At 47.8% G+C, this 142,197-nt stretch overlaps 4 protein-coding genes across 5 annotated transcripts; all 4 read left to right on the top strand.

Annotated features, from left to right (window-relative positions):
• Nucleotides 1-19,449: 19,449 nt before the first annotated feature.
• Nucleotides 19,450-41,997, top strand: OAF (out at first homolog). Its single transcript, XM_030538605.1, has 4 exons — nt 19,450-19,689; nt 38,294-38,428; nt 39,068-39,248; nt 39,974-41,997. The coding sequence occupies exons 1-4, from the start codon at nt 19,450-19,452 to the stop codon at nt 40,246-40,248; spliced, it is 831 nt and encodes a 276-aa protein (XP_030394465.1). The 3' UTR covers nt 40,249-41,997.
• Nucleotides 41,998-48,464: 6,467 nt separating this feature from the next.
• POU2F3 (POU class 2 homeobox 3) lies at nt 48,465-107,051 on the top strand. Its single transcript, XM_030538262.1, has 14 exons — nt 48,465-48,538; nt 55,205-55,258; nt 56,035-56,103; nt 67,926-67,960; nt 88,308-88,412; nt 89,761-89,863; nt 93,557-93,639; nt 95,636-95,818; nt 96,303-96,444; nt 97,826-97,962; nt 100,163-100,324; nt 104,775-104,841; nt 105,862-105,994; nt 106,972-107,051. The coding sequence occupies exons 1-14, from the start codon at nt 48,511-48,513 to the stop codon at nt 107,009-107,011; spliced, it is 1,341 nt and encodes a 446-aa protein (XP_030394122.1). The 5' UTR covers nt 48,465-48,510; the 3' UTR covers nt 107,012-107,051.
• A 12,884-nt stretch (nt 107,052-119,935) lies between these two features.
• LOC115637323 (TLC domain-containing protein 5-like) lies at nt 119,936-122,952 on the top strand. The gene is made up of 2 exons (XM_030538497.1): nt 119,936-120,134; nt 122,414-122,952. Exons 1-2 carry the CDS (start codon nt 119,936-119,938, stop codon nt 122,950-122,952), a joined length of 738 nt encoding a protein of 245 aa, XP_030394357.1.
• Nucleotides 122,953-128,798: 5,846 nt separating this feature from the next.
• LOC115637334 (TLC domain-containing protein 5-like) lies at nt 128,799-141,176 on the top strand. 2 transcript variants are annotated; one of them, XM_030538515.1, is made up of 3 exons: nt 128,799-128,862; nt 133,667-133,866; nt 136,009-141,176. In XM_030538515.1, exons 2-3 carry the CDS (start codon nt 133,668-133,670, stop codon nt 136,545-136,547), a joined length of 738 nt encoding a protein of 245 aa, XP_030394375.1. In that variant the 5' UTR covers nt 128,799-128,862; nt 133,667; the 3' UTR covers nt 136,548-141,176. The 2 variants fall into 2 exon arrangements, with proteins under 2 accessions (XP_030394375.1, XP_030394376.1); XM_030538516.1 differs by lacking the exon at nt 128,799-128,862 and adding an exon at nt 131,014-131,034.
• Nucleotides 141,177-142,197: the final 1,021 nt, after the last annotated feature.

Below are 142,197 nucleotides of genomic sequence, written 5' to 3'. Positions count from 1 at the left end.
CCCTCAGGAGCGGCCTTCCCCTCCCATTCGTCCCTCATCAGGTCTAGGGGCCCCCTTACCCGCCTTCCATACAACAGTTCGAAAGGTGAAAACCCGGTAGATTCCTGGGGTACCTCCCTGTATGCGAACAGCAGGTGAGGTAAGTACTTGTCCCAGTCCTGCGGGTGCTGGTTCATAAATGTTTTTAGCATCATCTTCAGCGTCCCGTTGAACCTTTCTACCAGCCTGTTGGACTGGGGGTGATACGCTGAGGCCCAGTTGTGCTGGACCCCACATTTCTGCCATAAGGACCGGAGCAGGGCCGACATGAAGTTGGACCCCTGATCCGTTAAGACCTGCTTGGGGAACCCCACCCGGCTGAAAATTGTCAGCAGTGCATCTGCCACTGTCTGCTTCAATAGAGGACAAGGCCACCGCCTCGGGGTAGCGAGTGGCAAAATCCACCACCACCAGGATGTATTTCTTCCCTGACCGGGTCGTCTTGCTGAGGGGTCCCACTATGTCCATGGCCACCTTCTGGAAAGGTTCTTTTATGATGGGTAAAGGCCTCAAAGCCGCTTTCCCCTTGTCCCGGGCCTTCCCCACCCTCTGGCAGGGGTCACAGGATTGGCAGTACTGTTGGACATGGGTAAAGACCCCAGGCCAGTAAAAGTTCTGTAGCAGCCTCTGCCTGGTGTGTCGGATTCCCTGGTGCCCTGCAAGAGGGATGTCATGGGCCAGGTACAGCAGCTTGTGACGAAACTTCTGGGGAACCACCAGCTGCCTCCTGATCCCCCATGACTCTACTTCCCCTGGGGGAGCCCATTCTCAGTACAGGAACCCCTTCTCCCACAGGAACCTCTCCTTGCAACCTCTCCTCATGGTCTGTACCGCACTAAGGTCAGCCCGGTCCCTGTGCTTCCGCAAGGAGGGATCTTTCTGCAACTCGGCCTGGAACTCAGCAGCTGGGACAGGGATGGGGACCGGCTCTCTCTTGCTGGCTGGGTCTGAGGCCGCAGCCTCTCTGAACCGTGCCCCTGGGCGTTCCCCGCTCCCTGGGTTAGGGTCCTGCCCCTCGGGTCGAGTACCTTCCCCGTTGTCGGGGTGCAGTGCCCTTTGCCAACTCTGACTACGAGTCACGATCAGGGCACTCTGGGTGTTACTAGGCCAGTCCTCGAGGTCCCCTCCCATTAACACGTCAGTGGGCAAATATCGGTGTACCCCCACATCCTTGGGGCCCTCCTTGGCCCCCCATTTCAGGTGTACCCTTGCCACGGGCACCTTGAATGAGGTCCCGCCCACGCCCATCAGGGTCATGTAGGTGTCGGGCACCATCCAATCTGAGGCCACCACCTTGGGCCGGGCCAGCGTCACCTCTGCGCCCGTGTCCCAGTACCCAGTGACCTTCCTCCCATCTACCTCCAGGGAAACAATGCACTCCTTCTGGAGGGGCAGCCCCACGCCCACCCGGTAAACCAAAAACCCGGAGCCTGGAGCATCCACAGGTGGTATGTTGCCAGCCCCCCTTTCCTGGGAAGGTAGCCCCTCCTCCGATTGGGTTTTTACCCAGTCCACCCTCTGCGGGTTGGGTCTGCTTGGTCTGTCCCTGAGCTTGGGGCACTGGGCCCGTATGTGACCTCGTTGGCCACAGCGATAGCAGCCCATGTCTCGTGGGTCCCCTTGAGTGGGTCGGAGGGACCTGACGCTGGATGTTCCCCTTTTGGGGGGGTTCTCCATAGGACCCCGCTGGGAGGTCCCATGATGACTCTCTCTCTGCGTTGAGGCAGGATTGCTCCTTCGAGACTCCTCCCTGCCATCCCCTGCCCGACTGTCCACAAATTGGTCGGCCAGCTGGCCTGCGTGCTGTGGGTTCTCCGGCTTCTGGTCCATCAACCACAGCCTCAAGTCAGACGGGCACTGCTCGTACAGGTGCTCCAGTATGAATAGGTCAAGCAGGTCCTCTTTAGTTTGGGCCCCAGCTGTCCACTTGCGGGCATACCCCTGCGCCTGGTTGACCAGTTGTAGGTATGTGACCTCACGGGTTTTACGCTGGCTCCGGAACTTTTTCCGGTACATCTCAGGAGTCAGCCCAAACTCGCGGAGCAGGGCCTGTTTGAACAGTTCATAGTCCTCTGCCTCCGCCCCTTTCAGTCGGCTGTACACCTCCACGGCTGTGGAGTCCAGTAAGGGGGTGAGAACTGCGATCCTGTCTGCAGGGTCAACCCTGTGCAGCTCGCAGGCATTCTCAAAGGCCGTCAGGAAGGTATCTATGTCCTCCCCCTCCTTACGCCGGGGCAGCAAGTGCTTATCAAAGCTCTTTGTAGGCTTGGGTCCCCCCTCACTCACCGCAGCCGGGACCCCACTGCTCGCCAGCCGGGCCAGCTCCAGCTCATGTTTATGCTGGTTCTCCTCATGTTTACGCTGTTTCGCCTTCTCCTCCAGCTTTTGCCTCTTTAACTCGAGCTTCTCCCTTTCATATTCCAGCCACATCTGCTCCACGGATGCCGAGCGTTGCCGGGAGGATCCCCTGCTGGGGGGTGAGCTTCGCCGTGAGGCTCCCCTGCTGGCCGGGGGTGTCACGGTGCCCTCGGTATACACTGGGCTCCTCCTCGCCCTTCTCCTAGGCCTAGGAAGGGGGGGTCTCGGGAAGCCCTCGTCCGCCGGCTGACCACTCCCAGCGGGGACAGACACTGGTGCCCGCGCTGCATCTGCCCAGCTGCTTCCCTCAGAGACAGGGCTCCGTTCATTCATGCGGTCTCCCTGCTCCAGCTGGGCAATCAGCTGGTCCTTGCTGAGCCTCCCTGGGTGCAGCCCCCTCTGCTTGCACAGCTCCACCAGGTCACACTTGCGCCGCTTGGCATACATCTTCCTGCTGGGCACTCACAGGCTGGGGTGCTCACCGCTCCCCATGGTTTCCCGGGGGACCCCTAGTGCACCAGCCCTTCGTGAGGTCACCACCTCTCTACCAGGGTCGAGTTGCAGACTCCTCCGCCCCTGGGACCCCTCGCTGCAATCCCCCGGGGGACCCTGTTACTGCAAAGTCCTTCTCGCTGGGCACACACTCCCAGGGGTTAACCACCCCTTCGTTTTACTGCTCCCCAGTCACTTACTGCAGGAAGCGCCGTCCACGGGGTGCAGTATCTCCCGCCGCTGCCACCAGTTGTCACGGAGTGTGGGGGAGTCCAGCCCTGCACCCCTCTTCCTGGGACCCACAGTGACTCTCGGCCAGCCAGTAAAACAGAAGGTTTATTGGACAACAGGAACACAGGTTACAGCAGAGCTTGCAGGCACAGTCAGGACCCCTCCACCGAGTCCTTCTGGGCTTTCAGGGTGCTTGGATCCTAGCTAGGATACCCTGAATTCCGCCCATCCAGCCCCAAGCCCAAACTCAAACTGCTTCCCTCCTGCTACTCTCTTCCTTTGTCCCCTTCCCGGGCAAAGGTGTTGACCTTTCCCCTCCCTTACCTAGCTCAGGTTACGGGCCCTGGCATCGTCCATCCCCTAAAGTCCTCCCCTGCTCTCCCACTCCCTTGGTACTGTCATCTTCAGGCACACCTATCAAGTCCCTCCTTGGTCATTGTCCTCACTGGCAGTCACCATGCCAGGCTACAGATGTTTAATCATAGTTCATTAAATCTCTCTCCAGACCCTGGTCATTCTGTTTGGCCTGCAGGAGTACCAAGAAACCCCAATCCTGGCCCAAGACCCCACTATGCTATGTGCTGGACAAACACAGAACAGCAAGAACCTGCCCCAAAGACCTCATGTTTTTGTGCCAAGCCCATAGTGTCCTTGTACGAAGCACACAGCGGCTCCCACTCGCGGGACATCAGCCACATAAAGCTAAGGTGTAGCCAGCGTGCCCTTCTCCTTGGCGCTGTCCTCATTTCCCCAGTCTCCCTCCCTTCTGCTCCCCAACCAGAGTTTCCCAATATCTTCCACTCCCAGGACCACCTCCAAATGCTGGGATTCAAGATCTCAAGTCTGAGCCACACGCACTAATACTCCAGCACCACCATTCCCGCTCCCAGCCTCTAAGCACAATAGGATCAAGGCAGCATGAACTCTACGGCAGAGAGATGTCACTGGTACAATACCTGCTTATGTTTACTTGCAGCTGGCACTGCCAGGCTATTGCCACTTTGCAGGTAGCCAGGCCTCCCGGGATGAATTCTCGTTACCACCGGCTTGGAAACAATGACTCCGTGCCTGGACAAGGAGGCTGCCTCACGTCTGAATTGCCCGTGCCTTTGCAGAGGAGATGCATCTCCTGGGAGCTGACCCCAACTGGGAGAAGAGTGGGTAGACCTGGGTATTTTTTTTTCCCAGGGGTTTGCGGAGGAGCTATTCTCAGCAGTACCTAGATTATTTGGGAAAAGAGGCAGGCATATGCCACTCCCTGGGAGAGAAGATATGGTGGGCCATCCCCATTCTGGAAGCAGCAGTGCTTAACTTGAGGAGAGGGCCCTGGCATAGGGCCCGGGCCATTACCTGGGCTGTGGGCTGGGATTGACAAAGTGAATGGCAATACAAAAGCGAATGGCATGTTTTCATAATGGTGGCTGAGTGAATGGCTGCTATACAGAGGAGAAGGCTGTTGCATATTGTGTGTCTCGTCGGTGGGTACATCTCAGTGTGGCGTGAATAGCTCAGGGTGCAGCAGATGTGTCTTGGAGCATGTCTGTTTGTGTGTCTCCTTGTGCAGCATATGTATCTTGGTGCACTGCATGTGGGAGACTCAGTGAGTATCTGTGTACTTGCATGGGTGGGGGCCTGCGTCTTGCAGTGTGCATTCGTGTATGATTTTGTGTCTGTGTGTGAGAGAGACTCCAGATCCTCATCATCTCTGGCTCCTTGGTTTAGCTCTGCTCGGGTCCCAGGCTGGCAGATGTGCTATTTCTATTCCAGGGCCCTCAACAGACCTCCCAGAATTTTTCCAGAGGAAACTATTAGAAATATTTAAGTCACTGCATAGTTCAGGGGTTTATAACTAAACAGAGTGAGCTTTACTGCCCAGCACAGGTCTGGGACTGTCCGTGAGGAAGCAGACCTGGCTATGGCTTTGTAACTGCCAGTGAGTAGATTGCACAAGACTTTATAACTGAGTATGTGGAATAACAGAGCACAGTCCCTAGAGACCCCTAATCCTCAAGTAGTCTAGTGGAAACGTTTTAACAAAGGTATAACGTTGGGTGCTTCTGGGCTTTCATTTGCTGATTATATCCCGATGACTATCGGCACCTCTGCTTAATTCCGTATGCAATGCCCCCAGCGAATGCTGGATGAGAAACAACTTTGGCAGTCAATCTTTGCAAAAGAGAATGGGCCAAATTCAGCTCTCATTTGCACTGGTGTAAATCCATAGGGTGGATAGTGACAGTCTTGCTCACTGATATCATCCGAGACTAATTGTGGCGTGAGATACTATTCAGTAAAGATATCAGAATGTGGTCCATAGTGGTACCTCTGCTGACTTCCGTGATTAAGACCACTGCAACAGAGAGTGCAACTGAGCCTCTTGGCCATCTTTTCAGTGCTTGGGGTGGTTCATTACAGCTGCCAGCTAGGAAAGAAGGAAGCATTGTCTAGTGAACAGAATAGGGAGCTGGGAATCAGATCTCGTGGGGTGTGATCCTGGTTTTAACACTGATTTGCTGTGTGACTCTTTGGTCAAGTAACTAACAGCCACCTTTTCGCTTGAATCTTGGCTCCCTGACTTCATGACAACCTGTGCCTAACTTTCAGAGGTGCTGAATGCCCACAGGTCATCTTGATTTCAGTTGTAATTTGAAGTGCCCAGCACCTTTTGATAATTAGGCCTGAGATCTGTCAAAATTGAGGCTTAGTGTGAAGGCTTCTGAACATGTTCGCTTAATTAAACCTTGGTGCACCTCAGTTTCCCCATCTTTAACATGGAGCAATAGTTACAACTGTCACATGGTTTCTGGTGTAAAATTTAGTTAAGGAATAGTTATAAAGCACTTTAAAACCATGTAGAATACCGGCACACAAAATAAAATGTGTGAGTCTGAAGATAACATGAATAAGATTTCCTGCTTCCCTGTCTTCAAAAAGTATCTTTGAGGAGACATCAAATTTAACAGATTACCTCATTTTGCACTAGAGTTCCATGGAGGTGCTGCACACATTTGCACCACATTTTGCATGGAAAATTATTTCTTTCCAGGATCTTTGACAATCTAGATGTTTGGTGTTGTTTTTAAAAAGTTCCCACGAAATGGGCATTTTGGGAAAAATTAAATTAAAACTGTTGCAGGTTTTCCAATGAGCACTGATTTTTTTTTTTCAGGCACAAATAATGTTTGAAATAACACAAATATGTGGCACTTTTTTGCTTGACAGCAAGACAGTTTCTTGGAGTGAAAAGGTCAGATTTTCAAGTTAAACACGACCAAATGGGACCATTTTTGAGCATTCAAAATAAGATGTGAAAACCTCATTTTTCGGAGAGTTTAGAACAAAGCTGGTTGAAAAATTCTGAAATTCAATTTTCTGATGAAAATCAGCAAAGCTATTTGGTATTATTATTCATTATATTTGTATTGTGGTAGCACCAAAGAACCCATCATAGACCCCCATTGTGCTGAGAGTTGTACAAACAGCACAAAAAAGCAGCTCCTGCCTCAAAGAATGTAGTCTTAAATCTGGTCTTCACTGCAAACAACAAGAACAAAAGTGTTAGTAACTCAGATACAAATCCTAGTGAAGATTGATTGGGCTAGTCATCACTGCAGTGTTAACTCAAGCTAGAACTCAAGTTTTGCCCCTGACTTGGCATCCATCCACACACACAATCTCTGGCTTGAGTTAAGTGGTGCTGATGCTGGAACTAGTAATGCAGTGGGGATGCTGCAGCTCGAGTTACAGCTCCTCAGCGGCTTATGCAATCATTCTGCTAATCCAGCCACTCTGTTGCTCGTGGTGTTTCACAGTGCGGTCACTTTCCAGCCTGGGCTACATGTAAAACATAGGCTGACATAGTAATGACACTCAAAGCTGCAAAAATTCCACAGCCTCGAGTGTTGTCACCATCCTAAACCCCAGTATAGACGGAGCAAGGTCAATAGAAGCATTTTTCTGTTGACCTGGCTATCGGCACGCAGGGAGGTGGAGTCACTAGTGATGGAAGAACCCTTTCCGTCACTGTCATGACTCACCCATAATATCTACACTACACTGCCACTGTCACGTTCCCTGGTGTAGACAATCCCTGGCATTCCACGCTCAGTTGAGCTAGCGTGAGTTGAGTAACTTGAGTGTATGAACCCAAGCTAACTGTTGTAATGAAGGCTTTGTCCTTGCCGGGACAGCTAAACCAGCCCGGCCCCTCTTTGTGGGTGCAGTGTATGCTGACAGAGGATTTTCCAACAGCATAGTAACTGTACTTACAGAAGCACTCTTCTGTGGGTCTGGCTGTGCTTATGGGGGTGGTTTTATCATGCCCCTGACTGACAAAACTATGCTGAGAAAACTTTGTAGTGTGGGCCTGGCTGATGACAAGTAGTTTTCACATAGTTCAGTTCTCCCATAGTAAAATACCCTCTTCTTTCAGTTCAGACAAAGCCTTATAAAATCCCTGACACAAGAACTCACTATATTCTCCTCTCTGCACTTCAGAAACCATCCCAGCCAGGGCCTTTTGGCTAGAGTTAAATGCCTAGAAGTGCAGTTAATTGAGGGCAAAGTCTGGCTGGGCATTTATTTTTTTCCCGTGAAAAATGTTGACAAAAGTGAAAGATTTTTATCTGGATTTGTCAGGTTTCTATTAAAAAGGAGATGCCCAATTTTCTCTCTATCTATCGATCAATTGATTGACACTGAAAACCAGAAGGTTTTGTTTTTTTTAAACCAAAAGTGTTACTTACTGAAAACTGGAAAATGTTCAGAATTTTTTTTTGTTTTTTCAATGAAAACCTGATTTTTTTCCAACTAAAATGGACATTTTTTCATAAAAATTTTCTGTTAATTAAAAAGTAATTTTTTGCTAGAGTAAAAAACTTGATAAAAATATTTTGCCCAGCTGTGTTAAAGTCACAACAGACTGCAGAAGAGAACAATACAATCCTGGAGAACTATACCATGTGACCATAGATTCTGGGGAGATGGAAGGAGATAACCATGTGACCTTACAGAAGAGGGATGCGATGAGAAATAAAGGAAGACCCCAGGATGTCAGTCCAAATGCAGTACTGAATAACAGATGGATAGCCCATTCATGAGATTGCTATTGCAATATGGACACTTATACTGCCATTGTTTAGCAATGAAACATGGCAGGGGGGATCCTGTTGCCCTAGAATTATATGCCTTGGGTGCGTTATAGGGCAGGAGGCTGAAAGCTAAATGCCTTCAACAGCCCAAGCTGTGTGATTGCAGGATCTAAATACACACCCTGTAGGGGGTTATTGTGGTGATTCAGTGAAAGGGAGCTCTAAAAGAGAGATCACTTTGTATTGCTTTCCCTTAGGTTGCTTTTGTTAGGCTTGCAAATGCAAATGTGCAATGCTACCAACACAGGTGCAAAGATGTGGTCCATAAACCCCCATGACGTGTACAATGTTAACGCTTCCGTAACATTGTTGTCTTTTAAAAATTAAAGCTAATTTGGAGGGGTGTGAAAATATGCTAATAATCCTCTGAAGAGTCTAGGACTGAAAGCATTGGCTGGGAAGTCAGGGGATCTGGGATCTATTAGTGGCTCTGAGGTTGAGTTCCTATTAGGTTTCTGGGAACTGGGCAGGCGGAAGCCCTCCCAATGCTAAAGGATCCCCCTCCAGCCTAAGGGGAGGATCTACAGGACCTCAAAAACCCAACTGATTTCAGGGGACAACTAATAAAAGAACAGGGACAGGAATGCTGTCAAAGGGACATAAGAAGGGAGCCTGATGGGGACACCGAGCAGAGAACCCCAGACAGTGCCCACTGCTCCTCAAAGGCATCAAGGGAGCCAGTGGATGCCGCCCAGAGGAACCCTGACTGAATGCGTGAATGGACAGAGGATCGGAAACAAGCCCCACAGTCACAGGAGTCTCCATTGGCCAACCTCCTCTCCCTGGTTGCGTAGATGGCCATTTTAGCCAGGGCAAGGAGGAGGTTGACCAGGGGGTCCCGTGACTTTGTGGGGCCATTGATAGGGAGTGCATAGAGAAGGAGGTGAGGGGAAAAGTGCAGCCAGAAATATAACAGTATATTGGTGAGGAACTGGTATAGGGGCTGCAACCTGGCGCACTCCAAGTAAATGTGCGCCAGGGTCTCCCTCATGCCGCAGAAGGGGCAGGTGTCTGGGGTAGGGGTAAACCATGCCAAATACATGCCCGTGCTCACAGCCCCATGAAGGAGCCACCAACTGATATCCCCAGCGGGCCTCGGGACTAGGGTAGAGTATAGGCTGGCCCACCGGGTAAAGTTGAGTTCCTGGGCACATTTCTTAATCTCTCTGGGCCTGACTTTTCTCCCCATCATGGAGTCAATAACGTCATTAACACCTGTGCACAGTGGGTGTGAAATGCTACCATTCAGTGCTGGTATTTTTTGGTCTTATTTTGCAAAGGCATAAATAATGGCTTGGAATGTAGCTACCTGGATACCTTAGTGACAGGCGTAGTAAAAGAACAGAAAGATCCAGGGTATTGGTGAATCGGGCCCTTTTTTTTTGTTTCCATATCCATAAAACTAAGGTGAAAGTAGTGATCACCATGAGATATCAGCATCTGGTAATGGACAGCAGGAAGCTATCACAGGAGGAAACTGCAGGGTATCACATATCCCTCAATAAATAACTCTTCCATAGCACTTTTCTTCTGTAGATCTTAAAGTACTTTACTAATGAAAGTAAGTAACATTCTCCCTACTTTGCAGATGGAGAAACTGAGGCATAGAGAGAGGAACTGACTTGCCCACCGTCACGTAGCTGGACCATAGCAGAGTGAGAATAGAACCCAGGAGTCCTGACTCCCTGGCCACTAGACCACACTGCCTCCCCTGCAGGCTAACTGTTGGCAATGTTGATTTTCTGATGGCAGCCACCATACCTACTCTACAGAAATGTCTGTCTGTTATTTTGGATTTTGAGATATGTGCCTGTCCTTTCACTCTAGGTTCAAGTGAATTCAAATTACATGTGCAAACATTGCAAGAGTCAGCAGTAAACACACACTGAACCCTCCACTTTCAAGATGAATGTATTAGGATTAATAAAATCCACACATACACTTTGGGTTGGCTTCTTTCCCGTACACACCCATTTAATCAGGCATCTCCCGAAAGGCTAAATTTATTAGTGGCTGTGGAGATTTTTCAGATCTTCAGGGGACAAGCATTGAAGTAGTTTGTTGTTATCCCTTTCCATTATGCTCATCTCCTCTGCATCCCATTGTGCCACCCATCTTAGACAAAACAGAACAGAGCCTGAATTAGACACTGTTATACAGCGGGGTGTGACTCTTTCCTGCCCCCTACTGCAATTGGCTAATGCCCTGTAGTACGACAGATGATTAACCTTATTTTATCCTCCATAGCTGCAGATGTTTTTATTGCTAGTAAACCTATCCAGTGCCTTTCCAGCTATCCAAATCCTTTGCTGGCCATGATTTCTTTCAAAATGTCCATTTTATAAATCACTTTGATTAGGTTTATGTTGCTCTCTGTTATATTTATACCACTCAAGTTAGGTTTTAGATTACTTCCATTATACCTATATATTGCTTTCATTATATTTATGGTCCTTGAGTTGTATTTGCATTGCTTTCCTTAGATGGATATCATTTTGGCTAGATATACAGTATATTACTTTTTGTTAGATTTATACCTTGTAATTAGATTTATATCCCTTCTGACTCCACGTTGCTTCACTTCGATTTATAGTAGCCCTTCTACTGGCTTTTCTTGCTTGGAATAGATTTATGTCCATTTTTGTTAAACGTATATTGCTTAAGTTAAGTTGGTCATTTCCAATTAGAGACTTCTAGGCCCATTCCAGCAAATACCCAGGCCTGGTTTTCCATTGATCTCCAGAGAAGTTCCTCCAGCATAACTCTACTGATTTCAGCAGAGTCATTCCAGATTTACACCAGCATCAGTGAGAATAGGGCCAGATCTTCCAGGCACAAGGTCTCCCACTGGGTGCTCCGATATCATGGTGATGAGTGCAATATTATTAGACTTCCTGAGACTTTCCCATATTTTTATGTCCCCATTTTGTGTTGTGTCTAGATCTAAAGGTATATGCTGGGCAGTGCATAAAATGAACTTTATCTCAGGTGATGCTTCAGGCTGGAAGCTCAGCAGACGTAAATAGCAGACGTATAGCTTCATTGAAGTCACCAGAGCTACATCAGTTAACACCGGTTGAAGACCTGGCTTTACATATCCTGTCTCTCCACAGTTAAGTGAGACAAAGAAATAAAACAGAAGGGATACAAAATCCTCATGCTTCAGGGCATACGGGAACCTCTGACTGACAAAGGTCAGCAGGAAACTTCCTCTAAGAGCTGTTATTTCATACATTCACTACAGGATATCTTGTAACTTCTTCTGAAGCCTCTGGTGTCAGTCACTGTTGGAGACTCATTGGTCTGATCTGGAACAGCTGTTCCTAGACCTTTTCAGTGACATCCAGTTTTATTTCTAGCTCCTGTGAGATTTGCATCATATGGAGTTACATTTCCTCCAAGACTTTCTGTACACAGTGAATTTCAGCCATCAGCACCCAGCTGCTGGGTTAGATGCCCCTGTTCAGAACCCTGTTGTAGACATGCTAAAAGCCACAGTTCACACCAAGGCTTCTTGCCCCTGCTTGAAACCGGGATAAGCTGCACCACTACAATTTGTGGCATATCATGTTTACATTAGGGATTCGCACCCCTGCAGCTGCACCAAACCTGAAACTGAAGCAAACCTCCAGTGTCAACAAGACTTGCATTGCCTGTAAACTGCAAATACTGTTATGAGAATGCAGGATGTTTAAACAAATAATCTCACAGTCCCAACATCACAGGCAGCCCTAAGGTTTCTACTCTGCTTGGCACCAGCACCATTGCTGTAGACTCAGAGGACTGGTATATCTTTTAGGAAGACTGTCCTGTTTCTGAGGACATAAGCATGTGTGTTTTGAACGGGGCTGTTTTTTCCAAGGTAACTCAGTGTTCGTTTGGAGCGTGGGAGTATTTGCCATCAAACCAACAGACACCCACATTTGGGCTAAGGAGGGAGAGAGACAGATTTCACCTGCCTAGACTTCTGACCCTCTCCCCACACACTTTACCCTTCCCTCCCCTGCACACCCCCCACCAGGTCTTTGAAGCATGCAGCCATGGGGGAGGTGGGCGGGCGGCAGTTCCACTCTCACAGAAAGACCGTTGTTTGATAGTCAGATCCAGATGTGAAAGGAGGAGTGAGTTGCCTGAATGGAACAGAAACAGACTGGGGGAGGGGGACAGAGAGAGTCTGAATCTCCTGTTTAAACCAGTGCAGAACCACTGAAGCCAGTAGAATTGCCCAGGTGTAACTGATCTGAATTTGTCCCACTAAGGGGCAAGTTACGTTCAGTCCCCTCCCAAAAAATGGAAGTTACACCAGAAAAGTGTCTAGGGCTAAGTTCTCATCATGAGCAAAAGGAAAGGAACGTGCTCTTGTTTTCTGTTCTGTGCAGGAAAAGGAACGTATCCATTTCTCAGTGACACACCTGTGCAAGATCACTTGAAATTGATGAGTGTAGCTTGGCCTGAAGTGGTTGAAGACTTCCAAAGAGGAGGCAGGAGCTATGGCCAAGGTTGAAATGCTTATTCACTAGGCTTCCTTTCAAAAGCAGCCCTTACGCACACCAGGCGTCCTGACTCATGGGAATGGTCTCCATAGCCCTAGGGGAATTTTGAAAACATTTCCCACTGTTGCTAAGCCCAGTTCAGCTGCACTAGTGTTAGCAGCACTGGGAGCCCTAGTCTAGAGGGGCCCCTGGGGTTCTCAGCAATACACTGTGCAATCTTGTTCAGAGCATGCCTTTTCTGCTTGGTGCATCACACCCAGCAGCACAGCAAAAACAAGACTCCTAATTTTGATCACACTGGTGGGGATGAACCAGCTATTAGTAATTCTCACATCAGCAAGGGTTGCAGGGCTGGACCTTAAAAATGGCCAGAGCTTAAACAAGTGTCTAGGGTCTGCTTTTACTCCCACTGAAGTCAAACTCAGTAGCAGTTAAATTCCAGAGTGTGTTTCAGATCGTTAGCCAGTGTAAATCAGCAGGGCTTCATTGACCTGAATGGCACTACACCAACTTTCTCCAGCCGCAGATCTGACTGCAATGGGATCAGGATTATGCCCTGGAACAATTTTGTCCTGTCCAGCGTGTGAGACTGCAACTTCTGAAAACAAACAACTTTTGCACAAGCTTAGCTCAAAGTCTCAATTAACCTGTGTTTAGTCAGAACCTCAGAATCACTGTCAGAGACTCTGTATCTGAGACCTCTGACTACGGAAGCTTAAGCACCCACCTTGTCTTCTAACCCTGTTCCTAGAAAGCATTCGTTGAATTGCTTCTGCTCTATTATGCCTCTCAACTTTTTGATTCCCTGGTACACAGAGTAGGTTGGTAGAAAGGTCAGAGATGCAAAGAACTGGGCACTGCTTTGAGCCAGGAAAATGTTTTGAAAATACCATTCAGGGTACCTTGTAAGTGATGTTTAAGCAAATTTAGGGTGGGGAAAAAAGATTCTAAAGGAACAGTGAATTTATTTTTATTAATGAAAAGTAACTTGAACTCTGCTTCCTTCCATAACAGGATTTGAACTGACTGCCAGATCTGCACACTCTGCGTGGGATCTGCAAATCAAACTGTGTTTGTGTCACCTCTGCCACCATCACCAGTAATAACTAGGACTTCTCTTGAAGTGGCCCAAAGTCAGAGAGAAGCCAGCTAGCCCTCCCGTCGCTCTGTCGGCTCCGCAGTGCTGCTAATTGTAGCAAGAACCTGATAGATTTGTCTGCAGATGTGACTCAGACATATGGAAGGGATCGGATTCTGTTCTCAGTCACACATTTGTGTAAGTTTGGATTCACACCAGTGTATGAGGTCAGAACCTGGCCCTGAGTGCGCTAGTGGAATAAGACGGTTAACTTTTGGTTTTTTACATAGACCATACAGGTAGCTTTGTAAAGTGGATGCTACAGGATAAGCAGTGCTTCATTTATGCCAGGGTTTGCCAGGGATGAGCTCTGGCACCTCTAGGCTTGGCAGTTCACACCCCCAGCCCCTCTGGGCTTGCCATGTCAGTTAGGAAAGTAAAAAAAATTACTTGAGCCCCAGCACCTCTTTCATTACAAATTAAGCACTGGGGATGATGGAGTAGATGCTTCAGGGCAATATTACTAAAATAGAGAATTCTTCACCTTCCAGTCTCTGGTTCAACTCCAGTCCAGGTCATTAGTGTTTGGTGACCAATATGAACTGAATTTGGTGGCCTTCTGCTCCCAGGCATAAGTCCATGAGAATGGGCCCTTGACTTGGGTTCTATAGAGAGTTCGCTCCTCACCCCTTCATTTTGTTGATGTACCAAGGCCTTTGAGCCTCCAGGGCTGCCTAGCCAGCAGCTTTCAGCAACCCAAAGCACATGCTCAGTGAAGGAACCGGGCACGGCAGTTCTCCAGCAGGGTAGAATCCTGGGTTCCCTTCCCCTCATCTGTGTCCTCCTGCCCTAAATCTACTGCAGCTCGCTGCAGCTATTTAGGGAAAGTTCCAGAGGAAAAAGTGATCCCAAAGTCCAGGTGTCCTTGTGTGGCCACTCGCTGAACTCTCCTCAAATGGTGCAGGAGAAATAAACCCGATGAGCCCAGAGCAGAAGAGGAAAGTGCTTAGTCAACTAAGGGCAAGGTGCCCAGTGAAGGAGGAGGAAGTGGGTGGTTAGAAATATCAGCTAAATGGATGAGCAATCAGGGCAGGACACAAGGACTGCATGATAGGATGTCTCCCCTGTGTCTGACAAGCTCTTGTACCTCAGAGATTAAATGGCTTTTAGATGCTGCCTCCATTGGATGAGGGGGGCATAGGAGCAAGGGGTGCACAGCAGAGGCTGCTCCCAAGCTATTAGACCTGAAGCAGACACAATCCCCACAAGGACCCTGAGGAAGTCCATGCCTGAGCAGCCCCCACGGTGCCCTCTCCAGGGGCACATGATGCAGTCACACCCCTCAAGGGTGGCCCAGCTCAGCTAGCCAGCATGAAGGCGAGTGGGATCATGACCCTGCTCTTTTCCCACTCCTCTCCTTAGGAGGAGTCTAGCACCACTGTCCGCAGTCCACTCCTCCACTCTTCACGTCTTCCTGTTCATTTATAGACCACCTCAGCCTAAGCCTCGTACACTGTGTCACTAGCTGATAGGTGCTAGGAAACAGCCATATGCAGCTGCTTATGCTTCTTTTCTCCCTCGGAGCAAAGGCTAGGTTACTGGTGTGTATTTGAGCATGTGAAGACCAGTAAATCAAATCTAAAGAATAAAGCAAAGCTGGTGGTATTTGTGCCTTGTGTCTCCTAGGAGAGCAGCTCTCATCAGTGCCCTCGTTATAACCTCCTTGCCTTTAAATGTGCTGTTTCCCTGCTCTCCAGAACAATGGTTGGAAGGGAAGACGCCCCCGTTGTTGTCTAGTGACATGGAACTGGGCTCTTTTCATTGCTCTTTAACTTCAGTTCGGGGTAGTGATGAACCTGCTAACCTGGGTACAACCGAAAGCCTGGCTTCAAATGGAGCCTCCCTGGAGATCCAGGCCAAGATTCACAGGTCAGTGATTCCCCAGCACTCAGTGTGATTGCATGGGTGTGACCAGGACTGAGAGCAGAAGTAAAGAAGTGCAGTGGCATTGGCAGATGGCTCTGTTCACACCCAATTCCAAAGGTCAGCCACTATTTCAGATTATGTTTGGAAGTTGGAGAACGTGTAGAGCCAGGGACAGGTGTGATCTATGCCAGTTAGTCCCTCCTTAGTAAGGGAAGGAAATCACCCTTCTGCAGAGGGCCAGCATGAGAAGTGTGCACACTCAAGCTCTGTTTTGAATGAGACTTCATTGTTGCATAGACCTGAGGCTGGTTCTCTGCTCGGGAGCGACTTTTATCTAGACGCTCTAGGCTTCCTAGCTGCTGTATTGCTGCTGCATGCAATTCCCAATCCACATGACTCGTGCTACTGGACTAGTGGGTAGCACTCTGGATTGGGACTCAGAAGACCTGGATTCTTTTCTTAGCTTTGCCACAGACCTCCTGGGTAACCTTGGGCACGTCACTTATGCTCTCTGTGCCTCAGCTTCCCCATCATCAAATGGGGATGATGATTCTGACCGCCTTTGTAAAGTGCTTTGAAATCTCTGAAGAGCTCTATAGAAGAGCTAGGTGTCGTTATTTCTTGTTGCTTGTTTATTTAACTCATGGGGAAGGGGGCAGAATATACATAGAGCTATGCAGCCACTAAAAGAAAGAAGTGATTCAGAGATGGATATTTAACTGTCTGCTAAGGCCCAAAATGGGGACCAGACCCCTCAATGAAGGACATAATAGACTTAAAATGCTGGGAGATCATTTCTTGGACCTAAGTAGCATTTTCTCATAACCTTGAGTGGCGTGATTGAGCATTTCGGAGGCAAATAAGCTGATAGCTGTAAAGGCAAGGGATGGCAGGTGCATGAAAGATGACAGCCTGGCCATGAAAGAGAGGCGTGGAGCAAACCCCCTGCAGCACTAGAACCCGTTCACACAGGACCAGCTCATTTTCTAGTTGCCTATCTGCAGCCGAGTTGCTGCAGTGAACCACTCCTTGCAGTTACGATAATGAGAGATACGGACTGTTACGCAAATGAGAGTGGCTGGCTAGGACTGTTAAAGGGCTTGTCTACCTTGCCTTAGGAAAGTTAAGATCAATCAATTTAAGGTGTGAAATTAATGTCTATAAATTCAAGTGCATAAAATCCCCACCTGGACACGCTCGCTCAGGAGCTAAGTGGGCTTTAGTTTGTGACTTCTGAAGTAGGCAGCAGAAAACTTTTCTGCACTATCCAGCTCTTTGATAGCCTTGTGATTGTCTCCACAGAGCAGGAATCTTCACAGGAATCTTTTCTTAGAATAAGCAACTCAGTCACCACAAAGAGCCTCACTCTGACGGTTGCCTAGTTTGTGGTTACTTCTGTCTTTGAAAAGACTTTGGTTTTATGATCACTGTGGGAAACCATCGTGTCTTACTGTGCGTGAAAAGGAAGTGATGGCTAACCCTTCTATCGATGGATGGGATAAACGTCAAACTCCAGTGGTTTCTGGAATACTGATTGATCGCTTACTTCAAGATGAGATTAAAAGAGAGCGAAAAGGCCTGATTCTGATCTCTCTGTAAATCAGAGAAACTCCTGTTTTCCTGTGGGGGAAAGGGCACCATTTGGAGCATGGATTGGGTAAAAGATTGGCTGTGGCAGCTTGAGAATGGGAGAGGAACCGTAGCTTACAAGCTCTGCGCTGCTCAATTGCTTATTTCTTGGGCCTCTGTTTGTGTTTGTCTCGTCTATTGAAGCTCTTCAAGGTAGGGCCACAATTTTTTTGTGTTTGTACAGCAGCCAGGACAATGGGGCCATGATCCCTCATTGGGTTCCTACATGCTACTGGAATGCAGTTTAAGACCTATATATTTTTACAAATCTAATGTTAGGAAATTAAGGTTGGGAAGTCAAGTGTTCAAAAGTCAGGAAATGCCAGAATTGCCTGTGCCCCCTTAATGCAGATCCCTTGTGTATGTACATCATAATGCACCCTTACATTACATGATCATGTGCTATCTTTTCAGAAATTCTATCATTACTGACCCCCACTTTTAGTTGTCAGCAAGGTTTGGGCCATTAGATCCATGTTGAAGACATCTACCACTTGAACTAACAGAGTAAATGTTAGCAGTAGTAGGCTGTCATCCTCTGAGGGCAATCTTTCTCTCATTGACTGCAAGGAGGCTACAGTAAGGCAAAACAGGATCTTTACTCTGGAGTTTTGTTCTGGTTTGACATTTAAACCTCCCATTTCTAGCTGTAGCTCCCTGCCTTCTGTTTGGAATGTTGTTCATCTGAGTTTAGGCCCTGATCCTGCAGTCAGATCCTCCTGAAAATCAATGGGGCTCTGCCTGGGCTCAAAAGTCTGCCCATCTGGAATCGATTGAAAAACTGAGTGTAACCAAGTGCCAGATTGGAGACTTACACTGTAACCAATTCAGGGCATGAATCCATGGGAGATTCAAAAGCAATGTGCAGGCTTGTGGGTTACACATTCTGGTAAGTGGGAGTGAATGTAAGAAAGGGACTCTAGAGAAACTCTATATTGGTATAAGATGCACACTGCAGGGGCCAGAATATATGAAATTTGTATCAGCACAGACCTCTGAATTTGGCACCTTGTCTACAGTAAGGGTTAGTGTGTTCAGTACATCATAGTAATTTTGTCAATTTACAACTGCACATTTAGAAATAACTTTTTTTTTCTCGGTTTCTCTGCTGGATTTGTTTTTAACTGCAGCTTCTCAATAGCATTCATTTCAGAATTAAAGGGGGAACCAATTTCTGGCTGCAGGAAAGAAAAGAAACTTGCAGGATGGACCCTGATTTGAGAACAAGGGGTAATTTTCCCAGTCGGTGTAAATCATCATGACACCAGCATGAAACCAGATGACAGGGTGAGTGGGGGTGTTTGGAGGAGATAGTAATTAGGAAAGAACTGTTCCACAAAGCTGTTTTATTCTCTTTCCCTTCCAACCTCCCCCCCTGCCCCACTTTGGCTGCATGAGCAGCTTGGGATCCCAGCTGGGGAGCAGCTGTGGGCTTGCACTGGCCCTTTAAAGGCGGAGGTGCACTGTCTCTTTAAGCCAGGTCTCTTGTGGGTTGTGTTCAGTGAAGGAAGTGACGGGGGGAGATTGAATGAAAAGAGAAAAACAGAATCAAAGAGTCCCAAGTAAGGGACAGAGGGAGCTGAGGCAGGGCTGCTGGGGGAGAGGAAAGAGACAGGCTGGACATGGTGGGGTAGCGGGGAACGAGGAGGAGAGGTGGTTGCCAAGGCTCTGGGCACCAGCCAGCCACTCCACCGGTGCACTGGGAGGTGTAAAGGGCAAGCAGCAGCCCATGTGCTGTCCAGAGTCCAGGGAGAGAGGCGGAGAGGGCTCCAGGGAGTGGAGGAGGCAGAGGGTGACACGCGGGGAGCTCCCAGACTCGGGGGCTGTCTTAGCTCCGCCAAACTTTCAGGCAAAGTTTGGAAACTTCTTGGGGAGTGTTATCTCTGGAGCCGCTTGCGGGGGGCGGGGGTGAGCTCGAGGTGAGGGGGTGCCTGGCTGGAGGAGGTCAGGCGGATTGTGTGGGGGGGGTCGGTGGGGGAAGTCTAGGGGACGAAGCGGGGGGCTGGGGCAGGGGGTGCTCAGCCATCGCCCTCTCTGGCTCCTGTGGCCGGGGATGCGCTCTCAGGGCTGCGGGCTGTCTGCGCTGTTGCTGCTGCTGCTGCGGCTGCTCCCGGGGCCGCTGCCCGGCCGGGCTGGCCCCGGGGCGTTGTCCGAGCTGCGGGTCCGGGTGCGGCTGCCCGATGGGCAGGTGACGGAGGAGAGTCTGCAGGCGGACAGCGGCGCCGACTGCATCAGCCTGGAGCTGCGCAAAGGGGACGGGACCCTCATCACCCTCACCGCTGACTTCCGACAGGTGCGGGGGGCTCGGACCCCACAGAGGGGGGCAGGACCCGGCACGGGGGGCGGGGGGCTCGGACCCCACAGAGGGGGGCAGGACCCGGCATGTGTGGGGCCGGGGGCTCGGACCCCACAGAGGGGGGCAGGACCCGGCACGGGGGGCGGGGGGCTCGGACCCCACAGAGGGGGGCAGGACCCGGCATGGGGGGCGGGGGGCTCGGACCCCACAGAGGGGGGCAGGACCCGGCATGGGGGGCGGGGGGCTCGGACCCCACAGAGGGGGGCAGGACCCGGCACGGGGGGCGGGGGGCTCGGACCCCACAGAGGGGGGCTCGGACCCCACAGAGGGGGGCAGGACCCCACAGAGGGGGCCAGGACCCCACAGAGGGGGCCAGGACCCGGCATGTGTGGGGCGGGGGGCTCGGACCCCACAGAGGGGGACAGGACCCGGCATGGGGGGCGGGGGACTCGGACCCCACAGAGGGGGACAGGACCCGGCATGTGTGGGGAGGGGGGCTCGGACCCCACAGAGGGGGGCAGGACCCGGCATGGGTGGGGCGGGGGGCTCGGACCTCCACAGAGGGGGGCAGGACCCGGCACGGGGGGCGGGGGGCTCGGACCCCACAGGGTGGCAGGACCCCAGAATTTGGGGGGTTGGACCATACAGTGGGGGACAGGACCCGGGATGGGGGGGTTCAGCCTCTCCCTGCTCCCGGAAAATGATGGATCAGGAAGCTGGAGTGGGTCTTAAACTCCCCAGGGCGTGTCCCAATGGAAAGGGATTTGGTGACCTCTGAGCTTTCTCCCACCCCCCAGCGGGAATTCTCCTTGGCTGGGGAATCTGAGCTGAGCCCCACATGGGGCTGGGCTGCCTTTGGAGCCCTCAGCAGTTGTAGTAGAGGGATGGGAGTTTGGCGCGGGGGGGGGGGGGGGGGGCATGGACCTTTTTTCCTCTGTGGGGCTGAGGAGCTGGTCCTGTCCCCGTTACCAAACCGGGGATAGAGGTGCAGAGTTTTGTTCCCTTCCAGGGGCTTGGGGAGAAAGCCCCCTGCAGAGGCTGCATCCCTTCCTTTCCACTAGCCCAGTAGGGAATTGGGCTGGGTAAGGATCTCACCGCTGACAAACTGTCCTCTTCCCTTCTGGTACCACCAGATCTGCATTACCTCTTGGGCAGGGGTTCTCAAACTGGGGGTCGGGACCCCTCAGCGAGTCGCAAGGTTATTACATGAGGGGTCACGAGCTGTCACCCTCCACCCCAAACCGGCCCCGCTCCAGCTTTTATAATGGTGTTAAATATGTTAAAATGTTTTTCATTTATAAGGGCGGGGGTCACACTCAGAGGCTTGATATGTGAAAGGGGTCACCAGTATGAAAGATGGAGATCCTAAGCTCTTGAGGATCTGACCCATGGACTTGACCCTTCCTCCTTCCCTAGCACCGTGGAGGAAGGGATGGAGGCCAAATCTCCTGCAGGGGACACTGCCCCCATCCCATCAGCCTGGGAGAACATGCTGCTAATGGTCCTCCCCCTTTCCCTCTTCCCCCATCCCTGTGGAGAGGAGTTATGGGATAATCCAGAGTATATTTTGTTTATCTGGCCTCCCCGCTGGGGTGGAGCAGATCAAAGGGCTACAGCCTGGGAACGCTGGACACGACTTCTCATGGGAGACCAGTGGAGTGGGCTGAGCAGTTCTGTGTTTAGAGAGACTCTCAGGAAGTCAGGAGTCTGCTTTAGCGGGGGGAGGTGGAGTGGGGTAGTGTTTGTGTGGAAAGGCCTGGCTGCTCTGTAACAAGTTCTGTGCCAGGGTAGGTCCCAGTGTGGTTCTCATTTATAAACTGCAATGCTCTTTTTAAAGGTAGATGAATGTCATTCCCTCACTTTATAGGTGGGGGAAACTGAGGCACAGAGCAGGGAAGGAACTTGACAATGAGGCAGGACAGCAGCAGGGCCAGGGATGGAACCTAGGTCAATGCCCTATCTTTCCCTGAATCTGCCCTGTTGATAGCTCAGCTGGCAGGTGTGTTTATCTGTGATTAGGAGTGATGGAATCTCCCCTGCGTTAAGGAGCTGGGGGTATTTCAGTCCGTGAGATGGGATCCCTTCTATCTTTTGGAGGGTGGTGGTGGTTCTATCTCAGTAGGATACACCCTTCCTTATATTGTGTCTGGTAGCCTTTATAGGTAGGGACGTCTCTGGGTAGAACAGCACTTTGGGGTGTTTCCATCCTTCTGTGGAATTGGATGAGCAATTTCTGTCTCTGCGTGGGGTGGATCATTGGGGTGTGTTGGAGGACTGGCCAGTGAGCTGGGGGCAGAGGAGTGCTCACCAGGATTGCAGCGGCGGTGAGGGTGAGGGGACATACTCTGACGTTGGTTGAAGGAAAGGGTGACTTTCCCCTGCCCCCCTACCCCCCTCCATCTTGGTATGAGAGGGAGTCTATGCAGAGGAGCTGCCATTCTCTCTGAGATGATGAGTGAGAGCCCATAGCTCATTGCAGCAAAAGGGAGTGTCTGTGCTAGATGGACTTCTCTGGAGTCTGTGTCAAGCATGAGCAGATGTTACGGATTTTCCGTTCCACTAACTGGTGCACCGGAAACGGCATTCTCTTGACTGCTTTGTGTAGTGATCACTTGGGGTGGTTAGTGTTTTGTTTTTCCCAGCCCTTATTTCAGGACTTTCCTCTGGTTTCAAGTGAAAGGAAACAAAAATCTAAACTGTAATGGGTATCATGCCCAGATCTGCTGAGAGCCTTGAAGCCTTGACTGCCCATATAGATAGCTGCATGACCCCCAAACCTCGATGCTCAGCGATGTATATGATTTTCTCACACACACACCCATCCCCAATACGACATTTGGTCACAAGTCCCTTCTTAGCCTCTTTCCCAGACTATCAAATGTTCCCAGCTCGAGAGTTGGAGGGTCTCAGCCCAGTTCCTTGGAGCACATGTCTGTATCTCAACCCACCTCCTTCCTCAGTTGTTACAAGTTAAACCTTCTTCTCTGCAAGGACTAAATGGACGGGGGAATCTGAAATCATATCCTATTCTAACAATGGTCTCTCCATAGCAGGGATAAGTCAAATGGGTAGGGGATGGTGGTAGGAGGGAAGTTTGCTGTTCATGCTATGGGGAAAGATCTTCACTCAGCCATGCTGCCAAGCCAGCACCTTTCTTCAGCACTAATAAATTTCACTTATTTAAGTATTAGTGGTATCCTGGGTGCTGTACAACACACAGAAGTAAACAGCCCCTGCCCGAGGAACTTATACTGTAAAAGAGATGTAGAAGATGGGATGCCCTGGGAAGCTCAGAGACTGAAATTAAAATCCATAATCAGTCCAAATTGTGTGTCATGCACTTTCCAGATCCTCTAGACAGACTACGGGGGCTGTGGATACCCCCATGGGAGCTTTGGATGCCACATGGTGAAGTGCTGACGCTGCTGTTCATTCCGGCATCCCTCTCCACCCCTTTGTCTTTCCTGAAGATTTGCACATGAGACTTGTCTGCAAATCTGAAACCTGCAAGAAAACCTCTCCCCATACTCAAAGCACTCACGGGACAGTTCTTAATCTGACATCAGCTCAGAGCTGGAATGTATTTTTTTTTCCAATGGCTTCGCTAGAACATGGTTAAAGGAGGGGCAAGGAACAGCCAGATGTAACGACCTGAGAAATAGAATTTACAATACCGTGAGTAACCACGAGAGCTGCCTGCCTGCTGGGGATCCCATCCAGACCTGTTCTCCTGGTCTCTCACAGCCATTACCACATTTAACTCTGTTCTGCTCTGGTCCTGCTCCATGGTGTTTCACAACTTCCCTTTGCCAGTGAGAAGCCCTTGCGTTGTTCTCCTCTGGAAATGCAGATAGGGTGTTGATCTCGGTTTCTCAGTCTAGTTTTATGGTTACAATGCAGCCAAAATGCTGACTTTTCACACAAATGATTTTTCCAATTCCCTGTCTTGTGCGGAGGAAGAATCCTGCTTCCCTTCTCTCCACCCATCTATTGATGGAAAATGGTAGATTGTGAAATCAAGAGAAAGGATGGCCACTGGTTAGGGTGCCAACCTGGGATTTGGGGGACCTGGTTCTGCCACTGACTCTGTGTGTCCCAGTTCCTCATCTGTAAAATGGAGATACTTCCTGATAAAGATTGCAAGACACACGGATACCGTGCTAATGAGAAGCCATATAAGTCCTTAAGCACCATATCTAGAATAATCTCCTTAGGGATACAGTGTGAGCGTGATCCCTTGGGACTTTCAAAACTAGACTGCACCTGTGCATTGTATTAGCGGGAACAAGCCTGTGCTGTCCCCGGGGAAGTTATTGCACAATCTAATCTGTTGGTATCTGCTGTGATATGACTATCAACATGAAAACAATTTGTTCAGCCATCTCTTTCCCTGTGTTAATTGTGTGATTTTCACCCTGATGCAGAGATGTTCAAGGCTTATGCAGTACTTAACTGCATTTATGCCCTGTCCTGAGGCCGGACATGGACCTTCAGCGGTGCTTGCCCACAGCCTCTGCATGCGGGGAATTTTTCTCCCATACAGGATTGAAACTGAAAGTATTTTATAAATCCAATTGACTTTTTGCAACTTCAGTTTACTTCTTGCACTTCATTTATCCTGCCAAATGAAACCCATGATCCGATTCCCACCCACTGCAACTCTTTGCCACAGTAGCACCCAGTGCTACCTTGCTGCCCACCCCCACTGAGAGGCATATCAGGGATTGGAAGGATAGTAGCTGCAACGCTCTGGGCTCAAGCAATTCTGTCCTGTGGAGCAGTCTTTAGGCAGCAGTGAGTTAGAGAAGCCCTGGGGCTGCTCAGGAATTTACTGGCCATTAGAGCAGCACGGAATCTGGGAGATAAATACACGGCATTAAAGCAGACTTTCTGAGTGTGATTAATTTCATGTTCTGGTTCTCCAAGGAGGTGGGCTCTGGTTGATAAGGCATTAGACTGCAACTCTGGACACATGGATTCTGATCCCGGCTCTGCCACTGAGCTGCTGGGTGACCTTGAGCAAGTCACTTCTCCTCTCTGTTTCCCTTTCTGTAAAATGAGGACAATAATGTGTTACCCACCTTTATCAACTGCTTTGAGAGCGATGGGTGAAAAGTGCTGTAAATCCTAAGTGTGTATTGGTATTTATTACCAGGCACCAGTGCCTGAGATGACTGGGTTTTTAGCACTGCAGGGGAATTGCTGAAGTAACAATAAACACCTCATTTCATTGCATTTTTGAAGGAATGAAGCATTTCTGTTTCTATTTTATGGCTAGTGGTTGTTTAAAAAAACCAGCAACCTGGCAGCATCTCTGCAAAAGTGTTTGGGTTTTCACACTGCAGCCTGGGAATGGGGTGGGTGGCTTACAGTGGAGTCAGCACAAGGATGCAGGTAATTCTTTCTCCTTATAATGACTCATAAATTAGTGCATGGAGCTGCATGTGGAGAGGGCAGGCGATTTTAACCCTTGCGATTCCAGGAACTTCAGGTTGCCAACAGGCTGCTGCTGTTGTATTCAAAACGAGTAATAATCTGGTAAAAATAAGAAGATTAACACAAGAACCAAGACAAAAATTATGCAGTGTCAGAATGGTACCTATATTTATATGCTTCTGACACGTGGCAAATGCTAGGCGTCTACAGCAGGAAATTTAACGCATTCCATCAGTGATGCTTGCAGAGAACACTTGGTGTTGTCTAATGGGATAAAGTAATTAATGCTGCTGTATTACAGAGGAGTGGCCAACAAACAGTAGAGGCAATGGTTTGAGAAAGGAGGCTGAAGTGGTGTGGGCATGGTGTACAGATGTCAGGAAAAAAACATATTCCTAGACAAGCCCTTGCCTTGATACCAGGTGGTGGAAGACGGAAAAGAGAAGGACAACAGATGACCTAAGGAAAAATCCCCTTGAGAAAGATCCTGCTGTCATGGAAGCAGACAACACCGGAACAAGAAATGTGGCATTAGACAGACAGTGGAAATGCTGAATTACCTCTTGTTACATGAGACGAGAAGATTGACTCTACTGTTGTTGTCTGTGCTTAAGGCTGCTTCCACATCCGGGCTCCATTGCACCAGGTTCAGTACAAACATGGAGTAGACAACAGCCTCTGCCCCAAAACGTTTATGCATTCAGTTTGGGAAACTCGGTCTTCCCGAATTTCCTCCCCCCCTAGATATCAAGAATATCCTAATTAATACTGATAAAATCGTGGAAGGGATATTAAACCTCTTGCTTCAGGGCTTAAGCTGGCCTCTGACTTTAGAGATGAGGATAAGACCTTATGTGGAGGGGTGTGGGGGGCAGTTCATCCTACATCTGCTACTGCAGGGTTGTTGCACCTGCCTCTGAAGCGGCTGGCGCTGCCCACTGACAGAAGACTGGCCTTGCATGGTCCTTGGGTCTGATCCAGCCTGGTGATTCCTGTATTCCCCTAGGAAATTTGTCACCTGTAGTCAGGTGTTGAATTTGAGGGATATAAGGTGTTCAAACAGCTAAGGATTGGGGCAGGAGGCTGTTGGTTACTTTGGGGTGTGCTCACTTCCTTGCTTGTGTGTGTACACTGTGACCAGCAGGCATAGGCGGGGTGCTGGAACGATTTTTATAGTAAGGCTGCTGAAAGCCATTGAACAAAACCATAGACCCTGCATATGATGGAAGCCATGCGTTTGGTTTTCTATTATTACTTCAAGCCAAGAGGCACCGCCTTACCCTGAGCCTCCCTAATTCCATTTGGAGAGGGAGAAACCATGGCAGTGTTATAAATCCTGCTCTTGGGTTGCTAGAATCTCTGCAGTCGGAACCTTCAGAGGCAAGATTTTCATCAGCAGAACCCAAGATGCAGAACAGTGCTGTTCCGGGGTGCACTTTTCAAAGGCTTCCTAATGGTGCCCTGGGACTCCATCAAAGAACAGATGAGACCAATTCCCTGCAAGCTACTGTGAGATAATAGGATGCTTTTTAACTCTCTCCATAGGAGGGATGGAGCAATTTAGGAGTTGTAATCAGGCAGGCTAGAAACAACGATTCAAGCTCTCCACAGGTCTCCCTCTGTGACGTTAAACATTAAAGAGTTTAATGTTGCATTATTAAAATATGGATTTTCTAGGGATTTGGTATTGGAGGGGGGGCAGTTCACTCAGATTCTGAGTTGGTGGTTATCCTGGGGGGTAGTGCTGCAGTGTGAAAACACTGTATTATAATCAAGCCGATCGTTTGAACAGCAAGAATCTTTCTCTTTTATCTGATACTGTATATTGGTCTGATAAGCTGAGCAGCGGACTGGAAGGCCACAACTCCTGAGTTCTAGTTCCACTTTTACCAATGATTGACTGCCCGGCCATGGGCCCCTGATTTGTGAATTTCTCATTTTTTAGGTGTCTAGTATGAGCTGTTTAGAGCTTGGTTTTTTTGAGAGAGAGAGAGGTGCTGAGCCTCCACAGCTCCCATTGACTTCACTTGGAGTTCCAACTGCTCACTACTTACCAGATCAGACCCATTATTGGGTACCAGAAATGGAGGTATCTGAAATTACCACACTTGCAAAGGTGGCCTTAACCTCTCAACCACAAAGTCTCTATTTGTAAAGCATTGTTCTTATCTAGAGTACCTCACATGGATTAATGCTTGTGAAGTGTTTTGGAAACCTAAAGCACTGTGCACGTGCTGAGCGTTATTTATTTCAGTTTTGCAGTAACTGATCCAACTTTCCATTACAAACAAGGGACTCTGGTTGCTTTGAGTTTTACCCACACAACCCAGTTAGACTGTTTTTATTTGGAGAATGTGATAGAAGAGTAACACCCACTATCACTACACCAGCCAAATTCTGCTTTTGCATCTGTCTGTCCTAGGTCCTTACCTGGAACCTGTTACCTTGGTATCTCAGCATCTCACAACCCTTGGTATATTTATCCTCATAACTCTGCTGTGAGGCAGAGCAGTGCTGTTATCTCCATGTTGCAGATGGGCAACTGAGACACAGAGAGGCTAGGTCCCTTGCCCATGGTCAAACAAGTTAGAGCAGGGATTGAACTCAGGTGTCCCAAGTCCCTGCATAGCACCCTAATCACCCTCCTTCCTCCGTATGGATGTACACAGTCCCCCTTTGTGCTCAGTAGGAGCCAAGCATGTGAATCACTGTCCTAAAAGCTTTTGTTTCTTGAGCACTGGTTTGCTCCACTCAACATGGAACTGAGATAGGGTGACCAGATATCCCCATTTTATAGGGACAGTCCCGATTTTGGGGGCTTTTTCTTATATAGGCACCTATTACCACCACCCCTCCACACACACACACACACCCCTGTCCTGATTTTTCACACTTGCTGTCTGGTCACCCTAAACTCAGCTCAGATCTAGCCATGCTTGGCCCTTAGTCCCTGTAGGGAAAGGCCTAAAAGCAGCCTGAATTGCCTTCTCATCCCAGAAGATGGGTCCTTGTAGGAGAGGAATGAGGCCAGGCTTGAGGAGCAAGGAGATGCAATGAGGAAAGAATAAATGGAAGACAAGTGGGCTTCTCAAAACTGGAAGTCCTCTAGTGGAGTGTAACAGGGTTCGGTCACTGCAGGAGCACCTCCTTGTGGCCAGGTGTGGCAGCTCTCTTTCCCTCTGGTGCCCCATGCTGTCCATCACTGGGGTGGTCTCTTCTGTAACTTGGCTCTCTGGCTTTGTCACCATATTAACGTCCACCCATTTTGGGGTAACAAAGCTCAACAAACACAAGTCCTCCAAAAGATTCCTAAACCTTATATCAGGTCTGCAGCCCCTGACTCTGGGCCCAGTGATCACCGCATCCCTCCAGGCTCTGAATTATCCATATTTCCTTATGTCAGGGGGCTTTATACCATCTTCCCAGGGGCTGGTAGAGGAACCCAGGCCCTCCCTCTGCTCTTGGTTCCAGCCCAGTAATCCTGTAACCAACAGCCAAAGTCTGCACATTTCCCCCCTTCCTGCAGTTTCCCTGGGCTTCTTTCTACCCAGCCTTCTCAGGCTTTCTTCCCTGCAACTTCTGTGCAATTTTCTTCAGGGCTAGGATCCCTGAGCTTATTCTCCCCCTGGGTTTCCTCCTCCCAACGTCTCTGCTCCCAGAGAGTGACTGCAGACTCCCTCCCTGGAGCCCGCTTCTGAGACAAACTTCCTTCTTTATCAGAACCAGCCTGCCCTTGCCCAGCTGGATTTCATGGTCAACTGAGCATGGCTGTCCCGCCAGGTGGCATAACTGGCCTCACAGGCCCACATTAACCCATTCTTGGCCTGGTGGTCTACATGCCCCACCAAGCTGGGCCTGGGGGACCTGCTATACCTTTCTCATTGGGTAAAAGGGCTTCCCCCCAGGGCAAGGATGTGGCTGAGGTATAGCAGTTAGGAGGAGCTCTTGGGCTGCCTGTTCTTTAGCTCCACCAAGCAGTGTGATGCCAGAATCTAAACAATGGTAGTAACTGTACTAACCACACCTAGGTTCAGACACACGGGTCAGGAGTTGCCAGCGCCTCCTGAAAGGGTTAACGTGAAGAGTCCTTCAGGGAACGTATCTGGGGAGGTTCAGGTGTCCTGTTGGAACTTGTTCCCATGCTGGGAAGTTTTACAGAAATCCCCGGCTGGTAACCGTACTGTGCCCTCCGTTGACTTGGCCAGGAACTCATTCAGCACTGAGTCACCTCACTCTTCTGGCAGGACAGGCAGTGAGGGGGCTGGGGTTGCAGTCAGAAGGAGGAGCAATTACCATCACCACTCTCTGCACTTCTGTAATACTACAGTAATGTTTCCCAGTAACCCTTACTGGGGTATATTTGCACCCAGGGCTCTGCCGCCTTTTATCAATTGGGTCTCATTGCGGTGATTGGCATCCCTTGAGGAAGAGTGATGAGATTCTGGCAACCACTGTTTTTAGAGGACCACCCAGCATGTGACCCATCCCTGCTCAGCAAATCATGAAGCCCAGAATCCATATGAGGCCATATGAGCTGTTTCACCATGGCTGCCGTGGGCAAGAAGCCGGCGTAGTCGCCATCGATGTGACCCCACAGGTCAGCTGTGGTTTCTCTGCTAGGCTGAACACATGGTCTGTGGCGTTGCTCTGAGAAGGGAGGTCCGAGGCAGTGACCCTGGCTGCGCTTAGGACCTAGAATCTGCTCTCATGGGGTCTGCCTACACTGCAGCTGGGGTCAAGCCTCCCAACCCACGTAGACGGACAGGCATGAGGAGGGCTCTAGCTAGTGCACGAAGACTGGCAGTGCAAACATTGCAACTTGGGCCCACCCAACCCCCTCGGTCTGAGCTCGGGTGGCTAGCCTGAGTGTCCACTAGAGCCACGACATCCACGCTGCTATTTTTCATGCTCAAGATTGAGTCCAGCTAGCGTGAGTCTGTCTACACAGGCTGAGAGGCTTGCCTCCAGCTGCAGCGTAGACAGACCCTCGGAGCATTAATCCTCTAACCACCTGTCTGCCCTGGATTCTGCGTGGCTCTCCCTGCTGGCTCACTGTGAAGACTTGGCAACTATAGCCGAGAGGCCTGAGCCCAGTGGGAGGCAGCCACAGCTCTGAGAAAATTGGTCACCAGTGCAGCGCAAGGATCCTCGTTCTAGACCCCGAGACTTCCGGGATGGGAGTTGGATGGTGGCAGGCGAGGGCATGCAGGGCCGACATCCTGTTGTCTCTGACACAGTGAAGCCGGGGGCGGTGGGTGGGATGTGGTTTATTTAGATCCATCTCAGGCGGCCAGGCTAACGCCTTTCTGATTCCACTGATGGAGTATTGGGAAAGGGAAGGGCTGGCAGAGGAGCACAGGGCTCTCGCCGAGCCTGGCATGTAGGGCTTGTCTACATCACAAAGTTGCAGCGCTGGTGAGGGGGTTACAGCGCTGCAACTTAGGAGGTGTACACATCTGCAGGGCATCACCAGCGCTGCAACTCCCTGTTTGCAGCGCTGGCCATACTCCCGTTTTGTCTCGGGTGTAGAGGATCCAGCGCTGGTGATCCAGCGCTGTAATCAAGTGTAGACACTTACCAGCGCTTTTCTTGACCTCCGTGGAATAAGCAGGTATCCCAGCATACCTGAGGAAGCCTCTCTGGTAATCAAGCAGGTCTCCTTCCCCGGTTTGCTCTCGCGTTCCCCGAACCCCCGTGCAAGCAGGTCTCCTTCCCTGCGGTTTGCAGGGGGGGTTGGGGAACGCGAGAGCAAACCGCGGGGAAGCTGGTCTCCTTCCCCGGTTTGCTCTCGCGTTCCCCGAACCCCAGTGCAAGCAGGTCTCCTTCCCTGCGGTTTGCAGGGGGTTCGGGGAACGCGAGAGCAAACCACGGGGAAGCTGGTCTCCTTCCCCGGTTTGCTCTCGCGTTCCCCGAACCCCAGTGCAAGCAGGTCTCCTTCCCTGCGGTTTGCTCTCGCGTTCCCCGAACCCCAGAGCAAGCAGGTCTCCTTCCCTGCGGTTTGCAGGGGGGTTCGGGGAACGCGAGAGCAAACCGCGGGGAAGCTGGTCTCCTTCCCCGGTTTGCCCTCGCGTTCCCCGAACCCCAGTGCAAGCAGGTCTCCTTCCCTGCGGTTTGCAGGGGGGGTTCGGGGAACGCAAGAGCAAACCGCGGGGAAGCTGGTCTCCTTCCCCGGTTTGCCCTCGCGTTCCCCGAACCCCCCTTGAAGCCGCCCAACAGCGCTGCAGTGTGGCCACATCTAACACCACTTGCAGCGCTGGTTGCTGTAAGTGTGGCCACTCTGCAGCGCTGGCCCTATACAGCTGTACTAAAACAGCTGTAACAACCAGCGCTGCAAAATTGTAGATGTAGACATACCCGTAGACTTGACAGGGAGAACTCTGGAAGGGAAATAATCCTGGTCGGGGGAGCGGGGAGCAGTGCTGTTTTCTCATGGACGGTACAATGGAAGGGGCAGTTAATCTGTGAAGACCCGTTCTGATATCCTGCCTGCATCTGCTTCCCCTCTTGTGTGATCTCCTTTCCCACTGCTTTCCCCTCCCAATCCCTCTCTGCCCCATTTCCCTGCCCTGTTACTCCCTACTGCTCTATCCCTTTTCTTCCTCCTTTTTCTGCGGCAGGATCTCCCTGGCCTTCCTGTATTTTCTTTCTCTCTGCCCCCACTTTTCTATTTCTCTGCTTTGTCTCTAGCCTTTTGTCCCACTATGAGCCCCTTTAACGAAGATGCTTGCAGCAATCCAGACAAGAGGCCCTCCAGTTCCCTTGTCTCTGGCCACACGGAGACCACGGTCTATAAATCACTGAGCACACACAGCCGAGTAGATAAATATTTAGGTTGGCTCCAGCGGCGGGGCTGGGTCACAGGCTCTCTGGTGTGATGAGAACAAGCTCGCAGGGGAAGGAGGAGGGGAAATAGATTGAAGATGCACACAAAAAGGCCAAATAGCAATGGGAGAGGACCCGGGAGTGTGTGTCTGAGGATGATGCTGGCAAGGCACGATGAGACAGGGTCTGAGAGAGACAGGCGCTTTGTTTATTTGTGGCCCCCACTCTCCTGCAACTGTACCTGGCATTCCAGCTGCACTGATTTACCCCCCATGCAATCCCGTTAAAACTCCTGGCATCACAGGCGGGTAGATTTATTCAGAATCCAGTCCTACATATTAAAGCATAATCTCACATTTCCCTTCTTGGGCATCAGAGCTAAATTTGTCTGAGATGTAAGCAGGCTCATGCTACTGACCTTAACCCTATGCCACTGGGTCGGGAGACGTTGTGCCTGCTTCTGCCAGCTCCATCTCACTCAGGTGCACAGATTGCCAGGTGCATTTGTGTAACTTCTCCTGCTTTGGTTTAATGGCAGGGTTTGAACCTGTGACCATCGGTGTTAAAATCATGAGCTTCATCCACTTCTGCTAATGGCTTACAGCTGTTCGAAGCAGCAGTAGACTCATGGACCAGCCATTAGAGAGACAAAGACCCAGTTATTGAGGCACACGCACCTTTGGGTAGGTAGATCAAAAAGAATTCTGCAGTTCTGCGAGATCTCCATTTCAGTCTGCAAAGCTCACCTTCAACCTGGAGATATAATTTTTTTCTAATCCCTTGCCCATGGGCAGCTAAATTTTCAGATTTCATTGTCTGGCCAAAAAAAAATGTGGATGGCTTGCTGTCAGCCTTGGGTCTCATTTTTCTCAAGTAAATTAAAATGAAATATCATTCTATTTGGGACTGTTGGGTTTTTCATTTTTATTTGCTGGAGCCTCGCTCAGCCTTGCATGTTGTGGGAGATCAAAGAGGAAGAGCTCAAATCAAAACCACTTGGCCTAAATTTAAAAGACTCTGCAGTGAATCTGGGCTGCACCACTGGGGCCAGGTTTAGACAAGACCCTTCCCATTAGAGTAATTGAAAAATGGGATGAATTTTTTCCCCCCACAAACATTTTTGTGCAAATTTCATCCTTTTTTTTTTTCTGGGTTAAAATTGGAAATGTTGGCAGTTTCCCTCTCCCCTTTTTTCCCTCCCCACTCTCTGCGCCGCTTTTGTGCTGCTTCATCCATCGCCTTAGGCTTGTAATTCCAGATCTCAGGAAAGATCATCGCACTCTGACTTTTATTTTGGAAAAGATACTTTAAAATCTTGCTCTTGAAGACCCAAAAGACCACAGCAGCCTCTAGCTCTGAGTGATGCCTTTAAAGCTACCGTGAGTCATTTCAGGGGTATTCCCTGTGCGTGGCGGGTTGCCAGTCAAGCCCGAGGACTGGAGGCAGTGATTAAAAAAAGATCAAGTTTGTGGACTAATTGGATTTTTTTTTCTTTTAAATTCTTTCTATTTCCTGCTTCTCTTGTTCAGTTTCCATTTAATAAATACACCAAGCAAAAATCCCTGTTCTGGCCATTGGAAGGGAGCCACATCTCAATCTGCAGCTGGTCTTTCAGCTGTCCAGATGTGCCCGGAATTCCACATCCTTTTGTTTTCTGTACATGGGAGAGGAGACAGTGAGTAAGTTGAGGAATGTATGAACTAGCCCAGATGGTAGCCCCAGACAGGACATTGCTCAGAGCTTTGATTCCTGCTCTGGATAAAAGGAGGTCTCCTCTCAAACCTTGTGAGCCAGGTAACAGGAACACCCCAGAGCTCCTAAGGGGGAAAGGTCTTCTCAGCACTTGGCGTCCCTCTTCCTGGTTACTGTGGCTTCTTCCCACACTCCCATGGAGGTTGATCTTAACCACCGTGTTCTTCGGTGGATTCCAAAGGAAATGAACAGTGTTCTGCTCCTCTGCTAGGGAAATGCTGCCACTGTGACATAATTCATTTTGTAAGTGAATTTAGCTCTGGAGAATGGTGCCAGATTAACAGCCAGGACACACAGAATCTCTGTCCATAGAACAGATAGAGCAAAGAAAACAAGCTTTCCACCTCAGCCCACCCACACACTGGCCTGTTAATGTACCTCCTTCTTGACCTGGGAAAGCCTCCTCTATGGATGAGAATTCAGTATCCATGATCCATTCAGTCCTTGGCCTCACTGCTGAAGTGCCCAGCATGGGTGTTAATTTAGTTTCCAGTGTGACAGGGTTTTTTATGATACAGACATCCGTCCCTTAGGGACTGGACTGCGATCATTTCACACAGGCCACCAAACAATTGTCAGGTGGTCTCTATCAGCCTGAGCTGGATTTATGCGGCTGCTCCCGCAGTGAAATGCTCCTGCTTCTCCCATTACCAATCTCCCTGTGATGCCAAAACATGAAAAAGAGCCTTTGTCATGGAGAGTATCCTGCCTCTTTCCTCCTGCTTCTCAGGAGCTGGTGTTTTTCTGTCTCCATCCAGTACTTTCTTACCAGTGATGTTCCAAAGGAATGAGTTGCCTTTACCTTTCCCTCCTGCCAAGGACTTGAATGCCCTCAAAGCAAAGAGCCAGCTCCTCCTATGGCATAAATTGGCATAGCTTCATAAAGTCAATGGAGCCTGTTCTGACTTACACCAGATGTGGCTCTGGCCTGGAGAGCTTTTTCTTATAGAACAAAACTTTTGTGAGTCCTCGGTGAAGTAGCTAAGTGCCGGTGTCCTGAGCTGAACTTTGACACACAGATGACTTCTTAACCAGATGCAGGCCCTAGCTGCAGGAATCACAGGCTGGAATTCTCTGGCCTGGACTATGAGGGAGGTCAGATGAGATTTGTCATAATGGGTCCCTTCTAGCCTTAAAATCTATGAATTTTGTCTCTGCTCTGCCATTCGTTGGGTCCAGAGATGAGCCTCCTGTTAGCTGGCCCATATAGGGTGACCAGACAGCAAGTGTGAAAAATCAGGACAGGGGTAGGGGGTAATAGGAGCCTATATAAGAAAAAGACCCAAAAATCAGGACTATCCCTATAAAATCTGGATCTGGTCACCCTAGGTCTATAGCCCCACAAGCCCTGATGCTGATAGCGAAGGAGTGGGTGGGGAGGAGCCTGAGTAGCACCCAGATAGTTGAATCCATGGTAGATAGAGTGTGGCTCTGTCATGCTGGGAAGAGTGTGTCAAAAGTTTTTCTTGTGCACCGAGAGCCGAGGGGGAGGAGGATTTACCTTGTTTAACAGCTTGCTGATGAGGTGAGGACTTATGCTGCAAAGAGGGCCCATGATATTTTTAGTTGTTGATGGCTGGGAGCTGTGACCAGCTGCCCCCACAGGGCTGCTATTACAATTCAAAGATAGCAACTTGGAGGAAAAATGTACCTCTCAGTTTGTACATAGTGTGAAGAAGCGGGATGTGGTGTCAGGTGTTTTGTCCCTTCTGCAAGAAATGGCTGCTCTTTTAAACCAATGGACGGCAGGGGGAGCAGGGGGGAAGGAATCTTTCAATTGATTTTCCTGACCTTTGGATCAGGCCTTTACTGCAGGGATCACATATTCCAGTCCTAATTCAATGTGCCATCCAGCTCAGAGGTGTGAAGATTCTGGATGCTCAAAACTCACTGGGAGACTAAGTGGCAAACTCCCCACATCTCTAGTGTTCCTCAGTAGCACAACTCTGCTTGAGCTACACTGCCATCAGTCTTCCCCTGGCTGCAGCTGCCCCCAGGGAAAGCCCCAAGGATTCATAAAGGTCCAGAAGATGGACCATGTGCCCAAAAAGTCCTTCCCCAGCCCACCTGCTCTCTGCCCCTTCCACAGATCTGGGAAAAGATCTCTTCAGGTTTGGGGGGTGGAGGGGCTGTGGACAAAGCTTCAAAGCAATCTGAGCCCTCATTGCAAAACAGTGAGGTGGTGACTCCAGAGATCAGTTGGCGGCTCCATGAATGTGTGAGCATTGCTCCTAGTCGGCCAGAGTAGCAAACTTGTGGAGCTATCTTTGATTTGCCCTGCCAACTAATGAAGATTTTCCTTCAGCTTGTGTTCTATGCCTGAGAGCCTGGGGCAGATACCCCAGTTTCTATCCCTATGACCACTCCTGAATGGTTTAGCTGACGAGGATGATTTGTGACCCACAGGCTTGATACCATCTAGCAAAACCTGTTTAATTTGCATACTATAATCCTATTGGATGAGTGTTGTAAATTCTTTGAGTTTTGTAGTATGTTAAAGTGATGACATTGGAAACATCTCTCAGCCTGGACATTGGCGTTGGGTTGGCTGGCTTCTTTATTTTTGTTTTTGTAACACTTTAAGAATCCCGTTCCCCTGGCTGGGACACGATTTGCATCACGAGAGTGAAATATGACTTTTTAGTTTGGTCCTTCCTAGCAAGGAGATTTTTCCCACATGCACCTTGTGCCTTTGCTCCATCCATCGAACAAATAATCTTTGATGCCCAGCAGAGGTTCGTGTCTATTGCTGTAACTAATGGATGCTGCTGGAATAGCAGATTTGGAAGGTCATGGAATCTGTATAAATGTTTCCCCTTCGCTGATGCTGCTGAGACGTGACCAGGTGACTCATCCCTCTCATGGTTCTCTGGTGATGTCCCAAGGGACACTGAGCCGGATGCTTTCCTGTGAGCCGTTTCTACCCTAGCAACATCAATTCCACTGGACGTGCATCCAGCAGTTCTGCTTTCCAGTTTCCTCTGGATAACTCAGGACCCACCTCCCTCCACACCCACTTGCTCGCTGCTCTCCAGAGGGAACCTGTGTCGCCCCCTGCTGCTATCCATAGGTTTTCCCACAGCCCACTCTCCTTGCTTTCTTCTGCGATGGGATGCAGGTGGAGGATCTACTTATCTGGACAGTAGGAAGTGAGGGCATCCTTTCCTAGTAGATATGGGTGGGGAATTTGGGGGTGCAGGAGTGGGATATAATCTATGGGATATTGAGGTGCAACATGAGCAGTGATGGGTGGGAAATAGGGTGTCCTCCCACATGGTGCAGGTCTGGGGTGTACCAGTGAGGTGTCTGTTTCTGGAAGAGATGGGGAGGAATGAGGCATCCCCATAGGTGCAGGTGTGGGGTGCCCTCTATACAACAGTGGGGTATATATAATCCCCATTGTCTCTCTTCCTTTCACTCCTTGTCTTTTCTCTCTCACACTCCCCCTTCATTTCGCTGTATTGTCTTACTCACTTCCTTCTGGTCACACTTCACTGGCTGCTGCCAGGACCGGCTGCGTGTCCCTAACAGGAAGAAGTATGAAACCTGCTGTTAAGGCCATCAATAACTCTGTCTCAATGGAGAAGGGAAGGGTGGGAGGGGAGAAGGGAATCTGTAATCTCTTGCCACCTCACTGACATTTTCTTTACAGGCAGTGGAAGGAGAAGCAGCTTCTGGCATTTACCCCCTCTGGGGAGCCGTGTCTTGTCTTTAACCCTCTCCTTCCCTTCCAGACCACTGCTGCTTCTCCGAGTCAAAGCCGTGCTGCTGCACGCAGCACTAGGGTTGGGTACTCTTCAGGATAGCATCCCCTCCTGGAAGGAGATGAGTCCACAGGGAGAGCTTCCCCTATCTAAGGGCCAAAACACAGCATTCTGGGCCCAAACGGAACAGGAAAGAATGGGGCAGTTGCTGCAAGGGCACCCCCTATGGGTGGGGGAAGCTGAGGATCATTGATTCATAGGAGAAATTGGCGATCTCTAGAGAGTGGGTGTCACTCCTTGGTATGGAAAAGACATACTATGAGATAGATGTATGTGTAACACGCTTGACTGGGGCCTCTATCTGCCTCTAATGGTGGCTGGGACATAGATAGCAGTTGATAAACCCACTACTGCCTTGGCTGAAAGTTTTTTTAACCCACTTCAATTGCCTGCATTGCTGGGTGGGTTGTCAGTAGTGGGATTGAACCTGTGACCTCTGGAGCTAAAGGCATGAGCATCTAATGCAAAAAGAGCCAGCGCTATTACTCAGGGCTGCAACATGCTTGTCGACCTCTATCTGTGGCTCCACCACTGCTAAAGGGAGACAGGTTCCCACTGAATGGATTGCGGGTGGTTGAGTGGTTCAGGGAGGGAAGCCCATTTCTCTCTGCTCCTTCTTTGTGTTGCACCAGGGATGTTCTCACAGATGTGCAATGGAAGGAGGAAAAGGAACAGGATGGTTTGGACATGCACGTCTCTCCCCCAGTGAAGCACCATTATGCCCCTTCTACCCTGCTGGAGCTTTGAACTCCCGCTGCCAGCTCCTGAGGATTCGGGCTGGGGGACACTGGTAAACCCTTGTGGTTTGCTTTTGCTTTTTTTGTCAGGAGGTGAAGATTTTCCATGCTCTGATCCTGGGGGAGCTGGAGAGGGGCCAAAGCCAGTTCCAGGCACTCTGCTTTGTCACACGGCTTCACCGCAATGAGATCATCCCCAGCGAGTCCATGGCAAAGCTGCGGCAGGTGAGGGGCACCCCCACCAGATGGCCTGGTGCCTCCCCCGCATGTGATCCCTGGTCTCTTGGGGCTATGCCCTTTCCAGTAGGGATAAAAGCCAGTCAGAGCCCCTAACCTTTTCAGGTACCAATCCCAATTTAGTAGCCTCAGATCACTGGCCCAGCCAATGGCCACCACTTTCCAGTGCATGCTCCAACCAGCAATGGCTTCCCTTAACTCTAGGCTAGCGCAGCCCCCATTCCATCCGCGGGGAGGAGGATAGCAACTGTAGGCAGGAGTGGCCAAGACCTCTACTTTGCCCCTCCTCTAAATAGGCAGCACCCACCACACTCCTTGCTGAGGTGTCTATTCAATGCCATCTCATGGAGAAGAGTGCCACCTACTGAATTGCCAGCACTTCCAGCAGTCCCTGGAATTTCTCTGGAGTCTCATTCAAGTGCCGGGCAGGCTCAGCTCTGGCGTAGCTTGGAGATCAGCTGAGAATCCCAGCACAAGACAGGCCAGCTACATGCTTATTTCTTAGGTTTGCATAAAATACTGATGTCCCAAAAGAGCTAATTTGGGGGGCGGGTAGGAAGATTCTGACCATGCTTGTAACCCATAATGCAGCAGGAATTAGAGTCAATGTAACTTTCTCCTCACCAGAAAAACCCCAAGATGGTACGGCAGGCGGAGGAGGTTCGTGGGCTGGAACATCTCAACATGGACGTAGCGGTCAACTTCAGCAAAGGGGCCCAGCTGAGCCCCTACATTCACAATGTCTGCTCAGAGGCCAAAGAGGCTATTTACACCCGAGAAGAAGATGTTAAATTTTGGCTGGAGAAAGGTAAGAATCTCCTTCCGCACTGGGCCCTCGAGCGCAAAAAAGTGCGACCCAGTCTGCAAGCCACTACAATCTCCCCCTCTGCATTGTTGGGAGATAATCTGGTTCACGTCAATCCCTTGCATGTGCAGCTGGAGTATTCGTGCATGCAGATCCTTTGCATGCCGGTGGATAGGTGGGTGCACACAGGTCTCTTGCACACTGCCTGGGGGGTAGAACTAGTGGTTAACTTGCTACACATCTGTTTTTCACATGCTGCTCTTCTAATGAATCCAAGCTGAGCATGTTATTTTCTGGGACCACATCTCCCTAGTGTGAAACCATGCTCCTCCCACGACCCCACCTAGTTCCACATCCTAGACCTGCCTGGGCACAATTACCAGATCCTGTCCCCTGAGCGCAAGAAGAACATTTGGTGACTTATGCCAAGGCCATAAGCCAAGTGCAGGGAAGGCAATTAGTGCTAATTAAAGTGGTGGCTTCTGTGATGTGGACACCTGTCCAATGGGAACTGGGTTGAGTCCCCACAAACGTCGTTTCATAGAGGGGCTTACTGAACAGCCATCTGATGCCTGTCACTTTCCGTCACTACCTATAATCTGGGCCAGATTTGAATTGGTGCCTTAGAGGGGAGAAGTCCTATCGCCTATTCCCAGCCCCCCGTGCAACCTAGCCTGCAGGAGGCAGCATCCTAAGTCATGCGCCTGTCTCTCCCTTTCCTCCCACAGGGGTGGATGGCTCCATGTTTGAGGTCTTGCCCCAGTCAGCCGACCTGCCCGACCTGCAGCGCTGCAAGCTGTGCTTGGACCATTGGAAGCCCTGCATCTGCAGCTACTCGCTGAGCATCGAGTGGTACCCATGCATGCTCAAGTACTGCAAGAGCCGTGATGCCAGTGGCAAGGTCTCCTCTTACAAGTGCGGCATCCGCAGCTGCCAGAAGGGCTACAGTTTTGATTATTACGTGCCACAGAAGCAGCTGTGCCTATGGGACGAGGAGACCTAGCAGGCCCTCGCCAGGCCTTTCCAAGCGGCATCTCTTCTGCCTCCCGCTGTGACGCTCTGGGTGGAGCTGGCTGCCTGGAGGGGGAGACGGGCCATGGAGATGCCTTGTGCCATGAAGGATTTGTGTATGCCTCTTTCCTTCCCACTCCCCTGGGCGCCCTAATGCTGCCTCACATTTTGAAAACTGGCTCAGCTTGCCATGCCCTGCCCACCCCCTATGGGCATCACTCACCTATGGCAATCTGGGACTGGAAGGAGGCGGGCGGAGGAGTTTTCATGGGGGGAAGGGGTTCGTTTTGATCTAGCAGGTTTGCCCAGCTCTGGGGAAGAGACGGATGAGCTGGGGTGTCGGTGCCAGGATAGAGCCTCTTCAAGGGGGGACCCATTTTAACTGTAGCCTCTCCACCACCAAAATGTGACCCTGGTGCTTTGTCTTAAAGCCACCAGACGGGGTGGAGCTCTGACCTCTTCCCTGCCTCTTGGACCTTCCAGCTAAACCAGAGCAGTGTTGGCCACCAAAGGGGGCCAGATAGTTTGTGGGGTCACTCCCAAGCAAGGGACGGTCCAAGGCCCACAAATCAGGAGCCCTGCTGTGGTTAGTCCTAGTGTCACATTGGATGTTTCCTCCTCCCCCTGGATGGAGGAGGGAATCGTATGGAGCAGGAGTTGCTGTAAATCCCACCTCAGCCCCTAAAAATTGAAGGGTTCTTAGTGGTCTCTGGTTTGGCTTGTTTTCATGACCCATCCCTGCTGGGGATTAGGTTCCTGAGTCCCACTTGCTTCCTATTAAGAGAGACCCATCCACACATTTCTACCCACCCCTGCAAGACTGGGATTGTGATGGGGAGAGAAGATCCCCGGCTGGGTTTGCTCCCTCACTTTGCGGGAGGCACTGATCCCTGGGAATGGAGAGACTCTTGGAATCTGTTCCCACCTCTGCTGCGAAACCACTGTGTGAGCTTGGGGTGAGTCACGCCACAGCACTGCCTTTGTTCCCCTCGCTGTAAGAGCGGGGAGGATGATGAGACTGGCTCCTATGTAATGTGCTTGGAGATCTTCAGGTGAAAGGCACTCCCTGCTCGCTAAGTATTTGTACTGTATTCTGCCTTCCCTAGGGCTGGAGCATGAGGGGGAAATACTCATAGGGTTTGCACGTACTTTAGAGCAGCTGCAGTTTTTAACCCTAACCCCTCCTGCTCTGCACCCTCCACCATGTGCCTTTTTGCCTATAATCCAGGCATTTCAGACCAAAAAAAAAAAGCTATTTTGAGATTTTTTTTTTTCTTTTTAATTTGCTCATAGAACTATTTTTGTATCAATTTCTTAATGGGAAAGGTTTTTTAAAAAAAAAATATTGCCGCATGAATTAAAACAAAAAAAAAAGACAAAAGAGAAAACTTGAAAAGATTTTTAAAGCAAATTATTTATCGCTTGTAAGATAAAGAAATGGATTTTTAGATGTAAGTGTAGCATCAACCATCTCCACAACTTACTCTCAGCCTCTTTCTGTTGTCTGGTTCCATTGGATTTAGGGCTGCTTCCTTATGGTGAAACTCCAGTGGTATCAGAGGTGGAATTAGAGCCTATTTCCATCAGTGTAGTCAGCAGTCCCTTCCATGATTGCTAAATCCAGGCCAGGATTCAGGGAGACCTGCTGTGATGACGCTAGGCAGCTGTCTGGGTGCTAGAGAGGAACCCCAGGGTCTGCCTGGGTCCAGCAGCCTCAATAAAGAATCCTTTATATTCATTACAGCTGAGTCCTGTCTATTGTTGATGTGCCCAGTGTGGGGTGAAGACTCTGGCTTAATAGGCTTTTCCCATCACAAAGCACCACGATCCCAAGACTTGGGCTGCTGCTTCCCTCTGGAGGAAGGCAGGCTAAGAACAATCCTTTATCTTCTCAGAGAGGCTGCACGATAGCTCAGCTGCCTGGCATCTGAGGCCTCAGGGCAAATCACTCGGTGTGTCTGCCCCTGTTCCTTGTCTTCCGCCACAGACCATCTGAATGGCCCTGTCCCTCTTCCACCTTTGGGCTTCCATTCTCTGCTTCCTGACTCCTGCCCTTTGTTCTACGGGGTCATCCAAGGATTGCCTCCCTCCATTCTGAAGGGAGTTTAAACCATGCCCTTGGCTGGGGCTGCCAGTTCTTCAGCTACCATGGTTGGGCCAGGAAACCTGCATGGCTCTGCTGTTCCATCCCACGGGGACACCGGTGGATTTTCAGCCATGCTGCAATAGAGTTAAACCCCACCAGGCCACAGGGGCACTGGCACAGTTTCTGCAGTTATGCCCCTCCTGGGCACTACCTTCCCATCAGTGGGCACCATACCGCTCTGCAGCGCTGAGGTTGTTTTTCTCAGGTGTCCCTAGAAGACCTATCACCAGAGGTATCTAAGCAAACATTTCCCCATGGGGGCATTGTGGCCCCTCTGCTGCCATCTCTCCCACCATCTTGCCCCTCACTGCCCTGGAGGGTAATGCCCATCGGGGGCAGGGGGAGGGAGGTGCTGCCTGGCTGTCATTGGCTAATGGGCTCACTCCCTGATCTTGCTGAAAGGAAATTCTCCAACCTGTAGGAGACCCCTGTGCTGCTCAGTCTTTCCCTCTCCAGACCAGTGGCCCAGGTTTAGGCTGATGATCCAGAGCTGCAAAGCGCCAAACTGTGCTACTGTTTGAATGTGAGAGATCAGTGGGCTACACTTGCAGGTGAGCTCTTCCCCTATAACTGTGTGAGATCACAGCTCCCTGACCAAAAACAGGGACACTCATCCACTCTGCCTTCTGAAAGCCTGTAGCGGCCTGAGGCTGGGGTTCAGACCCTCCGGCTGCAGTGCAACAGTTAATGACATTCTCAATTCCTGCAGCTTTCACCACCCTGTGGTGGGCTTTCGAGATTCCATTACCTGCAGCAGAGGAAACCCAGCGCTGGGGCTTGGTAAGTAAGTGAAGAAGGAAACTGACTTTAAACCACTTTGGTTTCTACAATATATTTGTTTGCAGTGTGTTCTGATCTGGAATCAATGGGGTTTCAGGAATCTATGCTATCTCCTCTGTTAACAGAAGTTTGGGCTGTCCCCTGGGGTGGGGCTATGTACCCAGAGATCATTAAATCTTCCAAAAGAGCTGCTTGGAAGTGGTCCTGCACTGTTATGCTCCTGGGGGCGGAGACTAGCAGGGGCCAGATCCTCAGCTCTGGTAAATTAGCGTAGCTCCGCTGAAATCTGTTAGCCTCAGAGCTGGGGAAGCTGACTCCTGTGGTTTACCTAAAGGTTTTTGCTGTCTCCTTTAGTTAGACAAGTGGAGCAAGGAGCTTGCACTGTGGTTTTGGAAGTCTCCACAAGAGTGTGCTGCTGGCCTGAATTTCCCCAGCACTTCAATTGCTTTGTGCATTGAGAATTAGGAAAACATCTGTGCAGGAAGAATCTTTTTCAGCTGGGGAGGATGTTTGTGGCAATACATTTCCCAGTTAAGAGAATTTAATCAGTGCAACGCGAAGCTAAACCCCATGCACTAAAGACTTTTTTCCCCCTTCACTTTCCAAATTAAAAAGACACTCACCAGTCTTTGCAAGATCTCTTGCTACTTCCCAGTCCCCATAAGAATGGGAATAATGCATCCAGTAGAGAAATAAATGTCATTTGGCACAAATATTTTCTTTCCAAAGCACTGCACAATCCACCTGTACAGTCAACATTACTGAAAGGCAGCTGTGGGCAAGAGCAAACTGTCACATCGCAAGCTGTGGAAGGACATTATGGCTCAGAATAATAGGATAAATCCATGCTCTCTGGAAAAGCATCAGGATATCTTTAACGCTTATGCAAATCTGACCTGGGGCTTGGGTTTAAGGTCCTGTGTGAAAGGCCATGCTCTGTAAACCAAGCATCATCCCAGGAGGTTTATCCAAAGGAGGAATAGATGTTGGTGGGTGGAGAGAAAGAAGCACAAGCAATGATGAGTGTGGATAGGTCATTCACGGAGGCCACAGAAGAAGGGCTACTGATTTCTGGCAACAGTATCTGCACTAGAATTCAGAATGGACAGTGTGAAAGCAAATCCTCTTACGCTGGAAAGATTATCTTAATCTAATGCAAATGTAATTCACCCAGTGCTTTCCCCTGCCCTGTTTTACCCCAAATCAACAATCGTGTTCTTTTAAAGAATGCTTTTTATTAGGGTCATGAGTGGATCCTATAAACTATTAAGCACATTACATAGCAAAGGTTAGATTGCAATGGGTTAAACTAATCCCATCCCACTTTGAAATGGGAGTAGGTTAAAGCAGGGTCCACACAAGGTGGGTTAGGTTTACACTTAGCTTACCACAAACTAAATGTTCATGCAGACAAGTTCAAGAATGTTCTTAAATGACTTATGCAGCCAAACTTTCCAAAGTGGCCATTTCCCTCACATGCTGCCCCTGGCGTAGAGAGTTGAGGGCCCAGCTTGCATCTTGACTTTCAGCAGTGCTACACATCACAACTCCAATAGAAATCAATAAGAAATGCTGGTGCTCAGCATCTCTTAAGACCAGCACCTCAAGTTTGGGCTCTGGGAAACTGAGGCACCAAAAATCAGTGGCTACTTGTGACAATGTTGGCCATGGACTTCACTAAAGGTGAAACCAACTAGAAATCATTCTAACTGCCTGAATAAGGACAAGGAATTATATCCACGCTCTTCTTCATAGAATCATATGTTTTTAAAGTCAGAGGGAACTATTATGACCATCTAGTCTGAGTATTTTTGTAATTATCCTGTAGAATTCTATAGCAGGGATATAATTCTTCATTTAATGGTATAGAATAGCTATGAAACACTATAGAAAAGTTATCATTTGCTGGTAGAAAATGGAGTTTTTCCATAAGGGATAAGATGAAGGAATGGAAGCAAGACAATGATGAACAATGAAAGTGGAGTAAGGAAAAAATTTCAGTAGAAAAGGGCTTTTTCCCTTCAGCCTAAATAGCAGGATGTCCCAGTATCTGAGGATTTGTAACGTGTCTCATATTAAGCAAGTCATTTATTTCCATGACTGGATCTAGCTAAATACTGAGCCAGAGTAGGAACACTGGATTTTTCTTCAGTCAGTGAGAATAGTAATTGAAGCTGGTTCCCTCCTCCTGTATTCCAGTCAGAGCAATTCACTGTAATTCAGTTGACCAAAAATGTCTCCCAAGTGGATCAGAGGAGCCAGTGGGGTCTCTCCTACCAAAGGCCAGAAGTGCCTGTTTTTTCTGACCTCCAAAGCTGCATACAAACTCCAAGATTGAGCTTGCAGATTGCGGAATTTCCAATCCCTTTCATATACGTTTATTTCATCCCTTGCAGATAAGGATCAAATGTCTCCTAATGGACCATAAGGAAGTGCTGTGCATCTATGCCGCAGCTCAGAAAGGTGGAGAGGAGGGAGCTAGCTAGTCAGATGCACCTGAGATACAGACTAGGGTCACAGAAGTAGATTTGTCACCCAGGCCAGGCCCTCTGTCCAGCTAGAAGCACGTGTTGTTAACACTCGAGTTAGACTGTGTTCTGGTGCTGCGTTCAGCCCCAGAGGTGGCTGCATGCTTATGGAGCAAAGGATCAAGGAAGAGAGCATCAGAACTGAGGCCACCCCCTAGGAGCTGATGGCTGGGTGTCCAGTAGCAGGGAGCTCCTGACAAGAACTCTTGGTATCTAGCAGGGGAAGGCTGCATGTGTAATCCGTTGGTCAGCATGTGCAGTGCCCCCCTCTGTGCCCAATCCACACAGAATACAAGTTGGGAGCAGCTCCCAGCAGCAGAAACTGATGCTTTTAGTTCCTGAGGTCCCTGGTGTCGGCCCAGATATGGGGGTGAGTCACACACGTTGTATTGGCATCACAGATATCAATTGGGCAGCCCTATCTTGCCCTCTCTGATGTGGGCTAATGGGAGCAAGAAGGGCTCCCCTCCTTTTAAATCAGCCCATGAGTACCTAAATATGGATCTGAGCCTCCCTTCAGCCCCCCAGCTTTGAAAAATAGACTTTCCTCAGAATTGTTCCATCCTCCCCCACCCCAATATCCCCTCTGCTTTTCACCTGCCATCTCTCTGCCCCGTTTTTCTCTTTGTTCGTTCACGCGCTTGGTTGTTTCCTCCATGCTGGGGATTCCTGCACCATCCCATCTTTTCCCTGGTCTCTCCTGGCTGCAGAATCTGACTCAGGCTCTCAAACCCAGGGGGTTTGGCTGTTAGGCAAAACAATCCTGCCTATCCCCAGAAGAAACCTGTATTTCCAGGGAGCAGGAAGTGCGGCATGTGGGAAAGCTGAGTGCCTCAGAATGTGGGCTAGGGAGAGAGAAATGGATGTGTGATAGCTTGCACCTGGCAGCTCCTGAGAGCTTGTAAACACTTTTCAGGATGGATTCCCGGCAGAGAGGCCTGGGCAGATCTGAGCTCAGACATTCAGCTACAAAGAGTGAGAGCACTTAGATCAGAAGACCTGGGTTAGGGAGTGGTGCGGACGGGGCTGGAGAGGAAAGGAGACCACAGACAATTCTGGGAGCAAATATACACTCTGAGGGCTCTCTACAGTCCCGAGTGAGATCGCCATCCGGCACTTTATGTCAGCCTAACTCAGTAAGGGTCTACTCTAAAATGTCGCTCCCGCCAATGTCACTCGCCCACTACACCGACTTAATAACACCATCTCTGCGAGAGGCACGGTACTTAGGTTAATGTGGTGAGGTCAATGCAGTGTCCGTGTAGACACTATGTTGCTTACATCAACCGTTGCTGCCTTTTAGAAACCATCCCACAATGCCCTGCACTGGCAGTTAAATCTGTGGAGCGCTCCTGGTGAGGGGACACACCGCCGACACAAGGAGTATAGTGTGGACATGTGAAACCAATTCAATGATGGCAGTGGCTGTATATCGACCTAATTTAGGTTGACTTAATTTTGTAGCGTAGGCTTGCCCGAAAGTGGCGTTCAGGATGGCTTCATGGCGGGACTCCCAGCTCCCTGATATTCCAGATTAGACAGCTGGGCAGATGACCCTCTAAGCCTGCTGTGGGCTTTTCACATACACTTAGGGGAGTGTGTGAACTCTGTGAGTGTTATGGGCCCATCCAGGTTGCCGAGTGATTGAGTTCTGTGTGGGCTGGCACCCATCGGGGTCCTGATTCAGCTCTCTGTTATCCAACTGAAATGTGGAGTGACTCCCATTGAGTCAATGGTGTCACATCAGCGAAGATCTTGTGTCAGCGAAAGAAGGATCTGGGCCTTGCGAGGTCACCTAACAAATGTGATTCTATCTTTCCACTCTCCTGGTGTAAGTACCTCAGTGGATGGGCGGGGGTGGGAAGAAGGGTATCAGCCTCATAGAGAGGCAGCATGGCCTAGTGGACAGAGCTCAGATCTGACAGGAATTCCTGAGTTCTCACCATGCTTCTGCTTCAGCTCTTTGGGAAAGTCACCTTGTCTCTCTGTGTCCCCCTTTTCCCCATTGTACAGATGCATATCATGCAGGTTCATGAGTTAATTACCCCGGTTCTGTGGGGTTAATTTAATTACCCTGGCCTGGCAACTGGATTCACCTGTAGACCCCACGCCCACACGAATGCCTGTGGGGCACAAGAGTGCATGTCCTTGAATCCGATGGTGGGAGTGGAGACCAATGTCTATTCAGGGCTAAGAAGATCAAAAGCCTTATCTAAGGACTGAGCAGCAGTGTAGGTTGAATCCTGGCTCGGTCCTTTGATGGCTTCCATCCAGCATGCCCAGGCAGGTGTCTTGGCCTTTCTTGTCGGCACTGAAGTATGAGGGAGCCCACTTCATTTCCTGTGGGGCTCTAGGGCTCTCTGATGACTGAGTCTCAGCAAAGCCCCTTCTTTTGCAGGCTTGGCAGTGGGAGGGGAGGCAGGTGCTCCGAGGTGTGTACATGGCGCTGAGCATATGGAGACAGCTGCCTCCTTCTTCCAAGCACCCCACCCCCTGTTTAGTGCTGCAGGGACTCAACAGTCCCAGAGTTACTAATATGCAAATCCTGGTGTTTTGCATGGGCTGCGTGCCATGCTCTCAGAACATCAGCATGCTGCCAAGCAGGGAGGAGGGGGGGCGTGGCCACAAGTGCACAGCATGCTCACCTGGCCCAGTGTGTCGCCGGGCAATGCAGGTGTAGGTGCTTCGGAGCTGCCTTGAGCCCAGCTCCAGAGGTGGGGGCAAACTGGCAGCCCCACAGGCCAATGTGGGGCTGGCTGCAGGAGGCTGGGCGCGCTGTGGATTCTGTCCCACCAGCAGGATGGTGAATCTGGAGTCTGTGCACACAGGTAAGAGGGAGGGAGGATGGTCTCTGGTGTAACCCAGCAGGCTGCAGAGGTTTTTCAGTCAAGTTGGGGGGGTGGAGGGGGGCTGGGACACGATTCCATGAATCAGGTCCCTTGCCATGTTGAGGCAGGTGATGACACTGAGGATGCCATGAGTGAGCAGCTCCTAGGGGATATACATGAGAGGCCCATCAGATTCAGGTTTGGTTGCTGAGAGTTGGAGAGAAAAGGGAGCAGAGAAGACAGAAGGAATGTGGGGGACTGGGGAAGAGGGGGGCGTTTGGGTGGATGGGGCTGGGGGAAATTATGACGGGGGTCATTGAGGGGGAAAGGAACTAGCAGGGAACTAGCAGCCTGACTGGCTGAGGTGGGCGTGCTGAGGCTCACGTGCGTATCTCCACTGCAGATCTCCTCTCCAGTTAACCTAGCTACAGAGAGGATGGCTGCTCTGAGGGGTTGTCTACACTTGAAACACTACAGCGGTGCTTCCCTCGCACCTCAGTGTGTAGACAGCCGCTACGGAGACAGGAGAGGTTCTTCCGTTGCCATGGTTAATGCTGTCTGTACAGAGTCGCCAACAGTGGGTTCAGGCCCTGGTGAAAAAAAAATTTCGGACCCCCCAGCAAAGGTGGACTGGCTAAACAGGGCTGGGGAAGCCAGGCCCCGGGCTCCCTTACGGACCGCTGGGCCCTGGTAATTTGTACCAGCTTCCCCCACCTCTTGTTGGCCCTGTATCTGTGCCAGGGATTGGATCACTCAGGAGCGTGTGTTTTTCAGCTATAGCTGGCTCGGCATAACTTTTCAGTGTAGACCTGGGAAATAACCCTCAAGCCGCACAGCGTGGCTGTTAGCAGCTGAGGCATTGTGCTCACTTGAGCTGCAGCCTGTCCCCCCACCAACAGGCCAGCCAGCTCACATTAGAAGCGCCACTGTACTCAAGTTCAGGGGTTGTGTGTGTGAACAGGACTCGAGTTAGGGGCAAAGCTCAAGTTAACTCTACGGTGAAGACAAGCCCTGACAAGCCCCCAGAGACCGGGCAGGACATACGCATGTTGGAATCCATGCAGGCATATGTCCGTGTCTATGTGTGTGCCGGCGTATATAATCTGGGGGTGCACTTCTTTGCTGGTGTGGTGTGTGGTGTGCATCGGGACCTAGGCTAGTGTCTACATGCGAGCCCAGGCATCTTTGGGTCAGTCCATTCTGCAGCTATGGGCATGGGGCACTTCAGTGTGTGTATCTCTGTGCATGTAAACGTGGCCCCTCCATCACAGGAGATGGCTAAGCCCACTGTTGTGCACTGTGAAACAGCTATGAGAGTCTCTGGGCTGGGGGTGTCATCTTAAACACAGGGGTTTATGAGAGCAGGAGAGAAACAGAGTTCAGTGAACCAGCTCAGCCCAGCGGGGCCAGATTCTGTCGTGGTAGAAGTGAGAGCAGCTCCATCGAAGTCCATGCTGTTGCTCCCAGGCTGGATTGGGCCTGATATGTTTGATCGGGGTAGGCTTCTCCCCCTCCAAACCCTCTCATGCTCTTGGGGTCGGGCTGAGCACCCTGCCCAGTCATCAGGGCCAAATGTTTACAAGGTGGCCAGGGATTTTTGGGCTCCCAAGTTGAGCCTGATTTTCAAAAGAGCTGAGCACTAGCGGCTTCCCAGACTGGTGTCAGTGGGAGCAGACGTGCTCAGCAGTGCCTTGAAAATCAGGCCTAAAGTGTTTAACATGCACCCAAAACTGAAGGCCCTCAAAAATCAGCGGCCCTTCTACACACACACACACACACACACACACACACACACACACACACACACACACACACACATTCTCTGTGCTACGATTAGATGCAATTTTTCTTTACATTGTGAATGTCCCACGTGCCCTGTGCCAGAACTGTAATGAAATGTTGCATGCGCCTTCTCCCTCACCAGTCAGGATCCCCAGCCTTCAGAGTGTAGCAGGAGACTGACTGCTCATGTCTCTCGTCACAGAGAGCAGGGAGGATTTGGTTGCAGTCAGTAGAAGATGGATTCTTTATTGAGGTGGCTGGATGCAGATCTGACCCTGTGGTTCTCTTGGGCTCCCAGACGAACTAACTGAAGTCTGAGTGGCTTAGCATTACCTCATAGGAGTTCCCTAAGTCCTGGGAGTAGAAGGGACTGCTGACTCCATTACATCACTCTCAGCTTTTGACTCAGGAATGCGGTGGTGTCGTGGATGCTGCTGGTTGCTCAGATGGCCCTGCTCAATCAAAAGCCTTGATGAAGGAAGTTAAAAGCAAATTAAGGGTCTGTCCCAAAGCCCATTTAAGACACTAGAAACACTCCCATTTGTTTCAATTGACTTTGAACCAGTATCTGACATTTCACCTACCAAGAAATCAGTTTGAGGTTTTTTCCTTCTCCAGAGCAATTGATGAAGCTTCAGGGACCTGAAATAAAGCAGGGGCCCCTGTTGTCCTTATATGCTGCACTGGTCCTTGAACTATTTGAAAGTTGCAATTAAAAAACCCAGATCCAGACTCACATGTCAGCAAGTAAGTCAGAGAGGAACTGATTTTTTCCAAACAACAAGAGAATTGACATTCAGGCTAAATACACTGGGCCAGAGCCTCAGCTGGTGTAAATCAGCATAACTTACTGACTTCACTGATTTATACCTGCTGATGATCTGACCCCCAATCTGTGGGTGATTTAAAGATCTTTTAAAAATATCATTTTGATTTTAAAAGCAATCCCCAGCCAGTCTCATTTAAGCCATATAGTTAGGCTTTTGTAAGCCTTGTGTGTTGTTGTTTTTTTTAATCTATGATCTATAGATCATATTGTTTCAATGGCTTGTTAAATTCCAATGAAAACTGTTTGTTTTTGTCTGGATGGAAGCCTTCCCTGGTATGGTTTGCAGCACAAACTCTGCAGAAATGTAAGGCAGGAAAGACAGCTGGTGAAAGTGGCTACATACAGAAGTAAAACTCACTAACTGAGCTAGGCAGGAAACTGCTTTCCCATCTCTCAACAATTTTTCTGATTTTGAAAAATTTGCCCCTCCAGAATCAGGACAAAAAAGCTGAAATCTCAAAAAAATCCCGACGTTGAGAAATGTTTTGGTTTCAGTTAACTGAAATGTAGGTTTCAAAACATTTTGGTTTGATTTCAACCATTAAAAAAAATAATTAAAATGATTAGCTTAAATTTCAAAATGGAAAGAACCATAAAACTGGACTTTTTTCATTTCAAATGCTTGGACAACTTCAAAACTCTTTGCAAAAAAAAAATTAATTGAAAAATTCATCAGGCCTGAGCCTTTCCACCAAACATTTTGTCAGAAAATTCCCAATCCGTTCTACTGATGAGGCTAGTTTCACTGTCCAAACGGAGGTCTGGACCAAATTCCCTGCTGGTGTAACTGCCTTGAAATCAGTAGACTTCCACCAGCTGAGAAATGTCTTTACCATTTATGATAGGAAGGATGTTCAATGTTTTAAAATTTGTTTTGTCATCCACAGCCAATGTTTTCTATTTGGGGGGGGAGGATATGTACTAAAGGGGCTTTAAATCCATATATAGGCACCTCACTAGATAAGGTTGGGCCAAGTCTCAGTGGTACTGAACCTATGCAAATCCCATTGATTTTAGAGCAAGTTGTGGGTACTCAGCACCTGTCAGGCTCCCCAGGGGCACCAGAGTTGTCCGGCCCCTCACCACTACCTGCCTCTAACATGAAGCAGTTTTATCTTTGCCCACTGTAACTTAAGCTCCCTGAATCCAGCAGTCTCTGGCCACACAAGCACTTCCAGATCCCCACAGGCCAACCCCTCTCCGTACAGGCTAATGATAGGAGCATCCCATCCCCTGAGTGCTCAAAGCCCTCCCTGCAATGGCCAGCCCCTGTCACTGGCCTCTCACAGAAATTACCAGGTAAGCTTTTCCTGAAGGACCAGTGTACACGCAGTGTGACTGGCACAACTCAGGATCAGGTCCTTTATAATGTCTCAGCACTGGCATATATTTATAGTGAAACAATCATAAATTTATTACTAAAAGTTAAGATTTAAGAGTTCTAGTGAGTAAGAATTATAAGTGGAAATAGAAACAGTTGCACAAGCAAACTGCAATCCAAGGTCAATGCTTACCAGTGGTTTCTTTTCCTATATAATAAAGTAGATTTTTCTCCCCGGGAGTCCTTCTTTGGAAGAGCTGCTAGTTTTCAGTTAACACCAGGATCCAAGCATTCATGAACATCCCAGGCCCATCAAGAGGTTTCCCCAATGCCTGGATCCCAAAATGGGTTGCTTGTCCCCTAGTTCTAGCCCAGTGAACCTTTGAAGTGCACCCTCAGAAAAGACACTTCTCCCCCTGGCTTATTTGTTCCTGTTAGCTACACGTCTTGCTGGTCTTTATTAGCACACAGTTCAAAGTGGACACAGTCGTGCCAGCAAAAAGGACCGTTTGCCAGTATAGCTTATTTTATTTGTAGAACTAATATAAACTATACTGGCAAAAGCACTGTGCATACAAGCTGCATTTCCACTAAGAGGATTTGCTGGGAGATCTATATCCATTTCGCTACACCAGCAAACCTTTTCTAGAGTAGAGTAGACCACAGTGACTGCCTTTAACTCAGGACATCCCAGCAGCTGAGGGCTTTGAAATGGATCCACATCATTATTTTCCCCATTTATTTTTATTACCCTGCTTATTCATTGTGAAATGTCCTACCTAGCAAAGCTGGAGTGGAAACACGAAGCCACAGGAAGATTATGAATTTAAATTGGCTTCCAGTCTAGCAGCAGACTTTATCTGGAGGAATTGATTTGCTGCAAGTTCATTGATGTGTCTGTTTTATCATGCAGGCTAAATGTCACATGTTTATTGGGAGGGCTCTTAAGTTGTAAATAAATAGGTATTTCCTTTTGCACAGAGCAGACTGGCATCTCATTAGCCATCTACACCTGGGTTTATTTCTCACCAGCTTTTGAGGAATCCTCCGAGGATGTCAGCTGTAGCATTTCCAAAAATCAGAAGCCAGCTTCCCCCAACAATCATGAGATTGTCTTAAAAATCATAAGATTTTAAAAAAGTGCTTGGGGAAGGGGGATTATTTGCTTTTTGCTATTTGAGCCTATAAAGGGGTGGGGGGTGTCACATTTTCTGCTTCTCAACCGCAAGGGCTAGAAATGTACTTTAGTCTCAGAAAACTACCTGACTCCAGGAGCTGGGGCTTTAACAGAAGCAGCAATTATCACAAAGCTGGCAAGAAAATCATGAGAGTTGGCAGCACTGCAGCTGGAACCAACCATCCTAGCCCAAAAAATTACAAGAGGTCCTGGATCTTCTCTCCCGCTGGTATAAATAGGGAGTAACTCTCCTAAAACCAATGGAGTTACATTGCTGCAAACAAAATCCAAATCCACATCCTAGACCAGTGGTTTTCAACCTGTGGTCCACGGACCCCTGGGGGTCCACAGACTATGTCTAAGAGTTCCAAAGGAGTCCGCATCGCCACTGGAAACTTTTTATGGGTCTGCAAAAAGGTTGAAAACCACTGTCCTGGATGTTCAAGAAATACTGGGCATTTTTAAGGGTTTTTTTAACTACTTTTTTTTTAATGGTTTTTTTGTCCAAATGGACATTTCTATGTTAGTTTTGGATTAATTTTTTGGGTGATGGGGAGAGGTTGTTACAAAACCCATTTTTTGCTTGCTCGTTTTTAGTTTTGGGAGCTTTCTTGTTTTTATTTTTGTTTTGATGAAACCCCAAAAACTTTTGAATTTTTTTTTGACAAAACAAAAATGTATTTGTTTTGTTTTTTGTCAATAAGTTACATGGGAGTAAAAAACACATCTCAACCAGCTGTTACCTCAATCTCAGCCTGGGACTCTGGGCAGGACGGCAGTACAATTGGCTATATTCTGATTCCCTAAAGACCCCAACCAAAATCCAGGCCCAAATGGAGTTTTGGTAAAAAAAAAAAAAAAGAAACCCCTTCCACCCACTTTTTAGCCTTTATTCCAGTAGAAAACAGCTTTAAAAGTGTGTGTTACTTTTCTCCACCACCAAAATGAAACCTAATTTTCCATTTTGAAACCTTTTGTTGGCCACGAAAAATGTTGAATACAGTAAGAAAATTTAAGTTTTGTCAAAAAAGGCATTTTCTATCAAGAAACTAAAAACTTCATTGGAATATTGTCAAGCAGTGTTAGCATTAGTAACACAGGGGAGTGAATATGAAAACAGTATTAATTTCTTCTCTCTCCTTGCTGCATGAAAATAATCGGTTTATGTTTTGTTTTCTTTTTTAAAGTTTGGCTGATTCAGGCAATGTCTCTTTAAGGGGAAGATTTCCACCTGCTTCTTTTATCCAGGCCAAACCACTAGTGCACACGTGTAGCTTGCACATGGTGGTATTAATACCTCATGCAAATTGGCCTATCTCCTCAATGGGGATTGGCTGCTGGAAGCCTATGCAAATTAATCAGTTTGTTCTTTTTTTTTATTTGTCCAGCTAGGTTGGAAAGAGTTAAAATTCTTGGGAAAAGAGGGAGTCCATGTGAATTTGACTATAGCATTCTTCCTTCTTCAACTGATTCTGTGCTTCAGCTCTTTAATAAGGATACAACCTATACGGCAAGTTAGGGCAAAGTTGACCATTTCTCCCCTTCCCTTTCTTTCAGCTGTCCCTGAAGAAGGTTCTGACCCCAGGCGTGGTGGCAGCTGTCACTTTAAGGGTAAATGTTTGATTTATTGAGATAAAAAGGGCTCCTGCAGAAATGCTGGAGTTAGGTGGCAGATTGCTCTGATTGTCTTTGGGTGTCACTATGCCATGAAGTGGCCCACTCTGTTTTTGGAAGTTAAAGGACAAACATGGGGTGGGGGCGGGGGAGCGTTGGAGGGGAGCTGTGAACAAGTGAGGGTGGGACGGAGAGAGGCAAATTGAATTGGGAAGGTAACTGGCAAGAGAAAGAGAGACTCTCCTCTGAAGTATTCCATCTCCTGCACCATCTCATCATCACTGTGCATGCATCTTTAGGGACCATCTTTGCTGTATGTTTTGTACAGCACCAGACACATTGTCATTGCTGAATGAACAACGGGAGAGGGGGGAAGAGGTTAGGAGAGTCAGTGGTTGGGCCCTAAACTGAGGAGAAACAGTGGCGCCCTTTTCTCCTTGGTTAACTCAGTCAAGAAACCGGTGTAATAAACTCTGGGGAGAGACCAATAAGGAAAGGGGATCTCGCACTCTGATTGCCACTCTGATGCCAGAAACTAATGATGCAAAAGGTGAGAAGCACAGTGGTATATTGAGGAGGGGGAAAGGAATGAGAGAAATGCAGAGAGCAACAGGAGGGAAAAGGCATCCTCAGAGCTGATGAATATTCTATGTTGAGGAAGCAAGAATTTGAAAGTCTGATGGCTTATTGTAATTACACATTGATTTGTGTTGTTCAGTGGAAGCCACATGTGCCTGGGTCTGTTATTAAAATCAGTTGTGCCTTCTTTTCAGCACTCAAGATGAGTGGCGATGTGGCAGACTCCACAGAAGCCCAGAACGAACCCGACCAAGTGGAACCAGGTAAGAGACTATCCCAGGACATATGGTGCTTGAACTGGGAGGCATGCATTGATGGACGCTGCATTCTGTGCTTTGCGTCTGACTCCTCAAACCAGCTTGTGTGTTGGTCAAGAATTCACACTGGGGTAAATTTGAGCTCACATCCAGCTGGAAATGAAAGATCTTTTCTTAATAGCTGTTAACCAGTTCAAAGCTGAGTAATGTTCATCATGATTAAGCACTGAAATAGATCCAATGGGCAGTCGAATGGGTTAATAATTGTAATATAGTCTTGAAGTACCCAACTTTGCACATATAGCTCTTTATTGTATTTCTGGGCCTATTCATAAGTCTTTACGCAGACAAAACTCCCAGGGTCACATTCCTCCTTGGTGTATATGCCACTGGAATCAGTAAAGTTACAACAGGGATTACTCTGCCAGTCATTTTACTCCAGTGCTCCCTGAATATGGATTGTTGATGAACGGGGCCTTTAGCTTGATTTTTTTTTAATGCAAATTTAGCACAGATTTGCACTGAATCCTCCAGTCCCACTGGAGGAGAGTGTACAATATACCCAGATGTGTCACTTTCGTATTTCAAAATGTGCACCAAAATTTCAAAATGCGCTGAGAACCCAGCCACACCCATTGTGACACAGCCAGATAGTCCAAAGATCTCGGTATGACATCACCTATCCAATGTGCAGGGCTCTTGTGCAGAAGTCAGTGAAGAATCTCTGTCTGCAGTACAACAAAACAGAGTTTTAAATGCGAACAACAAAATAATTGCATTATAGTATGACGTGAACTAGCCCTATATTCAGAAGTGGAAAAGTTCTATGGGGTTAGCCAGGAACGCCTCCTTTAGTTAGTGCAAATTTCTACATGGAAGGGCAGGGTTAGAATCCTCACTCCACCGAAGTCAATGTCAAAAGTCTCATTTCAGCGATGCCAGGATTTCACCCCAGATTTTTAAATGTTCCGTGCTCACAATGTGGGCCAGTTATTAAAAACAGCCCTGCACACAATGTGCAGCCAGTCTGGCCCGTTGTTATGGTGTCTACATAGGTGTTGAACTCTTGTGAAATTCTGGCCCTATATTTCCTGGAAGATAGCAGCAATCTCTTTTTAATTGTTTTAAGCCCGGGGAATTTTAGCTCATTACATGAGTCAAGCTCTCTTTCTAGTATCAGTTCTTTACACAGTGATTGGTCCTGATTTTGCTTTGTTGCACTTGGTTAATTGTAGAGTAATTTCTGCTGAAATTAGTGGAGTTGAATTGATATGAAACTTGTATAGCTGAGATCAGAATTGAGCTCACTAGATAAAGTACGTTCATTTTGATTTAGCTTAGTAACTAGCTGTATTTTAAACAGGAAAATAGTGATGAGTTTCAACCCGCTCAGTATTACCCCCCAGCCACTCGGGTGCAACTTTAACTCCCCTTAGTGCTAACAGGAGGTGAGTGTGCTCAGCACCTGACAGCAGTGAGGGATTTTATTGCAGTGTAGACCTACCCTCAGTGCACTACCTCAACTAAAGGTCATACATTGATGTCTCCTTGAGCTGTAAATTACAGCTCCAGCTGCAGTATAGATGTACCCTCGGTGACTTACCTGAGCTCACTCAAGAAGTCTGTGATGGAGCCAAGAATTAAGCCTGGGGCTTCCAAGACCTGGGCTAGTGCCCTAACCACTGGACAATCCTGCAACGCTTGCTACCAGGAGGAATCCCTCTGACTCCAATGGAGTGCCCTATGCTGATAAGGGCTGTGCTACATGGTAACTCATCGGGGCTGGGACTGCCTCTTACTGTGTGTCTGTGCAGCAGCTGCTGCGACGGAGCCCCTCCTTTGGGGCCTCTAATGGAGTCAGCGTGCGCAGCATCGCCAGGCGGGGCAGGGGACTTCCCTTGTCTTTTTCTGTGAGGTACTGCTCTCCGTTGTGGGGCTGTGGAAATAACAAGTGAGATCATCATAATCCTGAAATGAGCGGGGGGGATAGATAGCTGCAAACGAAAAGATGGGGGTTAGCGTAGGGGACAGATGCCTCTGGTGTGCTCGATCTGTTTGTCTGGGCTGAGACAGCGTGTGTTTGCTCTGGGAGAAAGAAGACAGCATGAGGGAGTGGAGCTTCTGTGTGCGTCTTTCTCTCTCTTGTCTCCTTTTCCTGCCTGTCCCTTGGTGCGTCTTGAGCCCAGTTCGTACAGGGGAAATTGACACAGGCCATGCCAGCAAATATTGGGTTGATTTCAAAGGCAGCGGAGGGGGCTTGGCACTAATCAGCATCGCCCCTGCTCTCCAAGCCAGCAAGCAGAGGCCTGCCCTGTCCTGTGGTTGTCTAAACCACCACTATACAGTGGAATGAAACAACTAGGTGAGCCTCTCCTCCCTTTGTTCAGGCCTTTGCTGTGCACTATCTGCTCTGATCAGAACTGCGGGTCGCACCAAACAGAGCTGCTACTTTGATTTCACTGGAGTTCAGTCGGGATTGTGGGGTGGGGAAAGCTAAAGTTTAAACAAACGTGCAACAGGGAAGCACTTCAAACACAACTGTCAGCAACTGAATGGCTGCAGGCACTGGGAACATCTTCCATCCCCACCCTGCCCCACCTGGCAAGTGGGGAGCTGCACAGCCTCACAGGAGACCAGGGCAAGCACAACAGGTGGGCATCGGAGGACAAGGAAGACAAAGCAGCAGAGCCCTCTGCAGCCCAGCTTTGCCTGTGCTGCTAGTGCTTCGGGTGCACCCCGTAGGGCCCTCCTGGACAGTCCCTGGCTCACAGGATGGCTTTGTGCTGCTGTGCTGAAGCTGGGTTCCAGGAAAAAAAACATTGTCCAGATTTGTGAAATGCAGAGACCCCACCTTTGGGAGCACAGTGGCACGGTTAGAACACTGGACTGGGAGTGAGGGGTCCTGGCTTCTCTGGCTCACTCTGCTGATGGCTTGACTTAGACCGCACGCTGAGTTATTTAACCTGTGTGTCTGTTTTCCCCATGAAGCTCTTCCAAGAGCCCAAGCAAAGATCTGGCCAATTGAGCACCTCAGCTTGCATCCAAGGCAAATGAATTGCAGGTGCCCGACATCTCTGATCATCAACTCCAGGAGAGCCTGTTTCCCTTGATTTGGGAACCACTGTTCTCCCTCTTGAATCCTATCCTGGCCTCATACCAACATCCTCCCACTGCTCAGTGTGGGTTACAGGTCCTCCTCTGTGCCCATCTGCAGAAGATGTGAATTGTCACAGTGTCAGCTAGGGAGCTTCAGCTCAGGTGGTCTCCAGGCTGTTGGCCAAAAGAGTGGCTATTGCCCAAACTTTACTGGCAGGAGACTCAAGAGACTGGAGGCAGTTCCTGAGATGGGAAACAATCTCTACTACCAAACCCACCACACCAGGCAAAAACTTCACAAGCCAAAAGCTCTCCCCTTCTCTACGGTCCAAAGTCAATTGCTTCTGGAAGTCCTAAATGCATTAATCTCTATTAACTCTGCTGGGTGCTTAGGGGATGGATGATCTTGCAAAGAGCGCAGGGCAGCTTGGTTTAGTACCCAGCTCTGCCACAGACTCTCTTGGGCAAGGCATGTAATCTCAGTGCCTCTGTTTTCCCATCTGTAAACTGGGGCAATAAACCATTCTTCCTCCTTTTGTCTAGTTAGATTGTAAACTCTCTGAGTCTCCCTATGGCTACACCTATGCTTGAGCTGGAGGTGGAATTTCCTGCTCTGGAAGATGTATGTGTGCTAACTTTGATCAAGCTGGTGCACTAAAAATAGCAGTGTATCCCCTGCTAGCCTCCCCGCGTACAATCCTGCCCCCTGACCCTGGGTACGTACTCAGGCAACCAGCCATACAGCCATGGCTACACTGTTATTTTTACCCAGCTGGCTCAATCAAAGGTAGGGAAGGTACATCTATACAGACCCAGTGCAGGCACCCCCATGAGGTCTGTGCAGCACCTAGAATAAAGGGGCCCTGATTGCTGTTGGGGGCCTAAGGTGCTGCTGTTCATAATAATGTAAAGCTAATTGGCTCAAGACTCAATGGGGTAGGGAGTCTTTCACCTCTAGGTCAGCGGTTCAGATGCAAGCCCAGGGAACAGTCCTCTCATACTGTTACTCCCAGGTGGCAGTACAGCTACTTCTGTGAAGTGAGTTGGTGGGTTCTCAGTCCACCGGGTAGTGCAAAGGGGCGCACATCCCACCATCCCGTGCAACTCCCCTCAGTACCCCAATGAGTTCCTCTGCCTCTCCCACCCTGCACCGCAGAGGGATCAGCCCCAGGGCGGGGCCCAGATAATAAAAGCAGCCACAGCCAGCAGTGAAACAGCTGGTTGCTACGGCACAGGGGCCTGCTCGGGATTTGCATACGGCTGCTGATTTCCATAGCGCAGCTGGGTCTGAGGCAGGAGAAATTTCCATATGCCTAGCTCAGAGGCAGTTGGGGTGTGGGGAAGAGGCCTAGGAGGGGAGTTATTTGAAATTCAAATGAAGGTGATTAGGGGGTTTTACATCCTCAGGAGGGGAGAGGACAAAAGGAGGGGGGACAAAGGCTGCTTTTATTCCAATCAGGACATTATCGGAGGGGGATGAGCGCACCCTGTACTCGGTGCGTTTTGGAAGGGCAGGGCCTGCTTGCCTCTTCCTCCAGACCCCTGTCCCCACCCCTGCAAACCGAAACACTGCCCATGGGGACAAGTCCTGCTCTGGTGGGTTTCCTCCTGGAACCTGCCTGTGTCACCCGCCCCCCGCATCTCCCTGCCTCCTCCTGTCGTGTGGAGATTGTGGGTCTATCTGGCAGGAGAGGGACGTGGAGACAGGTGTTCTCCAAGGCGTTTTTCTACACAGGAGAGGTGCACAGGTTTAACTTAAACCAGTTTTTAGCCTAAATGGGTTCAGCTCCACCAAAACAGGCCACTCTCAGACCTGGGAAAAGCCCAGGGGGGTGTTGCACCAGTTACATCAATCTATTGGAATTCACACCTGTAGCACCTCTTCCATGTAGACCAGCCAGACCCCAGGTTTGTCCTTTAGGTCGTTTGTTAATTGACACCCGAAGCCCTGCCCAGCTTCCTCAAGAATCCTATGTATGCCCCCAGAAATGTTTCTTAAATCTAACCTTGAAGAGGGGGAGATTCCAACCAGGGATGCGGTGATGTAAGCGCAGCATGCCCCCCCCCCCCGGTAGTAGTGGCTGCAGTATCGAATGTACCTACCTCTCTCTGATGTCTCACTCCCCTTGCTCAGATGTATGCTGCCTCTTCTGTTACTTCACTCACCGTCTTCTCTCTTTTCTTCTCCCATAGCCTATCCATACCCACTATCTGCTCACCCCTCTGCCCTGCCTTTCTACCCTGGGGAACTCCTTCAGCCTGGATAATGTGGGAGGGAAGCATCTGTCTCTCCTTCAGTTTGCCACCCTGCGGCCTTGCTCCTGAGCGCTGGGTTGACTGGACATGTAAAGGAAGACGCTTTAAAGGCACTCCAAGAGACAGACCATAAATGGGGAGTGGCAGGTGCCAGTCTGCCAACACTCCAGTCAATAAGATTATTCATCAGCAAGGCAGCCACGTTCCCGACAGCAGGAGAGAGGAGGTATTTCTTTCCTGACTCTGGTGCCCTTTTTGAGAGCTAGCTACTCTGTGCACCAGCCACTAATCTTGCTGCCTCTGGAAACAGTGGCCCAGGTTGTCTTTTGCACAGAGAGATATGCTTGGCACAGGCAGGAGTTGAAAGGGGGCTGTCAGGCAGCAACTTATGCCTCCCTGCTCTTTCTGGAACGTTTGCTCCAGCCCCGCCCCTCATCTTAAATTAGAGCAGCTTAAACGCTGCTCTAACTTATACCAACGGGGTATGATCTCTAGGGGATCATATGCCAGCTGTAAATTGTAAAGCACAGGCAAACGCCATTCAGCATGCCACCCTGATGTGTGTGGACAGTTGGTGTAGCAGCTAATGATACCACTTGATGCCAGCTGATTTCTCCCCTACACTGAGGATGCTCCCTGTTGGCCATTTAGGGCCAGGTTCTGCCACTTAGCAATACCTGGGTGGTGCACAGCAGCCAGCACAGAAGGAGAAAATCTGGGCTATTAATTGAAGTAACTGGAGGTAAGGTGATTTACAATTGAGGATCTGTTCCTTTATGTTTAGCAACAGAATAGTAAATTGTTTTGCTCTGTGATTGTACAGCACCTAGTACAAGGGGCTCCTGATCCAGGACCAGGGCCCTAGGCATTGCCACAATACACCTAATAAATAACAATAAAATAATGTAACATTCCTGATTGACATTATCACTGATGCAGCTGTACTGTCTGACATCCATTTCCAACCATTTATTAGTACTGTTACTTATTTGGACACTGCTGTCATCCAGGGACATCAAGATCTGGGCTCCATTGTGCCAGGCACTGTACAAAGGTGTAGTAACGGGTCATGTCTTCCCCAGTGAGCTTACCGTGTATATTCAAGGGATGCTTGGCTCATATTTGGCCCTATATGTAGATTATAAATTAATGAACTTTTAAAATAATGGAATATGTATAGAAATATTCTCCTGCATTTTTGTTTGTTTAAATTAGCCATTCCCTTGTGTATATGCCACTCAAACATAGCCTCTTTGTTCGAATGCATGAGAACAGGAAAGTGAAAATGACTAGCAGCAGGGAGTGACCTGGGAGACTGTTGTCTCAGTACTTTGCTGATTTAGAGCTATGCTCTAGGGGAGGCAATTTGGCTTAATGTATAGTGTAATGGGCTGCAATGCAGCAGATCTGGGTCTGTCCCAGCCCTGCCACTGGATTGCTGGCTGGGCAAATCCTGTTACCGCCTGGTGCCTCAGTATCCTATCTGTAAAATAGGGATAATGATGCTGACGTCCTCCACGGTATAGTGCTTTGAGATCTACAGATGAACATGCTGTGTGACAGCTAGGTGATGGTATTAGCTCAGCCACAAGTTGATGGTCTGGATGCAGGAATCACCGAGTAAAATCTGCTGCCTATTCAGATTAGATTATGGTCACTTCTGGCCTTAAGCTCTATGAATTGTCCAAGCTGAGTGAGATGCAAAAACAAACCAATGTAAATACCCAGAAGCTTATTGGACTTTTACCATTCTTTTCATTTTGACGATCAAATTCATTTGTAACCATAAGTAGGAACATTTTATTTGTTCAATTACTTTTAACTTGATGCTTAATATAAGAGTCCATTTCAGTGCAGCTAAGAGGTTTTGCTCCTTTATAACATCTGACTCAAATGCCATTTATAGCTCTAATGATTGTTGCTGCGGGCTTTTCCTTCCCCACTGCTGAGTGAGCATTGAATATCATATGATAGTCAACATGATGGAGCTGATGGGAGCACCAATCATGTCAATAGTCAATTAATGTGAGCAAGCCAATTTCCTAACAATTTGTTTTCAATATATAAATCATCCCATTGCAATAATTTTCTTCCTACTGCCCCCTGTGTGATCCTATAATGACATTTTACTGTATAAATAATTGCACTTAATGTGTATCTGGCATTGTTCCTTCTTTGACATTGTTCCTCTTTCATTGTTCAACTGCACAGAATATAATTCTCCAAAGCAGCACATTGAAAATCTGTTCCCCATGTGAATTCCCCAGACCCTCCTTATAAAGATTTAACTTGCCATTAGTGTGCAGTCCAAATCCAAAATTTCCTAGTGACCAAATCTCCTTCCATTCTGTACAGCTCACTCAAAATGTAAGGTGAATTAATTTAGGTTTTGGGGCAGGGGTTCTGTCTACAACCCTGGTCGTGTAATCAGTATGTTGCCAACAGGTTGCTTTCTTGGCAAACTGATGCCCCCTGTAGGTGGCTAGCGCATGGTCTCAGAAGATGTTGTAAGACCAATTGTTGTGTCATGAGGTAATTATAGCTTGTGTTTTCTTGACTCTTGATTTCTTTTCTCTCCATTGCCGCAGGAGCTGGCTGCCTCCTGTACTTCTCTATTTGTCACAAACGGGAAGTTTAAGAGACAGAGAAATTCTGCAAATGAAACATCTCTGCCCATTAGCCATATCGTAGACCTGACCCAGCTTGTTCATCGTGAAGGGAAAAGGGAGAGAAGACAAACTAACCCAAGGAGTTAGCAGTAATCAGTCTTATGCTTTAACAGGGAAATAGCAACAGAATTTCCCCCAGCAAGCCCACTGCCTCACATGAGATGCTAAAATGCAAAGGGATGCAACCCAGCCACTCCAAGAGAAGTCCAGTATCCTGTATTCTGATAGTGGCCAGTGCCACTATATCCAATGGCTCACCCTTGTCCTATGCTTATTGACACCCCCAAAGAATTTTAGTAGATTGATGAGGTGTGGTTTCCCTTTACAAAAGCCATGCTGATTCTTCCCCAGCGTATCTATGTGTTCTGGTCATTCTGTTCTTTAATGTAGTTTTAACTAATTTGCCTGGTACTGGAGTTACCCTTACCATCCTGTAATTTTCAGGATTGCCTCTGGAACCCTTTTTTAAAAAATTGATGTCGCATTAGCTATCCACAAATTATCTGGTACAAAGGTTAATTAAAGCAATAGGTTACATACCACAGTTGGTAATTCTGCAATTTCATATTTGAGTTCCTTCAGAACTCTTGGGTGAATACCATCTGGTCCTGATGACTTATTTCTGTTTAATGTATCAATTTGTTCCAAAACTTCCTCTACTAACACCTCAGTCTGGGACAGTTCCTCAGATTTGTTACCAAAAACTAATGTCTCAGGTGTGGGAATCTCCCTCACATCCTCAGCCATAAAGACCTATGCAAAGAATTCATTTAGCTTCTCCACAATGACCTTGTCTTCCTTGACTGCTCCTTCAGTACCTCAGTTGTCCAGTGGCCTCACCGACTGTTTGGCAGGCTTCCTGCTTCTGATGTACTTAACAAAATTGCTGTTTTGAGGGATGCCCTTTTGTCTCTACTTCCTTTACTCTGTTGTTTAGCCGTGGTGGCATTTTTTTGTCCTCTTAGTTTTTTTTAAGAAAATTACTATTTGGGGGGTACGTATAGTCTGTATTATCGTATTTTTTTTAAGTTTCCATACGGCTTTCAGGCATTTCACTCTTGCTACTGTTCCCTTTTTTTTAACTACACAAAAGTGAGGAGGCTAATAACATGTAAATTAAAAATAAGTCAAATGCTACTGTGGTTGGTTTCTTCTGTATTTCCCCCCCTACAAAGATGTTAAATTTAGTTACATCATGGTGGTTATTACCAAGCAGTTCAGCTATATTCACCTCTTGGATCAGATACTGTGCGTCACTTAGGACTAAATCAAGAATTACCTCTCCTCTTACAGGTTCCAGGGAAAGCTGTTCCAAGAAGCAGCCATTATTGATGTCTGGAAATATTATCTCTTTATCACATCCTGAGGTGCCATGCTCATAGACAACAGAGTTGAAATCCTCCCTTATAATTGGGTTTTCTGTTTTCGTAGCCTCTCTCATTTCCTTCAGTATTTCACAGTCACTGTCACCACGGTATATTCCTACTGCAACACTCTTATTATTCAAGCATGAAATTTCTGTCCCTAGAGATTCTGTGGTACTGTTTGATTCATTTAAGATTTTTACTATATTTGACTCTGTGCTTTCTTTCACATACAGTGCCACTCCCCCGCCAGCATAATCTCCTGTGTCTTTCCTACATATTTTTGCACTGGTTGTGATGGTGACACCAGGGATCCAAACGGGGCTTGTGCTGGTGACAGCGGGGATTCAAACAGGGGTCGCATTGGTTGTGAACTGACCACGCTGTTTGTTTGCCTTTTCGGTTGTAAACAAAACACTCCTAGTAAAAAATCCGTCCGGAACCCTGCTGCGGCTCTCCCCTCCCATCCCTAGAGAAACCTCCCCAGGCAAACTCGCACCAGAGCTGGTGCCAGCGCTATGCAAAGCAGCCACATACCTGTTGGCTGCCAGGTGAACCAGGGAGAGGAGTTGACTGTTTGCCTGAAGTGTTACTGATAGCCAACCATGATTATTCCTTCCAACCTGAGCACCCTCAAAGTGGGAGTTGGGGGAAATACTCTGAGGTTGGGAGGAGATGTTCTCAAAGCATGATAGCCCCTTGTTTCAGTACCGGGCGCTTTCCCAGCTTGACAGACACCCTCGTTATTAAATAGGGCCGGTCTCACTCTGCCAGTTCAGACCTTGCTTGGAAACGGAGGTTCCCAGCTTTAGAGCAGAACTCCAGGCTTGGGAGGTTTAGGTTCCTTCAGAATCTGGCAAAGGACCAAGAGTAGGGCAATCAGATATCCTGATATTTGGGGCTTTTTCTTATATAGGCTCCTATTACCCCCCTACTCCCACCCCTGTCCTGATTTTTCACACTTGCTGTCTGGTCACCCTAACCAAGACCCAGGCTCTGAGCTGATCTAAACCAGGGGAGCACCACTGAAGCTGATGGAGTGGTGGGTGTTTGACAGCAGTTGAGGATCTGATTTGTTCGTGTGCTTTTCTTTCTGGTTGCCTGATGCTGGGCAAGACTAGATTTCAAACAAGGATCTTTATTGTTTGTGCAGTGTGTCCCTCTCGTGAGATTAAAGAGGATACTACAATTGTGCAAGCCTGTATAGATCAAAACTAGATAGAAACATGGAGTTATATGATTGGTTCTTGGGAAATCATTGGTTTAAATAAATGGAGGAAAGATTTTTTTTTTTTTTGCCTAACCTCAAACTTATTTTCAAAGGAGCCAAAAGCAGTTAGGCACCTAATGCCCATTGGCATTCTCTTTGGGTGCCTAATCCCCTTAGGCTCCTTTTAAAAATCCCAGCCCAGATGTTTTGTAAAACCTAACCACACATCTCCCAGCTAGTGTCTTTTATAAAGAGATAACTAAGTCTAAGAGCCTGTAAAGACCTTGAAGGAGCAGAACAGAAAGGGATGGGTAGTGGCCAGGCAGACACAGCTGCTGTGTTTGGAGGAGAAGAGCAGAAGGAGGAAGGTGGGAAGCTGAGCATGGTGGCACCTATGGATTAGACATGAGCCTTCATTGGAAAATTTGGATCCAGGATCTGAACTCTCTCTAAAGTTTGGGATTCTACTCTGGGAGGTTTGACTCAAGCTGTTGTAGAGATTGGCTGAAAATTCACATCCAGGTTTGGAGTCCAAATTCCAATGAACTCAAAGATGGAGGGGGAGGGGGTAAGATGCTGATCATCCAAGGGAAATTAGAGAAGGCCTTGTGCTGTATCTCCGGGTTGGATCCTGTCTGATTCCCCTTGCTTTTGCATAGCTGCCTTTGAATGAAGGAGTCACCCTTTTTTGCACAACCCCACAACACCTCCCATTCCCTTAGATCTCCTGTACTCAGGGCCACAAATTCCCTCAAGAATCACAGGTCAACAGCTTCATCACCTGTTTGCCAGCCTCTCCCACAGCTTCTCTGCGATTGCTTCCTAGTTGTCGGATAGCCAGGGATTAGGGAACACTATCCCTTGGTAACCTCTGAGGATGCTGCTTGCTCTGTTGAGCTTCCCCGTGACAGCACAGTAGGGGCATCACCCAGGGAGAGCTGGTTCTATTTTTTTTAATAAAGATTTGGTACCTTCAGAAACCATTGAGTTGCAAACCAGCCACCTTTGTAACCGCCTGATCTTATTTTCATTGCCTCCATTCTGCTGCCCCATCTCCCTGCCTTTGTTTGTCACACTCACTTGGTGCATCTTGTCCTGCACTGAACTGTGTGCTTGTCGGGGAAAGGAGCGGATCTTCATGTATGTTTGTACAGGGCAGAGCACAATGAGGCCCGGTGGGGGATCTAGGCGCTATAGCAACACCAAGATTCATTTTTGTTCTTCTTGTTGTAGGGAATGAACGAAATGGGCTGGACTTTCACAGACAGGTAAGATCTACCAAACATTCCTCTCCTTTTGCAAGGCAGGTCATTGCATTTGCTGATCTTGTTGAGTCCCCAGGAACTGTCCCTCGTGGGTCAGGATGACCGATGCTGCTTCTCTGTGTTGGCCATTCTAGTCTATAGTCCATTTGTTGATTTAAGATTTTGTTTAAATCCACATGAACTTTTTTTTTTTTTAAATCACATTATGAAAGGGATTTTTGTTCCATTGGGGGAGAATCCAGCCTCAGCTCCAGGGTGCCATAGACATTCTATTGTGTGTGACATTGTCACCCTCCGCCCAGAGTATACGTGTCTGGGTGCATGGGGCTGATGCACCTGAGTGTGAGGGACAGGCATGGTGAGGGTGGTTTGAGTTCTGGCAGTGCCTGGGTCAGCATTATTATTTTCCTGGGATGGGGAGCTGAAAAGCCACTGATTCTCCTGCAGATTTCCCTTTACAAGATAATGGGACAGGAACATCAGACAAACATGGACTGCCCTTACATTTTAAAAGATCTATTTCCAGATATAAGTGAATTATTCTGGACATGAGTGGGTCTCACGAACTGTCTCCTTTGCAGACTCCCCTGGACTCTTCCCTGCCACTGTGTAGTAATCAATATTAGGTTTCTGGTTATGGTATCTGCAAGGGCTGTCGAGCTATTAAAAAAAATTAATCATGATTAATCACACGGTTAGTAATAAAATACCATTTATTTAAATATTTTTGGGTGTTTTTTACCTTTTCAAATATATAGATTTCAGTTACAACACAGAATACAAAGTGTACAGTGCTCACTTTATATTTATTTTTATTACTAATATTTGCACTGTAAAAAAACAAAAGAAATAGTATTTTTCAATTCACCTAATACAAGCACGGTAGTTCATGAAAATTGAACTTACAAATGTAGAATTATGTGCACACAAAAAACTGCATTCAAAACTAAAAGTGTCAAACTTTAGAGCCTACAAGTCCACTTAGTCCTACTTCAGCCAATCATTTAGACAAATAAGTTTGGGTACAATTTGCAGGAGATAATTCTGCCCACTTCTTGTTTCAAATATCACCTGAAAGTGAGAACAGGTGTTCTTCACATGGCGCTGTTGTAGCTGGCATCACAAGATATTTTCATGTCAGATGCACTGAAGACTCATATATCCCTTTATGCTCCAACCACCATTCCAGAGGACATGCGTCCAAGCTGATGACGGCTTCTGCTGGATAACGATCCAAAGCAGAGCGGACTGACACGTTCATTTTCATCATCGGAGTCAGATGCCATCAGCAGAAGGTTGATTTTCTTTTTTGGTGGTTCGGATTCTATAGTTTCCACATCAGAGTGTTACTTTTTTAAGACTTCTGCAAGCACGCGCCACACCTCGTCCCTCTCAGATTTTGGAAGGCACTTCAAATTCTTAAACCTTGGGTCGAGTGCCATAGCTATCCTGAGAAATCTCACATTGGTCCTTTCTTTCCATTTTGTCAAATCTGCAGTGCAAGTGCTCTTAAAACAAACAATACGTGCTGGGTCATCATCCGAGACTGCTATAACATGAAATATGTGGCAGAATGCAGGTAAAACAGAGCAGGGGACATAGAATTCTCCCCCAAGCAGTTCAGTCACTAATTTAATTAACACCATGTGTGGCCGATAAAATAGGCAAGAGGAGATGATGCCTCTCCTAGTGCAGCCGTCCTTGCTGCCTGACACCAGGGCTGTGGTGACCCCCCTCCCACCTCTTCCCTTCCCTGAGGCTCCCAGGGAGTGCTGCTGCTACCTGATCAATCTTCTTCCTTCCTCCTCCTCCACCCTACCCCACTCCCCTTTTGGAGGTCCTCGCAGCTGCAGGCTGCGTCTCTCCTCCTCACTCCCACTCCCCGTGGGGCATGGTGTGGGGGGTGGGGGTGAGAGAGAGAGAGAGGATGCAAGTGGCAGGCAGGAGAGTGAGGAGGCGTAGGGATGGGATCCCTGAATAACTTTTACACGGGTGAAAAAGCCTTCCAGAGACCTTGTAGCAGATCACTAAAACTATTAAAGGGCCATTAAAGTGGTAATGAAGCCATTTAACAGGCATTTGCCAACAGCCGGGAAGCCTTTCCCTTCGGCCACATTCAGCTGGCTTTTATATTATCGGAAAATGTGCTCTTTGGGGTTAAAAACCGTTCCCAAATTCTTGAGCTAGGCGTTTTATTCAAACCCAGTTTAAATAAAGGAGTCTGGCAGGTGATTAAACTACTGCCCTAATGCAGGCTGTCAGTGACAAAGACTTTTTCAAAAGGAGAGATTAGGCTTCAGTTTGGCGCAGGTAGTGTGAAAAGCCATGTCTCTCTCTATACAGGATGCACCAATCAAACTCCCTGCCATGCAGAGGAGAATCCATCTGGCAATCGATCTGTAGCTGTTGCCTGTTCAGTTCCCTTAGGGAATGTTGTTAGTGCTTTAAGGTGAAAAGGGGACAGGGTCTCACGGAGGGGAGGGAGATCAGCAGGTGGGTGAGCAGCAGGCAGGTGGGGGAGGAGGTCAGTGGAGAGGGGACTTTACTGGGGGGTGAAGAGGTGAGCAGCAAGTCAGCAGTGGGAGGGGGAAGGGGCAGGGCCTGGGGCGGAGAAGGGATGGAGCATGGGCGGGGCCATGGACAGAAGAGGCAGGACAAGGTGCTTGCCTCCCCCAGGGGAAGCTTCACCCACCATCCATGATTAATACACTACTTTTTTAATGAATATCATCAGCATGGAAGCATGTCCTCTGGAATGGTGGCTGAAGCATGAAGGGGCATATGAATGTTTAGCATGTGTGGCACATAAATACCTTGCACTGCCGGCTACAAAAGTGCCATGCAAATGCCTGTTCTCACTTTCAGGTGACATTGTAAACAAGAAGCGGACAGCAGTATCTCCCATAAATGTAAACAAAGTTGTTTGTCTTAGCAATTGACTGAACAAGAAGTAGGACTGAGTGGACTTTAGACTCTAAAATTTTACATGGTTTTGTTTTTGAGTGCAGTCATGTAACAAAAACATCTACATTTGTAACCTACGCTTTCATGATAAAGAGATTGCATTACAGTACTTGTATGAGGTGAATTGAAAAATACTATTCTGTTTATCATTTTTACAGTGCAAATACTTACAATAAAAAATAATATAAAGTGAGCACTGTACACTTTGAATTCTGTGTTGTAATAGAAATCAATATATTTGAAAATGTAGAAAAACATCAAAAATATTAAATAAATTTCAATTGGCATTCTATTGTTTAACAGTGTGATTAATCACGATTACTTTTTTTGAGTTAATCACGTGAGTTAACTGTGATTAATCGACAGCCCTAGAATCTGCTGCCATGGCATCTCTGGTTGTCTGGAGATTTTTGAAGACGGTGTTGAGAAATCCCCTGGAATTTTGAGTCCCAGGTCAAAACCCTCAGGTGAGGCAGGTAGAGTCAGCAGTTCTTACACCGTAGATCCCAGCTCCTAAAATGCTATAGGGCCTTCTCCAAAGCTCATCGAAGTCAATGGGAAAGACTACTCCACTGACTTCTGTGGACTCTGGATCAGATCCTCAGAGCCCAAAGGAGGAGGAAGCCTAGAGACAGATGTGGGAGGTGGCAGATTTGTGGGTTAGCTCTTGCCTCTAGCCATAGGGTTGGGGAGGGGAAAGCCATAAGAGGCTGTGGCTATCTCAGGGCTGTCATTAGGGATCTGAGCAGATGTTGCATATGTAAAAATTCATCACCTTGGTGATGGACAGGCTGTTCTGGTCCTTCCTCTTTCCCACTTCACTCTCTGCCCCTCAGGGTTTGCCCTGGTGGTTTCCATCTGAGAAGGTGTGAGAGGGCCATTTATCTGTTTGTTTGCTTTGGCTCATCTGGGCTTGGGTGGATCAATCCCTCCCCACCAAAGGTGTCTTAACATGCTCAGTTGTCTTCCATTCCACAAAAAGCCTTGTGACTCCAGAACTGACAGCAGGGAAATTCCGTGAGCCAAAGGGATCACCTGAGTGGCTCAGAAATAGTCGTAAGGGAAAATTCCATCGAGATAGAAATAAGCAGCGAAAGTACATTGTGCCAGATCTAAAGCCACTTGAAGTCAATGGAAAGACTGTCATTGATTTCATCAGACTTTGGATCAGACCCAGAGCCTGCTCTGGACCTCACAGGATTGGGCCCTACTGCGTTGAATGGTTTACATCAGAAGTGCAGACACAGCAATGGGCTATTTCCCCATAGACTTCCCAGTGCTGGCCAAGCCATCTAGACAGGATTTCTTTGTAATGATTTGCGACGGGGGGAATTAAACATCAAGTCATCACATTCCATATATACTCCTTCCAATATGATGGACATTTATCAGAATGTCAGACAGCTATGCATGATCAATGCTTCCATTAATCTCTGTCCCGTTTTATTGTGGAATAGTTGGTTGTCTTCTTCATCTCTCAGAGAAGCACAAACACTTGCCAAAATAATATATGGTAGGAAACAAGCCCACAACAGCAAAGTGTCTGACATAGGTTTGGTCCTTCCCCAACAGAAGTCAGTTGCAAACAGGAGTGCTGGAACAATTTGGATAGTAGGGGTGCTGAGAGCTGTTGAACCAAACTGTAAACCCTGGATATGATGGAAACCACTTCAAGCCAGGGGGTGTGGTAGTACCCCTAATTCCAGCACCTACGATAGGTGTTGACATTAGTCACATCTGCTAAGATGGTAGAGTCCAATGTGGTAACAATCAGCTATCTATATATGTGCAGAATTTTTAAGTCCTTTATCTCACTAGAGGCTTGTGCTTTTAGAACCTGAATTCAATCCCAGTGACAGCCCAGCCAACAGCATTTTACATGCTGATTTGTGATAGCCAAGTTGTTATCAGGGCCAGTGCAACCATTTAGGCAGACTAGGCAGTTGCCTAGGGCGCCAAGATTTGGGGGCGCCAAAAAGCAGTGCCCCCAAATTTTTTTTAAGTGGTTGAGCGGCCGCTGTTGCTGGGATCGAGAGGGACTCGGAGCTGCCGGCAGCATCCGCAGCCGGCAGCTCAGGGTGTCCCCTGGGTCAGGGCGCCGCCACGGCAGCCAGCAGCCCAGGGCTTATAGGGGGCAGGTTCTATATGTTTGCGGTGCTCGAGCACCCTGCCTGGATCGGGTCCCGGCCCCGACCCCCACAGGTCTCCCCCCCAACACGCCCCGCCGCATCCGTGCCTCACAGAAAGCAATGCAGCACCTCTCCCCTGCCTGCTTCTGTTGCTGGAGTAGAGCTGCTCCCGGCAGAACAGCTGTCTGCTGTCCCAGAGTCCTAGTGCCCCCCATGGCAGGGCAGGCTGCCCTTACCCTATGCTTCCGCCCTCGCCCTGAGTCTCTCCAACACCCCAAACCCTTCAGCCCCCCACACCCTAATCCTCTGCCTCAGTCCTGAGCCCCCCCGCATCATGAACCCCTCATCCTCAGCCCCAACCCTCATCCTCCTGCACCCTAATGCTTTTCCCCAGCCCTGAGCTCCCCTGCAGCATGAACCCCTCATCCTCAGCTCCAATCCTCATCCTCCTGCACCCTAATCCTCTTCCTCAGCTCCCCCCGCATCATGAACCCCTCATCCTCATCCCCAACCCTCATCCCCCTGCGCTCCCACCTATCCCCAAACTCCCTCCCAGAACCTGCACCCCTCCCCCTTTCCTACACCCCCACCCCCAGCCTGCACCCAAACTCCATCCCAAAGCCTGCACCCCTCACCCCCTCCTGCACACCCACCTCCTGCCCCAGCCCAGAGCCTGCACCCAGCACCCAAACTCCATCCCAAAGCCTGCACCCTGTACCCCTCCTGCACCCTAATCCCCAGTTCAGGACCTGCACCCCAGAGCTCTCCCCCCAAACCCCTCCCAGAGCCTTAGGCAAGTGGGGGTGGAGTTTGGGGGGGCAGGTTCTGGGCACCACCAAAATTTCTACAAACTTGCCACCCATGCCTGGGTCAGCGTGCCACCGGCAGCCCAGGGGTTCCACTGCGCAGTTGCTACTTCACTTCTCCCACCTCCCAGGCTTGCGGCGCCAATCAGCTGTTTGGCGCCACAAGCCTGGGAGGAGAATTAGAGCAGGACAGCGTGCTCGGGGAGGACGCGGAGCAGAGGTGAGCTGGGGTGGGGAGGTACTGCAGGGCTCGTCGGGCCAGGGGGTGGGGAGTTGCCGCGGAGGCGGGGGGCACACTTCAGGGCGAGGAGCTGCTGCAGGGCTGGGGGGGTGCAAGATGGAAGTTTCGCCTAGGGCGCGAAACTTCCTTGCACCGGCCCTGGTTGTTATATACAGTTGAAATATCTGTCTGGTGCAGGCGAACCCAATGAGAGCAAGGGCAACTGTTGCTTCATCTGTAACTTCTGTGAGTCTCTCTGTTCAGGCTCCGTCCATAATTTACTCCAGTTTGGAAATGGAGGGCCAAGGTTATGTGACATGTTTGTCCAGTCCCACCTAGATGTTAGGTGTGGGGGAGGGATAGCTCAGTGGTTTGAACATTGGCCTGCTAAAGCCAGAGTTGTGAGTTCAGTCCTTGAGGGGGCCATTTAGGGAATTGGGGTAAAAATCTGTCTGGGAATTGGTCCTGCTTTGAGCAGGGGGTTGGACTAGATGACCTCCTGAGGTCCCTTCCAACCCTGATATTCTGTGGCTCAATGGCTGCTGAAGTCAGGGGGAGTCTTTCCATTGACTTCAATGGGCATTTGATCAGCCTCTAAAATGATGTCTCTGTTGCCAGTATCCATGAAAAATCAGATGGTGGTTTTCTGGGGGGAGGGGGATGGTTGGTTTTGATTTTGTTTTTATTTAAGCTCTTAGTCCATTGTTCAGGATTTCAAATTGGAGCTGAAGAAATCTGGATCTAAACACATCTTGGGGCTGACTTTAACAGCTGTTGTGCTCCAGTCTTTCTCTGGAGATGACAAATCTCACATCATCTAAAACTTCTGATCTCCTCTCTTGGGCAGCCTTAATTCTGGCCTCTCCTAACTTTTGAGCCCTTGACTTCCCAGCCTGAATCACATCCTTTCAACGTAGTTTTTCATGTGTGTTTATATATGGTGTGAGGAGAGAAAGAGAGACAGGCAGCCTCTGCTTTGCCTGTCTGGCTTGGCATTTTAGTTGAAGAGTCTAATGCTGGTTGCTTCCTGTTTACATTCAGGGAAACACGCAACAATAAACTTTCTCCCCCGGGGTGTGGGATGTCTCCCAAACTGTCAGTGAGGGAACTGGGTGATTCAGCAAACATGGCTTCTTTCTCAAATTAACGGAGTTTGGACTCAATTTGCTTGGCACAAAGCCAAACAGATATGCCTGCAAAGGGTCTGAGCCAAAGCCCATGAACCCTTGGGGGAGTTTTTCCATGCGTATGTTGTGGCGGGAGTCCCCAGATAGTGCTGTTACGCATAGTCTCGCAAGCTCTTAGTGTGGGCAATATTCAGTCTTTAAATAAATGCTGTATTGTTAATTTTGTGATAGAGACTTTGCGGGGGAGCTGTTGCAAACAGCAAGAGAATTTTCTCTTTGACTTAATCTTTCTGACCTAGAGTCAATTCTTGGGAAAAAATTGCTTTATGGGGTGTGGCAAGGGGGTGTGGGCTGAGACTGGGGATTGCCTGCATGCCACTTTGACCCACCTCTGTTCAAGGACTGGTATGTATCGTGTAAATGTAGTATATAGTGTTAGGCTATATAAATATGTAATACACATGGTAGATATTATGTTACACCAGGAATGTACCAGACTCCATGTCACTGATTTCTCGTTCACTGGGAAGCTGACCTGCATGCCCCCAATATCTGCTTGGCAGGGGGGTGACACACAGGTCCTTGAACAGAGAGGAGACTGAGTTTCCCCCTTCTCCCAGCAGAGGGAGCCAAGGGATCTTTCAAGGCAAGTTTAGGGTCTATTGATGGGGTGGCAGGAGACTGAATGGAGCTAGGATTGGAACGTCTATTGATACAGCAGTGTGGAGACAGTATAGAAGTATCAGGGAGTGTGATGTTGGTTTCCTCTCATCTGAGTAGGCAATTCCTGCAGATAAGATGTCACATGTTTAGCACTAATGATGCGTTTGACTCTGTACAAATATAAAGACTATCGCTGCCCAAGGAGATTGCAGTGTAGATGACAGACATGCGGCGGGCACCAGAATGCACTGAAAATCCAGGGCTGGGAATAACTGAGAGCTGTGCTATTGGTTTATGTTCTCCCCTGTAGCATTGATGATACACTCCTGATTTGAGGAAGGATGAGCCCGGAGAGAGGGGATAGCTTGGAGCAGTAGCATTGGGAGGGTAGCAGCCACTGACAGCTAAAGAGATGTGACCAAAGGGCAATAAGATCTAACAATAATAATTAGCTTACACCTAGCACTTTTCATTAGTAGATATCAAAGCATTTTACAAAAGGAGGTCAGTGTCACCCCATTTTACAGATGGGGAAACTGAGGCACAGGAAGGGAAGAGACTTGCCCAAAGTCACCAAGCAGGCCAGTGGTAGGGCTGAGAATATATCTCAAGTCTCCTAAATCCCAGTCCCGTCCTCTTGTCCACTAGGCTAGGCTGACTGAGGCCATTATGATGATGGGTTGCATTTTCCAAAACACTCAGGATTGGCCTAACACAGTTCCCAATGGAAGATAATGGTAAAACATCCCATGACATCTGCTGGAGCAGAGAGAGGCTGGCACAGAGTGCTTTTGAAAAGCCCTCCCATAGCTTCTAAAGCAAAGGATCCTCTAGTGTGAAATTGACCCTTGTGCAGAGGGCCTGTGTGCTACTTAAATCCCACTTAACCCCTCAAACCAGGGCAAACTCTCTGCACAGAGGTGAATTTCACCAGTATCAAAGTTCCAGTCTTTCAGATGGCAGCTTGATCTGGGAGAGGTGCTTCATATTTGGTGGGGGAGAGTTGCTGGAATGGAGATTTCACACACCAGTCCTGTCAGGGGAACTTAGATTTTAGAGATTTTAGTGAGTCTCCCATCAGGTGCCATTGAGGGAAACGGGTGGGTCTGACACTGATTTTTCTAACGGGAAGGATTTCGGAGCTGATGTTCTGCAACATGTGATGTTCCTTGTTATTGACATTAGATACTCAAGGTGGGTGAGATCATGTCTTTTATTGGGCCAGCTTCTGTTGGTAAAAGACAAAAAACTTCATTAATAAAAGTTGGTCCAATAAAAGATCTGACCTCACCCACCTTGTCTGTCTAATATCCTGAGGAACACTGCGAATAACATTGTTATTGACATGGCAGGCTGGACTAATTCCACCTGAGACCTAAAATTCCTGGTGGCCTTTTTAAAAAAAAAAATCACTAATAACACTTTGCCCTTGCATAGTACCTTCCATCCGAAGACCTGACAGCACTTTGCTGGGTAGTGTAGCCCCAGGACAGTCCTGAGAGATAGAAGGGAGTCTTACCCCCATTTCACAGATGAGGCAACTGAGGCACAGAGACTGATTTTTTTTTTTCCAGAGGGGCTGTTGAAACTAGTGGCATGAATATCAGGCCCAAGGTTATACAGAGAGTCTGTGGCAAAGCTGGGAAATGAACTTAAATCTTGTGACCCAGAGCCCTGTTATCTAACCAGATTAATCTCCTTCCTCCCATAAATCTCTTTGAAGGAGCAAGGTGCTAAACATTTTTTTATTAATAATAATAATTTTGCTAGACCTGCGCTTCCCTCCCTTAGGAAGCAGTTCTCATCCTGTTTCATTTCACTTTATCTCTCTCCCCCTCCACCACCCAATACCATGTATTCCCCACATGCCATTTCAGTTCCTCCTTTGCTTTCCCCTGCGGGTATCAGCTGAGCTCAGGTTTCACTATGCCCTCGAGATTTCCATCCCCTCCCCGATTTGCCCTCCTATCTGGTGTCAGTTCACATCCAGCTTCCCTCTTCCCTCCAGGTGTCGGTTCAGATTACTCTTTCTCTTCTCCCTCCTTGCCCTGAAGTGTCACCCCTGGACTCAGTTTTGCATTGCTTCCCTTGAGACCACTTTGGAAAACAACTTCATTGGCTCGAAACCAGCTGTACTCTCCACATCTGTATCAACAGAAAGGATATGAGCTGAACGCTGGGCTGTCCCTTCCCCTTTGAAGTTTCCCCAACTTTCCCTGCACTTGTGCTTCTAGCACTGACCTGTATCTGTTTGCTGGTTCTCCTACAAAATGCAACCCATTGGGGAAAGGATCCAGAGAAAGATCTGGCTTTAGGTACTGTCTTCTTGCATTTCTATACATGACAGGGTTTGGTGTAAGTCACATGTAGAGGGACCTCTTTCCCAAACCACTGTTGGTCTTTCATGTTGGTAGAGGAAATGCTTCTTTCCCAACCCATTTACTCCCTCAAGGGGGTTTCACTTCTCCTTCTGGCTGTCTATGAGGTGCCTACTGCTCACTCCTTCCATATTCTTTCTTGCCACCACTCCCATACGCGTCTGTGGGTGTTTTGCCTGGGGAGGAAGAGCAGGAGAACGAGCCACCAGGTGTCATCACATGGCTCATCCTTGCCTAGGAGTGATTCTGGCCCAGGCTCAACCTCCAGGATGGAATAAAGTGCTGATCCTCTTGTGCAGAAGGTATCCTTTATGGTGAACTTCCAATGAGCTGTATCAGCCCCTAAAATTTAAGTTGTTGAAACTCCCCATGCCACAAACAAGTCTTCAAAATTGGGCCATTCATGCCATGGGTGCAGGGTTTTTAGCCTGGCCAGAATTCCCAAGAGAATAGCCTTTTCTCACTGTACTTGTTCCCAGCATAGTCACCAAGTCTGTGCCTTCAGGGTGCAAGCTGTCTGCTGAAGCTGACGGTAGTTACTCTTAGTCTCTGATTTGGTCCCTTGGCCAGAACCAGAGGCGCCAAAGCAAATGCCAAATGCTCTTTTGCAACCTGAATCTAATGTATAACATCATTGGCGTGTAAGAGGCAGAACTGTAGAGCTGGTGAACATCAGGCTTGCTCTGCACTGTTCATTCCCTCTGGGGCACCTGGCACTGGCCACGTTCAGAGACAGGATACTGGCCTAGATGGCCCATGGGTCTGACCAGGGTAGCCATTCTAATGGCACCATAGCTGTGTCGCTGTGTCACCTGTAGTACAGACTTTGCCTCAGTTGGCAGCTGCAGCATAGGCCATGGCAGTGCAACCACAACCCCATTTGCTGGCCCCATAACTGCTGCCTGCTAATTTGATGCAGCCCTGTCCTAGGGGGACCCCATCACCACCAACAATGAGACAGGACATTGGTCTAGGTGGCTGCTCTTTCTTCTTGGTGCCTCTGCTGAGACAGCCAAGAAGGACATTCCCTGTGGAAGTAGTTTGAGGGACGTGGACACATTGTCCACTTGTGGCTGGAATGAGACCCACCAAAACCGCTGGTAACAACTTATGGTCCTTTTTGACTTGAGCTGGATCTAAACCAGTTACCCAAAGACCCAGTATCCGAAACCCTTGAACCCTTCAGAAAGCTTCCAGTCTCTTCTTATTCTATCTAAACCCATTCAGTGGCACCTAGTCTCCAGTCTCAGGCTACCCCAAGGAAGGCTCCATTTCTGGGTATTTTCTATACGGCCACTCCTGTCCCAGATACTCTGAGCAGGACCCAGCTTTTCAGGAGCTACCGCTACACACAGAAACACATAAGCAAGAGTCCAATCACTGTCCATTCACCAGCAGGTGGATTTGCAGAGTGCATGCAAATTCCTTTCTCCAAGTGGACTCCTGTAATCCTTGAGTAAATATTTTCCAAGCTTGTAGTGGGCTGGCCTGGCTTTAGAAAGCTGTTTGCAGGGACATACCAGTTGTTTGCACAGTAAAAGCTAAGCTCAGAGGCACAGAGGACACTTGTCTAGGGGCTATTTAGATTGCCGGGCTCTTTCTAAAGCCCTGAGTTGGATGAACCAAAATGCACAGAAATAGCTCTGCTGGTTTCTAACACAGTCGTCACCAGTAATAACACAGCTTTGCATTTCTCTGGGGACTTTTATCTGAAGATCTCGACACATCGGCAAGTGTTTAATTAATTAAAGGCCTCTCAGCACCCTGGAAAGGAGGGGCGCTACACCCATTTTTCAGAAGGCAAGTCGAGGCACAAAGGGGGCAGGCGCCAGTTTTCATACAAGGCCTCTAATTTGGGGTGCCCGATGACGGACCTGATATTTCAGAGGTGCCAGGCAGCCGGAACTCCCTGTGAAATCAGTGGGAGCTGCACATGTCTGGCACCTTTGGAAATCAGGCCCAGGGATTGGCTCCTGTTGGGCACCCAAACCAATGAAAGCAACAAGCTTCCATGGAACATTTGTTGCACGGTGATTTAGCCAAGCGAATTTAGTGGCCAGTTTGGAAGTAGATCCCAGGAGCACTGGCTCCAAGCCCCCTCCTCTAATCAGATTTCACCCTGATCATTAGTCTGCACTCCTCGCCCCTGAAATGCAAAGAGAAATGACATTGTACGGTAGAGCTGATCTTGCTTTAATTATCTTGCTTGTATGTATTTAAAACAGTCCCTTTGGCTGCTGTTCCCATGTCCCCATTCCTTCTGGCGTTGGGACAGGATTCCTCCCAGCGATGTCAAAACTAGCCTGAGCCAATCACGGAACACTGTCGAACCGGGACTAGGCCATCTGCAGTCACAGGTTCTTGCTGATGCCAAGATCATCTCCTTCTCATGCGGGACATGGCGCGAGGCTCCTGCGGCAGTGGAGGTGGCTAAACCTGGTTCTCACAGCTCATTACACAGATGCCAAGCCAGCGCCGTTCTGCCCATGGCCTGGATGATTGATCTGGGAACATCAGTGCTGCACAGCGGGTGACACTTTAGATGGTCCCTACCCTGACTGGCAGCCCTAGGGCCAAGGAGGCATTATACAGAACAAACGGAAGAGGGTCATCCCAGTCAGAATGGTCCCTGGAATGAGGAATCTCTCGGGAAATGTTAAAGCACCAAGCCTGGCCCCATTGAGAACAATGGTGGAGTTTTGCAACTGACTTCAGTGGGAGCAGGATTGGACTCAGAGGAGTCCTTTCAAGTGTGCAGCGTAGCATGGAAGAGGTCTGTAGTGGGCGAAAGAGACCAAAGGAATTCATGAGGAGAGAGTCAGGGACACTGCCCAGGAAGAGGGCAGAGGAGAGAAAAGCAAAGGTGTGGGCAGGGCTGGAGTTTTGGAGAGCTTTGAAGATGGAAAGCCTGAATTTGAGAGAGGACAGGGAGTGGAGGCGGGATGTCAGTGCTGCATTGTGGAAAGAGACTCAGGCAGCAGGGCAAGAAATGAAGATAAGCTTGGCTATGGGTGGCTGGATTTTGAACGAATGGGGAGAGGGGAAAGCCAGGAAGGAATGGGTTGCCAGGGTTCCATGAGGAGAAAATGGTATAAATCAAAATGTAATACTTCAGCAGACGGTTTTCTACACATCTGAGTCTCCTGCTGCTCAGTCAACTCAACTGGCCTCATTTTATAAACCACTAGCTTAGCATGTCTGTGGATGTTGGTGGAGAAAGCAGCTTGGCTAACTCCAAGCAATATTGGCCAAGATATAAAATATCCTGGCTATGCACAGTTCATCCTTTGCCAAATCTGTGCTCTCCAATACACATCTCCAGATAAAGGCATTCACAAGCCTCTGTGTGTCTGGGGATATGGAATATTGAAATAAACACAAGACCCTTTAATTTAGTGATTGTGCACAATTACAATTTATCAGAACACATCTGCCTGAGCAGCTTCTGCAGTCAACGCAGTCATTCAAACTGTTCATTTTTCATTTGCTCTTTTTTGTTTATTTTTCCTCTTCCTTTTTGTGTTTTTTTCCTTTCCTTCCTTCCCCCTCTTCCCCCATTTGTATTGGCCTGTGCTACAAATGTTTGTTTGATGTGTGTAAGTCATTGCTTTGAGGGGACTACTTCTTTTCCTTATTTTTTTTCCCTGTTCAAAAACAAACCAACACTAAGGAAATTCCATACAAAAATGTGTGTTAATGAAAAGTTAGGGGTAACACATTTTAAGGTATAACTTTTGTGTATTTAAAGTTTTGATTCCCACAGCCCCATAAGCTAGCTACATATTAAGGCATAACTATTAACAGCATAGGTTTGAGCTTGCACTGTAAACAATATTAGATTAGGCCCAGTTTAATAAAACAAAAATAACACAGAGGTGCAATGTGGGTGCATTATGGTTGAGAAGCAAACTATAACTCATAAATGTCCTGACTTTTAGGATGGATTTTCCCAAAGCATTCAGTAATGGCCTAACTCTGAATGCGCGTTGTGCTGAAATCCTTTGCAAATCCTGCTCCTAAACCTCCTACCAACCCATAACATGGCCACATGTAGAGTTTGAGTGGGGGATTTGCATTGAATGTAGGTTACGTTCCTGACTCTTGACATCTGTTAATTGAGGATAGTATATGGGGATATGGTAATTGCAAAAATATTAATATTATTCCTATTATTTATTATTATTTTTACTTCATAGTGCCCATAAGTGTGGTAGGTACTTCACAGACAAACACATAACAGACAAGGCATGAAGGTTGGTCTTGTTGTTAAAGCAGCACCTGGGGCGTTGTGTGGTTTGATTCCTATCTCTGTAACAAACTCCCTGAGTGACCATAGCCAACTCACTCAAGGTCAGGTTCTCACACCCTTACTCGGGTTCAGTAGCACTTTACTCTGGGAGTGATTTCAGTGAGACCATCTGTGGAGAGAGGTACTACTCAGTGTGAGTGAGGGAATTAAAATCTGCCCCTTCAGTTCTTTGTGCCTCAGTTCACCATCTGTTAAATGGGAATAAAAACGCAACTTTACCTCAACTAGGGTGTTGTGAGGATAAATTTATTAATGATTGTGAGTTGCTGAGATGCAACAGCCTTGTGGGCTAGATAACTAGGAGAGGTCTGTGTCTCAGAGAGCTTACAGTCTAAATTTAAGCTACATAATAAATGTGTGATCACTCACAGCACTCTGAGGTGAATCCTCCCATAACATTCTCAGCTACCTGAGTACCATTTTGCCTAATGTGCAGTGTATGTAATATGTGGGGTGATTGGCTACACACATGCAATCTAGGGTGAAACTCTAGTCTGTGTGGTTAGAAGAGGCATCCAGATTGAGGAGGGTGCTCTGTCAAACCCACCCCTTAAAGGGTTCCTCTCTATTGGTAAATATAAACCCACATTGCCAACAGGGGGGTGGGAGGGCAATCATGTTGCATCACAAATGTTGAGGAAGAGGAGGTGACTTTGTGTTTTACAAGGAGGAGGACAAGGGGTGTTGAGTTCACCCCATGGAAATGCAACATGCAGTTTATAAGACCAAATGTGGGGCCGGTCTGCCTGCCTAGCAATCTCTCCATCTACCTATTACTGACATGGCCTTCATCACTGTAACATCTGAGCTGCTAGGATGCTTTTTTCTAACCGCCTTGCGTGAGCTTGGACTTCCCAGCTTGCAGGATGTCTCCAGGATGTTTTCATGAGGTAAGCCTTTGCCAAATGTTTATAGATCTGTTACAAAACAGATGTGCTCTCTTTCTTTTCTTTTTTTTTTTTTTTTTTAAATCTTCCCTCTACTGGTAAGGAAGACTTTGTGCAGTAATTGCAGGCAGGTTGGGAGATGTTCTTTCCATAATTCTGTCTTGTGAAATGTTTATGTAATATCTTCCACCAATGGATTACGCAAGTGAGCCGAACAGCTTTGATCATTTTTCATCACCCACAATTAGTTTTTTGTTTTGTTTTTTTTTGGGGGGGGGTCCACCAGGATTGAGTAAGAAACCCATCAGTGGGCTATCAGAGTGAGCAGACCCACCAGCCAACTAGTGAAGGGACCAATCAGCCAGTGAGGGGAGGGACTTGCTTTAAACCATCTTGCTCTCCATTTGTTTTTCACCTGGGGTCAGAGGCCCCAAAACAAACTTTGTCAAGATAGAGAGAACATCTAGATTAGATTTGCAGGAGCAATTCCTTTCCTGCACCCTAGTAATCCTTTAATGCAGTAGCTTCATGTGGTGTATTTGTCACCCTCTAGTGGATCACCAAGAGGATAATTACCATTTTACTAGCTTTAGGCAGTCCCCTTTAGCTCAATTGGTAGATACCAGTGATTTTGTAGATGAAGGTCTAGAGTTCTAATCCCTCCTCCTGGTGTGCATGATCTATATATCAATAATAGCTGTTGTTTGTGGCATGTCATTTTGTTTCATTCCCCTGCAGGGGTCTCTCCCTGGGTCGGGGCACAGTGAGTATATTCCTAATACTTTGCTGTGCAGTCTGAAATTGCATTTTTACTGAGGCAGATTGCATCATTTTACACAGGAGAGGAGGAAACCTCCCGTCTCCCTGCCACCTTTCTGTTTACTGGTCCCAGTCTAACTTGACCTCCATACAAAGACCCCAGAGAAACTCAGCACAATCTGACCTTTATTTTGCTCTCTAGCTTAAAATCACAAGAGCTGAGACACTGACTTTTATCATGGGTCTCCTTATAGTTGCTTTTTTTTTCAGAAAGTCTTAGCTTCTGGAGTCAGGTGATTATGTGAGAATCTCTGCTTTCTTTTTTCTAAAGGTAAAATTCTGACCCTCTTGGTCTGGTGAAAAGGCTTGAAAACATGACCTCAGTGCACTCAGAAACCAGAAGGGAAAAAAAATATGATTTTTAAAAAATCTCATGATAGCAGCCTGACTCGCAGTTGTTGAGTGCTTGGGTTTAGAAATCCTGTAAAGCTTTCTCTGGAAGAACCAAAGATAGTAGGATCTGCATAAACACCTCAAACTTTGTGACTTGGTTACATCCCAAACATACAGTAGTAAACAGGTAGGAAGCAGGCAGTATGCAGGGGAGGGCTGGAGTAAATTTGAGTCGAACACTAACGAAATAAGGTGCAATAGAGAAGAGTTAGTTAATTACCCCCAGGGTCCCTCCTATCTTCTCTGGAGAAAGCTGGCGAATTCCAGGAAGTGGGGGACAAGCTGTTGGCAATGTTGTTTTCTAAATTGGGAAACAGTTGCTGTTTTGTTTTTTGGGGTTGTTTTTTTTTTGCCAAACCCACCTCTTTATCTCACGATACGTGATCTTGGGATGCAGCTACACACCCTTTTCTTCCTGGAATGCTTCCAAATCATTCCATTTGGCAGCTGTAAAAATTGATTTCAGTTTGGAAATGGCTTGTGGTTCTTAAATGCTCAGCTCCGATCAAGATCAGGCAGGAGAAAGCACCTTGATCTTCGTGTGAGCATGGTCACTTTTCTCTCAGTGGCTGTTTGGATTCGGATTCCTGAGTCATGTGAGCCATAGACACATGAACCCTTGGCAATTTGCTGGATCTTTAATTGTAACAATTGCAAGTATGGGTAATTTTTTTTTTTAATGTGATGGTTTCTGGTAAATCTGTCTTCAGGAGGGAAAGAACTTGGAAATGGTGAAAGGGTTGAAGTGGAGTTATGGGCTCAGAGGAGAGGAGATAATGTATTCATAGGGCCTTTCATGTAATGGTCACCAACTCAAACACTGCCCAGATTAGTAGTGATCAAAAGTTTTTACCATCTGTCTAGTAGAAGATCACTCCCTCCTGAGAGGTGTAGAATTCTCAGCTCTCTTTGGAAGGGTTAATATTGCACAGTAAGCTTTATGCAATGTATATAGCTACAGCATGTTACTGAAAAGAGATGACATCATTCTGGGTTTTGTGTACTACACCTTTAAATGTGTAAATTAATCTTTATGGAGGGGGCACGGGGGAGCTTCCTTTCTGTGCTTCAATTCAGAGTGTGTGAGAGAGAGCGAGAGAGATTGTGTTCTCTCTCTCATATGGAGACTTTTATATTTGTTCTTTCTTAGTTATTTTTCCTCAATCTGTAACAAAAGCCATCTCGATTGAAAAATGCATGCTTTGCTCATGGTTTATGGGAAAACCTACGTTGCTTGCCTCTCTCTGCTGGTAGGAGGCTATATTACTCACTCTCTGCACTAGCATCTCAGGATACTGGAGAATGAAAAAGTTGTGTTTCTTCAGTGATCTTCGATTGTGTCATTAACTACCGCTGGTAGCAAGATCCATTCCAGATTCTAAGAGAAAGTCCACAACCCTGAGCCAAAGCACAGGGTTTTCATGGCACTGGGGAAAAATTAGACCTGGATCAGGACTGTTGCTTGAAAGGACCCAAACTAGAACACGTATGACAAAGTTCCTCCTCAGCCTTGGTGGGTCCTGCTCTTATTGGTGGATTGCTCATCTCCGAGATCTTCCCCTCTGGTGGAACCCACGGTCTGGGTCAACTCCTCCTGTGTCTGATCAGGAGTTGGGAGGTTTGGGGGCAGGGACGGCTCTAGACATTTCACCGCCCCAAGCACGCCATCATGCTGCGGGGGGCGCCTGTGGGAGGTCCACCGGAGCCGCGGGACCAGAGGACCCTCCGCAGGCATGCCGCTGAAGGCACCCTGCCTGCTGCCCTCCCGGTGACCGGCAGAGCGCCCCCCACAGCATGCCACCCCAAGCACACGCTTGGTGTGCTGGGGCCTGGAGCCGCCCCTGTTTGCGGGGTACCCGGGCCCGCCCTGTAGTCCGGGTTCCAGCCCAGTGCCCTGTGGATCGCAGCTGTCTATAGAGCCTCCTATAACAGCTGCATGACAGCTACAACTCCCTGGGCTACTTCCCCATGGCCTCCTCCAAACACCATCTTTATCCTCACCACAGGACCTTCCTCCCGGTGTCTGATAACGCTTGTACTCCTTAGTCCTCCAGCAGCACAGGCTCTCACTCTCAGCTCCTTGCACCTCTTGTTCCCAGCTCCTCACACGCACATCTCACTGACTATCTGGGAGGCTTTTTACTAGTTCCAGCCAGCCCTTGATTGGCTTCAGGTGTCCCAATCAATCTAGCTATCTCTACTGCCTTCTAGAAAGATCATAATTGGCCCCAGATGTCTTGATTAACCTGAAGCAACTGCCATTTGGTTACCATGGTACCAGGGATTTCTTTAGCCTGGGGCTAACATTCCTGTTCCTCACTACTTTACTGTAGCCATATGGTCTTGCCCCATCACACCCCAGAACCAAGCATCCTCAGACTTGGGGAAGGTTTGCTTTGGTTCAGAATTTTGCCACTTGGATCCATTTCAAGAAAAGACTTATCTGATGAACCAAAAAGTTCTTTCTGCTCCCTACAAATGCAGGATACAGTCCTCCCATCCCAAAGGATGAGCAAGGCCCTGACTTGATGTTGCACCTGTTCCACTCAGACTGTCACAGTGATGTGTGAGCATTCCTTTGTTCTCCAAAATCCTATTGTCCATCCCACGGGGACGCCAGGTCCCAGTGACAAATTATACCCAATGCAACAAGCAGCAATGGGTTTTGCCTTGTTTTGGAGCAGAAAGAATAAACAGTAACTTGGAGACCAAAGAAACGAACAAACTCCAAGCTCCCGTTCTGATCCTTGGTGAATTTTTCCTGTCTTAGAAATCTGGATTTGTCTTGCCTGGACTTTAAAGTAGGGCAAGTGGTTCCAGGGCTGACTCCAATGCGGTGTGCAAACTGCTACTCACCTGTTTGGCTCTGGGCAAATGACTATTTTCCTTTACTAGGCAAGTCAAATAGCATTTGTTTGCCCATTATCACCAGTGGTGAAGTATGGGCAAGTAGATTTAGTGCCGGGACTGGTGAACTTTCAAGGCTGGCAGCCACTCCTAAATGGTGCTGGTTTTCATGTACTTAAATCTGTTCTTCTCTTCTCCATTCCTTGCACCCTCATGGCCACCTCTGCAGGAAGATGCTCTATAGCCAGAAATGCAGTGGAGTGCAGCTGAAGCAGCCTCTAAAAAGGGCAGTAGCGACTTAGCCAGCCCACCAATTTCTATGTATTACCTGTTGTTATAATACTTTGCTTTCTGGTGCTTTTCTTCCAAGAGCCACAAAATGTTTCAGGGCCTTGGTTCAGCAGACCACTTAAGCACATGCTTGACTCAAAGCAGCACTGAAGTCAGCAGGACTTAAATGCTTTAATTAGAGGGCTTTTAATTAAGGACATCTCACCCCTCCCCTTGGCGAAGTGGGTCAGTAGACTTATGCCCACTTTGCAGGTGGTGACACTGAAGGAGAGTGGGGAAGTGACTTGTCCAAATGCACAGACGTTGCTGCAAAGCCAGGGATGGAACTCAGGAGTTCTGACTCTCATTACTAGACTTCACTCTTGGTGTGATGACAAGCACAGGTACACTAGAGAGGATCTTTCCCAGGTGCCCCAAACTCCAAGCTTGCTAACTTCCTGACTCTTCCACCTTCCTCTGACTCCATGTCATCTGTGCAGGCTTCCTGCTGATACAACTGCTGTCCTCTCCCCTGCAGATTAAAACAGAAGATCTCAGTGATTCCTTGCAATCTCCGGTACAGCCCAGATCAGGCCATCTAGGACAAGGATCATCAATGATGCCTGGAAGCCAAATCACCGGGGTAAGTGGCTTAGCAGCCTCAAGAACTCCAGGAGTCCTTTGTGGCACTGGTTCTGGAGCACTCATTGCTTGAAAGCCACTTTAAAGAGGTGCTTATATGGCTATGGAGAAGGCTTCCAGAGTCAGACACTGTGAATCCTGATTCAATTTGCTTTGCGAAGGTCAGGTTCATCCCTAGGGTCACTCAACTGACTTTGGTCGAGTTACACCAGAGACAAAATGTATTCCTTGGGGGAGATTTTTCAAAGGCCCAAATAGCAGTTAGGCACCTAACTCCCATTAACTTCTAATGGGAGTTAGATGCCCAAATGCTATTTGTGCCTTTTAAAATCTCTTCCCTTATGTTTGCACCTAAGATGAAAGGGTAGAATTCACCCCTGAGCAGAGCCCTTGCCCAAGGTGTAGGCACCACTTATGGTCCCACAATGCTTGAAAACAGAGGCCAGGTTTTAGAGTTCATCACACTGGGTACTTGTTGGCTGCTGAGCTCCCTGGAAATTCTGACCCCAACTGTGGGTGCCAAGGACTTGGTTATCTGACCCTATGGGCTTAGCTGGTGAATAGACCTTGTGAATTCCACCTGAAGTCCAGTCTCCTGTCTGTAAAGTCAGACAAAGAGTCAGAGCTGGGACCCAGGGTGGTATAATTGGGAAATGTTGCAACTGAGGAGTTTGTAGGAACAACAAAGATTTTTGCCTCCTCTTTCCTCAGTCAGAGCCCTGGATGCGGGGCTGGGAGTTCTCACCTGCCAGGCAGCATCAAGCAAGAACATTTCTTAGGGTCAGGTGGACGTACTTAACAAAGTCCTGGGCCTCACTCATTCCCAGATTCTCTAGCTAGTCGGGAAATGAGGATTTGGTTTCCATGCAAAACTGAAGTTTCTGTTTGTTTGTTTTTACTTAAGTTTTTTCTGACATTTTCTGAGTTGTTGTCAAAAACATGAAACACTCCCTCTGCCTCAATGATTTTTTTAATTGTTTTATTTTTTTATGGCAACTGAAAACCAAAATGTTTCACTTTTAAATTGAAAAATGTCAATAGACAAAAAAGAGAGAAATTGACAGTTTGGGAGTTTGCTTTTTTGACAAAAAAAGGAAAAATTCCATTTAAGCAAAAAGCCAGTATTGGAAAAGCTTTGGGTGAAAAATTTGGGAGCAGCTCTAGTTCTGTGGCGCTCGGGTGGCGGGGGGAGGTTGCCTGAGTTGCAGTCTATCGTGGTTAAAGGCAGAAACGGGGTTAGGGAGGATAGAGGGGGTGTTTAAGTGCTACTTACAGCAGGGAGGGAACTGGGAAAGGGTGAGTGCTGTGTGCAGGGCAGATGCATCTGATCTGCATTGTTTCTTCGTTAGGATATGAGTTCTCTTCACACCCTGCAGCAGCTTGTGCTGGTTCCCAGTCCTATGCAATCAGTTCCTCAGTTCCTGCTCTCTCAGGCCCAGGCTGGGCAACAAGGTAATAGCCCTAGTGCTCACTAGAATCATTAATACAGTGCTCTTGATACAGGTGGAGTCACAGGCAGGTGGAGTCACAGGAGTGATTCAAGAGCCAACCCCCCTGCCCCAACCCTTGACTAGATGGGCTGGTGATATCCAGGGCCAGGCACTGATCTCTCAGAGGCATCGATCCACTGATGTCAGGAGAGTCACTCCAGATCTAGGCAATGGTGACCAAGAGTGGAAACTGGTTCACTGTCTTGCTCCCTTTGTTACTGACCATGCCTCTCTGTATTGCCAAAGCTTTTCCCTTCGCCCTCTCTCCTGCATGGCAGCTCCCTCCCCTGTTGCACCTGAAGTCACCTCAAAGTCCTGACACCAGGCAGCTGCTCTAACCAAAATGCAAACTATATTAAACCACTGGGTGATGGAATTCTCCTCTCTCGGCTACGCAGCTGGGGAGATGCTCCCACAGCTGCTCTTCCATGTAACAGTAGCGCCACCAAGGGGCTGTGTGCACTGGTCTCAGGCATGCTTCAGAGAAATGCCTCTCTCCGTTGAAATTCAGCACTGCATCTGGTTGGGTTAGTCTCAGTCAGGATGACATGGAAACACCCAGGAGCCCCATCTTTACGGGGAACCTGCTCTAGCTTCTAACTTTGATATATTCCTTTTTAGAGGTAAGCTTTTCAAAAATTGATGTGCATTACAATGGCTTGGGCCAGTGTTGGTCATGGAAGGACAAACATAGGTCCCGAGACTTCGATCTGATCTACGTAGATGGAGCCTCATACCCATGCTTAGTAACTTTTGACTTCAGTGATCATAAAGGTCCCCTTGCATGAACCGACTGCAGGATTTGAGCCACAGATACATTAAAACACATGATCCTAGAGTGTGACAGTGTATAAACTCGGGATGAAAATTATTTCAGTTTGCCTAGACTGAGTGGACAATCTGTCTAGTGCTGATGGCTCTTAAGCCGTTGTCGCTGCCAAGTGCTACTGAGTAATATCTCAAAAAACCACTTGCTGTACATGTAACAATAATCTACTAAACTAATTATCCTGAGCAGGTAGGATCGGAATAATCTATCACTGAACTGATTGCTCTCAGTACCAACGCACTCATGTGGGACAGGAAACGCATCGTGCTGGAAAGGAGCATTGAGTGTAAATCTGAGAAAAGTATGGAAGATTTCTTGGGTCCTGATATGTTGGACTCATAGGTTCATACAACTGAAGGCCAGAAGGGGCCATTATGATTATCTATTCGGACCCCCTCCATAATACAGGATGGAGGATTTCATCCAGTGATTTCTGAATCAAGGCCGTAACTTTAACTCCCTGACAAGTCTGCATCTCTGGTACAATTTCCCTCCTCATTACAAGCTTTTATTTTTCTGAGGTTGTTGGGGGAAGGGATGTGTTTTGCTTTTGCAACAATAGTGAATAAACCTTGACCCATGAATAAACCTGGAGACATGCACAATCAGAGCCAAACAGATTATTCTTTCTATGGTGTCATTTTATAAATCTAAATGTTAAGCACCTGATTTAAATTCCAGGAAGACAGTCAATACAATGAGTCTCCTCCAGTTTCCGGAAGCCATGGAGCTTTGTCTTATGAATTAGTTAAGGTTGTTAAAGCACCGTGGAGGTAATAAGCATGGTAAAAGAGCTAAGTACTGCTATCCTCATCATCTGATTTCTGCAAGACAGTATTATGATTTATGCAGAGGCCAAAATGAGCCAGGTGCTTTAATGGTCAAGGAAAAGGACCAGGTCTCTTTCCAAAGGAGCTATTGTATTAATCTCAAGGGTCAAAAGAATTAAGTGTCCTAAACTCTTTCACTGTCAGACATTTAAAAGATTGATACAAAGGTTCGGGGGATTTTCTACAGAGACCCTGGTTTACTTCATCTCTTGGCAAGCACCCAAAAGCTTTCCTCCTGAAAGATTCTTTTGAAAGTTTATTGACCAAACACAAGAAAGAACAGGAAATCAAAACAAACATTTATACTGACATTGAAATTAAGTCATTATTTGAAACAAACTTAATCAAATCGTGCTTGTCGTTGTGCTTTGGGAGACAGTGTCTCTCATTTTTATTAACGACCTTTGATGAAAAAGAAAGGGATAATTTTGCTGTCCGTCCTGTTGTGTGAAGGGTATTCACATCTCCTCTTTGTAGCAGACAGGCAGACACAAGGTGGAGAAGAAAGAGGATAGAAAAGATGAGGGAACTAAGGCTTTGGTTGAAGTTTTTGGAGCACTGGACAGTTGCTCAATTACTAAGAGATGCTTTGGCTGGCAGGTTGACCAGGACACCTGTTGCTTAGACTCTGGTTCACATTCCAGTCAGGGAAGTCATCTAATTGGGTCCTTTCCCCTTAGACAGAGCAGGGTTGTAGCCATCTTATCTCACTGCGCTGATGCAGTACAGTTGATTTCAGTATTCAATGAAAAGCCAAGAAAATGAGAGAGAGGATTAGGGTGGCCAGCCCCCCAGGAATTAAAAATTAATCTTAAATTAAAGATTCTGTCATGTGATGAATCCTCCAGGAATCCATCTAGCCAAAATTAGCAACCCTAGATAGGATAGGAGAAAAGAAATAGTGGGACAGAGAGTAATGCAAAAGGGAAGGGACCTAGAACAGGATCTTACGTACCTCTGTGGCACTGGCAATTATATATCCCCACTGACTGTCTGAGGACTGGGTGTCATGATGATGCAATGGCTTTCAGGACTCTCAGGTGAAAAACAAGGTTATTTGAACAAGATCAAGGCCTGATTGTCTTCCTCTCAGGGAGAAAATCCATCTGACTGGTCCACTCCCTCTGTGTTGTGATTGGGGCACATGAGATGAGTTAAAATGCGCCCGGGCGAGATGTGAGCTAGGAAGTGAAGATGTGTTGGGACAAAAACAAATTTCCAAAGTCTCTCCTTTGAAGAACCCCAAAAAGTGGGGAAAGTGGGAGGCATAATTCATCCGCTCATTACTGTGTCCACCTATTAGGCCTAATGTCTGCCACTCCAATTTTGATCCATTGATTTGGAGACCCACGTCATCTTGTTTATTAAGTCCAACCTCAACCTTGAATCTTATCAGTAGACCTGTTTCTGTCTGGACTAATTCAGTCTCTGTGTCTGGTTTCCTTGCACCTGTTCAAAACAATCTTTCTTGACCTACTTTCCATGGTTAATTCCCAAGTAGGTGAAAAATGATAAGTTATTGTGACACCTTGTAAACTTTTTACAATTGAGCTTACAGTTAGGGTAAATATTTAGGCCCAATAACTACAGCAGAGCTCGGTCAGATTTTAGATGTGATGTGATGAGTCAGAATAATTAACAGGAGGGAGATGGGCCTGGTAGGTTAAAGTACCAAGATCTAGCAATGATTCAACTGTGGTATGCTCATGTAACAACCCCCCAGCACATACCCCAAGATTTGAATGCAGGGACTTTCAGCATCAAAGCACAGAAATCTACGAACTAACGGTACTAGGTTTCCCATCCCCATAGTACCTAAGCACAGGTACCAAAAAGCTATGCACACCTATGCTGCTATGCAGGTCTCCCATCTGTAAAATGGAGAAGATGATGTTTACCTTTGAGCTCTATGGAGACAGTGCCGTGTGATACAGAGGTGTCTAGATATTTAAGGAGAGGCCAGTCTAATCGAATCTCTCTCTCCCTCTCTCATCAGCTTTGCAGCCAAATATTCTCTCCTTTCCCCAGCAACAGAGCAGCCTCATCCTCTCGCAGCCCGGACCCAGCCTAGCATCACAGGTAAACTACCTTCTGGCTGCCTCAGCTGGAAGCGGGATCAAACGGATTATGGGCATCACTTTAACAGCTAGCCGGGATCTGCTGCCGATTTGCGCCAGGGAAGTGGATTGCAGCCCAGGCTGTGGGGATTCACACTCATCTGTGAACATGCCCCTCCCTGCAGGGCTGGTGAAAGGAAGTTTCGCCTAGAGCACGAAACTTCCACCTTGCACCCCGCCCCCCCAGGCCTGCGGCAGCTCCCTGTCCCCCCTCCTTCCTGAGGCGCCCCTCCCCCCCGTGGCAGCTCCCCACCCCAGCTCACCTCTGCTCCTCCTCTTCCGCGAGCATGCCACCCTCACTCTAATTCTCCTCCCCTCCCAGGCTTGTGGCGCCAAACAGCTGATTGGCGCTGCAAACCTGGGAGGTGGGAGAAGTGGAGCGGCCACTGCACTGAGAGAGGGAGTCTGAGCTGCACATGTCAGCGTGCCTCCTGCAGCCCAGCCCAGGAATGCTGTAAAAAAAAATTGGGGGCACTGCTTTTTGGCGCCCCAAATCTTGGCACCCTAGGCAACCGCCTACTTTGTCTTAATGGTAGCACTGGCCCTGCCTCCCCCCACCCCCGCCCCCTGCGAGAGAGGAGAGGCGAGAGGGGGATTCCATCTCCATAGCTCATTCCAGCCTTGGCTGAGGCTGCTAGCAAGGGGGGTGATCCATGCCACTTGGTGGGTGCTGGTTTCTGATTGGGGACATATTTCTCCACCCAAGCGTCCCGTCTTTCCATCTCCTTCTCCGACCCCTTCCAAACCGCTCCCTAGGCCGAGAAGGCCTTGGCTTGCCTTTGCCTCAGTGAGATGTCATTCTTCAAAGAAGCCAACAAGTTCCTATTCCCCACCCCCAAACCACAGCGCTTGTAACGCCCCCGTACAATCACAATTCCAGCTTCAGGGCACTTCATCGCTCCTTCCCAGTACATAGGGTTGCCTCCCTTCTTTGCCCCTGCATGTGTTTGCTTCCTGCTTAGATCATAAAGCTTCTCAGGGCAAGGGCAGTGTCTTTTACAGCCTCGTAAAGCACCTGGCCTGATGCAAATGCTATGTAAACAATAGTCCTAACCTCTGAAGCCTTTCCGGTCTGGTCTGCATCTGCTTTTGATGACTTGTTTGCCTTTGCGGTGCCCTCTGTTCATTCCCGCTTGTGGGCTCTTGGCACCTGTGCCCTGAGTTTCTGGCACCGTTTGGAGAGAGTTATTTGCCCCTCCCAGCTGCTCTTTCAGATCCTTCAAGTCCCTGTGGCCTTCGGTGGGATCATGCCAAGGCAGTGCTCATGATGAGGTGCGGGTTCTGGTTGGTCACTTCTCTATGCGGGCAATGGAATGCCATGGGTGACTCTACGTGGGGTGCCAAAAACCTTCCTCTGTTCATCCAGCAAATCGAATACTCCCCAGGCCCGCGTCCCACAGGCATCAAGCAGAACCCTGACATAGAAATCTTTTTATCTTTCTTTTTCCCAGGCCACACCAGGCTTGCCAGGGGGGCTCGGATGGGACACAAAGTCAGCCCAGCCAGGGTTTGGAAAGTCACAACCCAACCCAGAAGGCTTTGCCCTTCTTAGTAACTGAAACAGCTGCTCCCTTGATTTTTGCAGCTGATCAGATGAGTCAAGGGTCCATTCTTTCATTTTTAAATACCCACCCTTCTCTCCAGGTATTTGCTATTATTTTATAGCCGTTACCCCAATGAATGCCAGCTCCCCATTACTGACCTAAGTTTTGTATTATAGCAGCCCAACCTACATCCTGAACTTTGATCCCACCTCCCCTAAAACAACTTACCCTTCTCATCCCACGCTTTTCTGGAAGGATCATTTTGCCCATCATTGACATGCAACCTCCTCAGCAGTGGGATGTGGGAGCTGTTTAACTGCACACAGCCACACCAAGCAACATTTGTTATGGTAGGACAGTGCAGAAAATCCTGTGGCTTTTCTGTTGTTGTGACTCTGGTTTTGTTTTTAACAGGCAGTGGGACGTTCAGGGCTCCCTGGGCCGTCTTTAGAGCCCCATCTGGAGGTGCCACAGCACTTGCAAGTTGCAAAACACATGCCGTCTTCAGCCGTATCAGACGAACCCAGTGACCTGGAGGAGCTGGAGAAGTTTGCCAAGACTTTTAAGCAGAGGCGAATCAAACTGGGGTTCACCCAGGTGAGGGGCAAAAAGGCAGTCCCATGATGAGTGGTTGAATAGTGAGATGCACAAGGTGGGGGGGATTGGGTATGGATGTGGGCATGGAGAGTAGGGGCAGGGTTGGGTGCAGATGTGGGTATAGAAGGGAGGGCTTGATGCAGATGTGGGCATTGAGGGGAGGGGAGTTGTACAGATGTGCGCTTTATGGGAACACCACCTTGAAATCACAGATGAACAACGGATGAACCTAACCCCTCCCGAAGATGCATTACCTGGAACTTCAAGCCAAGCGTAACAATTACCGTCGGCCTCTTCGGTGCGTACTGGCGTGTAGGAAGGACTCAGGAAGGCTCTGGGAGTCTATCCCTAGTGGTGGAAGAGACTGGCTGAGGAAGCTAGTTTGTTGTTATAGTAGAAGTGACCTGGGAGTGAATTAACAACATGGTGGGGAGCTGCAAGTGGGTTTTCTCAGCTCATCTTTTCACTCTGATTCCCCCGGCAGGGCGACGTAGGGCTGGCCATGGGTAAGCTGTACGGCAACGATTTCAGCCAGACCACCATCTCCCGCTTCGAGGCCCTCAACCTGAGCTTTAAAAACATGTGCAAGCTCAAGCCCCTGCTGGAGAAGTGGCTGAGCGATGCAGGTAGGGCACAGCGCCGTGCCTGAGTGAAGGCTGCCATCTTAGCCAACAAAGCGGGAATTGAACTAGGCGCCTCCAGAGCTAAAAGCCCAAGCTGCTACAGCTCAAGGTCCCAGACTGGGGCAGTCAGAGGCTACTATCCTCTGGGAATTGGGCACCGAGGGGGACTTGTAACACACACTCACCAATGGGATACACTTTCAGGGAGAAGGACGGGGTCACAGACAATGTCATGAACCCTTTGCCGGTTATCATGGTGTTGCAAGCTAAGCCACAGAGAGGGGGCATCCCATTATTCCAGAAACACGTGCCTCAGCCACTTGAGAGGTAGTGTGCTCTTTTGGTCAGCGTGTAGCCCTCAGACTCAAGAGATTTTCAGTTCTTTTCCTGGCTACTCTGCTGGGTAACCTTGAGCAAGTCACTTTGCTACTTTATGCTTCAGTTTCCCCATCTCTAAATGGGGGATATTGAGACTTACCTCCTTTATAAAGTGCCCTGAGATCTGCTGATGAACCAGGATTATGAGAGCTAGATATATATTATCGAGAGACACCCTATTACCTGTAGCACTGCAGTCCTACGGTATGTATCCTTTATAGACTGCAAAGCCACTATGGGGCATTGTAGCCACATACACTTGAGCGACTGTGACATTCCATCCAGTGGTGACCTGGACACCTTCAGCTGATTTTATTGCAACAGGGAATGTCTCTGCAACATGAGGCGAAATGCCCAATCTGATCCCCAGCTGGTGTCAATCAGCATAGTACCACTGAAGTCACCGGAATGACATCAATTTCTGACAGTTGAAAACTTAGCGCTCAAGGTGGCTGGTTGGGTAACATCATCAAAAAGATGGAAAACAATATTTGGGGGAAACGTTGACTCCACCTTTTCTGACCAGCCTCAATCGAAGCTGGGATTTGGGGCTATTTTGGGCAATGTTAAAGGTGTTACCGCTGGGGAAGGAGGGGTTCCTATACAGTATTCTGAGCCAGGACCTTTTACATGTTTAAGGAGGGGCAGTGGTTCCCAGCCAGCTTTCAACAGCACAACTTAATCAATAAATCATGAGTAAATCTTCATGACCATTGTGGCAAACCCCAAGGGAACCTAGCACCACGTGGAGTGATTTCTAGTTAGGTCCTCAAGACCATCCAGCGTATGTTCAGTACATTTGCTTCCAACACTCAGGATTCTGGGATAGCCCTTTCGCAGACTTTAGTCATTTTTGCCTCAGGGGCATGGACAAACTCTTGGCATTTTCCGTTTTCAAGAACAGCAGGTTGTCACAGGTGGTCAGCTTCAGAAAAAAACACCTCACAACGTGAACAGATCTGCTGCCAAATGGTCTTGAATCCTTTTGTTCCTTCTTTCCCCCCAGAATCCACTCCCTTGGACTCCTCCGTGAGTACCCCAAATTCCTACCCTTCAGTGAGCGAAATGTTTGGGCGGAAGAGAAAGAAACGTACCAGCATCGAGACCAACATTCGTTCCACTCTGGAGAAGAGATTTCAAGATGTGAGGGGAAAATCTTACCACATGTTGTGAGCTCTGTCTCCCAGCCAGAAATTCCTACTAGTTCTTAAGCTAAGAGCCATTTTCTTTTTTCTTTCAGGATTTTTTTTCTTAGAAACTTTTCTTGATGAGAAAGGCAGGTTTGGGAACATCAAAATATTTCACAAATGCATGTCAATTTCAGCAGATTGTTTGGGTTTTAAAAAAATGAAAAAATATAAATGATTCATTTTGACTTTTTTTAAAATGCCAAGTTTTTCAATTTTTCAATCAGAAATTACTTTCTGTTTAGAAACTTCCTTTCATTTTATTTTAAAAAATTCAAAATGTCAGAGGCTCAACATCTAAAAGCAACGTTTCATTTCATATCGAAAGAAATGTTTCAATTTCTTTGATTCATTAAAAATTTCAAAAAAATTCAGTTTTGGTTTGACCCAAAATTATTTTTTTCTCCGCTTTCTTAGACTTGCCAACAAACTAAAAAATCTCTTATCTGTCAGCTAGGTAGCAGACACTTCTTGCCAACAAACATATTCAGTCAAAAACGCCATTTTCCTCCCAAAAAACAATTTAGATGGAAAATTTTCAACAGACTCCAGTTTTTACCCTCATCCAGCCTTAAATCTGATTGTATCAAACTTCTCCTCCCCAGGCTGGTGAAAGAACAATAGACAGCCTCTCTCAAATTATCAGGAACTTGCCCATTTTGGCCAGCATGGAGTTTCCTGCTCTAGGGCTGCTTAGGAAGGGGAAACTTTCTCAATATCCTAATCCTAAGCTCTTGTTTTCTTTATTATTTAGAGGTCCTAATTGTGATTGGAGCCCCTTTTGGCTTGGTGCTATCCAAACATATAGAGAGCATCTCTGCACCAAAGTGTTTAACCTCCACAAAGTGGGGGGAGGGGAAAGAGAAAGGAGGTTTCATGATCCGTGTTTTTTAAATGAGGATCAGAGGGATTAAGTGACTCACCCAAGGTCACATGGAAAGTCTGAGTATCAGAGAGGTAGCCATGTTAGTCTGGATCTGTAAAAGCAGCAGAGAGTCCTGTGGCACCTTATAGACTAACAGATGTATTGGAGCATGAGCTTTCGTGGATGAATACCCACTTCGTTGGATGCAGTGATGTTGTTTTTCCACAATTTTTGCCTGTGCACATCGGCGGAAGCATTCTATGTATAGGTCCAAGCTGTCATTCTGACCCTCAGGAGGAGTCCATGTGGAGTTCTTCTTGTGCTGTTGGTAGGAGGGTATCTGTCTATCAGTGCGCTGTTCAGTTTTATCTTGAAAGTATCCTTTGAGTCGGAGATGGCAAAAGTAGGCTTCCAGATCACCACAGAACTGTATCATGTTTGTGGGGGTGGCAGGGCAGAAAGAGTTCCCAAGATAGGACAGACTCTTCTGCTGGGCTGAGTGTATGGTTGGATAGATTGACAATATTGCTGGGTGGGTTAAGTGTACCACTGTTGCGGCCCCATGTGGCAGGTAGGATTTTAGACAGCTTGCAGTCCTTTTTCCTTTGTAGAGAGGTGAAGTGTGTAATGTAGATCTCCTGTCTTATTTTACTGAAGTCTCTTTGTATGGAAGTTTGGTTATTTATGAGAGTCTCCAGGTTGGAGAGCTCATTTTTGATGTTTTCCTGTTTGCTGTATAGGATGCTGATCAGGTGGTTCCTCGGTTTCTTTGACAGAGTATGGCATAATCTCTCATTGTGGTCTGCGTAGTATGTAGATAGCAGTGGATTTTTCACCTTCAGTCCATTTGGTGTGATGTCCATCCATTTGCATGTGGAAAAGATGCAGCATTTGGAAAGTCTGAGGGAGATCTGAAGAGTAGAACCCAGATCTTTTGAGTCCCTGTTCAGTGCCTTCACCACAAGACTATCCTTCCTAGCTTCTCCTTATGTGACAGCTTCTCCTTAAATACTGATCTGAGGCTCAGTGCTTTATATGTAGAGAGGGTACACCTATTCATCCTAACTGACTCCACTAGACTTTCACTAGTGTCACTCAAAACGTGGACCTTCCATCAGATCTCTACCCTTTCCCTTTGAGAAACCCAAATCTTCTCCCCTCCTCAGTTAAAAGCCGCGTCCAGATTCCTCTCCTCTTGCCACTCAAACAGCAGGAGATCATACAGCCCACTGATGCTTTAAAATAAGTTCTACAGAGTTTTCTTTGTTCACCAAATGTCCTCTCTTACCAGAACCCCAAGCCCAGCTCGGAAGAGATCTCCATGATAGCAGAGCAGCTCTCCATGGAAAAGGAAGTGGTTCGGGTTTGGTTTTGTAATCGGCGCCAGAAGGAGAAGCGGATCAGCTGTCCAGTGCCATCCCCCATAAAATCACCCATCTACAATTCCAGACTGGTGAGACCTGGTGGACCAAGGGAGTACCAATTACTTTCCATAAGGCAGCAAGTGTAGCAGGGTACTAGGGAAACACATGGCTTGCAGGAAAAGGAGGCAGCAACAGATGATCTCGTACATTTGTATGGCATGGAAGTGTGCCTTGCCCCAAACTCTTTACAGATGAAACAGAAAGCGAGAGGGTTAGGTAATCAGAATGCCATTATCCAAATGCTTTGGGGCTAGTATCCTGACAACAAGCGGGCAAGACTTTTTTCGTTTTAAGTTGCACCCAAAAATACGGCACTTTCAACAGCGCCCTGGAGGCTCCTAGAGGGCATTGGCTCAGCACTGACTCAGTGGGAGGAGCACTATCTACTGAATCATCAGCTTCACTTCCTGCAGTGCAGTTCCCTCTAGCTGGGCTTTGGTTACCGCTGACTCGGTGGGAAGAGCACTGTTGATGGAATTAACACCACTTGCTTCCCCAGCACCTCCAGGGGAAAGGTGTGGAGATGTTGCTGTGCAGGGGAGGATTGAGCTGGTATTCAGCATGCCAGGCTGCACTTGTCTGATGGCCTCATCCCTCTCCGTAGAATGTAATTGTTTGTTCTCTTTTTTAAAATAAGGACCAGATCACCAGCTGGTGTAAGTCAGTAAAGTGCTAGGCTGATTTACACCAGCTAAAAATCTGGCCCTATGTTTCTAGACCTTACAGTTGCAAAGAAAAGTTTTCAAATGTTAGTGGAGGCTGAGTTTTCAACAATAGCTCTGAGAGTTGAGAACTGCCTCCATTCATTTCAGTGGGCTGTTAACTCTGAAGCCTACTGATGATGGTTTACATCTCAATGCACAACATGGGAGAAGAAACACTGAACTTCTCTGGAACAGTGGGTGGAGTACAAGTCCACCAGTCTAGCCCTTTTCGCCTCCTGCCATGGGTTTAGGTGGTGGCAGCTAGAGAATTTATAGGGATGGGAGAATGGAAGGGGCCACCTAGAAGCAAGACACAAGAGAAGAAAAAATGAGGATGTTAGATCACAGCCTTGAGGAAGTCATGCTAACCAACATGATGTTAAATGTGACTTTGCAGTCAATTTAAACAGAGTCAAGTCCTGTTCAAGGTGCCCACTGGTACTGGATAAACCCAGCTATGAAACAGGGTTAACCATGACCGGCTCACAGGATGTTAAACAAAGCTCATCCCTGCCTATGTGACACTGCCTACTAAGTCAGTTCAACATCATGTTAGTTAACACAGCTGCTCCAGGACCTGTTCTCATCCAATCAGGAAGTGAAGCCTTCAGCCACAAATGACGAACCAGGTTAGAGTGATGTTTCTCCCCTTTGGCACTAGTTCAGCAAAGCATTTAAGCATATGCTTAACTTCAGTGGCACTTGAGCATGTAGGTAAGTGCACTGCTGAGTCAGGGCATCCAAGACCAGAAGGAGGCATCGATCGCTGCAGCTTCTTTCGCCCCTGCCAAGCCTGGCAGTGCAGAATTATAACCACTCCCAGCCTGAAGTGCAGACAGGGCTCTCTGCTTTTCGGAGTGCATAGCAGTGCCAGGGGGAGGTGGCACAATCCTGTGTAGCCTCGCTACAGAGCACGAGCTGCTCTCAAGTATGGGGGGCATTGCATATAAAAGACACTCCCTGTTTCTTCGCCCACCTCAGTAACTGCAGGCTTTGACTTAGCACACAGAGTTTCTTATTAAGGCAGGTCTGTAGCTTGTCGACAGTCCAATAGGCCTGGCTACAGTATCAGGTGAATCCGGATGCTGAAGTGTCTGCAAACACTCATTCAGTGACTTAGCTATGATGGTATTAGTGGCCTCTTTTATTCACTGTCCATGAATGTTTTCATGAGTGAATTTTTGTTGGAAAGGGCTATCGTGTAAAGAGAGAGCATCACAAATATTCGTTCAATATCTGTAATCTGCTGGTGAGTGGGTGTTGTGGATAACAGCCCAATACTGCTACCAGTTAATGAGCTGACCTCAAGTGGCAGGTGTCTGTGTTCTGCAGTGCTGAAGGTTGCTGGGGATTCATATGGGGGTAGCGTGGTCATTATGTATTCACAAGGGATAGTCTCCTCTTGAAATCTCAGTGGGTTTGGGAGTCATCCCGTCAGGGAGCAGCAAAATATCGTGTGACTTTTGGATATCAGTTGCAAAGCAGGACAAGCTACTTGCAAGCAATAAATATTCAAAGCAATAGTTTTGTGAGTAAATTTGCCATGAACTTGTTGGCTGAAGTATGATCACATGAGCTATTCACTGATCATACCAAACAATTTGTTATATTTGTTTGGTTAAATTTATACAAATAAAAACAACAGGTGTAGATTTCCCCTCCCTCCCAGAAACTAATTACAGCCACAAAAATCTTAACTGGCAGATAGCCGCAGACCAGGCAACAAAACTCAGCCCCCTGAAAAGAAAAAAATTCAGTGATACTGTTAAGCACGAGGCCACGATTTTCAAAAGTGACTAGTGATTAAAGATGCCTCTGATTTTGTGTCCAACTTGAGACAGCTGGAAGGGCTCTGATTTTCAGAGGATGTGCTCAGTGCTTTTGAAAATCTTGGTCTAGGTTTGTAAACCTCCAAATCTTTTCACAGATAATTAACAGAATTTGAACATAAGGGCATGTCTACAAAATGTAGTCGTTCTAACTTATGTCTGCGTACAATTGCTGCAGTAATTATATTGCTTGTGTGTGTGTCTCCACTTTGTTCCTTGTGTCAGCAGCACACATCTTCACCTGCAGCACTTGTGCCAATTGAGTTGTCAGTTTGGGGCATTGTGGGATGGCTTCTGAAAGCCAGCAACAGTCAATGTAAGCAATGCAGCGTCTACATTGACTCTGTGTTGACCTAACTACATCGAATCTATGCCTCTCATGGAAGTGAAGTTATTAAGCTGGTGTAGCGGGCAAGTTACATAGGCGGGAGTGAAATTTTAGTGTAGACGCTTCCTTAGTTAGGTTGATGTAAGCTGCCTTTTGTCTGCCTAACTGTAGCGTAGACCAGACCTAAGCCCCATGTTGAAATCCTCAGCAGCACTTCTAGTCCCTCTACACTGGGGTGGATTTTGCCCAAACAGAAAAATGGGACTAGCTTTGCCAGTGAGAGGTGGGTAGCAAAGCTGGACAAAAATCATGAAAAAAAGTTGGCAATTTTTACCTGAAAATGTTTTTCATTGGAAGATATTTTTGATGAAAAAATTCTCCACTGAGCTATAGAGCCAGTCAGAGAATGGCCCAAAACAAAATAAAATAAAAACAAGGGTTTGCAAAAATTTGTGCGCATTGGTTTTTGCTTGAAAATAAACAAGCAAACAGCCCAATTCCAAAGCTTATAACACCCTCATGCTTCAGAGCATACGCCAATTTTTAAATATTAGGGATTAGGAAAAAACATCTCCTGGATAGATTATCCCATAACTGCAGGGTTTCCTGCACCTTCCTCAAAGGCATCTGGTGCTGGCCACTATTGGAGACAGTCTAGATGCCCCTCTGGTCTGATTTGTTATGACTGAGAGTGGGAATCCTAGTACAGGGGCAGCGTGTGTAGATTCTGCAGAGCAGTGGCTTAGTAGATAGGGTTCTCTTGTCATCCCTTGGTGAAGGAGGCTGCCCTCTGCCTGTCTTTCCCTTAGATGAGAGGTTCCCAAACTGTGGTTGGCGAAGGGTCCCAGGATCACTTGCTAAAGATCCATAGCGAGCTGCCTGGTTATACGGTGCTGGTTCTCTTTCTGGTTTCCAGCTGAGAAAAACAGAAGCAGTGGGAGGGGGAGATGAAACAAAAGAGCAGAGGGGATTGTGGGCCTGATTCTCTTCTCACTTATGTGGGTTTGACTCCAGAGTAACTCCAGTGAAGCCAACGGAGCTATGTTGCTGTTACACCAGTGTAAATGATGGAGACTCAGGCCTTTTGGAAAAGAACAGAACATCTGTCACACGAAAGGCGGCTTAAAATAAGTAAACGTTTTCCAAACATAACATGTCCATGCAAGCAACTGCTCTAGTACCACCACAACATTGTGTGAGTGGGGAGCCACCTCATGGGATGGCTAATGGGAGAGGAGATGTCAGTCAGACAACCTCTTTTCCAGGATCGGCTCCCCACTGTGAAATAACTTGCGTGAGCCTCAAGCCCTGGAGTGAGCCTGTGTTTGTGTGTGTTTGGGATGAAGGGATTGGTGTCTACACATGCACAGTCCAGTATGCTGCCCGGGGGGAATGGTGTGCCTCTCTCGCAATACTAATGGAACCGTGTGTGGGAATCTGAACTGTATCTGGATAAGAAATCTGTGTGGGTGTGTGCACAGTAGACTAAGGGATTCCTGTGGGAATGGGAGGCTAGTATGTGACTCTGTGTACTACTAAGGAAATGGCACTCTGGGATCTATGTTCTTATTAATAACTGTCTGTCACTAATTCACAGTTGGTTTCTGTTCCCTTCCAGGTCTCTACCTCCGGGTCCCTGGGCCCTCTCTCAGTCAATCCGATCCACAGCACCATGCCTGGGACAGGTAAGCCTGGCTCAAAGATTGATGCCTCTCTCTTTTCCTTCACTGATAGCAAATCCCTCTTGCTCTGCTGCCAGTCAGTACTTGGACCTTATATTTGATCCAAAGGCTGCTTGCTTTCTGACATTTGCAGCCCATCCTAGATGGGCTCCTGGACTGACTGTAATTAGCTGCCTGACGTGACCCGTTCAGCAGTGAGGGGTGCAGGTGGTAGAATCCACATCTTCACTCTGGCCAAGTAGAGGAAATTCCCCCGGGGCAGAACATTTCCTGTCGCCTGCTGGCAAATGCTGATATTTAGGGATGGAAGAGACCAGAGCAAAACCCTGGATCCAAACACTCCTGAACTTTGAGAGGAGCTGGCTCTGGATCGATTTATTTCTTGTCTTATTCTTAGGTTATCAGCTTTTGGGGGCAGGGACTGTGTGTCTGTTCTGTGTCTGTGCAGCACCTAGCGCAGAGGGGTCCTGTTCCAAGACTAGGGCTCCTAGGCATGATGATGCTAAATATAATAGGGGCTGAAGTCTCTCTGTGCTAATGTGAAGGGCTTTGGAACAAAACTCCCCAGCCTGAGATGTATCTATCTTTTTAAACGCCTTCACCTGCTCTCTCCCAATCTCTCCCCCTTCCTTTTGCTGTATCCCTTCCTTCCATTCTATCCTCAAAAGCAACTGTCTCCCTTCCACCCGCCTTGCTGCTCCCTCCAAGTTCTGACAGAGGGTTTGGGACTGGGAACACACTCCATGGGGTGTGTCCTTGGCGGAAGATTCTGGCATCTCGTCAGCAGAGACTTGGCACATCTCACACTAGAGGAACCATGTGCTCCAGTCGCGATGCTTTGCTGCAGGGAGAATCCCTCCTTACCTCACGTGTAGGGGTGTCTAGCTTGTCAGACCAGGGCACGGTTAACATGCATTCGCTATTGCAGCAAGCCAAGGGATAAGGAGAGCAGTGGGACAGATGCACCTGGTCCCCAGTAGGAAAGAAGAGGTGAGCCTCATTCTTGTCTCTCTTCTCGTGCAGTAACATCATCATGTTCCCCTGGGAACACCAGCAGGCCCTCGTCCCCCAGTACAGGGCTCCATGCCAGCAGTCCCAGTGCATCCCAGAGCAACTCTAAAGCCACAATGAACTCATCCAACTTCAATCCTTCTGGGTAAGGAGATGGGGAGCACCTAGCACTAATGCCCGGCGCGTGGGGGAGCAAACAGGACCCTTGAGAAGAACATTCAGGGCTCACTGCATACTATTGTGATGGGCTTTAGAAAAATGAAGTTAGATGAGGCCATTCCATTGTGATGGTTTCATGCTCATTCTGAGGGTCCATAGGGAATGGCTGTTTTCTGCTTCCAAACTCATAGAAAAGGCCATGTTTCTTTGAAATCTCCTGCTAGCAAAAATTCGGCATGTGAGCAGGTACAGGGGCTGTGATGCTTTCCTTCTGTATGTGGTAGGCACAGTGGGGGAAAGGAGAGAGGAAGAGGAGAAGATTTATTTTGCTGTTGCTCCTACTTAGACCCCTTCCTTTGCATCCTAGTTGCCCTCCTGGGAACTGACCCACTGTGTCCACTCACAGATAAAGCACAGGGGATACATTTCCTCTGTCTCTTCTGTCCCCAGCAGATTCCCCATGCTCTGAGGTGAAGTCCCTCTAGCTGTTTCTTATCACATGCCTCGCTACTAAGTTCAATGCTGCTGTTGACATCCCTCTCCTCCCCTGGCCACTGCTGCTCCTGCTCCCAACCAGCATTGCTCATGACATTGGCGACAAGTTAGCAGAAAGCAAACCCAGAGCATGTTGGATGTTGAAGCAGCTGCTGTGCTTCCTGAATCATGGAGGAACTTGTTCTGATCCTGTACACCTGCGACGAGGCAGGATCTGGTCTTACATTGCCCCTGTGCCGCCTCATGTGTGAAATCTGAGCATGATGGATGCTTCTTGGTCATTCAGAGAAGACTGTCTTGGTTATAGTGCAACCCACCCTCAGTTTTGCTCTAACCCTCTGTTGGGTTTAGAGCATCAGTTGCTGGCTAAATAGGGCTTCAGATGAAATAATGATGGGCTCCCGTTTCAGGGGAAAGGAAAATAACGGTGCATTTGTGTTTGTTGTTTCCTTTTTTTTTTTTTCCCAGATCTTGGTACCGATGGAATCAACCCACTTATCTCCATTGAGGCTATTGCTCCATCATGCACAAGGGAGCCCTGACTTCTAGCCATGGACCAAAGTTTGGAGCGACGGTACCTTCGAAGTGCAGCAGAAGGAAGGTCTTGCTTATGGGAGCCCAGCACAGCTGAACTGTTCAGAGACTCGAGCTGTTACTGAGCCTCCTAGGAGATTCTCAACTCCAGCAGTGAAATTTAACACACTTTCAGGTGTTAACCAAAACAATCCCTCACTTAGCCATAGCAGCACCAAACACTGTCCAACGTGTGCGGATCTCCGCGATGCTCTGTATTGTCTGGCAATAACTAATCTGGAAGGATTTCCATATCACAGTCCTCCTTCTCCTAGCTCATTTCAGAGCTTCCCATGAGAAGGGTCTGCAGTGCCATCCACACCCACATCCCAGAAACCCCTGAACTGAACCCAGGTTACCATGGTCATTTCACCAAAGAACTGCATCTAGATGTGAACTTTGGTATCCTATCGACTTCCCAGGTTAATGTTGTTGTGCTTTATTCCCTACTCAATGGTTCGCCTCTTTTCTTGCTTTCTTTAAATGTTTAGAGCCAGGTGCCTCTTTACCTTTTTGTTTTCCTTTTTTAAAAAATGCACCTTATTTGTAAAGACACCACTCCAGTCATTGCTCAGTTCCAATCCTCACCCCTGGGTGGGTGACTTTCACTCTTAGACATCATGGGTGAAATTCTGGCTCCTTTGAAGCCAAAAGGAGTTTTGCCCAAGGATTTGATCTTGTGTTGATTTGCTTCCCTCTTATATATCCATTGGGCTTCATCAGCTACCAAACAAGAAGACCTGCCTAAGTTTGTGTCTGTGTGTGTACGTGCCGATCATTCTTGCTGAATTGTTAACGTGTATATAGCTTTCCCATTCCTTGTGGTATGTTCTTCCATTCCTGGGAGGACAGTTTGTATAACTCAGGTGTGAATTTTGAGGATTTTATTTTTCTGTGTGTGAATTTGTTTAATTTCATTAAAAACCAAATTATAGAAAATCTAACAACTTTCACAGAGTATCAACAGGGAAATCATGCTTATTTCACAGCTCGTCTATCTGAAAGGAGTGGATATTTCATTTTGTAGAGTAGAATTAAGACATGAAATATATTACAAAGTCATGAGCAAGATCCTCAGCTGGTGTCAATTGTCATAATTCCAATGACTTCAGTAGAGCATCAGCGATGTACACCAGTGAAGAGCTGGTTCTTAAAGTGTAAATAGACATTCTGGTTTGCAATGTTAATTCTATTTCTTTTTCTGATGTCTGATGGTTATTTTTAGGCAAACTCTTGCTACATTTTTAGGAGTAAAAATCCTGTTCTATTAGTGGTTTGAACAATTGTTTTCCTTGATTCAATCTTGTTTTTAAAAGCCCCCCAAAAGGCTCTACATTCTGGGGTTGTACCCCACAATGAATTAATGGATCTTTAGGGTTTGTCAGTCACTTCCACACATAGAACTCAATCCTGCAAATGTTGTATATTTCAGCTGCGTATATTTTATAGAACCTTATCCTGTAATTTTCTGCTTCATTGGGGTTTTTATCCTGAAACCAGAAACTCTAATAATAACTACAGCTGATTGAAAAATGGTTTCATTCAAACTTTCCTGTGAGTGGTTTCATTTTTTTCAACAAAATATTTTGAAGTAAAAAGGGGATAAGGAGTGGAGAGTTTTTTCCCTCCAATGAAATTTTTCCCTCAAAAAAATTGAAAAACATCTATTTGTAATTTTTTAACAAAAAAAATAAAATAATTTTTTTTTTTTTTTTTTTGCAAAATTGTTCATTTTGGTCAAAGGGGCATTTTCTTTCAGGGGACAAAAAAGTTTCACTGGAAAATTTTCAATCAACTCCAATAATAATAATAACAATAATAATTAATAAAAGTCCAGATCTCATCCATTAACTTGAATGGAGCTACATTTATTTATATCAGATGGGGATATGGCCCCAAAGCTTTGGGGCTGATTCTCCACTACTTTCTAACTAGATGACTCCATTCATTTCAGTGACCTATATACAACTGATAAAAAGGCAGAAGAGAAATCCGGGTCAATATGTCCAGAAAACTTTCTACTTATGGCCCGTTGCATTATATGGCTAGAATTTTCTTAGTGGCTCTTGCTAGCCAAGTCCTTTTATCGTTTCCCTTGCCAGTATGGAAAGAGATTTTTTTCCCCCAGAACTGTACTAGACAAATGGACTGTGCGAGATAAAGGGGACATTTATTTAACCACTGGATTCTCTAGGGAAAAACAAACTCTACACTGGTCAAGGAAACCGCACTGTAACTATGCTCTAACAATTGCATTTAAACCCTGCTGTGGCCTGTGTGGCTCAACCTCAGAGGATTATCCTGCAAATACTCCCTTACCCTTACTGCTGTCAATTGTCCCGGTAACTTCAATGGGATTTCTCACAATAGCGTGCTCTAGGCTTAAACATAAGGCCCCAAGTGTGCAGTACAGAACACCTGTGTGGAAACACATTACCTTCACTAGGTGCAGCAGTCACCAAGCCCTCCTTGATGGTGCAGAATTGGTGCATAAGTGTTTATGGATTTAAGACTATAATATGGACAAAAAGTACTTGTAAAGGTGACACCTAACAATTTAAAATCCTACAGAATTCTACAGAACACACTGTTGTCAACTCCTGTATTTTGAGGCCATAACTAAAATACCACAGTATATTTTTATACGGGGAACTTGGTTCTATGACTGATTAAAAATGAGCCCTCTGCCGTGCATGTGGGACTCTGTTAAAGAGACACTCTAAGGTATTCTAGGCCTAATATTTTGATTGTTTTCATTGCAAACCTAATACGAACAGAAATACTTTCAGTCTATTATAAAACGTCAATGAAAACAGCTTTTTGTTTGTATTCAAATAGTTCTCTTAGCAAGAATCTGCCACCTGAATATGGCAGCCTTCTGCTAATTCAGGAGAATCTGACAGTGAAACTGGCCAGAAGCGAAAGTGAAATCGACTAACCTAGTTCCACTGTCCAAGATGAGGGAGCTGCGAAAGGTAACAAACAGCACTGACCTTGAAAAGCCAACTTCAGTACATTTATCAATAGGACTTGTGCTCCTAAATCATGCAGGCACTTTTCAAATTTCCACCTTTAACGCATTATTAGTAACTCGGGTGACCAAATGTTCCCGATTTTGTAGGGACAGTCCTGATTTTGGGGTCTTTTTCTTATATAGGCTCCTATTACCCCCCACCCCCTGTTCTGATTTTTCACATTTGCTGTCTGATCACCCTATTAGTAACCTGGCTGATTAGCTAGTGGGCTTATAAGAGATGTTTTTTAATCTGAATGTGTCTCCAAGTACATTTAGATAGCAGCTGGAAACCTGAGTATTTTTACCTCCAGCATTAAAATGCTCCTTCAACCCTGGGGTGGGGGCGCCACTTTGAGAAAGGACTCAAGTTTACGTGGACAGATAATGCAGAAGTTATGAGCTGGATCCTGCTGGATTCTTAGTGCCTGCTCTTCCCATTCAGTGCCAGGGAGCTTAGAACCCTGGTTCAGAAGTTCTTTGATACACATTTACCTGCTGGGATTTACCGACACCCAGCCTGTACTAATGCTGTCCCCAATGGAGACTTTGTCCGCATAATCTCTAGCTGAGATTAGTTTTGGAAGATATATATATATATGAGAGCGTGTGGAGTTGAGTGACGCTACGCCCAGCTCATGAGACTGCTCATGGTGTCTGACACCATCAGGTGGTCCAGACACATTTATACGGAACACATCACAGGACACGGTCAATACCACATTGAGTAATGGAGACCACCGACCAGGGAAATAACCCACTTTCTTCCCTGATGAACCAAGAGATGCACCCCACCCATGTACTTATTCGCAACACCGATACTGACTTGGACTCTTAATACATTCCATGGGTGGTGTACCTGAGCCCACTTATCCACTGATGCTCTTAAAAACTCCCGCACTCCAATCTGGGTCTCTGCTGGTTATGTGATATGTCTGTATGTCGTGATCCTTGTAACTGATACCTGTAATCCCTCTTAACTCAAGCTGGACCCCAGATGTACAGTACCTTCCCTCTTAACTTGTGTATATTTAATTTTAAACACTAACTTTAATAAAAATTTTAAATGTGCATACATACACCATCAGAGTGTGCTCATTGCTTTTGTTCACATACAGGATCTTTGTTTTCTTTCCTACATAATTAGATTACATACAACATTATAATTAAGTGGTTAACCTGATTCATTTCCATCGGCTTCACATAAATAGTTTAGTCAATCCAAGCTAGGCAGTCGATAGCTGCTTTGGCTGCAGAATTATTTATCATTATTATTTTTTTTATCATCATAGCACCTAGGAGTCCCAGACATGGACCTTGACCCCACTCTAAGTGTTGTACAAATTCAAAACAAAAACAATCCTGAGGAAGAGAGTTAATACAAATCCAAAAGTTATTAAACGCTTATATTATGGTAGTGCCTAGAGGTTAATAGGTAAGCATCTTCTTGCATTAGGCACTGTACAAATAGGTAGAAAATGACAGCCCTAAAAATCTTACATCACACGCCTTGTCTGAGATGGAACGTTAGGGAGGATGGAATGGCTGCACACTGTTAATGAGAGAATGAGGCAATATTGGAAATCTCATCTGATTCCTGCTGACTGCAGAGCTGGAGTGAGTCTGCTGAGTTTAGGAGGATAGGACCAGCAGATGCAACACTAGAGTTGGTCAGAAAATGAGCGTTTACTCCAGCAGAAAATTGAGATGTTGAGTAAAAAGAACAGACAAGCAAACAAATGTTAATGGTCTGCTTGAAAGCCAACAATTTTTGGCTGAAAACTGAAAAATGTTTGGGTTTTGAGTTGTCAACTTAAAAAAAAATCTAAAAGCACACGCCTTCCATGAAAATGTTCAAAAACCCAGCTTTCCATCGAGAAGGAAGAAAGTTAGTGGAAAAATTTCACCAAACCCTACAATTTATAGAATGTTTGCACCCCTGCATGTCACTACAGCTCTGCGGGACTCCTGGCACTGTAGTCTGGGGGCGAGTTCTGAGGTAGAGAGGTGATGGACCAGTAGAGGACCAGAGATGGGGCTGATGGATCTGTGACTACAATGATCCACCTACCATATGTCCTGGAGGCCTGATCCTGCTAGGTAGTTCACACCTCACAGGCTCAGGCCCTGGGAGAGGAGGAATTGCATCAGGAGAAATGAAAAGGATGTCAGAACTTGGGAACAAGGTTCCTCCCCCTCACCCAAAGGACACGGAAGAATTATGGCCTTTAATTCTTAGGCTCTTCACGAATGCATGATAAAAGGTAGAAACATCTAGGTAATTTCTTTAATGACAAAACTAAACATGATCTCCAGCCATCCATCTGCACCGCATATGCTGCTGACTCTGAGTAAAGACAACAGCACTTTGGCCTGGGCCAAGTTTGCCATTGATTTCAAGCAGCAGTTGTGCCCATGTAAAATGTGGCAAAGGTGACTAGACATTGCTCTGTAATTTGAAAGAGGTGACTTGACCCAACAAGTCTTCCTGTCTGCAAAGGTGATGACCGTTTTCTGATCATATCAAAAAAGGCACCAGATGTTAGTCACTCCGCTGATATACAGGGAGCTGCATAAACTCCTCCCACTGTAGGATGCATGGTCCTTTAAAAATTCATTTTACTACACAATGGAAGCAACTATGTCATGGGAATGGGATTTGAGTGTTTTTCTGCAGGAGAAACAAAGACTTAAAATGTTACTACTGTTATGAAAGTGATGTTATAATTTAAAAGCTACCAGCCAGGAAGAAGGGTCTTGTCTTTAAACTATTGGATCGTGGCTCAGGAGATCTGGGTTCAGGTTATGGGTCTGCCACTTTCTAGGTGACCTTGGGCAAGTCACTTAATCTCTTGGGCCATCAATTTCCCACCTGTAAAACAGAGGCCATAATGCTTCTATTCATTCACCCTTTGTTTGTCTTGTCTATTCAGGTTCCAAGCTCTTCAGGGCACCAGTTGTCCCTTACTATGTGTAGAACAATGAAGCCACAAACTCAGTTCTAATAACAGCAAGGTGTTCAGCACTTTAAAGCATGGAAACCCACACAATCCCTGCCCTAGAGAACTTACAAGACACATTGGAAGCTCCTTGGGGCAGATATCTTTTTGTCCTGTGTTTGTACAGAATCTAGCACAATGGGGTACTGATCCATGACTATGGCTCCTGGGCACTAACATAATATCAATAATAAGTAATAAAGACAGACAAATCCTGGCCCCATTGAAGTCAATGGGACTTTTACTGTCTTGAGATATGGAAAAAAAATCTTGTAACATGGCCAAGATTGTCAAGAGTGACATGTGAGTTTGAGTACCTCGATTTTTGGTGTCCAACTTCAGACACCTTAAAGGGGACCTTCTTTTCCAATGGTGGGCACTCAGTATATGTGTCTATTAATCTGTTGTTTGTGTGTGCAAAGGAGAAATCAAGGGCTTATCTATTACCTGAAAGTTATTTCAGATTAAGGTAAATTGTGAATTTAAAGCACAATGGCTATTCCAGAATAGCTCCCCATGGGGACATACTTATTCTGGAATAAAAGGGGGAGCTATTCTGGTTAATTTCCCCATTTAGACAAGTCCAAATTCTGCTCTCATTTATACAGTTGCAAATCTGAAGTCAGTGGAATTTCCAGAGTATATGACCCTTTATCTAGTTTAGGTCTCCAAGCCTACAGAGTCAGTACAAAAAACACTTTAAACTGCTGCACTACGTTCCCAATGTTTGAACCTGCGTTGGCTACTCTCGCAATGTAGGGCCAGATCCTCAGCTGGTATCAACCAGCATCGATCTATTGAAGTTAGTTGAGTATGTTGATTTACACCAGTTAAGGATCTGAGTGTTAGCCTGATGAATTTCCCATATATTTGGAACTGCTAGGGTTACAGAAAACAAACTTATTGAACAGACTCTAAACAAAGCACATGCTTCCAGTCTCATTTTCATCTGTGAAAATCTAGAACAAATCTATAGAGTCATACATTTTAAGGCCAGAAAGGGCCATTATTATCTAGTCTGCCCTCCTACATCACACAGGACATAAATTCACCCAGTAATGTCTGCATCAAGCCCATATCTTGTAGTTGAGCTAGGGCATTTTTTTTTCAAGACATCCACTCTTGATTTAAATACATCAGTTGAGAAAGAATCCATCATATCCCGAAGTAAATTGTATCGGTGGTTAATGACCCTCACTGTGAAGTTAAGCTGAGTTGCTCTGAGTTTTCGCAGCTATAACTAAGATCAATATCTGACTTCAAACTAACAAGCCATGCTTACATTTCACCTCCAAAACTTATTCTAAATAATTGAATCTATTCCAAGTTCCACCAATGAGTACATTCTGGAGGGTGGGCTCTGAGAGTTAAGGAGAAAACTAATAAACATATTGTATGAAAACGAAATGATGTTCACTATTTAATACTATGACCATTCAAGTATAGACAGAAGTAAAATCTTCATAGAAAGCTGGCTAATAGTATTTCTATACTATCATTTGTATTATACTAGTCTTTACTGCCCTCACTAAGGTTAAGACCCCAGTGCGCTAGGTGCTGTACATAAACATAGTAAGATACAGTATCTGCTCTGGAAAGCTCACAGCATAAAACTGGCCATTTCTGTTTATGGACACACACACTATCTAAGGGAATCTTTTAGGTGCCTTGAACTGATTGGGGAAAACACACGTCTTGTTCTTTAATAAGCAGTGCTAGGGAGAAAGGTTTTTATTCCCAAGCACTCCCTGAACAATTCTAAGCGCTCACCCTCAGCAAGATCTGGGTTCTAGTCCATCCTATGTAGGGTCTTACACTGCACTGATAACTCTAGTCTCTGAGCACCCTTGGGTAGTGCGTTAAGCAACATTTGTACACATCAGTCATGTGTTGTTTGCTTGTATGTGCTCTGCAAAGGGAGAAGTGTGTGCAGTGGAGTGTCTTGTATTGGTATGGGCTTTTCTAAAAATGGAATAAATAGACCCCTATGTGTTTATACTGGAGAAGGCAAGGTCAAAGAAATGCACCTTACAGGTGGAGAGAAGGGTGGTAAGGTTTGGTGTGGTCCTTAGTTCCTGGGAGAGGTCATTCCACTGTCTTGGGCTGCCCCTGGCGAAGGGTCTGTCTCCTGCACAGATGAACTTTACTCTTATTGTTGAGAGTTCTATTGTGCCAGAGGAACAAACTTGCCCTTCAGGGTCTTTGGATGATCTTTTAGGTATCCTGGACCCAGACTACAGAGCATAGGGCAGGAAATTCCAGCTTGACAAGCCTGACTGTCACCACCTACAATACCATCTAAAAAATGCAGAGGACAAATGTCCACAAACAGATCTGCTCAGGGGCAGAGGCCAGGAGAGCTCAGATAACCATCTCCTGAACTAGCTGACCAGAGAAACCTATATGCCTGAAACTGGTCTTGGCAATAGCCTCTGTCCCAGCACCTCTCTCCAAGGAGACAAGAGAGAAAGATTCATTCCCCATCTACCTCTCAGGACAGATGCATCACCAAATCCCAGAAGGTGGGGCAGAGTGAACTGTCTGCCATCTAAGCCTCTGCTTCGAAGACATCTGGGTAAGCCCCATCAGTCTTGTGTTTGTGAGTGCCTGGGTGTGCTGCCACTCCAAGCTTATATACACATGTGTAGTCAGCTGATGTTTAATGAGCTCTCTGAGGAAAAGACCACTGAGATGGGGCAACCCTGAACCAAGCTCCTCTGTGTGAAATGTTTTTCTGTAGGAAGCTCTCCTCCTGATCCTGCTCTTGTCTCAGACAGGTCCCCACACTGTGGTCTGCAGAGCTCTGACAGGTGGTCTATAGGGTGTTTGCTGAGGCATGCTGCTGGCCCTTCTCTTTGCGTCCAGCTGCTAAGTTGCATTAAAAGAAGCTAAAAACTACATTTAAACTCTTATGCCCTACTGTTACTTTCTCATTGCTGTGGCAGCTCTGGGAGTTTTCTTATGACTGCAAAAGGGAGGGGAGGTGTCCAGGACCAAGACTTTGAGATGTTCTCCAACTTTGAAGAAATCCTAAGAATCTCTGGTCTCAAGGTACGTCTACACTGTTAGCTCCGGTACTGAAGTTGTGACGCTGTGCAAGCCCAGCCAGAATCCTGGGGAATTGCTCACTGCAGCCTCACAGCCTTCTTGCTCCCATACCAGAGCTAACTGGATTAAAGCATGTTCAGGTGTGTGCACACCAGCGGCACTCACAGCCTGTGATTGGGTATCGACATACCCTAGAAGCCTTGTCTCACTCACACAACCACATGGGTGAGGCTGCAAACTCTCCACCTGAAGCCCCAAGCAGCTCCTAGAAGTTAGCTGTTTACCTAATAACTAACAAGAGGGTCCCCTCCTGCGGTGGCTCTTTCAACACTGCCATGCCTGAGCAGGCTTGTGAAAGGTGTGGGAACTTTACTCAAGTTTTGTTATTTTGTTTTCTTTATTGATAACTCCCTTGTTTACTTCTCCCATAGTAAACATTCCCCCTCAAGTTTACACCAGGATCCCTTAAAAGTCCCAGTGGGAAGGGGGAGGATGGTCCCAGAGTTAGGGTGCTGGTCTGGGACTTGTGAGGTTCAAGTCACTGGTCTGCCACAGACTTTCTCTATGATCTTAGGCAAGTCACTTAGGACTTATCTTCACTGCAGGGTTAACTCAGGTTCTTACTCATGTGTTGCCCCTTGCCCTTCCTGTCCACACACAAAACCTCTTCCCCAACTGTTGTGGGGCTGCAGAACTGGCCAAAGCCAAAGGGCTGCTCACACCCTGGCTTGTAACCCACCCACATGGCAGTGAGGACCCAGGTTCAACCACTTGAGTGTTGCTAGTTCTCCAAAGCCTTCCCATGCTTTCTCCCCTGTGCCCAGAACAGACAAGATTTCCCACAACTCACTGGAAAAGAATAAAGTAGCACTCCGGGGACCCTAGGCTGTGCCTCCCAAGCACCCTAGTGGCACAGACATGAGTGTAGCTCTGACACTAAGGTGCCACGGTCCCATTGAAGTATCTAAGGCAGACAGCTGCTGCCCCATGCTGGCACAGGGTACCTCTAAAGTGAACTGGCCTTGCTCTCAGAGGAAACAGGGCTCCTAGTTTTCAACACATCTTCATAAAAGCTGGAGGGGTTCTTTGGAAACTGCTTATGGATCCAGGCATCTGTAGACATTACCTGTGAAATACCAGGCCAAGGTCTGTATGAAAGCCAGTCAGATAATAGTAATGGGGGGAAGGAGAGTTGACAAAATGAATGACCAGCTCTATCCAGTGCCTGTCCAGCTGAGGGACCCAGTTTCTCCTCCCCTCAGCCAGACCAAACTGGTGATTACATCTGTTTCTCTCCTGGAACGTATTAAAATAACAATAGATCCCACCTCTCCACCAGGAGCAGATACATTCTCACTCCTCCCTCTCTGCATTCTTCCCCGTCTCCTTTTCCTTCCACCTGCTACCCCCACCCCCTTTCTGAAACCCAGGACCAGTATTTCACCTTCTCTTTCTAAACCGGGATGGATGAGGGGAGCTGGAGAGAGAGATGTGGTAGAAGGCAAGGGGAAGGACACGTTCCTTGCCCCATCCTCGGCCCGACGCCAGCCCAGTTCCTGCCCCCCATGTAGCCCAGTAAACAAGACACCCCAAAGCCCCGCCCTGGCAGCAATGAGAAACACCGCACGAGGTAAACCCAGATCAAAGGGCGCATTAGCTGGCAACCCCATCGCAGCTGGGGGGCAGGGAGCGGAGCTCCCGCTCTGAGCTGTGAAGGGGGGGTCTCCAATTGTCAAACCCTGCACCCCTAGATCTGAGCATGATAGGCGGAGGGGGTTTGAGATTAGTACTTCTCCCCGCCCCCTCCCCAATATCAATACATGGGGGCGCGGTCTTACTCCTGGCTCTCCGGATCTGGGCACCCTTTGGGGCTGTAACTAATTCTCTCCCGGCTGGAGATATCCCCCAAGCCCCATTCCTACTGGTCGGGAGAGGACCGCCCCTTTGCCGCCGTGCTGGCTTCTCCCCGCCAGCAGCTGCTGACCCGAGTGGGGAAACCTGTGTCCGCGCCGGCTCCGCCCCTGCTGCCGCCTTCCCCCAGCTGGGAGCCCCCCACCCCCACCCCCGAGGGCTTTTGGAGGCCGGCGGCGCCCGGACGTACAGCGCTGGAGAGGGGCGGCTCGGAGCTGCGGGGGGCAGCTGGACTAGACAGGTAACGCTTTGGGGCGGGGGCTCCCCACGTTAGAGGCCATGCAGAGGGTTGGGGGCGCTGAAACAATGTGCATAACGAGGGTGCTGAGAGCCACTGAACCAAACTGCAAACCCTGCCTATGATGGGAACCATTTCCAGCCAGGGGGCGCGGCTGCACCCCGAGTTCCAGCACCCATGTCTGGGGCTGCCTGGAAGAGACTCCTGTTCTCTCCCAGAGGGTTGGGGTTCCCAGCGACTGTTCTCTGTGTCCTGGCTGGGGGCTCAGACCCTCCTGGAGCTCTCTAGGGAGTGGTGAGCCTGCACTGCTGCCCCCGCTGAGGCCTCTGCCTGTCCTAGGCAGGAGCTCTCCTGTGTCCCCCAAGGGAGCCATGCTGGATTCCTGGCATACCCAGGCTCTTGGTAAGTTAACCATAGTGTACTGCTGCTGCCATCCCTCTCCTGGCTCAGCAGTGGGGGAGGATGCAGATAACTGGATATTGGATCAGGTCCCCCATGTGCCTTCCTTCCCCCCCAACCCCTATGAACAGGAGCTGGAATGGGGGTGGTGGTGGATAGAGGGATGGCATTCAACTCACAGTGCTGTGCCGTGCCAGCATGGGGCTGGCATGGTGGCTCTGGAGTTTTTAATGCCTGATGAAGCAGGTGGTGTGTCTTGCTGTGACTGTGCTTGCTCTAAAGGGGGAAAGCCCCAGGAATTGCCTCTCCCACTAAGCTATCTACTCCTTAGAATAGGTCTGCACCCAGCCGTGCACTGAATTCCCATCTCCTTTTGTGTCCCCATTGCCCTATGCACCCTTCCACTTACCTAGGGCTTTTCCGTGGCTTGTGCTGATGATAGGTTACTATCGTGCAGAGGGCTAGTTATCTCATTGTAGCAGTCAAACCTTTTCTCTCCTCTCCAGACCATCCCCACCCAGCTACTTTTCAGGCAACATGCTGGCTGATCCACAGAGGACACTGGTCTGTTAGAGCAGCCGGCTAATAACTTTAAGGCAAGTGGGTGGAAGTCAAGGCATTGGATGTAGCAGATCTGGCTTTGCCTCCTGTTGATGAGATAAGGTGAGTCTCATGTGATGAATTTTTTAAAAAAAAGTCATTTTTTTGTGTTTTCCCTGTCAGTGGTAGGCACCCATGGTCTCTAGTCTTAGAGTGTAAGCTCTTTGGGGCAGGGACTGTCTTTGTGGGTTGGTGCGTTACCTAGCGGAACGGCTTCCAGGCACCATTCTCATACACATGGTGATGTCTCCAATAGACCTGCAGCCATGTGTTGAGCACTTGACTCTGCCATGCAAAAACAGGGGCGGCAACACTGTCAAGATGTGATGAAAGCAGGGATGGGGATTTTGCATCCATCCTCCGTGCCTCTGTTTGCCAGCTTGAAATGAGTGAGGTGGTTGTTTGGGAAACCTCTTCAAATTTCAGTAAGGTGAACGGGCCCGTGGAGAAGCTGATTGGCAAAGTGGCTATGTGGAGGGCAAAAAGGTTGGTTATGATGACCAAAGTACAGGGTTGAGGATGGTTCTGTGCGTCTTTTCCATCTGAGTCCTTGGGTGTGGCAGCTGGTGTTGATCAGTGCTAACTATGGTGGTGAGAATCTTTTTAGAGGGGTTATTTCACCAGTAGCCGCCTTTCTCTGTCCATTCTAGGATGATGCTCTCCATCATTTTCCAGGTGACCTGCAGCTTGACTGCCTGGCTTTCCCTCTACGCCGGTTTCTGCTATTGGAATGAGCACCGTACTTATGAGTGGAGCTGCCGGCTGGTCTCTCTGATGCATGGGGTCATTGTCACCTGCCTCTCTGGCTACGTTGCTCTTATTGATGGCCCCTGGCCTCTAACTCACGCAGGTATGTGTGGTGGAGTTTTGCCCTGGGACAAGTGATCTTCTCACTGAAAAGAGGCAGTGTCTCTGTCCTACCTGTGATCGGTGCAGGAGGATTAGTTCTCTCTCCTTAGAGCTCCCTTTGCTATTTCTTGCTGGCTACACCAGGTCTCCTTCTTCCATGCTCCTATCTACGCTTGGAACCTCATTTTGTTTGCCTGCCTGTAGGCCAAACCCCTGTGACCTTCTAGCCCCATCTCTCTGTCTTTCAATCCCTGACTGCCTATCCCCATCCTCAAGCTTGCTTTCTTTTCTTTTCTTTTTTTTTTTTAGCTGTTTCCCCCTTTTGTACTTAGCAGTATGCTGAAATTCCTTGGGGCAGGGCCTTGGCTAAGCTGTTGGGCAGAGAGCTGTGCACATTTCTAGACTTCATCAAGAATAAAGAAACTCCCTTCTGTACTCTCATTTCTGACTTCATCCCACATCCTGCATGCCTCGCTCATCCTCTGGAGGTCAGTAGGGTTCCTGCTGTTAGCGTGAGGATGATGCCTGACTGTCACTTAAAGTTTCAGGCCCCTAAACTGAGAGAGGTCTCTAGGGGGGATAGACTCTGCCCTCTCCCGTGCGCCACCCTGCTGCTCTGGTGGCTTATAAATAGGCCTGGTAGAATTCAGTGTTGATTAACTTTGGTGGGTAATATCAATTGTTCATTTTTAAGCTGTTTTTGTATTTTTATAAATGTTAAATTTTCACAGTTGGGGGCAACTATGTAGGGAAGTCAGGTAATTATTTAATAACAGTAGAAGTTGAGATTCCAAGAGTTCAAGCTTTAAAGTTAAAACACAAACAGAGGAATAAGGTGGGTGAGGTAATACCTTTTTTCTGGCCAACTTTGGTTGTTAAAAGAGCCAAGCATTTGAGCTCCACAGAGCTCAAGGGCCCACAGACCTGGAGAAGAGCTCTGTGGAGCCTGAAAGCTTGTACCTTTCACCAACAGAAGTTGGTCCAATAAAAGAGATCCCTCACCCGCCTTGTGGCTGTCAAAGCCTGGGACCAACATGGCTACAACAATATTGCAAAACCTACAAAGTGTCCATGTCACATGTTAAGATATAAAAAATAAGTATCCTAAATCCAGAAATGATTTGTTGATTGAACTATTCATTCACAGGTCCATTTGTAACCAGCCTAATTGAGAGGTCTAAATCACTGGATTTTGACTCTAACAAGTTCTCAGGCAGCATTTTTCTTGCTTTGATTATCTGTAAATTTCAATTATTATTGATGGAAATATTTGGGTGGGTTTGTGGCTGTACAGTGAAATCGACATTTATGGATTAAAAATCTGATCTTTCCAAGCCGGCTTCTAGAGGCCATTCATATCCCACACCTTTCCAGGGAAGAATTCTCCAGCACAAACATGGCATAGGGCTATGTGGGTATGCCAGGGATGGGAGGAGTTGGGTCCATAGCGTATGGCACTACAGGTGTTCTGTCTGGTAGTTCCTTAAGAGTCCATCCTGGGTTGCTAAGTGGCTTAAAGGAACTGGTGGGCTACCACACTCCTTCATTCCCCCTCTTCAGGCCGTGCCTTCTCAATTTGACCCCGAAACATCTGCTACCATTAGTGTGTGCAGCACGGTAGACTTTTAGGGCTATACACTTGGGACTGTATAAATGGGGAAAGGGGACTGGGGGGGAGGGGCTCTTGATGGACAAAATCCCTCCCATCCAACAAGCCCAGGATGCAGAGGACAGTTTGGGTCTTTTGCTTAGTTTTGTCTTCCTTTATTTATTTAAGGTCATTGTCTTTCAGCGATTCCTAGTCATAGTTGCGAAGTTTACAAGGTAAAATATCTTTCTACCTGCCAGCTGCCTGCAGACTTAACCTGAGATCTGAGAGTCAAGCTGGGTTCTTTCTGACTTGTGCATCGCTATGGAGATTTTGCCTTCAGTTACACCTATGCTGTTGCATTGGCAGAATATACCTTCACTCCAATTGCAAAGCTAACTGTTCTACTAACGAAGTCAGCTTTGCCTCATGCATTCGGCTCTCTTTGAGCTATGTAGGTTCTGCTGTGCTAATGGAACCCAGAAGTAGTAAATCTGGGGGTGAGTGTCTTCCACACTCAAATTGGCAACTCAGACTCTGCATACACCCTAGAGAGCAGATCTACTGAGTAAGCAGCCACAGTTTTTCATAATCTAGTGAACTGTATTACTATGTGTCCACTGTGTAGCTTTTAGAAATGGAGCCCTTAGGAGTCTCTCTTTTCAGTTTAATGCATATGTCTTTCCTTTCAGGGACACCAAACACACCTCTCCAGGTCCGTGTGCTGTGCTTTACCTTGGGTTACTTTATCTTTGACCTCAGCTGGTTCATGTATTTCAAGACGGAAGGAGATCTCATGCTGTCTCATCACATGCTGAGTATTGGTGGCATGGTGCTCGTGCTGGGGCTCGGCAAGTCAGCCACCGAAATCAATGCCATTGTCTTTGTCAGCGAGATCACCAATCCGCTGCTGCAGGCTCGCTGGTTCCTGCGGGAAACCGGGCGCTACCATAGCTTCATTGGGGAAGTGGTGGATTTCTCCTTTGTGGCTCTCTTTATGGTGCTGCGGATTGGGGTGGGAGGCCAGATCATGTATTCTGTGATCATCTCATCCAGCCCCATATGGCTACTCAAGGCTGGAGGCCTGGCTATGTACATAGTGTCCCTGGGGTTCATGATCGAAATCTGCAGCTTTGCTAGGAGAAAAGTGTTGAAAAAGTACAATGCCTGGAGGAGTGTGAGTGGCAGGGTTGTGCCCCTGAAAACCAATGGACATCTGACACCTCATTAACCTTGTGCTGAATAGACTACTGTATCTAACCTGCAATAAGGGACTGGGAATCCTGGCCTGGGCAGTCAAGCTTTGTGATAGACAACAGTTCAACACCAGCAATAATGTGAAATGGACCATTTAGTATTGGCTTTCACGAGCTGGACGAGCCAGAATCAGATGGTGCTGCAGGTGTCTAGCAAATGCTTATGGGGAAAGGGAATCCTACAGAAGGGTGTGACAGTACTAACTTCTCCAGCAGTCTCAAAAGGGAGGCTAGATACCACTCAAGCTGTTCAGTCTGCTCCAGGCAAACTGCACAGTCCAGGCACACTTTGTAACAACTTACTTCTCAGAGGCAGTAGGTCTGTGGGGAGTCTGATCTTCCCAGCTCTATCAGCTGTGTGAAGTCGCTTGCCCTCTGCCTCACTTTCCCAAGCTATGCAATAACATAATACACACTTGGACGAGAGGCACTACACGAATGCCAAGTATTTATTGTGGTTGAGCCTGGTATCTTTAGAAGCAAAGTTGTTTTTTGAAAGGATGGGACTGCAGTGGGGCTAATAACTGAGGCAATGTCTTTGCCTGGCTGCTTTTCGTGAAATGCCTCTTGCCCATAGTCTTGCTTCTGCTATTGGTATTTATACTCACACAACCCAGTTCTGGTCTTATTTGTAGCAATGTAACTTCAGTGGAGTTACTCTGGCACTGCACTAGCAAAAGCGGGATCAGAATAGGGCCCATCTGCTCAGTACACTTCTTTGTAGAGAGGTGTTCCTGGGGAGTGGTTCTCGCTGGCCTTCTCAGCAATGTAAGACAATGGACTGAAGGGGCTATGGAGACTGAAGCCCACCCCTCACGCTGCTCCTTAAGGGATCCTTTCAGGGGCAGGATAATAGAGGAGAATCTTGTCCCCATGCCATACCCGCTCTGCATAAGAACCATCTCCAGAGATGTAAAGCCAGAATCTTTCGTTAGTGCTAAAGTCACATGAAAACCAGACTCTGTTTTGCAGGCGTGACGGTTAAATGTCTGTGTACAAGTGTGTAGGCTTCAATGCAGGGCCCCTTCCCAGGTCCTGCCCTGGATCTGTCGCAGTGGGCTTCAGTTCTCAAGGGCACGTATGTTTTAATCTCCCTGCACTTGCACTTGATTTCCCTCCGGCTTTACTGTGTGGATTGCACTATGCTGGAGACAGCAGCTCTCATTTCAGCTCTGTTGTAAAACTTCTCCTGTTGCAGCTGAGGAACCAATGGTCAGGTGTTGGCCTCAGGCTACCAAGGTTGATTTCCCTGCCTGCTCTGAAATTTCATCAGGCTGGGAAGGGTGAGCCTTCCCCCTGGTCTATCAAAGCCATGCACTGCTGCTGGGGGAATTTGAAGGCAGCATGAGTGACTACAATGTGGAATACAGCTCCTGTGGTGATCAAGGGTCTTCTACCCCTCACCCCCTTATTTGGAGCCTATTCTGGTTGCCCCTCTTTGCGCTGTTATCTGCCTTGGGGTTGAGGGTGGCGGAAGTGGTGCACTGAGGTGATTGGGGAATGGAGCATGCACATGTGTGAGAGGTGGGGCAGTGAAGGAGTGTGGCGGAAGGGGGAAGAATCTCATGCGGAGGGCAAGAAGGAAACCTGCAGTTGCAATGAGAGATGAAAAATGAAGGGGAATGGAAGGAAAAGCAAGAGACAGTGCAGCCTCAAAGGTGGTTAAATATATTCTGAATGTGTTACGGTTGGAAATACGAGTGGAGTCGTCAAGGAAATACACATGCAAGTCAGCCGGAGCCCTCGGCTATGTGAAGGTTGTGTGACAGGACTAGCATGAGTTATGAACTCCTTGCCTGAGCTTGCTCCAGGCTGAGAAGATTTGTAATAAAGTGGCTGTCTTTTGTAGCATAAACTTGCTGTGCAGAGTCTCTTTAAACGTGGGATGGTAGGACCCAGGACTGCTGTGACTCAGGTTGTGGTTTGCTTGCTGACCTCTCTCCTAAAGCAAATGCATTGCCTTCACCTTCTAGCTGCTGTACTCCAGAACCTCTTTGGGTCCAGGTTTGTAGTGTATGACTTAATGGCCCAAGCATCTGTGTGACAGAGGGCTAGGAACCAAGAGCTAGCACTCTGACCACTATCCTCCACCCCCACCATTAGGCAGGAGGCTGATGAGCTAATCAGAGCCATCAGCTAAAGGAGAAGAAGGAAGTGAAAGACAAAAAGGTTGGCGGGTGCAAGGGATACAGGATCTCAAGCAAGGAGACCTGTGTGTCTCATGCTCCAGAGAGTGGGCCAAAGTTTCCAGTTGCATGTTGCTGCACAAGGCTGTACTGATGAACTGGTGGACAGGACAAACAGGTGGTTATAAAACTAGGAAGGATCTAGCCTGTTTTTGGTTGCCCAAAGGACAGAGGAGGTAGTCCTCTTAGAATCAGCTTTGGGACACCTAGGCTCACTCCTCTGCAGGGCCAATACGGTTCTTAGAGCAAGTACTATGCAGTGTATGTATAGGTTTTGGGGGAAGTGTTAGATGAGACCTTTAAACTGAGGTTCTTGCTGGGCAGGAAAAGTCATATAGCTCTTTGCCTAAAGCAGAGGTCTTCTAAAATGACCTTGTCTAAAATTTGCTGCTTGTTCTGACTGTGCCCTGTGTTCCACTGCTGACTTCCAACCCAGAGGTGGCTGGTTTTTCAGAAAATGCATTTGGTAAAATGCTTTGGAAGGGACACTCACTTAACATTAAAAAGAGGGACTATGTGAGAGGCCTTTGTGTCCCAATGTGCTAGTGCTAGCAGCCCTTTATAGTTCTACATATTCTCTTGCAGGTGTAAGAAGATGGTGAAATCTCTTAATGCACCATCCCCTTCCCAAACTAGCAACTGCTGATGGATCTGATAGTTTTGAAATCACTAATAAATCTGCTATTGTTTTGAGTGATTTGATCTCTAATAAAAACAAGCTTGTCCCCAGAACAATGGGATACATGGCAGATAAAACTATAGGCTTTTTATCAAAAGGAAGTGCCCAGAAATCTTCAACTAATGCAGCTTGCAATTGGAGGGGAGCCAACCCATCACCATTTCTCACTGTTTGACACGAAGTATCTTTGAAATTAAGTCATGCAGCCTAACAAATCTAGTGTTTTATTACTGTGCATGTTACAACCCACATGCTAACTGGTATTATGAAAAAATCTAGGTTGAAGGACAGTTTACTGATGAAATGACTGGCCTGGGACTCCAGAAATCTGGGTTCAATTCCTAGCTCTGCCACACACTTCCCATGGGATTCTGGGCAAGTCACTGGTTCTCTGTGCCTGAGTTTCCTGATCTATAAAATGAGTATAATTAGGCTTGGAAGAAGTAGATTTGTATTGGTAAATTTCAATTTCACTGATGCCACCAAAAGTGACATTTCCGTCCATAATAATCAATTTATAGATAGGCAAAGTAAGAGAAATCCTGCTTGAGAACTTTTCAGAGCTTAATTTAAGGATGTTTACTTTGTATGTTTTGAAGTGATATTGATCTTTTGTGGTTTACCTGTTAAAAGCATTCATTTGTTTAATCTCATCTATTAAATATTCTTCCTAATTTCCTGCAACTGTGAAAATTTGATAAACATAAACATAATCATAACTTTATACAACTGTGAAAATGTAAATTGATGCTTAAAATAAACATCTGTTGAAATTATTTTTAAAAATCAAAAATTGGATTCTCCCCTGCATAGGTATAAAATGTCCTGAGTCTGTCCTGTCTAGTAAGATTCTACCTGCAGCACCTGGGCTGATTGGGGGACCTTGATCTCAGTTGGGCCCTTAACACTGCTGTATTACTGCCAGTCACAGTGCTGTTGTCTTCTTCTGTGAGTCCTCCAATGCAATGCACTGGAACTTCCCAGGTTGTGGCTGTCAGTACTGATTCTTGCGGATCAAATGTCATGATTCTGCTGATTGGTTATAGTTTCTCAAATAGGATGTGAGCCTAGGGTCTGTAGTGGCTTTGCCTACTGCAGCAAAGGCCCAAGCATGTAGAAATGGGGAAAAAGCTGTATGGGAGAATTAAGTTGGTTCCCTTGCAGGGGAGGTTTAGTTTCATCACCCCTAAAGGATGAAGCTGCTCGAAGTAATAGGAGCCTATACCTGATCTACCAGAAAGCCAAGTTTGAGTAATACGTAATGCACGGCACCGTGCATGTGGGAACTGAGCCATGCTCTACAATGCAAACCACACCTGGCCAGCCTTAAATGTATTGTTAGGTAAAGCTTGATAAATCTTTCTCTTGAGGCAGATGTGAGGGGACAGCTTTCATCTCTCTCCCCTTCATGAATCTGAGAAACATACACCCTACCCTGAGGAGGATTTTGTGGGAGCAGTGATGAGCCTGAGAGGCCACTGGGTTCTTCAGTGTGGTTTAAAAAAAAATCACAACACTCACCGTTTTCACAGCGTAACACAAAGGAGACCCTTTAGTACAGCAGCCTTCATTGTCACATCCCCTGAAGAGCCAGATTTACCACAATAGATGTAAGTTGTTATAATGTAGATCTACCTCCCCCTCCCCTCTCCTCCCCTCCCCTCTCTGTTCAGGGCTCTATGGGTATGTGTACACTGCTCGCCAAGTCTGGGCTCCGATTCGCGTTTGAACCCAAGTCCTCCTTTCGCCACACACAAATCAGGCAGACTCAGGTCAGTGAGCCCACAGGACCCAGGTTGAGAAAGGAGGTGGGGAGGGGGTCAGACCCTGAGTCCTGCTGTGATGAAGGGCCAAGCCTTCTTATTTTGCAGTGTGGATGCAGCTAAAGCTGGAGAACTACAGCAGCAGATCTGCCTAGGGCAGTAGGGACCTGTTTGCAAGGCTGTGAGTTCCAGATCAAGCAGCTATAAGCCTAGGTTTACGATGCACCATAGATGGGGGCTCGGAAACACTGAGTCTGTGGCATGGATCCCACGGACAGTGTCGACACAGCCTGTGGGGCTAGGTGCTGTTTGCACATCAAGGAGTAAAGGAGTCCCTGCCCCACGAGCTTCCAGTCAAAGCAAAGCTCTAGGTTTTATAATCACTGGTTGGATCTCTGTGTTGTACTGCCTGGATCTCTGTGGGAAGGAAGGGTGAGAAAGGGGGTTATGCTCAGCTGCCCTAGATCTGGGCACGTGAAGTTGGGGTTAGGGTGTATGGCTCTCTTTCCCCCTCTGGCCTCAATCGTCGTGTAAGGAAGGGTGGCTGTATATTGCTTTGCTGAGACTGGACTAGCACAGTCCCTACTAACAGCTGAGGACATTGCTATAAGAACGGCCACAGTGGGTCAGACCAAAGGTCCATCTAGCCCAGTGTCCTGTCTACCGACAGTGGCCAATGCCAGGTGCCCCAGAGGGAATGAACAGAACAGGTAATCATCAAGTGATCCATCCCGTAAGGCCCATTCCCAGCTTCCAGCAAATATCAGCTATCTGAGCTGATGCAGAGTTCCCTCACTAGTGAGACAGTAATGCAGCCATTCAATAGGTACAACAAGGCCCTGATTCGGAGAGGGGGTGTCTTTGGGGGTGCTACTACTGTAATGTACATAATGCCAATATAAGTCACAGCCTCTTCTCCTAGGCGCTGGGAGAGAGTGTGGACAAGGCCAGATGAGGGGTGGTTGTGTTTCTTGCGGCTCCCTCGCCAAAAACAAATAAATCCCCCCTGTACATAAGGGTCTGGAGGGAGTTTGTCCTCTCCCCCCACACCCAAACACATTTTCTGCTCAGCTGGCCCCGTGCTGCCGTCCGTCCTCCCCACCAGCAGGCGACCCTAAGCCGAGATCCTCTCTGTCTGCAGCCGGCTGCCAGAGCCTCCTGCGCGGCGCTCTGTGGTTCCTGTTACCGAGAGACGCTTTGCTTACAGGGGCGGAGGAGCTGAGCAGGATCCCGGCTGCGGCCTGGAGCTCTGGCCAGGTAACCGCGCCAGGCGCGCACGGGGCTCCCTAGCTCTCCGGGCCAGCGGGGGCGCACGGGCATCTCCGGGACAAGGGCGCATGGAACTCAGCTCCCCAGGGGCGCACGGGGGTCCCCATCCTTATAGACCAAAGGGGGCGCACGGGGCTCCCTAGCTCTCCGGGCCAGCGGGGGCGCACGGGCATCTCCGGGACAAGGGCGCATGGAACTCAGCTCCCCAGGGGCGCACGGGGGTCCCCATCCTTATAGACCAAAGGGGGCGCACGGGGCTCCCTAGCTCTCCGGGCCAGCGGGGGCGCACGGGCATCTCCGGGACAAGGGCGCATGGAACTCAGCTCCCCAGGGGCGCACGGGGGTCCCCATCCTTATAGACCAAAGGGGGCGCACGGGGCTCCCTAGCTCTCCGGGCCAGCGGGGGCGCACGGGCATCTCCGGGACAAGGGCGCATGGAACTCAGCTCCCCAGGGGCGCACGGGGGTCCCCATCCTTATAGACCAAAGGGGGCGCACGGGGCTCCCTAGCTCTCCGGGCCAGCGGGGGCGCACGGGCATCTCCGGGACAAGGGCGCATGGAACTCAGCTCCCCAGGGGCGCACGGGGGTCCCCATCCTTATAGACCAAAGGGGGCGCACGGGGGTCCCCATCTCTCTAGACCAAAGGGGGTGCACGGGAGTCCCTAGCTCTCTAGCTCAAGGGGGCGCACTGGGGTCTCCATCTCTCTAGACCAAAGGGGACTCAGGGGGGCTCCTAGCTCTCCAGCTCAAGGGGGTGCACGGGGGTCCCCATCTCTCCGGACCAAGGGGGTGCATGGGGGCCCTATCCCTCTAGACTAAAGGGGGCGCACGGAGGTCCCCATTCTTCCGGACCAAGGGGAGCGCACACTAGTTCACCTTGCTCGGGCTCAGGGTGTCAGTAAGTGGTTCCCCAGCTCTCTCAGCACTGGTTAGTACAGGATAGGGGAAGAGACCCTTTTAGACTGGGGAGCCCCCCAGGGTGGAGAGAGAAAGAAGATCCAGCTCTGCTCCCCCTTGCATCATGCAGGATATAACGATCAGCTGCTCCTAAACTCTCTCCCAGCTCAGCGGTTTCGGGATGTTATTTCAATGTCCTGCTTATTCAGAGGCTCATCAGGTGCCGCCTGCCTGTGTTGTGTTCCCTGCCCAATGTATTATTTTGGCTGCATCCGCTGGCTCAGCCTGGTGCTAGGACGACCCGACTGGCATTCGCCAGCTTCTGGGAGTGACATTTATTTCGCTCTATTCAGTGCTGGTCTTTACATAGGGTCAGGGCTGCCCCCAAAGCCGATTTATGCCCTGAAGATTCCTTCATGCAGCTCAACTTTCTGTGCAGTTTTGTCTCATTCCTCTCTTGCCCCCTCTGCTGTTTTCCATGTCGTGTAGGGAAAGCATGAGCCCTGGTATCTGAGCTAAGATTTGGACTCAAACTAGATAGACAAGTCCTGCCTTGTACCGCTAGAGTTGGTTTTTTCGCCCCCTCTCCTCCCCCAATCCCAGCTCTGTGCACCCTTTCCCTCAGCAATATCTTGGAGTGCTAGCTACCTGCCCCATTCAAAAGAAACAGGAGCACCCATTTATTCCCAAGACTTTGGATCAGACATTTGCTCCTGCTAGGGTGGCCAGATAGCAAGTGTGAAAAATCGGGATGGAGTAGGGGGGTAATAGGTGCCTATCTAAGATAAAACCTCCAAAATCAGGACTGTCCCTATTAAAATCAGGACATCTGGTCACATAGCTCCTGCTATAACAGATGGAGAGACAAAAACTGTGAACTCTGCTTCACCCTCTAACATTTTGAGTTTAGACTGAATGTAAAGTAAATTGGAGGATGTTGTGGTGAGGCGGGAGAGTGGCAGTAGAGAGATGAAGCCTTCTTATGATATGTTTTATCCTGAAGAGGAAGGACTCTCTTCTGGTTACAGTACTGAACTGGGATTCAGGAGATCCGGTGTCAATTCCTGACTCCTCCACGCAATTTCTGTGACACTTTGGCCAAATCAAGGATGATTTAGTTGGGGTTAGTCCTGCTTTGAGAAGAGAGTTGGACTAGATGACCTCCTGAGAGCTCTTCCAACCCTAATCTTCTATGATTCTAATTCACTTAGGCCTGGATTGTCAGTGGAAGAAATCCCAGCTTGCTGTCATCTGTAAATTTTGTAAGTGTACTCTCCACTCTGTTGTTTAAGGCATTAATGAAAATATTGAATGGTACTGGACCTAATTCTGACCCCTGTAGAGTCCCCCTTTGGTTCCTTCCCCCAGTTTGACAGTGAACAGTTGATCTGCTTTTTGAGTATGGTCTTTCAACCAGTTGTGTGCTCACCTGACAGTAGTTTCATCTAGACCATATTTCCCTAGTTTGCTAATGAGAATTTCATGTGGCACTTTGTCAAACCCTTAAGTAAAATCCAGATATATCATGTCTACAGCTTTCTGCCATCTACTTGGCCAGTAACTCTGTCAAAGAGAGATGTTAAGTTGGTTTGTCATGATTTGTTCTTGACAATTCCATGTTGGCTATTCCTTATATCCATATTATCCTCTCAATACTTTGTGGCTTGTGAAGGATTGTGGGTTCTGAGTCACGGGAATAACCAGTGTGAGAGGTTTTTGGGTGCAGTGAGCAGAATGGGTAAGCAGGGGTGAGTTGAGATTTTTCCTTCTTATGTTAAACTTTTGAGATCTACTGATAAGAGTTACACTAGAGTATGTATTTTTATTACTTACTTTCTGCTCCATGCTGTTTATCTCTCACCCACCTTTTGCTTTCTATCATGCACTTAGATTGTATATTCTCTGGGGGAGAGACTATATTCTTGTCTGTACAGCACTTGACTGTCGCCCCTCAGCGCTATTGTAATACAGATAAGGAGGGATAGCTGGGCTGGGGGTAGGATCACCCCTGGGTAGTTTCTCAAAGGTTCCACAGATTATTCGCCATTCAAGTTTTGCCTTATATGACCACTACCATCTGGGGCAGTGCACAATCATTGTAAGCTGCTCTTAAAACAGAGTTTGCTTTCTACACCACTAAAGGAGAGGCTTAAACAGCATGTCGGTACCTATGAAGTTCCACATGTGGAGTGTGTGTGTTTAAAGAAAAATCTGTAATTATAATGTTTTAAAAGGCAGCTTTGCTTAGTTGAGCATCTTTCACAAATAGTATCCAGGAAATGCTTTAGTTTTGCACAGCTACTGTTAAATATCAGAGGAAGGAAAAAACACGCAGCAATCAAAGAGGGCAAAGGAGAACACGGGTATCTTTAGATGAGATTTGAAGCTAGATAGAGAATTGGCGAAGCAATCCTAGGAGGCTGCTCCAGGTGGCATGAGCTCATGCCAACGGTGCTGAAGAGACAGAAGAGCTGGGTGCTAACTGAACCGAGGTGAGTAGCAGAGAAGATCTGTGAGATCTGGTAGAGGGTTTTCAAATAGATGAGGAGCAATTTTGAACTGTGCCCTGAGATGAAGGGGAAAACGGTTGTCAGATGTTGGGTGATGTGGTCAGACTTCTTTACGTATGTGAGAAAAGGGAGTGTGCTGGCATCTGGAGAACTAGGACTCGAAAGGGAAAGGTGGTCCAATAGTCAAAGTAGAAGGAGATTATAGGGGTCAGGTGAAATCCTTGCCCATGTCTATTTATCCTGTTTACACATCTGGAAATGGTATTGTAACGTTCACATCGCTGAGGTGTTGGAAGGCCTGCTTATATTTGTGACAGGCAGCACTCCTCGGGTGGCAAGTCCTGTAGGAGTGCAAAATATTTCTCCTTGTTCTGGCAGAGGTGGAATTGAGATGCTTCCCTCCATGAGCAATGTTACAAAGCAGGGCAGGTGATGCAACGGGCAGACCTTTCAGACACAGAAGGTACGAGAGGAGAAGAAAAGTTGAGGCCCAGGGATAACTCTCGTACTTGGAGCTCAGTCTTAAAACTTTTTCAGAATGCTGCAGCCTGCCACTTAGGTAGAGTAGATGGCTGGGAACACATCCCACCCGTGTTCTGCACTCTACTCTGGCTGCCAGTCTGATAATGGGTCCATTTCCAAGTCCTGATCTTTAAGGACCCAACTGGGCTAGGATTTAGTGGCCTAGAAGACCATCTCTCACAACACACCTCCCCACAACAGGTAAGACAGGTGAGGTTGCTTCAGCTGGCACTCCCCATGGGCTGCTTTCTCAATATTGGGCCAGCCACTAGAATTCACTCCTACTGGGTCTAATTCTCATCACCTTCAGGGTTCTATGCCTGACACACTTCTTTCACACAGGCTTTCTCCTAACAGAGTCACGGAGGGTTCCCTGGCAGTAGATGGTAGCCTGTCCCAGAACTGGGAGGCAAGAGACCTTACATCGCAAACCTTGCCGATGAGTCACAGTGGGACCTGGGGTAATTCACATCACCACTCTGTAACTCAGGGTCCCCATCTGAAAAATGGAGACAATGATGCTGACCCTCTTCTGGGAAGCGATTTGAGAGCTGATGAGGCTGCTACTTATTGTATTCTATCCCATTGCCTGCGATGGTTCCTTACCCGAGTAAAATGGCTTTGTCTGAGGCGGGAGAGGACAGAAGGTGGCAGCTGTAATAGGATTTGCTGCATGCTCGGGTGCCATGGCAGCAGGTGCTTTCAAAATAATTTGTTATAACAAGCAGCAGAAAATACTAATTTATTCAGAGGAGGAGTCAGAGCAACTTAGTGGTAAGTCTGGAAATGATGTGATGGAGCCAATTGACTTTGCATGTGACTAAATTAACTAACCTTTCTCTGTCTCCCTGCCCTGTCCTAGGATGATGGCCTCTATGCCGCTCCGGGTGACCTGCAGTCTGATCTCCTGGCTGTCTCTCTACACCTGGTTCTGCCATCAGTATAAGCACCGTAGCTATGAGTGGAGCTGCCGGCTGGTCACTCTGACCCACGGTGTCCTCGCCACCTGCCTCTCTGCTTACATTGGTTTTATCGATGGCCCCTGGCCTTTAACTCACCCAGGTGTGTTATGGGAGTTTTGCCCTCAGGCATCTGATCTCATAGCAGAGAGTGGTGTCTTCTGAGCAACAGGAGCCCACCTGTCTTCCTCAGTGGATCTTCCTGGCTGTTTCCTTTTTGGGCTCCATCTCCAGTCAAAATGTAATTGGTGCCAGGAAGGGGGAATCTAATTAGTGTTGTGAATGCTCCCTTTGTCACCTTTTTCTGGTCTCACTCTGAGTCTCTTTGCAGCCTGCTCCCTCTGGAATGGCTTCTTTCAAACCCTCTTCTCTCCCCTGCCCTTCCATCAGATGGGCTATGGCTAACTCTCCCTGCTCCTTTGTTTGCACTGTATCTGTGCATTTTAAACTCCTCAAGGCTGGGATCTCTCATTTATGCACCAAAAGCAGACTGAAGTAAGTAGGTGCTAATCCCACGGAAGCCTCTGGGGCAAGTTCAATGTGTAACTGTTGTACACGGCTTATGAAAAGGGTGTGAGGGCCCAGTAATATTATTGCACTAAAGCTGCCACTCACCAAGCATGGGAGGAATATGAGAAACCTGCTAGTGAGTAGGAAACTGACCCTGATTTGTTTGTACAGGGAGGGGAATTATTTCATATACTTCTGAAGAATATAAGCCTCCATTTAAAAAAAAAAAATCTTCTGTGGTTGCAAAGACAGCCTTCCAAATGTGACCCAATGCAGTGCTGCTTTCCTGAGTGCAGATAGACAGCCCAAATGCCTCTGTTGCTGTTCATAGCTTTGCCTAGGCAACAGCGCTGTGAAATTGACAGAATTCTTGACACTCCTCAGCCCTGCCCACAAGATTCTGAGCAGCTGCAGTGAAACTTAACAACCTCTGGTTAATTTCACTCTGCTACTTGGAAAAGTTCTGAGCAGTGGTAGAGGAGGGTCCGGAGCTATTCACAAAGGAGGAGGAGGACACAAATAAACATTGGCTGATTGATTGTGGTGAGAGAGAAAGTACTGACCCCCTTCCTAACATGGGGCGGGGGGGGAGAGAGAGAGAAGGAAGGTCCTGCTAGTTTCCAGCTGCCTGAGCGGGGCTTCTAATGTATCAAATCTGTGAACTAGCAGCTGGTATACCCTAGCAGGAATCCCAGGACTTCCTTCCCCATTTCAGACATGGAGGATTTCAGGTAGTGATTTACAGGGGAAAGGGCTCTCCCCAGGCATCTGCCTTTGAACATAACTGTTGTGGTTCCAATTTCATCTCGCCTATCAGCCTCTGGCTAGTAGCTGTCTGGTGAGCATTTATAAGCAGTGTGACTATGGCAGAGGGGATGGCCTAGAGTTATAGGCATCAGTTTCCAAATATGCAGGGGTAGCTTCATGCGCCGGTGCAGGGACAGAGTGGGGTGCAGTTTGTGCCTCCCTTGTTCAGAGGCTGCCAGAGGCCAGTACAGGCTGGTGCAGCTGTGAGAGGGCTGGCTTAACGTGTGCTCTTTCTTCAAAGGCCCCGTGGGATTTTTGCAGGGATGCAGAATAATGGGGACATAAGAATCCCACCTTCTGTTCCCACCCCCTCTGCCCCTGCCCGTCTACCCCAGAACAGCCCCATACCTGGCACTCATGTGGAGGGGGAGCTGGTCATACGAGGCCCCTGCACTGGAGATATTCCCAGGGTGTGGGGTGGGGGGCTTGCCTCTGCCCTGCAATCCCTCTCTGCCAACCTAACTGGCATAAAGAGGCTTTCGTGCTGCAAGGACTCAGGCCTATGACCCTCTGGAATCACAGGTTTGAATCCTGGCAGGGCGGCCCCACTCTTAAAAGCTGCGGTCCTGTCTGCTATGAGCATCATAGCTCCCCATGGTGAAGGAGAGCTGTCCCTTACAGGGAGGATTTTCCTCCCCACTCCGTGCACTATTATGTGCCAGCATGCATCTGAGTTCTGCCCTCCACCGGAGGCCTTGCTACATTTGGTAGGGAAGTGATTCATGGTGGTGGGGGGCATGTTTCTGTAATGCTTTCTGGGCTCCTTTGGGATGGGAGGTGTTTTGCAAACATAGAGGCTGTTATCGTGACTTGCGCAATGCCAGGCAAAGCAGCCGTTGCTGGAAGAGAACACCTTGTCCCTTCTGCAGATCCTGCCTGCCTGGCGTCTCCTCACTTTAATGTACCAGCTGGTGTCTTTCCTTTCCAGGGTCCCCGAACACACCCCTCCAGGTGCATGGGCTGTGCCTTAGCTTGGGCTACTTCCTCTTCGACCTGGGCTGGTGCGTATACTTCCAGGCGGAGGGCGCTCTGATGTTGGCCCATCACATGGTGAGCATCGTGGGAATCACAGTGTCTCTGGCCCTGGGTGAGTCAGCTGCTGAAGTCAACGCTGTCATCTTTGGCAGCGAGATCACCAACCCACTGCTGCAGGCCCGCTGGTTCCTACGGGAGATGGGGCTTTACCACAGCTTCACGGGGGATGTGGTGGATTTCTTCTTTGTGGCCCTCTTCACGGGCGTGCGGATCGGGGTCGGGGCCTGGCTCATGTACTGCGAGCTTGTGTCACCCAAACCCAGGTGGTTCATTAAGGTGGGAGGGGTGATTATGTACGCGGTCTCCTGGGTTTTCATGGTCAGCATTTGCCGCTTCGCTAGGAGGAAAAGCATGAAGAAGTACCAGGCCTGGAGGAGCCGGAGGAACGAGGAGCTGTACTCTGAAAGAAATGGCCATCTGAAGAGTCATTAACCTTGTGGGCTCCAACTTCATGATCTTACAAGAAGGGGATCGAGCCCCTAGATAGGCAGGTCATTCTTGGGAGAGGAGCCATTTAACATTAGAGAGAACTGAGCCAAGTGCATCCCTGGTGTAACACCATTAAAGTGAGTGGAGTTACACCGTAAATGCATTGGGTCTGGAAGAGACTGGATTAGAGGTGTGCTGTGTGCATGTAGACATATAGCAAACTGCGTGAGTGGGGAAAGGGCTTCATTTACAATTAAAGCAGTTGCCAGTGCCGCAGCGCACAGGTGTAAATAGCAGTGTTAGTGGCTGACTCCTTCAGCACTGATATAATCTTGAAGGAGATAAGATAAAGCACTACGTCTCAGTGTTCGATGTACTGCATGGGGCAGGCACCTAGTGTGACTCTGATTTCCCGTTCAGAAGAGGTGTGGTCTAGTGGTTGGCATGGGGAAACGAGGAATCAGGATTCCTGGCTCTGCCACCATCTCGCAAGGTGAGTCGCTTAGCTCTCTTTGTGCCTCAATTTCCCCATCTGTCAAGTGGGGATAATGAGGCTGACCCACACCTCTGTGAAGCACTTTCAGATTCTTGGATAAAAGGGGGTCTCTACGTGCAAAATGTGGTAAATATTTATTATTATCTCGGCATTTCCTTTGGAAGAGAGAAGCTTGGTGGTTGAGCCAGAATGCAAGTGCAGATTAGATAGCAGTTGAGTCAGTATTATTTTTCTTCTGGTCGCTCGTAATTCTTATTAATTGTTTGTTTATTTTCTTTCCGTTATAGTAGCGCCCAGAGGTCCCAATCATAATCGACGCCCCAGCGTGCTAGGTGCTGTATAAACACACACAATGAGGCAGTCTCTGATGCGAAGAGCTTACAATGGCTTTTTCCCCCAGCTCACTCCTTTCCACCCCGATTATTAAAAACCATACCCACAATGTCGTTCTCGGTTCCCTTACTAGTAGTCAGGTGTCTAACCACTTCCATCACAAAAAGCCATATCAACAAGGGGCTATAACTGGCCCCCTTGCTGAATGTCTCCGGAGGTGGGCTGATCTGACCATGGAGACTGAATTTCCCTTTGTGATGCTTCCCATCTGTCCAGAGACAGGGAATAGCAGAGAGAGAGCTTGCTTTGCTGCTTCCTGTGCTCTGCCTTGTGGATAAATGACATACTTCTGGCTTGTCAAGCCAACATCTCTCACCAGCAGTAAATTCATTTAAAAACTAAATCCTTAAGTAGGATGGGACTGGCAGCTCGCAAAGTAACAACCAGATCCTGACCTTGGTTAACCTAGTGTAAAGGCAATGCATTTCTACTGTGGATTTAAAATGGTGTATCTGAACCCAGAATCTGGCCCAGTGTTGCCTTTGTGGTAGCTGGCTGACCTGTACATAGGAAAGCAGCATTGCTGACACTGGCCCCATGCACAGATTCTGCTGTATTGGGGAAACTGTGTTGCAGTTTTCAGATGCTGTTGTGTTTATCTAGCTGCAGTCTCTTAAGCACAGTTTGGTTTTGATCATGGTCCTTTTACGTGTGGATTCCGCCATGCACGAATCTACAGTTCATATTTCAGTTCTCCTGTAGACGTCGCCTGTTGCAACCAAAGAACTGTCAAGCGAATTGCCACATGCCAGCTTCAGGAGAACAGAGCTGACAGAAGGGCAGGCCAGTCCTCAAAGGGAAACTCCACCTGTTTTGCTCGGTGCAGTGATACAAATGTTCACTCTTGAAGGGAGGTAGGTGGTTAGCACAGGTAAGTGGTAATCAGGACTCCTGGATTCTATTCCTGGCCCTGCCACTGACCTGTGTGTCATGTGACCTCTTTGCTTCAGTTTACCCATCTGTGAAATGAGTATAATATTGACCTACCTCGCAGAGGTGTCTTGAGGATTATCAACAGTAAAGCACTTTACCCACCTATGGTGAGTGCTTTCAGGTCTCTGGTGAGTAGTGCAGAGTGTTACTGCTGTGATTTGAGATTTGATTTGAGAACTTTCCCCCATGGTATAAACTATGAACTATAACTGAGACTAACCTTTCTAACTCAAACTTGGCACTTCTCAGTCCCTGGCTTACTCGAATCACAAAACCCCAGAGGGGTGTGATGCTTTTGAACAGTGTTTACAGGCGGGATTCTGAGAGGTACCAGTTGATACTGTGAACTGGAAATATATTTAGGGGCCAGTCCTGCAATTTCTTCTCATGTAAAGTTCCTGTTTGATTAAAGCGAGGGTGGTGGGGTTGTTTGCCTATGTGGGGACTACAGGAGTATGTCTGGAGTCTCAACCATCTCCTGCAGTGGGCCTGAACCTGAATATCTTTTTGATGTGGAACTCTCATCAATCAATAAAGGGCTTGTGCAGGGAAGGCTTGCAGGTTGGAGTCTCAAGTATTCTTAGAAGAAAGCTGAGCCTGATATGTTGTAATTGCTGGACAGAAATGGTTCCATGCGCAGACCTAATGGTTTGGGTTGAGACCTAGATCTTCAGAGAAGTTTGGTGTGCAGTTGCATTCAAAGTTGATGCCGTTACATGGTCGAATAGCCATGGTGGGGCGTGCAGTGGAAATAGTAGCACGTGCAAATTAGATATGCACTTTGCACAAACCAGTGTGCACTTAGAAAAATATGAGCTGTAATGGCCGAGGAGTTCCTTTATTTGTGCTTCCAAGACTAGAAGGGGGACTTGTTGCAGATCCTGTGATCAATATCAGGACTGTTTAGAATGTTATACAAGGGTGCCAGAAGACAAAAGGAGTAATTGACAATGGCTTTGCAGAAAAGAGACGGCAAGAATGCTTCTAGCAAAGGCCTTGTAGTGCCTGCAGTGGGCAGAAGTACAGAATCATGGACCCAGGGAGAGGGAAGATACCTTGCCATCTGAGTGAAGCACATGGTGGGAGAGAATGTCCTAAATTACGCTGAGTAGAAGGGCTAACCCATAGTGTCTGGAACAGATGTGTGGGACTAGTGTGAAATACTAACTTGTGTTTGAATTACTGTGTAATAATTACCAATGTTCCACCGGTGGATGGTGTAGACACTTTCTATTACGTTTTATAAAATAAAGACACTTTAACTATACAAGGAACCGAGTCTATCCGTCTCTAATGCAGTTTCTTCTTTTGAAGGTAAAACGCTGGCCGCCAGATGAGTCAGCATGGCCCGATTAGGGGTTCTCAACCTTTTTCTTTCTGAGGCCCCCTCAACATGCTATAAAAATTCCTGGCCCAGCTGTGCCACAACCACTGTTCTTCTGCCTGTAAAAGCCAGTGCCGATGTTAGGGGATAGCAAGCAGGGCAACTGCCTGGAGCCTCATGCCATGGGGCCTCCATGAAACTATATTGCTCAGGCTTTGGCTTTAGCCCTGGTGGTGGGGCTCAGGCTTCAACCCCATATGTGGAGACTTTGGCTTTCTACCCTGGGCCCCAGTGAGTCTAATGCTGGCCCTGCTTAGTGGCCCCTCTGAAACCTGCTCATGGCCCCCCCAGGGGCCTCGGACCCCTGGTTGAGAACCACTGGCCGAGATGGATGGGTAAAGCATTTGGGATCCATACCCACCAATCAATGGATAAAGTATTTGGACGTGCAATCCTTCCTCTGACAGCAGCTCATTAAGGGGCTGTGAGCAAGTCCGTTTACCTCCATGTCTTTCAGTGTCTCCGTCTGTAAAAGGAGGCTAGGGTCTATGTCACAGGAGTGTTGTGGAGAGAAAACAAGGAGTGAGAACGGCTCATCTCAGGAAGAGAATAAAGGTCCCAAAGCCGGTCAGAATGAATGAGGCCATCTACAGGTACCTGGGCCCACTCAGGAGGTTTTCCACCACAGCATATAGAGGTGGGGATTATGCCCCACTGCCCCAGCAGTGTAGAGCTGTGGAAGAGCCCCAACTGGGAGCAAATTCCCCTGGCACAGCACCGGCATAGATCCAAAGCGAGCAGCCCTATGCCGCCTTGACTTTTCCAAGTCTCAGCCTTGGGGGTGGGAGGGAGAGTGTACTTGTAGCGTTCAGCACTGTATGAATTCTGGGCTGCCTGCTGCAGCCCCCTCAGTGGCCCAGAATCTGGAGGGTGCAAAGATGGCATGAAGACATACACCCAGGCTTTATTGTCTGTGTGGCACCTCTGAAGAGGCACAGAGCAGAATCTAGCTCTGAGCTGGGGGGAAACATGCAAGTAAGTGGTGGATGTGACAGTTTTCAGGGGACCCAGGATTGAGAGTCACCTTGTAACTTCCCCATCCCCTGCATGAGAAAAACTTGCTTGTGCTTAACTGGGTATCAGCTCCCTGATGCCACCAGCCTGTCAGCTACCCATGCACTCACCTCTGAGGTAAGCCAGCACTTACTGTGCCATGCAGGCTAATGATCAGTGCACCTCAGTCCCTGGGCCCCTTGGAACTGTAGTGTCAAGCCTCTTACCCACTGAACACCCGCAGAAACACCGTGTCTGCTTGTCTCCACCAAGGGAACAGAGTGCACCCCGGTTTGTGTGATTCAGCTCAGGATCAGCTCCTGACTTAATATCACAGCACTTAAATCTATTTATAGTGAAAACAACAAGTTTTTTATCAACTATTCTTTCTGAGAGTATGTGTGGATAATGGAAGGAAACAGTTACATATAAAACAAAACTGTAACATGCTTTCTAGAGACTCAACTCAAGAGGCTAACCTGTTTGTCAACTCTGCCTTGATGCAGACTTTAAAGCACATTTTCAGTAGACATATGTAACTCCTGACCTGGTATCTGTACATACATTTCACAAAGATATTAACAATCAATGTGACCCTGGCTTTCATTTAAGACCTCACCTGATGTTCTTTGGTGAACCAGAATGTATATACCAGAATCTGGATATTCTTGTAACCTCCTTCCCAGCTGGCATTTAGGGGTTCATGTATCACACTGGGTTCTTCAGTGCAGCTGAAACCCATCTTATTTTGTACCTTCCCATTCACCTTAAAATGCCTTTTTTCCCCCTCTCCCCAAATGACCACTGTTGGTCCTAGAATACATATATATAATCTTCCCTTCAAATCCTCTGCCATACTTCTGTAACTGATCCCCATACTTAGGTTTGAAGAGGCTGGTATTTTATAATATTCAGGGCTTTATTCCCTTGCAACAGTGACCCAGGCACTGATGAAAAAGCTGAATGTTTTAAGACGTTAGAGTCTAGACTTAATACCAGCTCTGTCAGCAGGTCTGTTTCTTGGATATGAAAGATGAGAGAATGTTTTAAGCCTCATGAAAGTCCTGAATGCATTTCTGATCCTTCTTCCAGACTTTGTGCAGCTTGGCTGGAAATAAAATTGCGAAGTCTGCTGCCATTTCCAATGAAATTAAATTGCAGAGAGAGAAATTTGTCTGCATCAGCTTTGAGTTGCATGAACAGTTTCTGGGCAAGGAGGGACTCTTTTGATTATCCCAATATACCAGCACTTTTCTCCTTCCAAACCATAGTGTGCATGTGTTCTAGTGAATTAGCATAGAAGGAATTAGCTTTTTATGGGCCTGATCATCTTCCCATTTTAGGAGTGGTTTGCTTTTGATGAGCATGAGACTGACTCTGCTCTTGTCACACTACAATCCGAGTTGTGCAGTTCATTTGGTGGGAACAGAATTGGGCCTTAAGTAAAGCCCTTC

Source organism: Gopherus evgoodei, chromosome 19 (genome assembly GCF_007399415.2).
Source record: "Gopherus evgoodei ecotype Sinaloan lineage chromosome 19, rGopEvg1_v1.p, whole genome shotgun sequence".
NCBI classification, from domain to species: domain Eukaryota; kingdom Metazoa; phylum Chordata; order Testudines; family Testudinidae; genus Gopherus; species Gopherus evgoodei.
Note: the sequence above shows the minus strand (reverse complement) of the source record. Positions and strands in the feature narration are given on the sequence as shown.

Excerpts from the sequence above, each read along its gene's own strand:
- OAF (XM_030538605.1), top strand. The coding sequence starts at position 19,450 with ATGCGCTCTCAGGGCTGCGGGCTGTCTGCGCTGTTGCTGCTGCTGCTG. Across the intron at positions 38,429-39,067 it reads CCATGGCAAAGCTGCGGCAG|AAAAACCCCAAGATGGTACG; the intron begins GTGAGGGGCACC and ends TCTCCTCACCAG. Across the intron at positions 39,249-39,973 it reads TAAATTTTGGCTGGAGAAAG|GGGTGGATGGCTCCATGTTT; the intron begins GTAAGAATCTCC and ends TTCCTCCCACAG.
- POU2F3 (XM_030538262.1), top strand. The coding sequence starts at position 48,511 with ATGGTGAATCTGGAGTCTGTGCACACAG. Across the intron at positions 88,413-89,760 it reads CTGGAAGCCAAATCACCGGG|GATATGAGTTCTCTTCACAC; the intron begins GTAAGTGGCTTA and ends TTTCTTCGTTAG. Across the intron at positions 97,963-100,162 it reads TGGAGAAGAGATTTCAAGAT|AACCCCAAGCCCAGCTCGGA; the intron begins GTGAGGGGAAAA and ends CTCTCTTACCAG.
- LOC115637323 (XM_030538497.1), top strand. The coding sequence starts at position 119,936 with ATGATGCTCTCCATCATTTTCCAGGTGACCTGCAGCTTGACTGCCTGG. Across the intron at positions 120,135-122,413 it reads CTGGCCTCTAACTCACGCAG|GGACACCAAACACACCTCTC; the intron begins GTATGTGTGGTG and ends CTTTCCTTTCAG.
- LOC115637334 (XM_030538515.1), top strand. The coding sequence starts at position 133,668 with ATGATGGCCTCTATGCCGCTCCGGGTGACCTGCAGTCTGATCTCCTGG. Across the intron at positions 133,867-136,008 it reads CTGGCCTTTAACTCACCCAG|GGTCCCCGAACACACCCCTC; the intron begins GTGTGTTATGGG and ends TTTCCTTTCCAG.